Raw genomic sequence first — 144,179 nt, forward strand, 5'->3', positions numbered from 1 at the left:
GATTTAAAAACATAATTCTGAAGATCGGTCCCTAGGTTTTACCAGATTGATGTCAAAGGGACTTGAAAAACTGGTCTCAACGTAGTTGTCATCTGTGGTCAGGAACCATTGCTCCAGCCTTGCATCTCATATATTTCACAGGATCCAAGAGATCTGAGCTGTTCCTTGAGCAGACTAGATAACACCAACAGAGAAGAGGAACTAACCTCAATATCCAGTTAGTCCAATTTGTTCCTAACTGGAAATCTCCTCTACAAAATGCTTAACAAATGTCTACCCAGTGTCCTCCTAAGGTAGCACACTATACAGCTCTAGTGGCTAGTAATTCCATCCTCTGGATGAACCTCACCAATGGGATAAGTAATATTGCACTACTAACTTAGGATGCTCAATTTTACACACTTATCCCCACCTGGTTCAAATAGATATCACATTCCTCCTTCCCCACTCCCAAGCCTAAGTCTTTCCCCTCCCCCTTCCAGTCTTTGGCCCCCCAGTGCCTTAGCAAGTTGCAATTCAAAAAAGAGCTTGTTTAAGATAAGTCCTTGAAATCCAGAGTTATAAATTCTCCCCAGGACCGGCTGCCCCTATCTCTGGGCTAATGCCCTGGTGCCGAGAGAAGGCTCACCTAGATGTGACCCATCCCCATACACTCTCTGCAGTTCCCAGATCTTCTTCTGCAAACACTAGACAATGGCTGAATGGGAGGTACCTGTCTCAGCAGGTGTCAGCTGGACTGCACTTTCCTGAAGGGTGAGGAGGAGGTCAGTCTTCTGGCCCACCCACTTTGGGCATTCCTGTGATTGCATAATCCCATTTCCAAAGGGTCTCCTCCTGACACACATACACACCCTCCTCTACCCTTGTCTCCTTTTGTTGGCTTCGGCCTCAGGAGGTCTCCTTCTATTCACCTCAGAGACTAGAGGTAGGATATTCCACCTTGATTTAACTTTGAAGTCAGCCAGCTGAAAACCAGACCACATCTGTACCACCTGGAAATAACATGGATTTTTTTCTTCTCTTTTTCCTTTTCCTCCTTCCCCCTCCTATTATTCTCCTCTTCCTCCTTCACTTCCTTTTCTGTTCTCTTCCTCTCCTTTCTCTCCTCTAACACCCTCCTCCTTCTCCTTCTCTTGCTACCCTGCCATGCACACACACACACACACACACACACACACACACACCCCTCAGAATGTAAGCTTCTTGAGGACAAGGAATATTTTTGCCTTTTTTTTTTTTTTTTTTTGGTATCCTCAGGGCTTACACAATACCTAGGACATAGTTATAGTTTGAATTGACTTCTCTTCCTTCTCATTCTCCTCTTATTCTTTGCTCCCTTTCTCTTTCATATTCCTTTACTTTTTAAAACATGGACCTCAGTCTTTTCACTTATTGAATGGGAATGCAATTTTACACACTTCATCCCAACCTGATTCAAATAGATATCACATTCCTCCTTCCCCACTTCCAAGATTCAGTTTTATCTCTCCCTTGAGAAGATTATGCTTAACCAACTACTCCTGGAAATGATAAAAACAAAATATCTATCTACCTACCATATACATACATATTTGCGTTCTCATCTAACAATTTCCCCTAAAAATCTTACGTCACTATAAATACCAATAGTACACATTTATATGATACTTTAAAGTTTATATAGTTCTTTCCTTACAACAATACTATAAAATATAGACAATGTAACTATTATCATCTCCATTTTGCAGAGGAGAAAATTCAGAGATTAAGTGATTTGGTTGAAGTTGTGAAGTTAGTATAAATTTCAGAAGCAAGACTTGAACTCAGATTCAAAGCTTTCCTTTGTGGCATCTAGCACCACTGAGGCAGACAAAGCCACAGAATGTCCCAGTCTGAAGATGTATGTCTTATTCTGCATCCCTAGTCCATTCCTTCATTCTTAGGAGGCAGAAAACATACTTTTATCATCGGTCATCTGGAGTCCTTATTGATCACTACATTGACTAAAATTCTTAAGTTTTTCAAAGTTTTTTTTTCTTTCTAATTCTGTAATTAAAGCATAAATGATTTTTCTGACTTTTCTCATTAACTCTGTATCTCCTCTATGTTTACACCAGGTGTGCCTATTCCATGCTTGCCACTCCCCTTCTTCACTCATACTTCTTAGAATTCCTAGCTGCTTTCAAGTCTCAGCTCAAGTGACATTTCCTAGGAAAGACCTTTCCTGGTTCCTGAATTGTTAGGGCCTCCTAAACCACTTTGTATATGCTTTATATTTACTTATTTGCAAAGATAACATTCCCCCAAGAGGACATAAGCTTTTTGACCTAGCACACAGTCTGACATGTATTGTTGAATTATCTAATTTTACTTTCTCCCAGATACACTTGATAATAATAATATCAATGTCCAGCCTTTCTTTGCTATGAAATCTCCAGTGAGGGAAAATGTATACTCTATGTATACATTTCCTTAATTCCTTAATTCATTTCCGTTTGATGAGTTGAGGAGAAAGTTGCTATTTTCTGCTTCCTTGAACAGTTTTGAAGTTCTGAGTATAAGTGAGAAGGATTAACTCTTCAACAGACTCTGTTCCAGATAGAACTCTTGTTGTTGATGTAGTAGTGGTTGTTGTTCTGTCCTTCATCCATCCCATTATCATGAGGGTGATGTTTTGACTTGTGTGGGGCAGAACTGTGTTAACTTCATTCTCTCTTCTAGAGTCATAATATGACTCTTAATCCATTCCCCTCACACTCACTCTCTTTGCAATATTAATTGTAGCTTTTGGTAACTGTGCATTTCAAACTTTAATCCTTTTTATGAATCTTTTATCTCAGCCATGTGATATTCCCTCTGCTGGTTCAGATGGTCCAGGAGGTCATACTGAAACCCAATCAATATCTGATTATTAAATTTTCACTATAAGCACTTACACTTCAGAAATTGACAAATAGTACAAGTCAGGTTGAATATATTGCTTAAATGGTTGCTTAAACTTAAGCGATGAAGAAAATATTAAGAATGAAGATTAAACTTAAAAACTATGATGATTGGACATTTATAACCTGTATCAAATTGTTTATTATCTAAGGGAGAAGGAAGATGAAGGAGGAAGAGAGAGAATTTTTGGAACTCAAAAAAATTTTAAGTGACTGTTCAGGGGCAAATAGATGCACAGTGGATAGAGCACTGGCCCTGGAGTCAGGAGAACCCAAGTTCAAATGCAGCCTCAGACACTCATTAGCTATGTGATCCTGGGCAAGTCATTTAAACCCAATTGTCTGATGCCAGTCCACCCCCCTCCCCATGCAAAAAAAAGTCAAAAATTGTCTTTAAATGTAACTAGATGGGGAAATGGCTGAATAAGTTATGGCATATGAATGTAATGGAACATTATTGTTCTATAATAGCAGGATGATTTCAGAAAAGCCTGGAGAGATTTACATGAACTGATGCTAAGTGAAGTGAGCAGAACCAAGAGATCATTATACATGGCAACAAGATTATGTGATGATCAGCTGTGATATTTGGTTCATTTCAACAGCGAAGTAATTCAGGCCAATTCCTATGGACTTGTGATGGATAGAACCATCTGCATCCAGAGAGAGGACTATGGAGACTGAATGTGGACCATAACATAGTATTTTCACCTTTTTTGTTGTTTTTGTTTGCTTGCTTGTTTTTTTCCTCATTTTTTTCCTTTTTGATCTGATTTTCTGCACAGCATGATAAATATGGAAATATATTTAGATGAAAAAATAAATAAAAGAAATAGAAAACCTTAATAAATGTAAGCTGTAGGAAAATAAAATATACATTTAAAATAAATAAATAATAAAAGTGTGCTATGGGTATATTTTTCCTGGAGAACCTGTTGTTAAATATCTATCAGAATGTCACTAAAATAATTTATGTTTTCCAATATTTTTTCCAATCTTTTAATTGTTTTCTATTTTTAAAATTGTTTCTGGAATTCACTACTCTCAGTCTGGACCAATTTAGTTTTCAAAGAATCTGTTATTTGAATAAAGTTTTGCATCTTGTGTAATAAATTATTTATTCTCCTAATTCTTTCCTGTGGAGCCCTGATTTCACTTATATTGTTATTTTTAAACTCTTGCTTCTTTTCTTCCAGGAATTCCAATAGAAACCATGGCATATAGACGACTTTCTTTGAGGCTTTGCTTTGTAGATTTTGTTGAGTTATTGTCATCTTCTAGATTTGTGTCTCAATTCTCTCTGGTTCCATAACAATTTTTAATTCACAATGTTTTCTTATCTTTACTCATTTTTTTCTAACCCTGCTTCCTGAATGAAGATTTTGTACAGTTTTGGAAGGAATGGTGAACCTTATTCAGGCTGGAAGTGAGGTTGATGACTTTGCATAGCCTAGCTTCACTTCAATCCAACTCACTTGTAAGTCAAGACATTACTCTCCTGATGTCATTGATCATCTTTGAGAACAAAGGACACACAACAATCTGTGAGTAGTTGTAGCTGCTCCACTGGGCACCCAACTGGCTAGTTCCCATTGAGCAACAATGTTATTTTCTTCCTCCCACCTTTCTTTCCTCCCTCCCTTCCTTCCTCCTTCCTCCCTCCCTTCCTTCCTCCTTCCTCCCTCCTTTCCTTTCTCCTTCCTCCTTCCCTTCCTTTCTTCCTTCTTTTTCTTCCTTCCTTCCCTTCTTTCTTCCCTTCTTCCTTCTCTTTCTTCCTTTCTTACTTCTCTCCTTCCTTCCTTCCTTCTATTAGGCTGTACCTTCCTATAAAGGTCAATGACAGTGTGGTCTGATGCAGGACAAATTGTTGCCCTCCTGGTTTCGGGCTCCCAAACCCCAGTTCTGGGTCCCAGTAGCTCAACTAAGGGTTCTAGGCATCTTTGGCTAACACTGATGCAGGTCTCCATATCTTTCCCTTGATATAACACTTTGCTTCAAGTTCTGGGCTTGTCCTTGGTCACCACACTGTAAGATATCTGAAAACTATAGCAGCTATGTGACGTAGACAAGGTCAGTCTCAAATACTTACTACTTGTATGACCATGGGCAAGTCACTTAACTTCTGATTGCCTCAGTTTCTTCATCTATAAAAAGGGAATAACAATAACACCATTTTCCTAGAGTAGCTAAGAGGATCAAATGAGATAATTAAGTATCAATCCCTTTAGTATGGTACCTGGTATGTTTTAAATGCTATATAAATCTCAGTTGTTATAATGATGTTGGTGATATCACTTTGGGGCTGGCTTTTCTGTCTGGAACACTTCCCTAGTGGCTAAAAGTTTCTGATTCTTTTTATGTGAAGCTGGGTTGGAAAAATATATTTACTCTATGTTCTCCTTGTACTTCTTGATCATTTCTTTGTCTGGTGCTCAAAGAAAACAACACACATAAGTTCACACACATGCATCCACATACGTGTACATACCTGCACACATACAACATACAATACAAACACACAACATACATACATACAAATTCACACAAGCATAAATACACTCACCACACAATACACACATAAGCACATGCACATACACAGATAACAGACACATACATATGCACATATACACATCAACTCATGTACACACTCATATATACATATCCCTTTCAAGTAGAGTGGTGAGATAATTCAACCATTCTAATTCTTCTTACTCTGCCATCTAAAAATGAATCTTCTCAAGAGGTAGGGTCCCCCATAACTAAACTTAAATCCCAATGCTTCATGGATCCAAAAGATCCTTTTGTGAAAGAAAGAGAGGACAGTCATCACAGCCCCGCAGCCTTGCCATAGTCGTAAATGTATTGTTTATTATTTATTCGTTTAAGGACATATTGTCTTTTCTTGAGAGCAGTTGATTTTGGCTTTGTAACAATGTTTAACTTGATATTGGTATATAGTAGGTGCTTAATTGTTTCTGCAATCTCTTCTGTATGGTTGTGGGCAGTGGTATGTATGCTGGTAAATGTTTAACAATCATCTCTCTGAAAAAGAAAAAAAATATTCACAACACACTTTTAAACTTAATTTGCATTAGTAACATTTTATCCATTACTTTCTTAAGTCTAAGCAATCAACAACGAAGCATATGCCAATTTCTGAGATGTAAATGATCACACTGAAAATTTAACAATCAGCTCTTGAGAGTTAGTTTGATCTGATTCCAATACTCCTGTTCATGGGACTGTGGTGCTTATGGATATTCAGCTTACCTTATTTTTTGTCCTTATTCATGCAACATTAAGACCATGGAGTCACTTCCAAACCTAAGATGTCTGCTAACCCTTCTCCAAGTGAGGGAAGAATGTATTTATTCTTTTTGAGGCAAAGATCCCCATAGAAAGTGACCTTGCCATGTTGTGTAACCAGGAACTTGGATTGCTGCTGATGTAAACAAGTACCAGAAGCATGAATGTTCCTTCAAGGAGCCTATTTTTCTTTCCTTTTTTTTTTCATTCCCAGAGGTGTTTCTGGTGAATGGTCCATGCTCCGTAAAGCAATTTCCTGCCTTCTAAACTACTGCCCAGCAAACCACATCTCCTATCTGTGGCAGTTCAGCTCTGGCTCGTAAAACAATTCCTGCAAGCCAATCAGAGACAGATTAAAAGTCCTTGAGAAACAGGAAAATTACCCTCCACTGACAAACATAATGACACTTGGGAAGAGAGGGAACTCGTCGGTTTCAGACTACAAATATCACATGCTCTGCCCTGCCCCTTACTCATCTGGAGCATGGGGCCCTGCACATTGGAATTTTATGTTCAGTTCCAGTGACATCTGGATTGGGAAGTGACTCGTCCGTCACCTAGACCTGAGGGTCCTGAGACCTAGAGACCAAATATCATTATGTCTCAACATGATTTATGGAATGGTTTTAGAAGAACAATCAATGAGCCAGAGCATGGGCTCTGGAAACACATTGGAAAGTGTTTGGTTTTAAATAAAACTGGAAACATTCATTCATTTATTGATTGATTCGAGAATACTGAACCTGAAGTTAAGAAGTTTCTAGCCTCAGAAACTGAGTAACCTTGGAAAAGTCACTTGGCAGTTACCTGCCCCAGTTTCCTCAATTGTAAAATGCTGATAATGAATATCATTATCACCTACCTACCTGAGTTGTTGTGAGGATCAAATGAGAGAATATTTGTAAAGTGTTTAGCACAGTTCCTGGCATATAGTAGGTGCTATATAAATTCAAGCTATTATTTTTTTATTGTCCAACCACCTCTTGAATGACTTCTAAGAATGGAAAAGAATTCTCCTTGCTTATGACATTTTCTATCTCTAGAAAACTTTTGGAAGTCTTGTCTTTGTTAGAGTAACTCTTGGGCACATTTGTAGAGTGACCACTTCTGTGCTGGTTAGAAAACTAAAGAATCAGTGGTTCTCTTGCTTATAGATACACTTAAATTCTTTTAGTGCATAAGAGAGGGATGGTTATCAGTATACTCAGTGAGACAAACAACAAAAGCCAATAGAATATGCTAGGTGAAAATTAAGTCTATCCTTTTGACCCAAAATAAAGCCCTAACCCAAGTTAGTATCTGATCTGAAGTTAGAAAATCCCTTTTAAGATCTGGTAAATTTTTCATTGTTAGGCTGTGGTCCCTAAAAAACTCTTTCATGGATTTCACCTAATAAAATTTTACAGAAGTTGTGAGGACAATTTACTCTCCACCATCCTTAATTCCCATAATACTCCTTAATTTGTTTACAAATAAACTTAGGAAAAAGAAGAAAAAAGCTAGGTGAAGCCAGTTCTTTTTTATATCTGTGAGCAACAAAATCACTAAGTTTTCAGCATTCTGGTGCTGGTTCCTATATGCTATGAATCATTTGAGCACAAATATGTTTATTCCTGTTTTGTAGTTTCTCTGAGACATTGCTTTTAATAACAGCAGGTCCCATAATGAACAAGAAGCCCACAGCCCTCTTTTTGTTATTTATTGTATGTTTTCTGGATGTGTCTATCTCATAACAAATAAAACAATGAGAATGTTTTTTGAGAAAGCAAAATTGGGCTTTGCACAAAAACAAATAAAAAGAAAGGGAAAATCAGCTTGTTCATCATCTGGATTGAGTGGAAGTTATGAAGTTATACAAGCACAATAAAGAAGGGCAAGAGACAGAAAGAAATCCTGAAACTTGAAGTTCCAGGTCAAGGCTTGTCAGAGAAGCACTCACCAGCCAGATCATTCAAAGGAAGAATCTGGTTTGGAGATAAGTGTGAAAAGGTTACCATATTAAAGGCAGTGGAATAGAGTAAAAACAGACCTGGCTCTGGGAGGCAGAGGACCTGAATTCAAAATCTACCCTGACCTTTTTTTCCCTCTCCAGGCCTTATTTCTTCATCTGTAAAATAATGAGGTCATAATAGATGGTTTCTGAGATTTCTGCAAACCCTTAAGTCTATGATCCTATGAATCCCACCTCTGATAACCAGAAAGCCCTGTACTCCCATTAATAGATAGAATTATGACATTTGGAAAGGAAAATATAATTCTGATGAAGAGGTACAGAAAGGGTTAGCATGGCCTCTTCCTTTTCTTCTATCCACCTCCAGGCTCTTTTCATTCCCCTCTTTTCTCTTTCTTCCCTCTCCTCCCTCCTCTCTCCATTTTTCTTTCAGCATCTTCCTACCTCCAAAAAAAAAAATAATGCTGGCTTGGGATCAGGCATTATAAAATTATATGCCCTCAAAATTAAAAACAAAGTATTACTTTTAATACCTTCAAGGAAAAAAGTTCTAAATTTCAAAATCCAAAAGTTTGGATAACACCATTTTACCATTGTAGGGGATATTTATATAAAGAATCTTTTTTCACCAGATAACTTTCTAAAACTAAGAGATACACAGTCCTCTTATGACAAACCAATGACAATGTTTCTGTAAACAAATGCGTGTCACATAAAACTCTTACAATAACTCGGGGTCCTTTTATTTATTTGAAAATATAAAAATTAAATTGACTTTGATTTTCTCTCATTCCTTCTTTTCCTAGCTATTTGGATATAATTTTGGGGAAAAAATCAAATTCTAGAGAAAGATCATCCTTTTCTAATAATTAGGTTCTTCCAGGGACAAGTTAAAATTGAGCCAGAAAGTAAAATTGAGCCAGAAAGCAAAAGGCACATGGCAGATATGAGAAGCCCCTGCATATTATAAATAAAGAATTATGAAGAAGAAGAATAAATGATGCCATCCATGGAATGCACAAGTAGACAAAGAGTTTGGGAAAAAAAAAAAAACAGGGATGGCTGATGGACATTTTCTAGTTGCCTTTGGTATTCTGGATGTCCCACAACGTCCACAGCATCCTAGCTGGCTCCCTCTGCAGGGAACCCAAGGGAGTGAATGAACAAGAGTTAATGCAGGCTAAGCAGGTTTGTGATCTATTGCTGGAAGTGATATCTCCATGGGTGAACTTATAGACTTGTTGGAGTATTTGGAAAGTCTGGATTGGCATAGTAATTTCTATATGGACATATGTGATATGTCCACAAAGGACATACCAACCTAAGAGATTTTTTTGAGCAGATTTTGGATTCCAGCTCCTTGCTGGTCTATTTTCTTCCTCAGTATCATCCTCCCAGAAGGCTATGTAGCAAGGCTGCCTTTTGGAATCTGGAATAGCATTCACTAGCATTAAGAGTGCCTATGACCTGTATTGTGTCTAGATAGTATAGGCTGCTGGCATAAACACACACACACACACACACACACACAATCAAAGAGCTTTGATATTTCATTTAATTCTGTCTTCCCTACTTTTAATTTATTCTGTCTTTTAGAAAACTTTATGCAATAGATAGAGCTATGTTTTATACACACCCAGTGAACACAAAGACTCATTTGATTGTGTGCAAACAGTTCTCTACCTAAAATATAGGAACCTGTATTTAATGACCACTGTCATTTTGGTATCCACTCAGCAGAGCTAACTTCTTGCTTTTGCTTAGGTTATATGTTGTGCTTCCCCCCCCCCCCCCCACTAAAAAATATTATGGATTCTCATGAAAGTTTGACATGGTTGAGAATTAAAAACCAATTAGGGAAATAACATAGACTGCAGTACAAAATATATTTCCAGTGCACAAGGAATATAAGAATCAGGGTCAGTGATTTTATTCCCTGGAACAAACCAGGATTGATGTCTTTTTGGAATAATTTCTGATCTGCAGAGGCCTCAATGACCTCTAATATTTCTTTTAATAGACATTGGACACCAGTCTCTATTGACATGTTCTCTTGCCTCTTGTCTCCTTTCAAGAAGGAGAATAGTGCTTCTCTGAGACCTTCTTAAGAACTTCTGCTCTTCCATGTGTGAGTTTATATAATCACATGGCCATCATTTCATTTTGGGTTTGTTTTTGCTTTTTTACCCCTTAGTACAAGTTTAAGGCACTTGGCCATTAGGCAATTCTTTCCCTTTCTTACTTGATCTTTGTCCCCCACTCCTAATCTCTCTTTTATCCATCTTACTAGGATGAAATGAAATCACATGATCTGCTGAGCACTGTACCAATAAATAGGATTATCTTTTTGATAGGTTGGGACAGTTTTGAAAGCATCACTATTAGAAGCAGCAAAACCACTTGATTCAAGAGTCCAAAGAGAAAAGCTTAATTTCTGCTTCATGATGCTAGGCAATTCACTGTTTGACTCTGGGCCTGTTTCCTTATCTTTAAAATAAAAGGGCCAGACGAGATGACTTTCTGCACTTTGCACGTACGTACACACACACACACACACACACACCTCCCCACTCTCCACTTCCCAAGTTTCCTACCAGCTCTAAATTTCCATGTTCAATGACACAAAATTGCCAGTCAAGAAACACAAAAGAAAACTATTTGGATAATATGTATCTTGTTTACACAGTTCCTGCAGGCCTGCCCACTGAGGAACTCAACCACAGAATGGTTCAAATTGGTTCTCTACATCCTAGAATCTGAAACAAAGAGAAATGGCTCCCAATTATCTATGCTAATGGAAGATAAAATCCAATAAGCCTCTCTATTTGACTTTGGAATGTATTATATGATTTTTTTTAAAAGCTGATTTACTTTCCTGATTCTGGTTGGCGCCCTCTGATATTCAAATGAGTCAGCAGCATTCTCTAAGATTACAGACAATGGCAGGAGTGGTAGTCAGTACAGGCTGTGGCAGGGAGGGGTTAGGAGGCCAGGGAAAAATCAGCCTGAGCTTTAAAATTGTCCCAGACTATCCACCTGGAGGATCAGCAACATGGAGATAAGTGAAGGCTGACACTGCTGTTTTCATAAGCATATCAGGGAGAGCTCTGCTCTCTCTACTCTTAGGACTTGGAGCCATCCCTCCTCCTATTACCTATAACTTGAAGTGAGAAAATGTCTTTTGCGGGGCTTTGTCATTTTTCCTCTCAATGTTTCCCTGTCAATTTCCTTCTCTCAATTTCCTCATCAGTTTCTCTCTCGCCATGTCTCTTGTCATTTTTCTTCTCTCCATTTTCTCATCAGTTTCCATTTCCTCATCAATTTTCTTCTATTTTCTTGTCAGTTTCCTTCTCTCCATTTCCTCATTAGTTTCTATTTCCCTGTCAGTTTCCTTCTCTCCGTTTCCTCATTAGTTTCTATTTCCCTGTCAGTTTCTTTCTCTCCATTTCATCACCACTTTCCTTCTCTCCATTTCTCTGCAGTTTCTTCCCTTCCATTTTCTCATTAGTTTTCTCCTCTCTCATTTCCTGGTTTAAATTGAGTCTTAGCCAATGAGTCACAAGACCTAGGTTCAGATATCAGATGCTCTGCCACTTACTACCTGTGTGACCTTGGGCAAAACACTCAGCTTCTCTGAGTCTTGGTTACCTTATCTATAAAATGAGGGTGGCTGGACTAGATGACATTAAAGGTCCCTCCTACCTCTATGGTTGTCTTTTCAATAAGCTTATGAAATGTTGGAATTCCTTCCCTACTTTCAACAAGATGAATGGCTGACCTTGTTCAGAAACCAGGAGTCCCAGGAAAGGGGTATGAAAGTAACGAGGGGAGCCCCGAAACATGTTGGAAGGAAGGTAGGCAGAGCATAATAGAAAACAGCTCCCCAGTCCCAGTAAAAGAGGATGTTCTTTTGATGTTTAGGTGATACCTGGGATATTCCCATCAGGTAATAAAAGTTGTTCAGGTTTCCTTCCCCTGGAGGCACATACAATTGTACACAGGTAAAAATCAACAAAGTAAATAGTTGCCATTCTAAAAATGAAGTAGTTCTGATCTCAGGGTTACCTCCCAAAAGCTGGGAAGCTGGTTGTGTCTTTGGATAGATTTAGAGGCAGAAAGGACCTTAAAGGTCATTAAGTCCAACCACCAAAATTTAAAGATGAAGAAACTGATGCTTAAAAATTAAGGAACGTAATCAAAGTTGCTCAATGTCAGCAGAGTTAGACCTGAGTGTCAAAAATCTGGAGCCAAAAGGAACTTCAGAAACCACCATCTAGTCCAACCTTCCCATTTAACAAATAAGAAAATTGAGGCTAAACAGTTAAATGACTTCTCCAAGATTTGTAAGTTTCAGAGGTTTATGGGAATCTGATTCTAGTGCCAATGATCTTTCCACTGTAAGATGATTCTTTAAGTACCCCTTATGTGCCAGGACACTGTAAAGCACAATGTGTCACCATGAGTCACATATGTAGGTCACAGTGGATAGATAGCCAGGACAACCTAGATTCAAGTCCTTCTTTTAAAATATATTGGCTATGTGATACCTGACATATCCCTTAACCTCTCTCTCCAGGAATTCCCTACGTGGTGACAGGGACAGAAGGCCAACAAACTATTTGTTCCCTAAGGATTGGGCTGTATATATGCTCAGAGGTATTGGTAAATATTTCACTTTGCCTATAATGTCCATAAAAGCAGCCTCTGTTCTCAACATGCAGAAGTTATCAATGCAAATTATCATGTGAACTGTGCATTACAGATAGAAAAAAAAAAAAAAAAAACTCAGTAAGAGAGACCTGTTTCATCATCTTTCTCCATAGTCATTGGCCCTGGATTATCTGTGGAGCTAAGTCTCCTGATGGTGGAATATCAAGGCTTGCCCCTCTCTTTCTCAAGTTGTCTCTTGATCTGTTTGCTGTATGTTAGCATTCCCACCAGGAAAGGCTCAAAGAAAGGACAAGAAATACAAATAAACTTTTCATTATCCTAGGAAAAACTTTTGATAGGCTGGTTGACAAGGTGTTGGAGCAAATGGTTCAGATGAAGTTTTCCAGTCCCCTATGGAATCATATCTAGACCCAAAAAGGACCAGCTAAAAATCCTCATTTTATGGATGAGGAAACTTAGACCCAGGGAAATTTTAACAACCTGTAAAAAGTTTTCCAGTTAGTGTGGGTGGCAAGATTTGAATCTAGATCTCTAGAACCACTGTTCTTTCCACCATCCCAAACTGGCTTATGGGTTTGGTTTGGTTTTCCTAAGTTCCTATAAAGCAAAATCTCTAAAGTTGGTTCGATTTGCTTTGGAAGTGCCCTGGCTTATTTCCTGCCCTCCACTTGTGTGACTGTCCCTGGAACAGGAGAAAGGAATAAGCTTAGGCACCTCTGTGAGGGACTCTTGGCAATGGCTCATTACCCTGGCCAGACCCCCCTCGAAGCTTCTGAGCTCTACTGTGGGAACAAAATCTTCATTAACAGTAAGGCCAGTGACTAAGACAATGTAAACATGACTTGGAGGGCCCCATACCTAGAGACTGAATAACACAGGGAACCTGGCCTTCCTCCCACTCCCACCCTCTACAGCTCCATGTGGCACACCAATGAACTCAAATCCATGATTCTGAAATTCCCCAGTAGAGATCAGAGCAGGAAAACAGGAAGAAGAAACTAGGTACTGAATGGCATAAGGAGGAAGGAGCGTCAAGGTCATAACTGGAAGCTCTTTGGGCAAGGAATCATTAAGATAAAATGTTTTAATGGGAGACTTTGAAAGGTCAGCTTTTGCTTTTGAGATCCAACATCCAGTTCCTCTCCACCCTTCTGTTTCTTGAGGTTCCTGGCCCAAATCCCCAATCCCTGCCAGGAGCTGCGTTTTTGTACTCTGACCCTAGGCCCAGCCCTCCCTGGGACCTGGGTATGTGACTTCCAATCAGGTGACTTGTCACCTGCAGCCTTACAAAGAATCATTCAATCACCAGTCTTAGCTCTGGGGGATCAAAGGGAGGGAAGAGGGTAAGTTCTCTAGAATGTCTTGGCACCCCTAAATCCAGGTTTGGGCTATTTTCTGATGGGAGTGATTTTTTTTAAAACCTTGGTTCTGACCTTAAAAAAAAATTAAAATACCATCTAGTATTATGTACAGAGAAAGGTGTAGGGGGAGGGGGAACTTTAAGGGAATTGCACTTGATTACAGTGGTTTATAGTTTACAACCATTGGACACATTTACTTCTTTAAAAGAAATCTTGGAATCATTTGGGGGTGCGGTGGGGAGAGGGAGTCTGCCGATATTTACACTGTGTTTGGCTCAGTTCAACGCACATGTTTCCTCATCTTGAGACTTCAGTAACAGATTCAAGTTTTTGTTTTTGTTTTTCCGTCAGTTTGTTCAATGAAGGACCATAACTTAAAAGGCAACGGAGAAATCCATCTTCCTCTTCTGTGGCTCTGAGCAAGCAGCTTTTCCTGCCTTGTTCCTCTTTCCTCATTGCTAGAATGCATGTGAATACTTAGCATCTTTGTGATGCATGAACTCAATACTGCAGGGAAATCCCAGCTGCTGGCACGGGATAGTCTCTGGTCAGAGCCCCGACCCCTGTGCTCTCCCCAAATCCTCCACATCAAGGGATCGGGTGGCTGAGCCACAGGCCAAGCCCTGGAAGGAGGAAGAGAGAGAAATCGGTCCGTGAGGCGTTGCCCATCAGCTTCCTGTGCTTCTCGATAACAACTGCCCTGATGCCATGGTTAGCTGGGTAATGGTGTGGAAATAGGGTCCTTGTTGATATGCACAGAAAATGTGAAGTCTGAGCATCACCAGGCTTGCAGAGGACACTGGAGAGAGAAGAAAGAAGAAATTAAATCAACAAGGGGCATGGATCCTTTCAGAGCAAGATTTTCCAATGTGCTCTTGGAAAACTATCCATTTATTCCTAGGATCATAGCTTTAGAGCTAGAAGAAATCCCGGGAGCCAGTTGGCCCAATGCCCTCCTTTATACAGATGTGAAAATTGAGGCTGGGGATTAAGTTATTTGTTCAAAGTTACACAAGGACTAAACATCAGAAAAGGAATTTGAACCCAGAACTTCTATTCACAAACATTTATCAAGTGCCTATCACATGCCAGATTTCCTTAGAACAGCTATAGAATCAGTGACAGGGATGTTGTGAGAAACTGTGAGAAAATAAATTGTGGAATATGATTTACAAGGCAGAGTGGGGAGAGAGACATCCTCGAAGACAGGAAATTCTTATATCAAATCCTGCCACTGCTGATCTACGTGCCCAAGAGTGACCCTGGGCAATTGTTCTTTAGACAGTTCTAGAAGGCTGTGAGTTACAGAAAAGATGCTGGCGTACGCTGATAGGTTCCACCCTCTGGGAACTCAAACCCAGTACCTCTGCCTATGTGTTAGATGTTAGAGATTAAAACAAACAGCAGTTCCTGTCCTCAGGGAGCTTACTTTATATTAAACTCAATCAACCAACAAATATTTCCAGATGACCTACCATGTATGCACACCTGGCTTCTGGGAAGCAAGGGGACAAGATGAAAATACAAGAGCCAGCCAGCTCTCTTGGCCATTTTTAGGTAGGGACTTTGGTTGATAAACACTATAAAATACTCATCATCCAATTGTGCTTTTTACTCTGAGATTTAGCTTCTTTTTCATGTATAGGATGTGCTCGGTGCTTAAGGGGTTCAGGGTTAGGGCTGAGTATGGGGCAGGTCTCATCCCTGAAGGTTGGCCCATAGTAGGACTGGCAGTTCTTCTTCTTACCCTGTTCCTATTTCAGTTTTGCCCCAGCCCTTTCTGGTAGCCTCAGCATAGTCACAAGAGAGGCCCCCTTAAGGCCAGTCAACCTTGAACAAAATTTTTTTGAAGTCAATAGGGAAGGGTCAAGCAGGGAGGATGTGCCTTCTGCGATTCTTGATGCCTTGTTAGCAATGAAAGGGTGAGGAATCCCTTTGTAGAGATCAGAACCATGGATGATAATCACCATCAAACCATCTCTGATATTGCCCTGGAAGTTGGGGCCTCCACTGCCCAGAGAAGGACCATATTAGATTTTAGATCAGGGAATCCCCTCTCCTTCCCTTCTCTTTGTTCTTCATCCTTCTCTTTGCTTCCCTCAGTCTTCACAAAAGCAACTTAGTACAGTGCATAGTTAGCTGACCTCAGAGCCAGGAAGACCCAGATTCAAGTCCTACCAATGATACATGCTGACTGTGTGACCCTGGATGGATCAATTACTTCTAAGTGTAAATACAGAGCAAATACTATTTGCATTGGTAGAGGGAGTTTCCTCACTGGGACTTCCCTCCACATATAAAAAGATTGTGAGTCTATTTCCATCTCCACTTTTCAACTTGTACTTCTCCTAAAGGCACTATTTGACTTGAGACCTTTTTTCTCAAGAATTCATAGAACTAATACTAAGTGAAATAAGAAGCAAAAAAACTTTATACACAGCAACAATAAATTGTATGAAGATCCACTGTGATAGACTTGGTTCTTAGCGGTTCAATGATTCAAGGCAATCCCAATAAACTTTAAATGGAAAATACCATCCTCATCCAGAGAGAGAACTATGAAGACTGAATGTAAATCAATATATGCTATGTTCACCTTTTTTTTATCTTCTGGGTTTTTTGTCCTTGTGGTTCTTCCCTTTTGCTCTGATTTTTCTCTCCCAATATGATTCATATAGAAAAATGTAAGAAATAAATATACATTTATAACCCCCCAAAATTTGTTTTACATATAACCAGGAAAAATAAAAATTAAAAAAAAAATTTTTTTAAGTTCATGGAAGCCTCCTGAAAGGAATAATCTTCACAGGGCAAATTCCATCTCCCCTTAGTTCTAAAGGAGAGGAGAAAGTGAGTCACTTGCCTAATTTTCCTCTCTGAAACAAAATCTTATTTTTATGGATATCTTTTTTTTTCCTTTTTTTGTGGGGGATTTATTAGGCACCTATTATATACTAGGCATCATATTAAGCATTTTACAAATATCTCATTTGATCCTCATAACAACTCTGTATGATAGATGCTGTTATTACCCTCATTTTAAAAGATGAGGAAATGAAGGCAAAAAAAGAGATCCCACAGTTCATGAGTGTCTGAGGCTGGATTTGAATTCAAGTTTCCCTGTCTCCAGGCTCAATGCTACTGAGCTGCTAATCATGCTCATTCTCAAATACACCTTTCCTACTCTTGTGAGTCACCCCTTATATCTAGAATAAGAAAAAGGAAAGATAAAAGTAGTTCCATCAAATCCACCAAAAAACCAATCCTGCCTGACAGTAACATTTATATAATAATCCACATGCATCATCATCTACCTCTGCTAAGAAGGAAAGTGAATTAGGATGCACAATTGTGAGAAAAGTTGAGTTCGAGTCCTTTCAAATTCCTAAGGCCTTAGTCCTAGTCCTCTGGAATGCCATTTTCCCTTTCTGACCTCCCTCCTCCATCCCCCTTAATAGTCTACTCTTCCCTAGGAGTTTATCAGGATTTTTTTTCCTCTCCAATTTTCAGATTTTAGGTGTAGGGGAGGAAAATGGCTTGTGACCTTGCAGGTTTCAATAGGAGAGCAAACACAAGGGGTAGATAAGGAGACGCCAGCAAGATTCTATGACCTGTCATTAGAGATGGGCCTCCCAGCTATCAAATGTTTGCTGACATAATAAAATGGCGGCAGGGCCCTAAATGTTGTCAAAGGAACCGAAGTTATTTGCCTCCCCTCCAAGTCTAAACAAAAACATCTGATAAGCGATACACTGTATTCCCAGGAAAATTGAAGGTCTGACCCCAAGAGGTCCTTGGTGGGTTCCAGAAGGAAAATTTCAGGCCTGACTAGAAGGGGAATCCTCCTCTCCCTGCAAAAAGACCAATATGGGGAAAGAGTAGCCAAAAAATTCCCAATTCTAGACGTCTGTCACATGTTTTGTAGAGGGTGAGGAGATGGAATTTTAAAACCATGTGGCTTCCTTTTCAGAAAGACGTAGAGAAGCCAAATGGAAGCTGGGAGGGTTGAGAATACAGCAGAAATAGCCCTGGCTCTTGAGGCAGAGAAGACGGATTCATATCCTTTCTCTGATATTTGCTTGTGTGACACTACAAATCACTCAGTTTCTTCATCTATAAAATGAGACGATTGGACTTGATGACTACTAAGGTCCCTCCTCAATCTAAGACCTAATATTGTTTGTGTGTGTGTGTGTGTGTGTGTGTGTGTATGTGTGACAATAGCAATCTGTAAATACCAGGAATTTATGATGTGGACTTTCCAGGTCTATTTTCATCATCCCTAATGAGTGACTTGTTGCTGTGTAGACACTCTCTTGACCTCCCCATAAACTGGGAAGTGAAGTGAATGCAGGCAGTAGCTGCAGCAGCTGGTTAAGAATCCAAAAACAGAGCGAGGAGGAGGCAATTTGTGGCTTGCCCATACTTGTTGCCTCAGGTCACTGCTTGCTGAATGAGGTCTATTTCCAATCTGACAGGAGGCTGTTTCCCAGGAACTCAAGTGGGAAACTGTTTGGATGGTAAATCATGGACAACTCTGTGTGTGTGTGTGTGTGTGTGTGTGTGTGTGAGAGAGAGAGAGAGAGAGAGACAGAGAGAGAGAGAGAGAGAGAGAGAGAGAGAGAGAGAGAGAGAGAGAGAGAGAGAGAGAGAGAGAGAGAGGGAGAGGGAGGGGAAGGGAAAGAGAGAGAAAGAGATTCAAACTGCTCTCTGAAGACTAAGAATAATGAAGAAGCATATAAGAAGAGTCCCTTCTATGTGTGACCTCAGGTATGTCACTTTGTCTCTTAGCCTTCAAGTTCCTCATCTATATAACAAGGGCTTTGGGACAGATGATCCTTAATCTTCTTTCTAAATCTACTTTATTATGAGTTTATTATATGAGCAATACAATTCACATTCAAAGCTCCTAAAAACTAACTTTACAGAGTCCTAGAAGTATGTCTATTTTCTTCATGCAGGGTCTGGGTTGGAGCCAGTAGGTGGGGTGGGGCTCAGGAAATCAGAGATTCACAGTTTTAAAATAAGAAGGAACCCTTGAAGGTCTCCTGGTCTAATGAATCATCATACAGATGAGGAAAATGACGTCTGAGAGGTGAAATAAATTGGCCAAGTGTCAAAGGTAGGGCTTGAATGAACCTAATTGTCTTTCCACTGTACCATACTGCCCTGTTGGATTAATGAAGTGCCTGTTGTATTTAATTATTCTTAGTCTTCAGAAGGGTCATCCAATCCCCTTTCCCTTATGTACTCCCCCTCGAACCATTCTAATTCTTCCCTCAAGTTGGGTAAATGGATCTGGATTATATTGGAAGAGGAAGGAGTTAAGGGTGAAGGTGGAGGTGCCCTGGAGTCAGGAACTCACTGGTATCTAGAAATAGGAAGCTGCAATTAGTCACAGATCCCTCTCCTCCAAAACTCTCCTTCTGAGTCTGGGCCCAAGCTCTTGCAGAATGACCTAAATTCCTTGTTCTCTCTAGTGAGTCTGGGAGGAGAAAAAGTGTGCTGGACCCCTGATAAACTGTGAAATGACCTGGCACTCTGGGAACATGCCAGGCTGGTTTTTGAGAGAGCCTTTTTAGTCTAAGCCCAAACTGGCCACATTATCATCTGATTTATATATGTTTAATGGACTGGGAATTTCAAGCAGATGGCCCACAAGCTATACATGGCCCACAATACTCTTGATCTGAATCAGATTAAAATATAGTTAAGAAATATTTCACAAAATACATAAAAATACAAAACATATAGATAATATTACATTTTAAATTAAGTCAATGTGAAGCAGATTAAAATGTAAGTAAGAAATTTTGAACAAAATAAATAAAAACATATTAAAAGATAGTTTCATTTTAAAATCACTGTACAACCCACAGGGATCTTTATGTATAGATAAGTAACTTCACTTTCAAGTTGAGTTGACATCCTGTCCTAGCCTCACTTTACATATAAGAAACCTGAGGTTCAGGAAGGAGGAATCTCTAACCCAGGATCATAAAGAATGGAACACAGTTATCCTAGCTATTTTCATGCAATTTCCCTATTAGACTGTAAATTCCTTGAGAGCAGAGACTATTTCTTATTTCTGTATCTCTCTTAGTCACCAGCAACAAAGTCTTGCACACTATAAGCATTCTGTAAATGTTCAATGAGTCAGTGTCTTTAGAAGCATAGAAGTTGTTATACTGAGAACTTTTAAGAGAAAAATATTATTTAGACCAACTGTCATCACCCATATATCTCTTCCAGAGTCGCCAGAGTTTAATACCTAATTAGTCCTTAGGTCTCATATTTAGAAAGAGATCTTGGATCATATATTTAGAGTTCGGAAGGATCTTAGTGGAAAATCTAGTCCAATCAATTTATTTTACAAATGAGGAAACTGAGATGAAGAAATTAAGTGATTTATTACACAGACACTTTCAGAGATTAGATCACAGAGTCACAGAAGGAGGAACCTCAGCTGCCATGTAGTCCAACACTCTGCCTCGTCATTCTATAAATGAACAAAGTGAGGCCAAGAAAGGTTAAGAAACTCACTCAGAATCCAAAAAATTAACAAAAGTATCCAAGATCAGAATTTGAACCCAGTTCTTTCAGACTTTAAGCCAATCCATCATGATCCCTCCTAGTCAGTCTGCAGAGAAATCTCTCTAAAAGGGAGAAGGTGTCATAGTGGCTAGACCACCTGGATTTCATTCCCACACTGAAAAGTTATATGACTTTGCACAAGTCATGTGAACCTCAATTTTCTCATCTGGGAAATCATAATAAGTTTAGCTTATAGGATGATTAAAAAGGAAAATGATTTTCAAAATCTTTATGTGCTATTTAATTATATTATTCAAAAGAAATATAGTTGTTACAAATATCAGTAAAAAGGCAGAATTGATAACCAGGGTTTTTTAGGAAATTAAAGAGCATTGCATTTGGAGACAGAAAATATAGTTTGGCTTTTAATCCCTTTGACAACCTGACCTATATCTACCTATTTGTCTGCTTTCTCTATATCTCCTCTCCCTTTCTTTACTTTTCTTTTTTCCTTACTTCTTCCCTTTTTTTCTTTTTCTCCCTTATATTCTTCCCTTCCCCTTTCTTTTTCCTTCCTTTCCTTTCCCCCCTTCTCTTCCTCCCTTCCTTCGCTCCCTCTTTTTTCCTCCCTTTCTCATTCCTTTTTTCTCCTTTCTCTTCCTCCTTCCCTCTCTCTCTTCCTTCTATCCCTTGGGTCTCCCTCTTTTGCCTATGCTAGACACACATTCCAACCACTTGCAGGGCAAAACTCTAGGGCAGACCAGCAAAGGAATTTTGACCTACTCCATTTTCTGAGGCAGTTTGCCCCTCCTTGGGTAGCCTCATGGCCTTCTGCTTCTAGGGTCTCCCCAAAGTGGTGCCGGACAGTGCAGTTACTCAATCAACTTTAGCACTATATTTAATCTACCAATCTCAGTCTCCCCAGTACCGGAGTCTAACAATCTAGGTCCCAGGGAAGGCAGGGGAATTAGCTATTTCATGACAGTTTCTTCATTCTATCCCTTCCCAGTGGCTTGAGAAAACTTGTTTAGAGCAGAGACTACTAAGGAAAGACTAGACTACACATGGTGTGCACAATCAGAAGAAATACTGAGATGGAGCTATGTATATAGATTGTTCTCTTGAGGATTTTTTTCTCACTGGTTATATTTTCTCCAACTCTAGATGGTCAGAACACAGAACCATGTTTTCCCCTTGGCTCTATCACCCATTGGCCTGTCCCATCCTTACCCCTATCCATAAAAGAAGATGGCAGCAGGACTTCTAGATCAGAAGAGAAGACAATGGCAATGAAAAGACTGTTCCTTTTCTATTCTCCAAAAAATAATGTATATAAAGTGTTTTTACTTCTTTCAATTCTATGCAAGTTTCAATTTTTATTATCACAACTATAACTTATCTCCTCATCTTTTTTGTTGGGGAATGGATAGAACGTTTAAGGGCAAGTTACTATCCAGTTATGTCTCTTTTATAGCTAATGCCTTGTAGATGCAAAGGTAGGGGGAAATGACTGTCTTTTTATAATTTGATAAGAATACTGGGGTGTAAACTCATCTTCCATAGACTCACAAAGCATCTTTGGAATAACTGGAATAACACTTCATCTAGCTCTCACATGGTTTTAATTTCTTCTAATCTTGTTTAATAAAACTCTAATAATAAATATTAGGCAAAGTATAAAACAGGGAGATGCATTTTGCCAAAAGTCTTCTTTGGTGGGATGGAGGGTCCAAGGCAAGAAGGGTAGATGAGGTCCCCCACATGTTCCAAATTGTGGTTGATATTGTGTTGAGTATATCAAGCCCCAAGATATTGCAAAGTTTCCTGGACCTATATTTGTTCAAAGGAATTTGACCTGACCATACACGGAAAAAATGAAGAATTCCAGATTTCAACATATATATCTGAATGAAAACCCAATAGAGCTTCTCCAGCAATATGTATATCTGGGACAAATGTTATAGATGAACAATGAGTTCAGCCCAGAGATGAAAAGGAAAAGAATAGGTTAAATAGCTTTTGGGAAATTATAAAGTACTTTTACTGACCCCGAAGCTTCCCATAACATCCAAGACGCATCTTTTTTAATACAAACATTTTGTTGTTATCATTGCTATTTAGCAACAAAACATGGAATACCAGTATACCTCCTAAAAACTAAAATTGAACAACACAGAGGGCAATAGAAAGGCACATGGTGGGTATGAGCAGACTGCAACACACAACTCTTGGGCAATTCCAAAGAACAGTTGTAAACAATGTCATCAATGATTTGCAGGACAGGAAGAGAAGATGGCTAAGTGATGTAGTAAGAGAAAAAGATGATGGGTCAATGGTCAAAGTACTTTACTGCTATCCTCATAATGTTGTCAGAAAATGAGGATCTCCTTCACCATATTGGATGTTTCCCATATGGTGAACTTTTCAGAGAAGAAGGGCAAGAAGAGGCAGCCTGGCTAGACTTCAATATATATTACTGGAGGAAATATATATATTGGAGGAATTTATGAGGTCACCAATCCATTGAAGTGTTTCAGCAGAGATAGATAAAATGGTGGCTTTTTAATGGAATAAATGGCTTTGGAGATTGAATCATCTTTGGTAGACATCTTTTAGATAACTCCAATAGAGGACGATATGGAAGCAGTGGACCTCATTCTGCTCCCACATGATTTTAATTTCTTCTATATTCTGACACCTTTTTTCCCATTTCTTGGAGACTAAAAGTATCTGGTATGACAATATCTATTTAAAATGCTCTTAAATTTTTATAATCCAGGGTGATTGTGGACAACTCTTCATTCTACAATGACACTTTGACTTCAGTAAGATATATTTGCTGAATTCTCAAGACTATGTAGAGGGTTGTAGCTGTACTATGGGAATGTCTTCTGTTATTTTATAAAGAAAAGAGTTTCAAAAAGTTATCACCTTTTTGAAATTTCAAGTATTGCTGTAGATAAGTGCCTCTTTTGTTGTTGTTACTGGTGTTTCTGTCATTGAAGGATTTGTGCAATATGATACATAGAGCATAAATAAGTTAGCTTTGGAGCCAGAAAAGATTGAGATCAAGTTTCACCTCTGACACAAACTGACCGTGTGACTTTTGGCAAGTCGCTTCTTTTCCCTAGGGCTCTTTCCTCATCTGCAAATGAAAGAATTGGACCAGATAGTCCTATGTTTTCATCCAGCTCTAGGTCTAGGACTTATGATCATAACACAAAGTCATTTCAAGATGGAGATAATACTGAGACAAGGGGGAGTCAGGAAAGACTTCATCTAGGAGGTGGTTCCTGGGCTATATTTCAGAGGAAGCTAGAGATACTTTAAGGAGAAGAGAAAGGAGTTTTGTTCGAGGCATGGAAGTCATGTGCAGCAAACAGCTAGCTAGTGAATTAGACTGCAGTGGAAAGCGGGTAAAAGGATGTATATAATATTCAGTAGACCTTGAAAGGAAGGTAGAAACCAGATTATGGAGAAGTTCAAATGCTAAGCTGGGTATACTGTGGTTTACTTCAAAGGCAAAAAAGGAGCCCCTGAAAATCTTCGAGGGGTACTTCCCAAAGGCAGCACACTCTATGGATTTCACATCCATTACTGATCTTGACCCTAAAACCTACAATGGTAATGATGATAGCATTAATTATCATATTGGTAGGTACTTTGAGGGCATCTCATTGGATGGAGTGGTGACCCTAAAATCAGAAGAACCTGAGAATTTGGCTTCAGAAGTTTATTAGATACATAAGCCTGAGTAAGTCACTTACTTCCAATTGCCCCAAAATAAATAGAAGGCAGAAAGATAGAATGGATAGTAGATGAATGAATGAAAAAATAAAATAGGCAATCCTAAAGGGAAAGCATCTGAGGATATTTGAAGGCATGAGGTAGCCTGCAAAATCCAAAAAGGGAAAACTAGAGCATTGCTGTTGGACTAGTTCAGCCTTTCAAGGTTCGCTGGTCACCTAGTCCAGCAAAAGGGAGAAGTCATCATGGGGATTGATGACCATCTCTCCCAGGGAGCATCTCAGAGTATTTTCATTAAGAGAACATTTCCTGGATTTGGAGGACATGTTTCAACAAGCAAGCATCAAAGTCAACTCAGGGAAGACAGAATAATTAATCACAGACCAGGGTAGGGCTGACCAACTGGCAGATGAACCGATAAGGCCTTTCAAAGGAAGTGGTATACCCGAGGAGCGTGGCTGCACCTGGCTGCCCCTTGGATTGAGATTTGTAAGCAGAGATAAATGTTTTCCCCATACATTACAAAGTGGGGGAGATTGCTCAGAAGACCGAGGGCAGGGGGATTGGGAGGGATGCTTTCACTTTCTACAAGGTGAGAGAAAAGTAGTCTCACGTCCTATACATACTATCTCTCTCTCTCTCTCTCTCTCTCTCTCTCTCTCTCTCTCTCTCACACACACACACACACACACACACACTCATGCACATGTACACACATACACAAACACACCCCTCTTCCTCAGACACATGGGATTTACAATGTACTCTCTGTGCCCATGTAAGGGTGTGACTTCTCTTTCATCTTCTCTAAGGTTTCTCAGAATTCAGCTAGGTAGGGGATGAGGATGAGGAGGAAGTGAGGCAGGGACTGTGTGTGTAGATAGAAGGGGTGGGGCATGATGATAGCTCTGACCACAATAGTAGGTCCACTCTAAGACCAGACTTTAAAAAGTTGGCATCTCTCATAGACTCTTAGAGACTTTAAGAGTTGGGGGTGGGGGAGGGAGACTTTTGAGATTCTGCCCAATCTCATCATTTGACAAATGAGAAAAATATGATCCAGAGAAGTCAAATAAGGCAGCTTTGTATGGGGGGAAGAGCCTTTCCTTGTAGCCAGCAGACGCTTAGATTCAAATCCTGCCTCTGACACTTCCCAGCTATGTGACCATGGACAAGAAATTTCAATTCAACCTATTTCCTCATCCATAAAAGGGAAATAGCTTAGAAGGTAAGCTCTTTGAAACCAGGATTGTTTTGTCTTTGTCTTTGTATCACTCCTGATGCTTCCTTAGCATATAACGTAGGCTTAAAAAGTGTTTGGTGAATGACTGTTTGATTGTGCATTTATTAAATACCTTTGTATGACAGGTACCATACTAAGCATAGGAGATACAAAGATAAAAATGAAATACAACTTTTATTCTCTAGGAAGGACTCACTTCATAAACTCATGGTGGGGATAATATAAAATTAAACATACAAAGAGCCTTGTATACCTTAAAGCACTGTATAAATAAGTTATGTTTTTAATGTGATTTATCCAAGTCACACGGTTAAGAAAGGGCAGGTACAGGGACCCACAGCCAGGGCCTCTGCTTCCACAGAATCATGGATCTAGACCCTTATAGACCAAACTGAATTTTTTACAGATAAGGAAACTGAGTCCCAGTAAAGCCAAGTAACTTGCTTAAGATCCCACAGAGGCAGAATTTGAATACAAATCTTCAGACTCCAGAGCCATTGTTCTCTCTATCATGTTACCTCCTGTATTCTATTACATCATATGGTATGCTTTCCAGAGTTCAGATGGGGGAGAAAAATAAACACATTAGCTAAGTGTCACCATAAGCTGACAAGTTCAAGGCTGCCTTCTTTTTAACTCATAATCGATAAAGGTCAAACAGTTCCCACGCTACATGGATCCAGTTCCTCTAAAGATACTATTGATTGTTTTGGAACCACAGTCTCTGTCCAAATAGGTCTATATCTCTTTTGTCTAACATTGAGTTTCCCAAATAAATTTGACAGTTTGCTGCTACAGTTTTGGTCCCATCTGCCTTTATTCCCATCTTTGCCTTCTATTACTGCTATCTTCTCCACCATGGAACCAGCAATCAGTCATGAGCTTTAATGGCATCATTTCCTCTCTCCCTCCACATCCCAAAGATCTGTACCTTGATTTTTTTTTCTCATTAAAACACACTCATAAATGATTTTTATGTGACCCCATGGAAAGGTCAGTAAGACAGAAAAGCAAACTTCACCGCAAGTTGTAACCTGGGCACTCCACTCAAATTGGGGCATCCCTCTCAAGCACTCAGGGTAACTCAGATTCCAGGGTCTAGGTCACTCTGAATCTAGACGAGCCCAACCTCTGCTTGAACCCCTTGGCCATGCAAAAGCATCTGCATTTAGCCCACTCTATATTGGGCATCTGACTGGATGAGATCTGATTATGAGAAATCCTCAAGGATTCTTCTATAAAGAAGGGATGTGTGCAGTCTTTAGCCATTAATCACAGATATGGGGCAGGAAGGGTTCATTAAGAAAATTACTCTCAACCCTTTCATGTGACAGAAGAGGAGACTAAGGGCCAGAGTTATATGACTTGCCCAAAATCACATAGGTGGAAATAGAACTGGTCTGCGAACCCACAGAATTATAGAGAAAGAGAACTGCCTAGATATGCATGAAAATCCTAAGGAGTCTAGTACCTTGATTATAAAATAAGTTTAGACAACTGTCTAGTCCTCTAAGAAAGCTTCCATTATGATGGGTGACAGAGACCACCACTCGGGTTGTAGAGACACCTATGAAGAGCTCAATACTTTCAGCTTGTTCTTCATTGTGGTGTTCTGTCTCTGAAGGCAGCAAAGCATATTGAATAGAGATTTCAAATGCTGCCTCAAACTTTTACTAGCTGTGGGGCCCTGGACAAATCACTTAACTTCTCTGCCTCAGTTTTCTCATCTGAAAAATGAAAGGGTTGAATTCTATAACCTCTAAGCTTCCTTCCAACTCTAAATCTATGATTCTACAATATGACTCTGGTTTTTATAACAATATCTGGAATATAGTAAATGCTTAATAAGTGCTTTTTCATTCATTCATTCACTTATAATTTCTGTGAACCCCTAATACTATATCAAACTTTGCAGAGCTTTTTCTTCTTAACAGCCCAGTGAAGTAGGTTATAAAAATATCATCAGCACCATTTTACAACTCAGGGGGGTGGGGGGGAAGACTCCTAAGATTGAAATGACCTGGTCACAAATCTAGTTAGAGGTTAAGAGTTCATCAGATTCCAAGTTCAGTGTTCTTTCTTATAGCAACTTGGTATCAAGGCACTAAGCTTATGATGAAAAATATACCTGACAACAAAGTAATAATAATAGCTACCATTTACATAGCTTCTTCAGGTTTGCAAAGCACTTTATATCTATAATCTGGCATACCCTTGCTCTGTCTTGTCATCCCTCCCCATTTGCAGCTTATATATACACACTCCCCAAATCCCAACCAGCCCCTGACATACCAGAATTACCTGTTTACTGGAAGACATGTTGGTGAGTGTACTAATACTACTGGTGTCTGTGACCACCATGGCAGACGGAAACCGGGAGGTGTGGGAATACTGGGGGGGTTCCTGCTTGTGCGCGTACACTGGAGAGAAAGAGGATGAAGAAAGTCAGCAAGCGTACAGTGATGGGTAAATCGTAGTCACCCTGTGGAGAGAGGATCCACACTGTCAGTGTCACTTAGCTGAGTTAGCCTTGGGTGGGGGTGGTACCTATAAAATAGATCCCTAAAACTATGGGAATGGTGTCATTCTCCTAGTTTTCTACATATTATCAAGGAAAAGACAAGTGGTTAAATGGGTTTAGAATAGAAAGCATCAACTAAAACATGGGGCCTATGAAACCTTGGCTAATGCCAGCTGAATTCGATAAGCACATATTAAATACCTACTATGTGCAAGATACTGGCGTTATGGCATTTTTGTGTGTACAAAGACAAAAACAAAAACAAATATCATTTTCCCCTGCCTTCCAAAAGCTTTCATTCTGATGAATTGATTTTTTTTTTACTAGACTTTTTCTTTTATTGGTATAGAAAATTCTGATAAAGAAATCCCTCTTCTAAAATAAGTCAGAGCCTGTTTTGCATTTATAGGGTTAGAGTTACCTTTGGGAACTAAAAGGTTAAGTGACTTGTTCTGGATCATGTAGCTAGTAGGCTATAGCAGAGGTGAAAGCATCTAGGGATGGAACATTAAAAACAATGCCAAACTTGTCTATGATGTTACTTTTGCTTCTCTTCCTTCTTTGTCCTTCCCTTCCTCCTTCTCGCTTTCATTGTTCCTGTCCCTGCCCTTATCCCTGTCTCTGTTTCTGTCTCTGTCTCTGTCTGTCTGTCTGTCTGTCTGTTTCTTTATCTTTCTTTCTCTCTGTGTCTCTTTCCTTTGCTCTATAGATAGGTGAGGGATAGATTCAGAAATGAAGGTGGCATAAAAACAAAATATTATTAATAAAAATTTGATTTTTAAAATGTATGTGCTAAACTCTGAGAAACTGAAAAATCACTAAAGATTTTGGAAAAAAAATAGAGAAAGAATCATACTTCCTATTTATGGCAGGGGACAGATGTGGTCCCTTTGTCATATGTGGTCACTGCATTAGGTATATATGCTTATTTGCTTTTCTTTGTTACAAGGGAAAAATCAGTCCCTTGACTGAATAAGGAAAGATAAGGAAAAGATTTTTTTTCTTTCAGAAATGTTAGTTATGAAAGGTATCCATGGAACCTTTTTCCTTTTTAATGTTTGTGCTAGTCTGTACTTTAAAAGGGCCTCATGGGATGGCTGGCTCATCTCATCCAATAAGGGATGTTTGACCTTGACATTCTAGAGATAGCCCAATTGGAAGCAATACCAGCCTTGGGCTGGGTCACTTGGGAGGTCAGCCTGAGTCTTGGACTTAGTAAGGGAAGGGCCATGAGAGTAGGGGCCAGGAGGAAGAGTTCTGGTGAGTAAAGTTTGGGTTCAGATTGAGGGTCTGGCAGATGCTGAAAGGTCATAAAAATGTGATTGGAATTGAAATGGGAATCACAAACCTGCTGTATAGATTCTACAGGGACCAGGAACCATTGAGACATAGACTGACTTGATTTTGTTCCCTCAAACCCCAGAAAACTCCTGGCTCTAATTCCTACTCCTAACTTCCACTTAACTATGTGACCCTGAACAAGTCACCTGACCCTGTTGGCCTCAGTTTCCTCACCTGTAAAATGATCTAGAGAAAGAAATGACAAACCACTCTGGGATCGCTGCCAAGAAAACCTCAAATGGGATTATGAAGAGTCAGACATGACTGAAAAATGACTGAACAACAACATGTTCCTTCACAGAGACTGATTCCCAGTTTCTCAGAGGAAAGCTGTTTATGTCTATTGTTGGAGATGTTTTATCTAAACAAGGAAATCAGCCTTCTCCTGGGACTTATTACCTGCACTTAAGTGAGAGTTGAGTCTGGAACTGGGCCTGGAGCATCTTTCTAGGGACGCTGACAGAGGCCGGGGACAATCCCCTGACAAGACATTTGATGGCAGTTACAAGAGGGAGGCCAGACTGGGCCTGCCTTTGGGGACAATTTAGAGAGAAAGAAGTGGGAAATTCCTCCCTGAAGCATGGGTATGACTTTCTCCTGCTATCTTTTCCCCCAAGATTCATTATGTTGCCTGGAGAAATACAAAGGTGAAGAGGAAGTGAGTCAGAAAGGATGCTGGAGGTCTCCTATATTATCCTGTGGTTTAAACTCATTATATAAACATTCCCTATTCCTGCAACTGCTGGAGTCTGCCCTCCCAAATGACCTTGTCTTTATTTATATCTCTCCACTATAAAAGATTCTGCATATGGTTATGTATAGGTTTATTGCTTCTCCACTAGAATAAAAGTTCCTTGTGGGTAAGGATTGCTTCACTCTTTATACTTGCACATTCTTTGTGTGACTGGCACATTTGGTACCTGCTATATTCATGTTTATTGATTGATGTATTTGGCGAGGAGGGGTTGCATCCTCTTGGAAGGATCCAAGAAGGGGAAGGACTCAAAAAAGTTAGAGTTGGATAGCACTTTAGAGACTGTCTAGTCTAGGGGATCTTAATCTGGAGTCCATGAGCTTGCTTTTTTAATATACTGATAACTATATTTCAATAAAATTGGTTCCTTTTATATTTTATTTTATGCCTTTAAAAACCACTAAAGGGGGTCACGATACCATAAAAAGGTTAAAAACACTGATATGATCCCCTCCCCAGGTTCATATCATCATCTTCCTGTAATTACTTTGTATGTTTATATACATAGATGTGCATGTGCATACACACATACATAGAAACACAAGTCTGTCTATATGTATATATTTATATTTACATTGTAACATATATACATGTGTATATATGTATATTCGTATTTATATATTATATATAGATGCACATACACCTATATAAATATATGTATTTGTGTGTGTGTGTGTGTGTGTATGTGTGTAGTTTTCTCCCCTACTTCCTCCACCGAATATAAACTCACCGAAGGCAGGGATTGTTTTGTTTTTGTCTGTTTTGTTCCCAGTACACAGTATCGGGAGCCTGGTACATAGTAGGTGCTTAATAAGTGAAAGTAAAATGGAATTCAACTGAATGAAAAAAAAATGAGGCCCAGAAGAAAGTACCAGCCCAAGAAACTGAATATTACCTTTTCATTTTACAGAAAAGGAAACTGAGGCACAGAGAAAATGAATGGCATCTCAAGTTAAGTTTGAACCCATGTCTTCCTGAATACAAATTTAGTATCCTCTCCATTAAAACTCAATCCTTCTAAGCCTCTCTCTGCTCTGCCCAGTGGCCCCAAATTGAATTCAATAAATCCTATTTACTCCCTCTGAAAGGAGGTGACCATAATCTGCACTGGAACATCGAGGGATCAAAACTTGGAGGAGGACAGAAAGAGGGGGAGCCTTGTCAGGTCTTGTCCACCCACCCCCCCCTTGCCGGCTCCTTACTGTGGGAGTTCTGGAGCTGAGTTACTGCCGCCATGAAAGGCTGTTGGGCCATGGGGTTTCCAGGGGGCTGCTGTAGGAGCGACTGCTGATGAGGGCTGTGCAGCTGCGGGGGGAACTGGGCGGGCTGCAGGGCGGCCAAGCTGCCCGCCACACTGTTGATGACAGGGACACTCTGGCCTTGGGACGTGTTGAGGCCTGTGGGAGCAAGAGAAGACAGTGGAGAAGCCTTTGGACACAGGGACTCCCAGCTTAGCAGCTGCTCCCTCCCTCTCACCTGGGGCTGGCAGGTACCTCTGGGAAAATTGTGCTGGGAGAAAAGAGCCTGGGGGCTGGGGAGAGACACTGATGGAGAAAAGGGAAGTGGGAGGTAAGAGACACAAACAAAAAGAAGGGAAGAGAGAAGGAAACACATAAAGAGAAAGAGACAGAAAGAAATAAAGAGAAGGGGAAGGGGGAGGAGGAGACAGATGTAAGGGATACTTCCACACAGAGAGAGACAGAGAGGAGAGGGAGACAGAGAGAGACACAGAGACCCACAGAGAGACATGGAGACAAGGACAGAGACAGAGAGACAGAGAAGGAAGAGGAGGAGGAGGAAGGAAGGGGAGACAGAAGAAAAGATAAGAGAGGAAAAGAGAAGACAAGAGAGGGAGAAATAGAAGAGCAGGAGAGAAAAACAAAGAAAGACACAGAAAAAAGGAGGAGGAAGAGGAAGAGGAGGAAAGAAAAGAGAGGAGAGGAATCATCTTTTGTGTCAAGAAAAAACCAGTACAAGTCTTGCCAGGTGTCTCTGACACCTTCCCTTTTGACTTTCCCATTTCTTATGGCATAACACTATTCCATTACATCTATATACCATCATTTGTTCACCATTCTTCAACTGATGGACATCTGTATATGATGGAGATCTTCCAGTTCTTTGTCACCACAAAAAGAACTGCTATAAGTATCTGTGTGCATTAGTCTTTTCCCTCTTTTTTCAATATCTTTTTAATCTAAGCCTAATAGAAAGTAATATTGCTCTGTCAAAGTATCTGCTCAGTTTAATAATCTTTAAAGCAATAAATATTATAGTTTTATTTTTGCTTGTTTTTTTCTGGATGGGAAGGAGAGAAAATAAATGCTTTCAAATTGAGAAAAATAAATTTAAATTTAAAATTTAAAAACAGAGAAAATTAATTCTCCCCATCAGACTACAATTCAGACTGTGAATTCAGGATACAATGTGGTATCTGTGCTAAAGCGGGGTTCATTTAGCTCCTAAGAGGTGCTAATTTGCGTCCAACCAGAAGAGGGCAGGAACGTGAAGGAGCCCAAGCTCAGCTCAAAGTCATTCTCTTGTACCTGGAGCAATCTGAATATTCCTAGCTGGTGTGATGTATTAAAAACGTTGACCAATTTTCCATCTATAGTAAAAAGTGAAGCAGGATGGGACTGAGAGAGATAGGTCTGAATTTAAGTGTCAAGCATCGAAAGATTATAGTTAGGGAGCAGGACCGATGTCACATAAGAAGGAGCTAGCATTAGAGTCTGTCCTTACAAGTAGATGTAGTGGGTATCATCGTTTTCCCAACCACTGTGTGTGCACTCAGTTCCCTTGACATCAAGATGGCGGTACCAGGACCTGGCTACTGTATCTGGATCCTATTACATCACGACACTTTTCTACTTTTGAATTTAGGATCAAGTCCTCTGCAGACCTTCCCAAAATTCTCCCTCAAGAGTGTGTACTGAACTCCAAAAGCAATAGCTAGAGAGGCCTAATTACTAAGTGTGACTTGGGAGGGATAGTTGGGGTTTAGAATACAATACCACATAATGAGAGGAAGTGAGAAATGAGCAGGGTGAGGAAGAAAGGAAAAGGAATATTAAAGCAGTGTTTACACATTGTCAGGTACAGGGGGTCCCTATATCAAGTGGATTTGCTTAATTGTTTTCTTTGTTACAAGAGAGGAGTTGATCTGGAGGTTGGGGCAAGGTTTTCCCTCCCATAAATAACTGAGAGGTGATGAAACCTCCTCTTCACTCCCTAACCCACCAACTATGTCATAGATCAGAGAAACACAGATTTACAGCTTGAAGGAAATGTAGAAACCATCTTGCCCCTCTTTTTCTTGATAAGGAAATAAGAGTCTTACTAAATTATTTGACCACATTGACAACAAGAAGTATAAATGACACCAGTCTGACTCCAAATCTATTATCTTTTCCATCATACTATATGCACATATAATATGAGGGAGGACTTGATAACTGCCTCATTTAAAAAAAAAAAAAAAAAGGTCCCCAAAGAGGGAGAAGCAGAAAAAAGGGGGATGTTTTTTCTCAGGTATCCCAAGTGAAGTGAAATAGGCAAAGTACATCAGACACATGTAAGGAGCCATAGACTCTAAGTGGGTCGAAGACCTTTTTTCCCTGCCCATCCCCCCCAATCCAATCCAAGATAAAGCAAAGCTCTCAACAATTGCACATTGGGAGTTTTCGCTGATATTGTTATCAGCTGTCTGGAAGGCTGGAGCCTTTGGAAGAATTACAAGAGCAGCAATGATCTTCTTGGTTTGTGGAGGGTGGGGTGCTCAAGAGGGTCTCTGCTTTCTGATATTCCTCAAAGCTTCTCAGTCTTCTACACCCCCAATAACTCTGGCTCTCTCCAGCTCTTCACCATTTCATCTGATACCTTTTTTCTCCTTTTCCCCACTTATTTGCCAAAGATTTTTAGTTCTGGGGAAGTCCCATTGATCTAGTGTTTATATTGGAATCTACAAGTGGCCTCCAAGACCATCTAGTTCAACCCCTTCATTTTACAGATGAAACTGAATCACAGAAAAGTGAAATAACTAAATCATGCAAGTAGTAAGAGGTGGAATTTGAATCCAGATCTTCTTTCCAATTCACCACAGAGATAGCTCTTTCTGTGAAATGGGAAACTTATAATTTCATTAACAAAAGAACTCCCTAATGAAAAGAGTCTATCAATGAAGCTTGACCCCTTATCTGAAACTTACAGTCTTAGAGAGCCTCCTAGAATACTGGGAGATTGTGACTTGACCAAGGTCACACAATACAGTGGCATGGCAAAGACAGAACCCTAACCCAGAGCTGCCTAGCCTAACATCAGCTCTCTATGACATCATACTATGAGAAAGGAAGTAATTCAGTTTCTCTTAGTTTCCAATGTCCTAAGCATCTGATAAGGGGACTGAGAAAGGAATGAGATCCTGTCCACACAAAGAGTTTCATGATAATCATGTTTGATACTAAAAAAAAGTACATGGAAGTTTTTGAATCATCTAATTTGATCTTTTCACCCCTTTGTGAGGACTATAGGTATTATTGTACCCATTTCACAGATGAGGAAATTGAGGCTGGAGTACTGAAGTGACCTATAATTACACAGTGCAGAGAGGGGAAATCTGATTCCAGAGAAATAGTGTGACTTACAGAATGAAAAATCGGGAAGACCTGAGTTCAAATTCCATCTCTGTGTATACTATCCATGTTATCACTAACAATCACTTAAAATCCCTCAGTTTACTTATATACCAAGTAAATATTCCTTCCTGCACTAAACTTATGCTCATAGGATCATAAAATAATCACCAGCCTTTATACAGCCTTGAAAGTTTCCAAAGTACTTTATATATATTATCTCATTTGAACTTCACAACAACTCTGGAAGGTAGATGCTATTACTATTATTATCCTAATTTTACAGATGAGGAAAAATGTGTGATTAAGAGACAGAGAGACAGAGAGAGACAGGGAGAGATTAAGTGACTTATTCAGGATCACATAGGTAGTAAGTATCTTCAACCAGATTTAAACTCAGGTTTTCTTGACTCCACTTCCAATACTCTATCCATTGGGCCATATGATTCTGTGATCTCGCTGAGTTCTGAAAGTTCAATCCTCTAAGTACCATTCCGTGTTTCAGTCTGAGTACATAGAAATTGTTACCATTTCTTTCTTCCTCTCCTACAATCCTGAAGCAAGATCTCAGTGATGAAAATTCAAGAATAAATCTAACGAGGGAGGATTTCAGTAGCAATGGCAAATGGTTTCTGGCAACCTTATCCAAACTTCTTCAGTTCTTCATACTATTCTCCCTGGCTAAAACAGGAAGGAAAAGTAACTTCAAGATTGTTGAAAAACAGGCTCAAGTCAGTGTTGAGCAGTTCTTGAATGAAGAGAAGGGGGAAAAAAGAATTGGGATAGCTTATCTATAACCACAAATCATCTAGAGAAGTCTAAAGAACAGCAGGATGGCTTCAATCTCTGGAGCCCCCATTCAAATGCCAATGTTGACATATGCAAACACTCCATATGGCTCCAACTACTTCATGATTCAGGCGATGGCCCATGGGAAAGCCTTGCATGATTACAGCCTTTCATCTGGTGAGCTCCTTAAAGGTCCCTGTGATTTTCACTTGATTATCTCCTTTTGATTAAAAAAAAAGGCATTGACTTCCAAGCAGCTGAGGAAAAAGGGATGGCAAAATGTTTTTGAATAGACCATTTCAGGAGCAATTGAGTTCATACTGTAGGTGTTACTGGTCCTGGAGTGAAGAATATCTCAATCCACATCTAAACTGAGACATTTTAAAGTTATGAGACCCTGGGAGAGTCATTTAACCTATTTGCCACAATTGAGTCAAATATAACATGAGGATAAGTAACAGGGTTATTGTGAGGATCAAATGAGATAATATCTGTAAAATGCTTAGTACAATACCTGTCACATAGTAGGCTCTCGATAAATACTTATTCCTCTCTCTCCCTCTCCCCTCATTTATTTCAGCTCTGTATCATACATGTAAAAACAATGGAGGGAATAAACACATTAGATTTCCTCAAAGAAGAGAGATAAAGCTACCTAGAAAGAGGGGAGAGAAAAGAAGGAGCAGCGAAAGCATCATTAAATTGAGCATGCCCTCTGATCAAGTCATAGATGCCATTACTAGGGCTATAACCCAAAGAGAACAAATAAAGTTAAATTATATAGCAAGAAGCAGAACCAATATCTGAATAGAGGTGCCTTAGCGCTAAAGCCAAGGTTGTTATGCAAATATTTTTAATATGCATAAAAATGTACACATATGTACAAAAATATTTACAGCAGACTTTTTGTGGTGACAAAAAACTGAAGGCCTAAGTAGATGCTCATCTGGGGAATGGCTAACAAAATTAGTCTATAAGTATGAGACATGATATATGGATATAATGTATTACATATCATTATCCTGCAAGAAATAAGGAAAGGGACAGATTTAGAAAAACCTTGGAAGACTTGTATGAACAAATGCCAAATAAAGTGAGTAGAAACAGAACAACAAGTTATATAGTCACCACATATAAAGAAAAGCAGCTTTTGTAAATTTAAGACCTCTCATCAGTGGAATGACCAATCATGACTCCAGGGGATCAGCAATGAGCCATTCTACATCCCACCTCAACCCTTTTAACAGAGAGGTAGAATCATTTTTGGACAGAACCAATGCAGGAATTTGTTTTGCTTGAGTATGCATGTTTGCTACAACAGCTTTGTTTTTATTTTCTTTTTTTTCCCCAATGGTGGAGACAAGTGGGAGAAGCATTTGCTTATTAATTGATATCAAAACAACAACAACAACAACAACAACAACTAAAAATAAACTATAAATAAACAAAAGGAAAGTTTTAAAAATCTAGGACAGAGTGGAGCAAGGGCAGGTAACTAGTGCTGTTACTGCTGAATAGTTTTTCAGTCATGTTGGACTCTTCTTGAGTCCATCTGGGAATTTCTTGGGAAAAATACTGGAGTGTTTGCTATTTCCTCCTTTAGCTCATTTTACAGATAAGGAATCTAAGACAAACAGGATTAAGTGATGTCTGGATTCATAGTTATAGTAAGTGTCTGAGGTCAGATTTGAACTCAAATCCTTCTGACTGGCCATTCCAGGACTGGCCACTCTATTCAGTACACCATCTAGCAAGAACTAAATTATTCTGGGGGCAAGGTAGGACAGCAAGTTCAGGCAGACCCCACTTAACATCACTAATTGATTCTACAAAGTATGGTATTAAGTAAAGAAATGATAGAGAAAACTGTCAGTTTCCCAGGAACAATATTATAGATGGGTGATTAGCTGAAAATCCTTAAAGCAGGATTTTGCAACTTTTCAATAGAATTTAGACATAATTTAAGGCTGTTATTGTGAAGTGAGATGATTTCATGCCTGCAGAGATGATAGAGAAGATTCAAGGAAGAGAAGATTGTTAAAAAGTCCTTTCAGATCATTTACCCCAAGTTTCTCATTCTTCACAAGAGGAAACTGATACATAACCCTCCCCCCCCCAAAAAAAAAAAAAGAAATTGGAAACAACTATGATCCCATAGCTTGTTAAGTATCAGACTTGGGACTGGATCACAGATACAGGCCCTCAAATGGCATCTATCACCCATAACATGAGACCTGGATCTCTGATGTCATTGGAATGGGGAATGAAAGTGGGGATACTCTACCAATGCCAATATATCAAATTAGCTGCTTAAAGCCCAAGGTCTCCTGGTTTATAAATACATGTCAGAGGCAGGGACCTGAACTCAGATGGACCCAGAGGCTAGATTGCTATCCATGAAGACATCAACCATATTAGGTAGTCAATGCTTACAGATTGAATAATGGACCCCCTGCCTAAAGCCTTTCCCGCTGCACCAAAGGAGATATAGTCTCTGTTGTGTCTCCTTGGCAAATCTTTCTAAAGGTCTCTATTTCCATTTGGAAAAGCACAGATGCATAAAGCATGATCGTGAAAACTCATGTGTATTATAGATGTCTGAGAGACACAGATACATCTAACCTACTTCAACATTTCACCACTTCCTTCTGAGATAGCAGAAAAGTCAAATTCTAAATGAGGAATTCATAATGTGAAGTCCACCAGCTTTCAAAAAAATTATTTTGTTAACTATTTTTGGTTTACATTGTAAAGCCTGGACCAGGCTTTGAACCTCTATTTGCCTTTGTTTCCTCATCTGCAAAAATGAAAACTGTAATAGCATCTACCTCACAGGATTTGGGGGAGGATCAAATGAGATAATATGTAAAAAGTGCTTTGCAAAGTTTGAAAAGCTGTACAAACACTTGTTTTTATTACTATTTGTATGTATTTAAAAACATGTTTCTGAAAAGAAGTCCACGGGCTTCTATGGAATGTATTGTCAGAAACATCCAGGACCCCCACAGAGGTTAAGAAAACCCTGCTCTTGAATCTTAGAATCATAGAACTTGAAAGAATCCTAGCCTTTGGCTCTTTTTTTTTTTTTTTAAGGACATCTGTTTTCTCCTTAAAATTCTCCAGATAGGAATATGCTACAATTTCCCTTTGTTGTCACCTTCAGTATTCTATCATGGACAGTAAAGAAATTAACCCTTGGGTCTCAACACCATATTTCTGTTTTAATTTGGGCCTCATCTCATCTGATGCTATGCATCAACATGGATGACAAACATTAGCACTGCCTGGCAGTGTAAAGAGTAGAAGCAGAAAATCTGGGTTCAAATTTCACCTGTCTGATTTTGGGCAAGGCCTCAGTTTCTTTATATGTAAAATGAAGTGTTTAGATTAGTTCCCATTTAGTGGTTCACAAACACACAGGGACGATAGTCTAAGACGATTGCTCTAAATATTCTTTAATAACATCGTAAGCAATAAAAAATTGGGAAATATTATTTGTAGTATATTAAATTATCCCAGGGGTTATCCCAGGGGCTCTTACAGTTCTAAATTTCTGATTCAAAATTACCTAAAGTCCCTAGACCTCAGTTTCTTCATCTGTAAAAGAGTGGATTGGACTACATATGCCCCTGAAGATCCTTTCCAACTCTAAACCTATCATCCTTCTTAAAGAAAGCTAATTGTAACTTCTTAGTCTCCTCAGTTTAAGGAGGTAAGACTCCTTAAAGTCTCCTCAGTAAGGTAAGTCTCCTAAGGTAAGTCTCAGTGAGGTAAGTCTCCTCAGTTTAAGGAGGTAAGTTGCTAAGAAGGTAAAACATTTCAACCTCAGGGAATAAGTAACAAATGATGGGTGGTGGGAGATGGATATGTGCTAGTCACTCGTGATTCTGTGCCCACTCATCTCTCTGCACCCTGAAAATTAAGAATGTAGCTTACTTTGTGCAATGGCCATGACTCCTGAGAGAGGTGCCATGATGAGGTTTTGAGATTGCTGGGGATTGTGGTGGGAAAGGCTGTGGATGTTCGTCAGGGTGCTGACTGGGGGCAAGCCCCCTCCTGAGACGGAGATCTGCCAAAAGAGAGAAGAGAACAACATGACCGGAGGAAGAAGAGGATGCAAAACAAAATTCAACTTTATGCTTCAACTCAGTATCCTTCACTTTCGATTTTATTGAGTCATCTTGCCTAAGAGCTCTTGTTCCCACTGCAATGGTTGGCATCTCATATCTGCTCTGACGGAAACCTTAACCCCAAGCCTTAGAATTCTGTAGGAGTGATATTGAGGAAATAGAATGGTGTGGGATGACAAAAATAATTAAATGAAGGAAATCATTATATTGTGGTTGAGAGTGGAGAAGAGGAGAAACAGGACAGCCAAATGAATGAATGAAAAGGCATCATTTACATGTTTACTATTTTTTAATCACTGAGGATGAAAATACAGTCCCTGCCCCCTAATAGAGTATCCAAGGGGAATTCCTAACTCTGGCTGTTGCAAAGAGTAGGGCAAGCTTGCTGGGCATTTACAGCACCCAGCTAGTCTGTCACTAGCAGTCATTGCCACTTCTTAAAGATTTTGCCCCTAACTTGCAATAAAATCCATTTCTTTTTAATCTTCATTATTAAAAAAAAAAAAAAAGTCTACCTAGGCTGGGGATACAGAGGGGAAAGCACCAAAATTTAAGAGATTTATAGCTATCGTTAAAAGCATAAAATTATTTCCCCATTAAATTCAATAAATATATATTAAACACCAGCATGCTTTATAGAGAGAGGCTTAGCCTTAGAAATTACACCCGAAGTTGTAATTCTACTTATGATAAATAAATTTGTATGACTGTATGGGCAGTCATTTAATCTCTTTAAAAGGGAAAAGAGAACAAGAATTTATTAAGCACCTACTATGTGATACACACTGTGTTAAGTGTTTACAAATATTTTCTTTGATCTTAAAACAGCCTAGTAAAATAAGTGCTATTATTATCCTCATTTTATAGGTAAGAAAACTGAGTCCAAGACACTCTAATTGACTTGCTCAGTGTATTATACAATTAAGTGTTTGACAGAGCATTCAAATTCAGGTTTCTTTCAACTCTAAGTCCCGAGTTTTATTTAGTATATCATCTAAGTTCACTCCCATACATCTAGGTACCTCTTTTCTGAAGATGGTCTTTCCACACCAGGAAGTAGCTAGCCCAGTGAAATCACAGGCCTGGACCACAAATAAGCATTTAGAATTGGAGATACAAAGGCAAACATGAAAACCTGACACTAATTTATTTTCAGCTTCAAGAACTTACAAATGTAAGTCTAATGTAATGTCTAGTAAAATTATTAGACTTTCTTAAAGTTTGGCTCTTTAAATTTAGTGAATTGGGTGAGGGAGAAACATGTTCCCCTTCTGAACACATATTCCCACTTCTGACCCTAAGATTACTGACCCATAGACATCTCCCCCAAGCCTCATGTTTCTTTTAATTTCCTCATAATTTGCTACCTTGACCTCAAATTTTTCTCCATTCCCACTTCACTAAAGCAATATAATCATACTCATTTTTATTCATTGGCATGGCAATGGTGAAAATGCCAAAAAAGCACATCCTTTTTCTTTCTTTCTCTCTTGTATTCCTATAGCCCTGTGGATTGGGTTGAAAAGTTCAAATACTTTTTTTTTCAAGGAAAAAAAACAATACTGGGGCAGCTAGGTAATGCAGTGACTAGAGCACCAGCCCCGAAGTAAGGAGAATCTGAGTTCAAATTTGATCTCAGACACTTAATACTTCCTATTTGTGTGACTCTGGGCAAGTCACTTAACCCCAATTGCCTCAGGGGAAAAAACACGTGACAATTTTTCTAAGTATTTTGTATAAATTTACATATATGTGTATGCATATATAATTACACCTAAAGTAACATGTGTGTGTGTGTACACCTGTATGTATACAGACATTGCTTTCCTTAAAGGATTACAAGCTTCCTAAAATCAAGAATATTCATTCTTTGTGTTCCCATCACCATAAGACAGCATTTGGCATATAAGGGAGAGGAGAAAGACCTATAATTTCACTGGCACCAAGAGTTCCCAGATGAAGGGGTTCCCTGTTCCAATGCAGATCAATACATTCATTTCAAGTTTTATTCTTAGACAGTTGATTAAACAATAAAGAGGTTAATCAATTTGCCCAGGTTTACACAACTATCATGTGTCAGAGGAAACACTTGAACTCAAGTCTTCAAGGTTGCAAGGTTAGCTCTCTATCCATTATACTACATTGTCTCACATAATAAATTCTTACTGGTTGATTGATTGGTTTCACCAATGATGATGTGAAGAAATTTTGATACCAAACTGGTTGGAGAATGTGACTAGAAGTCAGCCAGCATCTTTTCTGGGAACTCTTATTATGGAGAGTTCTGAAGTTCAGAGGTGACACACCATTTGTATCAAGCAAGCTATTGTATGCCAATGCTGCCATTCCAGCCAAGCCAGTGGTTTCCAAGGTTAAGTTAAGAAAATGGAAAAAAAAATCAAAACAGGTTTGTGTTTTTAAATTGAGCATCAAGAAATGAGCTCGTGGTCACATGACTCAGAAAGAATTCTGACCACATCAAACAAGAGAGAACCAGCCTGTTTGCCAGACTTGTTTTTGAAATGGCAGTCATAAAATACACACACACACACACACACACACACACACACCAATAACCTGTTCCAGGACTGGACCAGTTAAGTAGCATAGTCCTTTGAGAAAGTCAAGGAAGGGACAAAAGAGTTCCTGGGATTTTTCTGCCTTTTTTTTTTTTTTTTTTTTTTTTTTTTTTTTTGAGGAATGGAAGAGGAACACACATATATATGTGTATAAATATATATACTCTATGTGTGTGTGTGTGTGTGTGTGTGTGTGTGTCTTATGCTGGATCTAAGAGCTGGAATACCTGCCTGTACAATTGCCTCTGTTCCTGCTAATGTAAAAGTATAATTTCCTCTCCCAGTTTCTATTTGCTAATTGTGTTGATGGGAGTCCATCAACTGCTAAAGTAAACTGCTAAAGAAAACAATTGAGTTTTTTGGATATTTGGGAGATACTTAGCACTCTCCCCCCCCCCCCCCCCAAATACTCCCCAGGATAACCTGATCGGCTGCCTTGCCACAGGTCACAAGGAAGACTGACTAGCCAAGGCTGGATCAATACAAATCAGTGTTCCCTTTGGGAATACACAAAGGATCTGTGATTTTGTCAACACTGGAAGCTCCTTCCTCCAGTGCAAATCCTCTATGACTTAGTAGCCAATTCCTAGGGAACCTCCTGGGGTACAGAGGTTAAGTCACTTGGCTGGAGTCACATAGCTAGTGTCACAGATAGGATTTGAGATGAGAGAGGGAAACAAGCAAGTTGATAGTTTGGGTCTTGATCCACTATATTTATCTTCTTGGGTGGAAAAATGAGGTTCAAAAAACATCTGCAAACCTCAAGGTAAAGGTTCTTTGGGATACTCAAGAGACTCGGAAAAAGTCAATTCAACTGAAAAATTAAATCTTTCCCATGTGACCTCAATGAGACCAAACTGGGTCTTAGCTAGTGGGGATTTTGGTCCCAATAGGACCAAACAGAAATTCTAAGGATTGGATTTTGTATCAATCCCGTAATAGTTTTGATTTACAGGTACAAGGGTCTTTTTTAAGAGATGAATTCTATCCATGGCATAGGTTAAAAGAACTAGGGAAGGGAAAGGCACAGGGAAGGTGGGGCAGGAAACACCCTTGCATTTTCCTTGAAGAGCACTCAGCTGGGGAAAGCAGCCCTCAGTTCCCTGAAACTAGTACTGGCTAAGCCTGCTCAAGCCAACAGAAACCACATGCTGTTTTTCCTTCAGGAAGCCAGGCAGCCAATCACCTGTGACCTGCCCTTCCTGTGTTGCCTACACAACCTAAGCATCAAGGTCTGGTGTGGCATAGGGACTTGGATGCCCCTCCCATTCTTCTCAGGTGCTCAGTTGAAGAGGCCCGAACCTTTAGGGAGTGTGCTCCAGCCCCGCCTCCATTGTGAAAACTAGCACCTCTGCATGATCTCACAAGCAGAGCATGATCCAAAGAATAAAATTTCCACTTCCGACCAAGTTTCATAAGTATCATGATGCTATTCATTCTTCCTTGCTCTTTAAGACCTGTGTGGATTTTTTAATCACTTAGAAATTCGGATCGGTTTCATTTCAATTGTAGGAAAAGATTAGAATGATATATCTGTATGCATCTTATATCCTCTTTCATCTTCCTGGATAGTGTGTAAGGCCCTTGGGGTCAGGGATAATTTTATTTATTGTTTTTTATCCTTAGCACCATAATGTGTAGCATATAGTAGAAACTCAAAAAAGTTTTTTTGAATTGAATCAAATAGGTAAAGTTTAAAGTACAAGAAGGTCTGCTTGATGAGGGGATGTCTCCAGCAATTTTGTTTCAGGTGTAATTGGGCTGTTGGATGGTGACAGAAACTATTGAAAATTTCATCCAACAGCCCAATTTTAGAAGTGTCTTCTGACCATCATCTGTGGCCTAGTTCTAAATCCCAATCTGCTCCATGCTTAATAGCAAGGAGGAAACAAACAGAAGAAGGGGGGAAGGGATGAGATGGGAGGGGAAAGAGGGCAATAGGGAAATGATTCATGATGAAATGCTTTCGGGTACGAACTCCTGACTTTAGAGCATTTAAAAAAAAAAGGAAAGAAAGAAAAGGGGGGGGGGGGAAGGAGCCAACCACCCCATGAACGAGTTTTATCAATGTGAATGTCATCAGCAGCAAAAGACAAACAGTGTCCCACCCACTGTGTTCCTTTATGAGGCATTCAATCAATAAAATGAGAGCAGCTCTCTGTCAGATTTATTGGCTGGGTTCAAACTGAACACTTCTTCCACCAGCCAAAGACAGGGTCACACAGCACTGCCTTTCCGTTCCAACTGTGAACAGCCCCTGATTTTTTTTTCTGGGGTTACAATGCTTCATTGTTTAAGGTAGGCCTTGTGAGAAGTCCTGTTTGTTTTGCCTCTTATCTTATCAGCTCCCACTGCTACAATGGCCCAGGTGTACTCACCAATTTACCATCAGGTGAGAGGAGACTGTGGCCGGGGTCCAGGCCTGCTGGAGAAACCTGCTGGAGAACCGACTGGCTGGTCACCATGGCGCTGTTGCCATGATGGTTGATTGTGGAGGAGGAAGTGACCTCATTATTTCCTGGCTGGCTGTATCTCACTCCTGCAAGACAACATGAGCCCAAGTGATGGGTCATTAGAATGACCTCTAGAAATACAAAATATCTGACTTAATGATCTCCACTCTTGTTTTCAGAGGTTTCCCTGAGAGGAAAACAAAGCCAATACACTCCCATCCCAAAACTTTTGGTAACCTTCCTACGAGGTCACAGAGTAGAGCCATGATGTTCGTTTGGGGTCAGCATCTTGTTGCATCTATGCCCTTTCCTTAGGTTGTAGGAGATTTGGAAGGAACTTCCAAATTTGCTTGGTGCTAAGACCCAAGGGTTCATTTCTTTACTGTCAGTGATAGAATACTGAAGGGGACAACAAAGGGAAATTGTAGCATATTCCTATCTGGAGAATTTTAAGGAGAAAACTGATGTCCTTAAAAAAAAAAAAAAGAGCCAAATTTGGTATTCTCCTTAGTCAGAATACACTTCTTTGTGGCTTTCTAATCCTTAGTCAGCACTTCCCATGTTTTCCCTTTGAAATTACCCCCATATCAGAGATATGCTAGTAAATATTTCACAATCAATTGAGGGGAAGAGAATATTGCACATATAATACTTTATTTAATCTTAATTTAATTTAATTTTTTAAATTTTAATCTACATTATTTAATTTTTCTCTATCACTTTCTTAAACCTAGACAAGAAAAAAAATCAATAAATCAAGCCGTGATTTATAGCATGTACTGATTTTCATGGTAAATTTTCATGTTGAAAATTTAACAATCAGTCCTTAAATCAGTTCATGCTACCTCCTGCTTTAATTTGCCCTAAATATATATTTTGCACATAGATAGAAGTTTATGCATTATCTCCCCCTTTATAATGTGAGCTGCTTAAAGGGAAGAACATTTCTTTTTTTATTGTCAGAATTTAGCAGAGTACCAGGCACACAGCAGACATTTGATAATGCTTGTTGACTTGATTTGTTGACTGACAGTCTCTTTTTGGAAGTCCTCAACCCTGGGAAGCATCTTAGTCATTTTTTGGTGGGAGAGGAAGGAAGGATCCATTTCACTGACAGGAGAAAGCTTAGTGGGAAGCCAGGTATGTGACCCACGCAAAGATCATAACAGAGTCCATGTCAAAGTTCTCAAACCTGTGTGTATCCCTTCTCCATTCCAAACTCTGTCTTAGTCTGTCCACTCCTTGGTTTGGCCAAAGAAGGATGTCAAGACAGAGATGAGGCTGCAACTGTGTCTTTAACTCTAAAATTTACACACCTTAATGAGGTTCTTAATTTGCTGACTTCTGGGTCATGAGGGGGGGAAGGGCTACTCAAATTGGGGATGGTTAGTTATCCACTGTGACTGAGTCTATAAATGCTCAGAAGCTCTTCAAGAAGGAGGAGTAAAGCATAGACTGTTCGCCATTTCCCTACTTAACATAATTGCTTGAGGAAACCCGAGTTGAGGATGCCCCTCTCTATCCCAAGGAAGGAAAAAGGTTACTTACTGGACTGAAACCTAGCTGATGATGAATCTGATCTATAATCTGAATACAGATCAGATTCATCATCATCTAGTTTTCAACCCAGTATTCAGGTTATGGGTGTCAAGACTTGCCTGAGAAAGGAAAGAGTAGAGTTGAAAGCTGTAATAGTCCAAGACTGACCTCACCAAAGGCACAGAACCTACAGCAAAACTCAAACCTCCCATTGCCTCTTCAGAGGATGAGGAAAAAACATTTCATTAGAGCAGGGTTTTTTAACCTAAGGCTTGTGAACTTGAACTTGCATTTTTAAAAATAATTTCATAAGTGTTCAAATATCAATATTTACAAGCCTATATAATCTGTGCATCTAAAAACCTACTGAAAAGAGATCCAGGGGTTTACCAGACTAACATCATCCTAAAAAGAGGCCCATGAAATAAAAAAGATTAAGAACCTCTGAATCATAATCATTGAGAATTTGACCTAACTATGCACACTAGAAAAACCAAGTGGATGAAGATTCCTATGGACCTGACAATACTATGCACTTGAATAGACAAACTATTTCTATATCTCACTATATCTATAATTACATCTATCTATATTTTAGACTGATACTATAAATGAACAATGAATTTAAGACCAACACAGAACAGACAGAAAAGAAGGCTGAATTGAACCACAAAATTCTTCTGATTATTCCCTATCTCTCTCTACAACATAGCTACATCTTTCTACTTTCTGATGTAGTTTTCCCCATAGTGTTCAGGAAAGTTATTTGATTTCCCTAGTACTTAGTTTATTTATCTCTAACATGAGAGTTCTAGATTAGATGATTTCTAAGATCCCTTTTAATACTTAATTTCTTTGTCTACAACATGAGAGTTGTAGATTAGATTATTTCTAAGGTCCCTTCCAACTTGAAGATCCTTCTAAAAAATCTGTGCACCTTTGGATCAGTCTTTTATCTTCCTTAAATCTCACTTTCTTTGTCCAGAGAGTTATGAGATTGGATCAAATCTTAATTTGTGGTCTGTAAACTCATTTTAAAGAATATCTGATGTTTGTATTCCACTATAATTTGTTTCCTTTGTTACCCTGTATATTTTATTTTATGCATTAAAAAGCATCACTATGAGAAAAAATTAAAAGGCTTCATTCAATTGGCAAGGTAAGATTTGAATTCAAGGCTTCCTGCCTCCAAACACAGTCTAGGCACTACACCAAATTAGCCAGCTGCCAAAGGAGACCACCACACAAAAGAGGTTAAAATGACTGGATTCGATAATTGCCAGGGTCATTTTCAGTTCTAATTCCCATAACTCTGATGCCAGTTCTAGTTTGTCATTTCCAGCTCAGCTATTATCTAAGATAGTTGCCCAACTGGAGTGAGCAGCACAGTGGTGATCAGAAAGCAAATACCCTGCCATGCCAAACTGCATACTCTTTTGTGTGTAGTGAATAAGGTCCCAGATTTTAAATCAGGAAGACCTGAGTTCAAATCCCATTTCAGATACTCACTAGTTGTCTGACCTCAGGCAAATCACTTAATCTCTGGGCCTCAGTTTCCTCATATAATGAGGTTGGACTCTTGTCTTCTGTGGTCCCTTGCAGCTCTAAATCTGTAATCCAATCTTTGAAAAAGTCTTCTTCCTTGGTATGGCAAGCACAGGAAAGTAACAAAAGATGACCAATATAATGGGAAAGCAGTACACTATAGAAATAGCCCAAAACTGAAAGTAGTCAGGAGACTACTTTCTGATCCTGTCACTCCCTGTGAGATTTTGGGCAAATCATTGACATTTACTAGAGCTCATTTCCTCATCTGTAAAGTGACAGAGTTTTAATTGTCTCTAAGTTCCTTCCCCACTCTAAACCTGTAATCCTATTAAATTATAAGGAATAACAGCTCCCCAAAGAATCCTGAGAACTTCTGCTATTTGGTCCTTTAAAATTCCTGCTACTCCTCATCTGCCCTTCCCATTTTTCAGAAATATCCTTCCTTTTGTGTCCTCTCTCTCTCTCTCTCTCTCTCTCTCTCTCTCTCTCTCTCTCTCTCTCTCTCTCTCCCCCATCCCCATTGCTCTGACAAGCTGTTTGCCTCCCCACGATGCTTTGCTCTGGAGTGAGTGGTGACAGCACTGGGAGCCAGGCATGTTTCCACCTCCCAGCCTGTCTGCATCATCGATTCAGTCTCAAGTCAAACACAGCCTCTCAATTTAATCTATTTAGTTTGGCTGAAAGAAGAGAGCCAGCCCTTTGCTGATCAAATATGGGTCATGAGTAGGCTTCTTCCCTGCCACAGGCTACAGAATTATTTATTTTAAAATAATTAACCAAGGGTATCCACAGGAAACAAAAGCCTTCTTTACAAGGAATCCCTGGTGAGACATACACAAGGGCCATTTATTAGAAACAAAGCAACTGGCCTAAGGGATAAAGTATCAATAATAACAATAATCCCAATACCCTCATCTCAGGTTCTTAGAGAGTTTTGAGACTGACAAAGCCCTTTCTGGGATGGCTGGCTGAAGTACTTATGTTGTGATTCCCAGTTTTTCCATGAACTTGCTGAGTAATCTTAAGTGAGTTACTGTCGCTCTGAGATCTTTTCTATAAAGATGGTAAGCAGGTGGTCCTATAGCTCCTGGCCCCAAAGAGGCACCATCAAGGAATATGTGATTGACACTGAAGAAGTGTGGGAGATAGGCAGAGCATGAAAAAGGTGCAAGGAGGAGACTGCTGCTCATCTTCCAGGTCTATGTTTATCTTCAACCTCCAGTCAGTCAGTAAACATTTATTAAGCACATGCAATGTGCTAAGCACTCTAGAGAAACTTCCTTCATAAGCTCTCCATTAAGCAGTCCAGGGCCCTAAAGGATCCTTGCCATTGCTTACATAAACCAGTATAGCAAAGGTTGGTGAAGAAGGGCAGCACATAGAACAGGGAGTATTTGTGGTAACAGAGAGGGTGGAGAGAAATATTGGTTAGAACAAGATGAAACAAAACTATCTGGCACTCCACAGACCTAGAAAGCATTTGAAGGGAGGGCAATACAGAAACATGATGGTTTAATCCATAAAGCATAATCCATTATGACTAGTCTACCAAAGAGTACCAGAAGGGTCTTAGAAGCTACTGAAAAGAACTTGGGCAACATCTTGCCTTCTCCCTCCTAACAATGCAATTTTCTATTAAATTCAATTCAATAAACATTTTTTTAAGCACTTACTAAGTACCAGACATTGTGCTAGGCACTGGAAATTATGAATTAGAAAAAGAAAGACATTCCTGCCCTCAGGGAGTATGATATTAATAAATGAATTCGTGAATTAAAACATGAATTAATGTTGCTGGTATTATAAGATAGTATTATAGGGTGAGAGAAACCTGGAAGCTCATCTAGTCGGGGCTTCTTAAACTTTTCCATTCATCTCCCCTTTTCACTCAAGAAAGTTATATAGTTATGTAAAATAGGTATACAAATCATACATCTACGGATAATAAATCATAATTTTACAACTCCCACATTCAGTTACCAGGTTTGATATGGGGTCATAACTCACAATTTAAGAAGCTGGGCTCTAGTCCACCCACATCCCTCTCCCTCCACACCCTCCAATAAAGAAACTCAGGCCTATAGCTGAAATGACTTGCAGTCACTCAGGAAATAAATAATACAGCGCGAATTTGACTCCAAATCTAGTGGATTTTCCTATTATATTTTGCTGCTTCATAGGGATGAGAGCAGATGTGGACTTGGTGGGGCAAAAGAGGCTTCAAGATGCCAATTCGTGCCCATGACACTTACTACTCCCAAACCTGTGACCACTGTAATAATAACTGGGTGCATTTAAGGCACTACAGAGGTTGTCAGTGCATTATAGTTCGCAAAAGTGTTTGTCTACCTTTGAAAAGTCCCTTGTCCTTTTCAAAACTCAGATTGTTTGCTTTCTCCTAAGAGAAAACTTCAGACTCCCCCTAGCTGTTAAGACTTTCTCCCTCTTTAAATGATCATAGACATACACATGTACATCCCTTTCCCTCCATCTTGTACAGTGGTCCTCAAAGACCACAGTTGGGGTCTCTGAAACCCTTTCATAGGGTCTACAAATTCAAAATTATTTTTTATTTCTAATATAGTAAATAGCTATAAATATAACCCATGTGAACAAAAACTCTTTGAACACATCCTCGATGGTTTTTTTAACAACATGAAGATATTGAGAACAAAAGTTTGAGAACTACTGATCTATTATTAGAATGCAAATTCCTTAAGGGCAGGGATTATTTTTCATTATTTATATCCCCAGCACCTAGGACAGTATATCATTCACAGTAGGTACTCAATGAATGCTTGTCAGAATGGACTGAATCCTCACAACAACTATGGGAAGTAGGGAATAGAGTTACTATTCTCCATTTTATAGATAAGAAAGTGAGCTTCTGGGAGGCTAACAGATTTTCCTATGGTCAGATATAGAATAAGCAATCATCAGAGGCAAAATTGAATCCAGAACCTCCTCTTCCAAATTCAATGCTCTATGCCAACACTGCTGCTCACTATATAGCATTCCTTATTGAGGTCACTATCTCTTTTTTGTCCAAATAACGCATGGCTACTATATTGCATTGTTAGGTCCCCACCTGGCCCCTGGAAAATGAATTACAATTTATTTTAAGGGTTTCAGAATTTGTAGAGAAAAATGACCATTTATTTGGTAACTAACGTTTAAGTTAAGTGAACCTCAAATACCCATGTTTTCAAATTAGGAGGAACAAGAGGCATGTTTATGAGAGTGCTGGAGCCCAGTGGATGTTTTGGCAGAGACAATCACTGAATTTTCAGCATGAGCATTTATTTATACCTCTAGAAATTGTTAAATTCTATAAATCAGAACTTGATTTCTAGACTTAAGAAAGTGATGGAGAAAATCTCAATAATGCAAATTAAACTTTAAAAATGTAAGCTTTTCCCCTTAAGATATATTTACCAATGTGCCCCTGCAAAGAAAGCTAATATATCTAGTTCAAAGTGGTTTAAAGAAATTAATATACCTAGGAGCTTCAAGCCTCCAGTTTTCTAATTTAATTCAATCCAATTTGGCTGAAAGATGCCTGTGGAAACCAAGGTCCAAAAAGGTTTCACAGCTCTGGATCACACAGTTAATAAATGTCTGTGGCAGGATCCATACCAAGTCTTCCTGAATCCAAGTCCAGCATTCTATTCCCCATGGCCTTTCAATGACAGTAAGTCTAGAACTCTACTTGGACTAAGAACAGATGGAGGAACAGGTCAGGGATTCCTAGGGCTCAGCTCCACTAATCACAGGGCACTGTGGGAGCCCAGGCTTCTCCACAGAATTCACACACATATACACACATTCATACTCATACATTCACACACATATACACTCATATACTCACATATACATACACACACTGGTATGCACATACACACTCATACATGCACACACACATATACACATTCTCCCTCCTTTTTTGTCTGTCTCTTTGTGTGTGTCTGTCTGACTCTCTCTGTCTCTGTCTTTCTGTCTCCATATTTCTCTGTGTGTCTATCTCTGTCTCTCTCTCTCTGTCTCTCTCTCTCTCTCCCTCCCTCCCTCTCTCCCTTCCTCCCCTTCCTCTCTCCCCCTTTTTTCCCTCTCTTTCTTTCTCCCTCTCTCCTTTTCTCCCCTCCTCTCTCTACCTTCTCCTCTTCCTCCTCCTTTCTCTCTGTCTATCTGCCCCCCAAAACCCTTCCAAGAGCCTATGGATCAGAATAGATGACCTGGGGTCTGGAGACTGCCCTTGGAATCTCCCTGGGATGCCTTTTGCCCCTTGTCATTTCAAAACCAATCTCCCATCCCTGATAATGCAGGAATGTTCCTGGGGCAGGTGGACCTTTGCCAGTTCAAGTGAGCGTCCCAACCACGAAGAGAGTAAACATTACTCAACAGGCTGGGACACTGTCACACACATTTTTTTTTTCTGTGTTCCTAACCTCATGCAGAGTACAGCATAGCTACTGCGGAGTCAGAAAGTCAGGGAATTCAAGCCCTGGGAGTTGAGCGGATGGCCAGGAATGCTTTTCCAAAAATGAAATAACAGAGTCCATAAATTATGATCAGCTTGTGTTTTCTTTCTCATAGAGTCAAAATATAGTGTATATGTGGAGGTGGAGGTGGCGGGGAAGGGTTCCTCCTCCGGCTTGTCTTTGACCAGCCTACAGAGAAAACAATCCATACAACAAATTCTCAATTCACTTCATGGGAATCACTTTTACTTGGGAAGGTCTAGAGAGAAATACACAGGGACAGAAAGTGAGATAGAGAGATTGAGAAGAAACAAAAACAAAACAAAACAAAAAGATCGAGACAAAACCAGAGAGCCTGAGAGAATGAGAGAACAAGAGAGAAACACCAGAACTCTCATTCTGTCAAGTGAGACTTGAGGTTTTTGAACAAATGAGTAGCATGTAAGCTCCGTGAGGGGAGAGGCAGTTTTTGTCTTTGTTTTCCCAGTGCCTAACACTCAACTTTGAACCTGGGTGATTATTTAATGAATCGAGTACTGCATTTCTATATGGCAGTTCTGTGAAGAAAGAAATCCAGAGAACTGCAAGTCTCTATAACTCATGCTCTTAGCATCTTTTTTTTTTAAATATAACTTAGATCTCCTAATTGGTCTTCCTGCCTCCTATCTTTCCAATCTGTTCTCCCTGCTGCTGCCAGCAAATCTGAACATGTCACTATCCTACTGAAAAAAAATCGGCATTGCCTCCTTCTTGCCACGGGATAAGTCACAAGATCCTCAGATCAGCATTTCAAGCTCCCCACAAACTGACTCCCCCCAGCTTCTCAATCTTATTTCCTATTACTTCCCTTCATATATTCCCCATTCTAGTCGAACTGCCTCCTCAGTGGGTCCCACCCAAAATATTCTATCTCCCACTTCCATACATTTTCCAAGGGTGGTCCTTTATCCTTGGAATTCCTTCCTTCTATTACGATCCCAAGCTTCCTTTAAACAAGACCTTTTTACACACACACACACACACACACACACACAATTTTCATGCTTTATCCTCTCTCAAATTCCTTTAAATTGACTTTGCATTTTCTTATCTTTATACATGCTTTGTTTCCCACTCCCCTTATGAAAGCTATTTTTCAACTCTGTTTCCTCAGTGCTTTGACATAGTAGGTGTTTATATGCAATTGTTGAATAAATGTTTGTTGGATTGTATTGACATTTGATTTGCTGTTTCTTCTCTGTAAAACTAGGATATTCCTTGCAGTTATGATTATTTCCTTCCCTCCAGGAACAAGAACCGAATGTGTGTTTGCAAAAGGTTTAGAAGATTAAAAATCTCCTAGCCTTGGGAGCAAAAGCTGTCTGAAAGATAAAAGCAGTTCAAACACTGGGCCAGTTCCAGTTCCCAAACCCTTTTCTAACTGCAATGGCACATTGAGGGAGGAGACAGCCAGCTCCTGAGAGGGGAAGCATATACAGACCTGCAGAGACTTTAAACATTCTTGACTCAAGGGCAAAAGTTGAATGATACTTAAGGAAGCACACAAACTGGTTTTCTCATAAAAATCAAAGCAAATGTTACCAATGAGAGAGGATAAAGAGTCTCCCATCAACAGTGTCTTGGCTGTGAACAGAAGCCAGCGTGCACCATGCACCTGGGAAATAAAAATCTCTTATTCATGACGGTTAAAGGAGGTTTCCTCCCCCCCCCCCCCTCCTTCTTCAACACACTTTGTTCTCAACAGACTCTTGGTTTCTGTAGCACTGAATGTAAACATTGAATTGTTGCAAATGAACACCTCAGTCTAGCAAAAGAATAAGCGGAAAAATGCAAGTGAAAACATTGCTAAAAGCTTGTTGGAAGCTGATGAATTGTGGCCAATTGCAGGACCAGAAGACAGATGACACATATCTCCTTGCTGTCAGTGAAAAGATGGGGGGAACTACTGGTGAGGATGATGGTATGCACTATCACATGTAATTGCAGGGTCAGTGGGTTTTGCTGAATTGTTGTGTTGGATTTTTTTGGTTGTTGTTACAAGACAATGCTATTTTGTCATTGTCATTGAGTAGCTACAATGAAAAGTTTCATCTTAAGCAACAAGTGCTTAAGAATATACAGTGTTTCCTATTTAATTGATACGTTACTGCTTGCCTTCTCAAGGGATGGGAAAGAGATGAAAGAATGAGAATTTGGAACTCAAAATTTAAAAAAATGAAAGTTAAAAGTTTTAAGGTAATTGGGAAATATTTAACCAAATAAACAAATATATATGTGTGTTATACATATGTATGTGTATACACCCACACATGGATTTTCTTTGCAAAAGCAGGAGAAATATGGGCATGGGAAAAGTGAATGTAGCATGACATTTTTTAAACTAACATTACTTTTGTAGAACTTTCCTTCTTTCTCTTTCTTTAATACTTTTTTGAAGAAATGGTCTCTGGAAGGGTATATTGGGGAAAAGAAATAAAGAAATGTTGGTGATGTTAAAACTAAAGATAACAATAAACATTTTTAAAGGATGGATGGTATTCTTTCCATTAACAGTGACTGGGGTTTTGTTTTGTTTTGTTTGTTTTTGTTGGGGGAAAGGGGATGTTGTTTATTTGCTTTTTACAGTTTGGGATGGATGCTTAGGGAAGATCAGAGTTCTATTTGAAAGTAGATTTAAGGAACAGAAGAAAGATGACGGTTTTCTAAGAGTCATTTAACATCACTGGAAATTCCTGGGTAGTTCCTTGCAACTTGTACCTTGCAAGCACCTTGCAATAGACCCAAGGTTTCATGAAGCTCCCCAAAGCCTTTTTGTCTCCCAGTTATGTATCAATGGATAGAATAACCCCAGAATAACCCAGAATAGCTCTGACTCAGGGTTCCAAGCCTAGGCATTTTTGGTCCATTATGATGAATGGTTGCAATGAGGATGGTGTTTTGATCTACATTCTAAATTCCAGGAAACCTTGTAAGGACCAGAAAGCAGCCACAAAAAAGAGATTTTTTAAAAATAGAAACAAAAAGGAAGGAGACAATAGTGTACAGAACTGTATTTGGGAGTCAGGGAGAGCTAAGTATGAATCTTCTGATGCTTTCTAGTGGTATATTATAAGGAAGCCACTTAAGATTATGAATTTTGAGCTGGGAAGGCCCTTAGAGACCATTTATTTCAATCTTCTTATTTTACAGATGAGGAAACTGAGGCCCAGAGTTATGAGGTTACCTGTTCAATATCTCACAGATAGCATATTCAAACCTAGATCTTCTCACTGAACTATTAAGCATCTCTGAGCCTCTGAGCCAGTTTCATTGTCTATAAAATGGAGCATAATACCACTTTCAGGTCATCTCTCTCAGGGCCATTATTGGGAGTACCAAACGAAATACCATATATAAAAAATTTATAAACCTTAAAGGATTGTGCAAATGAGTCATTACTAGTAAATGGACATGGAATCAGAGCTCCTCCATCTAGAATAATAATGCTTATACTATCTACCTCATGGGCTTTCTGTAAGGAGCAAATGAGATAATAAATGGTAAAAAAAAAAATGCTTTGTAAATATAAAGTGCTACAAAATGAGTTTCATAACAAATCACAAAAATATTCTAATATCTGGCTTTTATATAGTACTTTAGTTTTCAAAAACACTTTACAATATCTTATTTGATTCTCACAATAGTCCTGTTAGGGTAGATCTATAGTAATATTTAATAAATGAGGAAACTGAGGCAGACATCATTTAAGTGACTTGCAAAGGTTTACACAACTAGTTTCTGAGATCTTATGGGAATCCTGAATCCAAGTCCAGCACTGTGGACTGAGCCCTCTAGCTATCATATTTATGGCAAAGCTAATAATAATATTTTCTCTTTGCCCAATGCAAATTTCCATCACTGACCCTTTGCCTCCTTAATTTTTTGGTGGCCGAATTAAGTCTAATGCTAATAAGCACTGAAAATTATTGTTTAAAGGAATTCAAAAGCACCAGATACATCCCTCTGAGGTAATACCAACTTATCTTTGCCATATATCCATTATGGCACCTTGGAAAAGTAGCTTTACTTCTGGAGTCCTTAGTTCTTCATATATAAAATGAGGAGATTGGGCCAAATGGCATTTAAGACCCCTTACAGCTTTAAATGTATAGGTTCATGATCTGAGCAACAGTTTCATTTAGCAGTTTAGGAACCCCTTGGGTTGGACCAAGTAGTTCACACTCTTAACTAATTGATTATGTGTTATGAGACTCATTTTGCTACTAGGTATGAGACCTATTTTGTAGCACACAGTCCAGTGGATAGAGCACCAACTTTGGAATCAGGAAGAGTCATTTTTCTAAGTCAAATCTGACTTCAGACTCTTACAAGCTATGTTACCCCAGACAAATCACTTCACCCTGTCTGCCTCAGTTTCCTCATCTGTAATTTGAGCTGGAAAAAGAAATGGCAATGCCTTCTGGTATCTTTGCCAAAAAAACCCTCAAAAGGGGTCATGAAGAGTCAAACATGACTGAACAACAACAACAAGCGATAAAAAATGGCCCGGTTATGTTCCAAACCTATTTTTCCTCTGTGGCAACAAGGATGTGCATGTTTAAAGCACCATAGGTCCTTTGTTCAGTGATCTGAAACCATCGTGATCATGTGCACAGTAATTTGATGGTCGATCAGTGAATATTAAATTACACTGGAGTTCACAATACAATTTTCAAGATTTATTGGAAGGGTTTTGCAGTGTAAAAAAATTCTGCAAGGAATCACTGATCTAGGTTCAAACCTCAGCTCTAATACTTACTAATCTCCCTAAGATTCAGTTTCCTCATCTGCAAAATAAGATTTTGAGCTTTAATTCTGTGATTCTCTAGACTAGATGGGCCAGTAGGGATTCCTACAAGGCTTATGGGTTGCTATAAAGAGTCAATATGGACTTTGAAGGTCTTCTGGCCATTTCATAAGAGGCAATATGCTTTACTTAAGGTCATACAGCTACTAATGGCAGAACCAGGATATAAACCAAAATTCCAACTCTAGACAGAATGTTCTTTTCATTGTAAGTTTACAATGAAGACTTTTTTTTTTCAAAGCAATGGGTAGAAGATAAGGGGTGCAAATTTGCAGAATTTGGCTTTGGGGACTTGAAAATCATACCAGCACCCTAAGAACAGAAAGACAACATCAAACAATGAAAAAGGCATGGGATTTGCGGTCACTGGGCTTGACTTCTAATCCCAGTTCTGCTGATAATTATGTGATCTTAGCTTAATCATTACACCCTATAAACATTAGGTTTTGTAAAATAAAGGAGTTAGACTCAGGTCTCTTCCAAATATAAATTTAGTAGCGTATGGAGGAAAGGGGGATAGTGTAAAAGACTACCTCTGGAGGTCAGCACAGATGAAGCACAGAAAAGATGAAGAATCAATCAATTAACTGGGAGTGGCCCAGACAGGCCAATAGAACAGCCTAAATGCTTTCTTTTCAGATGATGACTGGCTAAGAATGAGAAGAAGAAAACAGTTGAGTTTGTCGCTGCTGTGAGGGCTGTATAGAAAATACTGTGCAGCCCAATAAACCACAGTCTGGGCCCCAATGTCCTTGCCTTCAAGCCATGCTGGCCTGGTCTTTTGAAAGAACTCCTGCACAACCCTGCTGTCTTACCCTGGGCTGGGGACAAAAGTGACTGTGCTTGGCTGGAACACAGGACAATGATGGTGCTTTCAGTTTGTCTAGGAAAAAGGGTGAAGACCATAAAGTTTCGTGAAGACTGAGCTAAGAGGAGCCCAAACAAGAGTCAGGTCCAATATAAACAGACATCTATATTGTGACGGAAGAGCTAATAAAATCCTCTGAGAAAAGAGGTTTCCATCTCTGTGGCCTATTCACAATGATCCCTAGGCTCGATCACATTGGGAGACAATGCTTCAAGAACAGTGTCTTAAGCTAGAGCCCCCAGAAGTCAGCAGAGTCACCCCGTGGGGGGATTGTCCCTTCACCCTAGGGCCTCTTTGAAAGGTTCCCTGAGTGATGTTCCTCCTCCACTCCCACCCCCCAATCATCATCATCATCATCGTCGTCGTCATCATCATCATCATCATCAATCATTATTTATTGGCTGGGACTGAGGTCTGGGATTAGGGGCAATACTAAAGCATGGACCCTAGAGCACAGAGGCTTGTGCCATTAGAAGGCCTTGGAACCCTTCATGCAGCTAGGAGATTTCTCTAAAAGCTTTGGAGAGAAGGATCCTATATGAAGAACCCAGCAATGTAGATTTAAAGCAGCTTGGTATTATAGTGGATAGAGTACTGGACCTAGAAACAGGAAGATCTGGCTCAGAGATGTATTAGATTTAACTCCTAGGTAAATCATTTAATCTCACAGTCTTAAGGACTTTGTAAAATGGAGCTAATAATAGTATCTACCTCACAAGGTTGTTGTGAGGATCAAATAATATGTAAAGAACTTTACAAATCTCAAAATTTTTAGTTATTACTTAGGACTGGAAAGTATTTCAGGGTCATAGAGCCAGAGGAAGATCAGATAAGCCTCAAGGAACCTCAGAAGCCATCAAGTAAAAACCCTTCATTTAACAGATGGGAAAACTAAGATCTGGAAGAGAGAAGTGATTTTGTCCAAGAACATAACAGATAATAAGTAGCAGAGCAAGCATTCAAAGCTAGGGTTCTAAGTCCACATCCAGAATTCCTCCCTTTCTCCCTTCCACTATACTGACAATCAGCATTCCCGGAAAAGACTAAGAGAAGGTCATTTGTTTAAGTCCTCAAAGATGGAAGGGGGGGAAAGCCAATATCAGAACACTAAGTACTGTCCTGATATTCCTTTTAAATTCCTTTTTAAAAACTTTTTGGTCCAGCATGATGAGCCTCCTTCTTGTTCCTCAGCTCCATTCTCTATGCCTTTGTCATTCTTCCCACCTAGAATGCCCTCCCTCCTTACCCCTTCTCATAGAATCACTAGTTTTTACCTAAGCTCCACTCAAGTAACTCCTCAATGATGCCCTTTCCATTCCTAGCTGTCAGTGCCTCCTTCTATTCTAAATATTTTCTTATACTAATCTTGTATGTTGTTTTTCTCAAATAAAATAGAATGTTCCTAGGGCCAGGAATTTTTTCTTTTGTCTCTGTATCCCCAACACCTAATATAGTGTCTGAGGCAGAGTGGATTAATAAATGCTTCCTAGACCCTTAATTGCCCAAGAGAGATTTTGGGAGAAGCAAAATGACTAAAAAAGTACATTAAAACATTTAGTAGGAGGCTATTGTACTGGCTGCAATCTTGCCACAACTAAATGAAGAGGTAGTGGGAAGGGGTAGGTTCCAAGATACTGGTCACCCTGCCTTTCAGTGACTTTCACCACTATGATGGAATTCGGAACTTTGCAAAATTTTCAATTGCATTTGCAGAGAATTTTACAAATTTGATCTCACTGGACCTTCACAACCATCCTTGGAAGTCAGGGCTGTTATCACCTTCTTTTTACAGATGAAGAAACTGAGATAGGATGAATGAATTATCCAGGGTAATATAGCTAACAAATGTCTGGCACTGAATTTGTACTCAGGACTTCCTGACTTCGGGTCGTGTGTTCTAACCATTGTACTTAGCTACCGTCCCCCCAAAATTATTTGAAATGTATTTAATACATCTTTGTTTTTATATCCCAGGCATGTAGAACTGAATTGACCAAGTTAGAAGTTTTTATTGAAGTTGCTTGGCAACTCAAAGCCAGGAAGAACCCTGGGTTCAAATCCTACCTCTAAGGATAGCTGGGGGGACAATGGACAGAGCACTGGTCCTTTAGTCAGGAGGACTTGGGTGCAAATGTGATCTCAGATACTTACTAGCTGTGTCACCCTGGGCAGCAAGTCATTTAACCCCAATTGCCTTCAAAGAGGGAGAGAGAGAGAGAGAGAGAGAGAGAGAGAGAGAGAGAGAGAGACAAATTGTATCTCAGAAACTAGGTAGTTGTTTGACCCTGACTAAGTCATTTAATTTTACTGAGAGTCACTTTGGTCCTTTGTAAAATGCAGATAATAATGGCACTCTATCTCACAGGCTTATCTTAGGGACCAAAAAGAGGTAAAGTATATAAAGTGCTTTGAACAGCTTAAATACTATGCAAATGTGATCTACCTCACTATCATTCCTATTCCTATTACCATTATTATTATTATTCAAATGCCTTCCAAATTTTCTAAAATTAAAAAAAAATCTCATTTAGATTCTAATAGTAGGGGCAGCTAGATGCTTCACTGGATAGAGCACTGGTCCTGAAGTCAAGAAGATCTGAGTTCAAATCCAGCCTCAGACACTTAACACTTACTAGCTGTGTGACATTGAGCAAGTCACTTAACCTCAATTGCCTAAAAAAGAAAGAAAGATTCTAAGAGTGATACACTCACAGGTTCATGGAATTTGAGAGCTCAAAGGGACCTTGAAAGCCCTTATAATCCCAGGGCTTCTTAAACTTTTTTCCACTCCTGACCCCCTTTCACTCAAGAAATTTTTATATGACCACAGATATGTAGATATATAAAATAGGTGTACAAATCAAATATTTGCTGATAATAAATCATAATTTTGTGACCCTTACATTCAACTATAAGATCCCATGTAAGATCGAGAACCACAATTTAAGAAATTAATCTAATCTAATCCATCCCTGAAAGAAAGTCCCACTGAAGCCTAACCAACAAGCTTCTACACAAGGGGACTCACTGCCTCCCAAGGCAGCCCTTTTTACTTTGGGACAGCTCTAATTAATAGGAATTTCCCCCTGACATGAAGATCAAATTGGTTTCTTTTAACTTCTCCCCGTTGTACTCCCCGAGTACTCTTTCTCTGGGTTATGCATGCCCGGTTTCTTTAACTGATTCACACAGGACATGGATTTAAGGTCTTTAGCCATCTTATCAGCCTCCTTAGGATGATCTGATTATCAATATGCTTTTTAAAGCGCAGGGTCTAGCTTGATACACAGCACTCCAGACACTGACTGACTAGGGCAGAGTACAGGGGCACTATCACTTCCTCATTCCGGTAACCTTTGTTTCTCTTAATGCAGCCCCAGATCTCATTTACTTCTGGGGCTGCAGATCAGCCTGCTGATTCCTCTTGAGTCTGCAGTCCATTAAAAATACCCTAGAGATCTTTTTCAGACAAACTGCTATTTAACAATTCCTCCTCTACCTTGATTTTTTGAGCCCCTCTAAGACTTTACATTTACTCATATTGAATTTCATCTTCTGAGATCCAACCCAATGCTCTACCAGGGGTCCTCAAAGTACGGCCTGCGGGCCAGATGCGGCAGCTGAAGACGATTATCCCCCTCAACCAGGGCTATGAAGTTTCTTTATTTAAAGGCCCACAAAACAAAATTTTTGTTTTTACTATAGTCCGGCCCTCTAACAGTCTGAGGGACAGTGAACTCGCCCCCTATTTAAAAAGTTTGAGGACCCCTGCTAGCCTATAGGTTCTCAGGAGGTCTCTAATACCTTTTTAGAGCATCCTCCAAGTCAAAACTGTTTTCACAATAATACTAATAAGTTATTTGCCTAGTAAAACACAAATCTTCAAACTACATAAAATCCAAATTTTCACACAACTGGTGAGGCCATATTTTTTTACATACTGCAAAGAAAACAACATATTGCAACAGATTTAATTCCAAACCAGGCAGTAGAGAATCCAATCATCTACTAGTAAGCCAAACATTAAAGAGATTTTCAAAAATATGTAAAATAATGTCAATCTTTTCACTAATTATTTTTTGGTTTTGAAAAATAGTTCTTTTTCATTAAAGTGATTACATAATATGTAATGTTGTCATTCTTACCTAAAGTAATCAAAATTTTAAAATTTTACCTAGTTTAAATATAACATGGAAAATACCAATAGATGTGACCAATACAAACAAAATCTCTTTGGGAATCTTCAGCAATTTTTAAGAATGAAAGGGGATCCTGAGACCCTTCAAATTGTTTGAGAACCACTGTTCTGAGATTGTTGAACTTTTCTTGGATTCCAACTCTGACACCTAGCAGGTTAATCATCCCTCCTCACTCTGTGTTATCTGCAAATTGGACAATTGAGCCATCTACACTTTTATCCAAATCACTGATCAAAATGTTCCTCAGAGAAAGTACAAGCTCAGATTCCTGGGGTATATCAACTGAACAACAGTTGTCAAAGATGAGTTACAGCCCCCATCACTTCTTAAAGTCATCCCTTCAGTGAACAGACAGACTCTTGACTGCCACTCAAAGTTTTGAAAGTCCTGAGTTATAAGGTGTCTAGTTTATATCCATTGTAAATCTGTTTATTGTGACTGGCTCCTCCCAATCTGCTGCTGTTGTAAAGTTCTGATGACCCCCCAATAAAGCCGGAAGACTTCTAACAACACATAGTCCCTGGCCAGGGAGGGAAGAAGAGAGGGAGGGATAGACAATGATTGGAGCTATAAAATCATATAATGGCACATATCCCAACTGGAGATTCAGCTTTCTGAGTTGAACCCAGAGGTACCAAAGTCTCTCAGAGGTATTGTTTTAATTATCTTCTAAACATAATTTAGAATTTTCCCATTCCATTCCACACAAAAGGAAGTATCTCATTTTTAATCCACCTCCCTAACTTGTCATAGATACCAGAGCTGACCAGACTTTTATCTTCCTGGAAGAGGAGGAGTACTGTTTCTCTGTGTCTCTAGTGCCCTTCCTCCCCAACTACTTCATATTTATTTTCTGTTTAATATCATTAAGTACTTAAAATCATAGATTGAAAATTGATAGGATGTTCAGAAGCTAACTGATCCACTTACACTAATTTTATGGGTGAGAAAAGTAACACTCAGAAAGTTTGTGACCTGGAATGAGATAAAATAAAATGCTTAGTATACTCCCTGGTATACTGTAAGAACTTAATAAATGATTCTTTACCTTGGGCAAGATCATACAGATAGTAAGCATCATAAGCAGGATTTGAACCCATCAAATCTGGTTAGACTCAAATTCCATAGAGATTTCTTCCCAATAAGCTTATATACAAAAGCTTATGTTTTTTTACTTCAAAAAAATGTGAGCTCCACAAAAATAGGGATGATTTCATTTTGGGGGGGTAGGATGTATCTCTAACACCAAACACAAAACAGGTATTTAATAATGCTTCCTAATTAATTGTTTTAAAAAGTGGTTAGCTCCAGGAAAAACTAAGTTATATTTTATTTTTAAGGTAATTATTTAAACTATGTAGATAAATGAAATCCGTGTAGCCACAACACTCTAAAGGAAACTATATTATCTTAGAGTGGCAATAAAATAATTCATAACTCACAAGGGAAAAAATAAAGAAAAATGTGATACCATTTTCAGAAAGCATCAAGATCACAGATTGAACAGGAAGAGATTTTTAGAAGCATCTCTAAATAGTTAATGGAAGGGGTCTCAGAGACAATCTAGTCAATTCACTTCATGATCCATAGGAGGCAATCCCTTTACTTTAAAGATGAAGAAAGCAAAAACCAGACAGATTCTGTGAGATGGATATATACCAGTGACTTGCCCAAAATTACCCAAGTAGTGAGCAAAGCTAGGACATCACATTTCTAATGACTCCACACTAAACCCCTTTCAAACCCCTTCCACTGATCACCCTAGTTCATGTGAAACTGCCTGCTCCTCTTCATCTTTACAGATGCTTCCAGAGGCTCCTCAATTCAGGAGCTAAGGGGATATGCTAAGGAGACAATCTAAAACTGTCCCAAAGAATCATAAATCTGGCATGGCTCTGTGAACCAAAAGAAGGTTGCTGACATTCCCTTGGAAAGTAATTAAGAGCCAAAGATCATCTGTTCTATGTTATTCTCTAACTCTGGGGGAGTTGATGAAGTGGGTGCCCTGAGAAAGCCTGAGCTAAGGTTTACTCTGTAGAACTAGAAAGCATTAAAATGATTGAGTCCTTTCCTTGTTAACTCTTGACCCCCCCCCCCCAAAGGGCTGGCCTAATAAAAAAGATTGCTTCTGAGGAAATTTCTTCATGTTAGATCTTAGGGCCATGTTCCAGAAGTAGAATATCCACCTAAAAAAGCTAAAGAAAGGCACAGTAATTATGAATTGTGGGGGTTGAAGTCTGCTCTGAAGGCTTCATCTATCAATTCAACAATTAGAATCAAAAGTGTTTATTCAGTGCTAGGCACTGAGCTGAGCACAGGGAAGATCTTTTAGCTACTCCTGGTGAACTGATTTCCCAGCACTCATTCACTGCCCTTTCTCTTTCTTACATTCAGATCGATTCTTCTTTGTCACTTTCTTCATCTTCTCAGCTCTCCCCATTTAAAAAATACATAGAGGAACCAGCAAAGGGGAGAACAAAGGCCTGGCCTCTTAAGAAGAGTGTCTCTCCTGACTGGTAGACTGGCAGACCCATTACCAACAGGCTTTGTAAAAAGGTGTTTACAACTCTTTGTAATGTAAAGCCAAAAATGACTTATAGAGGACAGAGAAGTTCATCTCTCACTCCTAACTTGTGAACCTGACCTCCCATCATTCTCAAGGACATGGGCAGCCTCTCCACCCCACTGCACCCCACCCAGTGTATGTATCCTGAGAAGGCATCCCCAGGCAGTAAGTGGAATAAACTGCATTTGGGAGCTTCTTGTAAATATTGCCTAGCAAAAGACCTGTTTTGAAATGTTTCAGAGATGTTAAAAAATGAGGAACACATGAAGAGGACATTTAGCTTATGTTTATGTAATATTTTATGGTTATCAAAATTTTCAATATAAATTACCTCATTGGAACATCCTCGTAGTCCTAGAAGTTAGATAGCTGGAGCAATTCATCCTCATAATAACCTGGGGATGTAGGTATTATTACTAGCCTCATTTTACAATTAAGAAACTGAGGCAGGTGGAGATTAAGGGATGGACTTACCCAAGGTCTCACTGCTAGTGTCTGAGGTTGGGTTTGAACTCAGGTCCATCCTGATTTGCGTTCCAGTGTTCTATCCATTACGATATTTAGCTGCCTCATTACTTTTTCTTTCTTTCTTTCTTTTTTTCTTAACCTGATCAGGGATTGGGTTCCTAGGAGGGTCCCAGCTAGAAAATGATTTGCAGCATCTGCATTGCAATTTAAATCTTAAAGAATAGCTTGGGGACACTAAAAGGTGAAATGGAATAAATATAGTGATAGTGATACAGTCAGAGGCAGTAAGTCACTTCTCTATTTGTAATTCCATACTACCTCTCATCCCTCCTAATACAGAAGAGAAAACTAAGGCTCGGAGAAGTTGAATAACCTCTTCCCTCTCTCCCTCCAAATGTCCCTCCACTCCCCAAAAAAGGACACAGTTAATAAGCAGCAGATGGATTCAGAATCTCAGGTGTTTGTTTGAACTATACCTTGTTACCTTTCTGTCAAAAATACTCATACGCTTCTGGTAAAGATAAAAGACATGGAAAGATCACAGGAAAGTTCAGGCCTCCCACTGGTACACTCACAGTTAATTACAAATAGAAATTTTAAAAGACAGCTTGAATAATGATTTTTTTTAATCCAAAGAGAAAAATCCATAAGTTTCTTTAGCTCACCCAGGGTAACACAACAAGACAACCAAAAGTCAAGAGTAGTTGAAAATGCAGGTCAAAAACAAACTAGAATCTGATCACCCTATGCAAGAGCAAAAAAGCAAAGTCTGACCCAGATGCAAAAATCTAAGTTAGGGATTTAAGTTGGAGACAGAAGTAAATATATTGAACACTATGAAGAAATATGGGTTGGAAGATCCCCAAGAGAGACACTCATTAGAAGAGCCTAACTCTGTCATTTAATGGAGAAAAAAATACTTGGAATATGAAATTCCAAAAGATAGATAGGCTTATAACTGAGAAAGACTTGTTCCAAAACACTGAGTATGTGTGTAGTGAAGTTAAAGAAGAAGACTTCTAATCATTCCTGATGAAAATATTAGCGTTGAACCCTCAAAGTGAAAATACTGGAATTAAAAGAAATCAAGAAAAGTAAATAATTTTGAACAATTGAAAGGGGCTAAACAATGATGAAGTCCTCACATTCTATTTTTGGTCAGTCTTGTCCAATCTTTTTTGACCCCACTTAAGGTTTTCTTGGCAAAGATGTTGAAGTCGTTTGTCATTTCCTTCTTCAGCTTGTTTTATAAGGAAACTGTTTATGTTTATATGTTTATAAGGAAACTGAGGCAAATAGCATTGAGTACTTGTTCAGGATCACACAGTTAATATCTGAGGTCAGATCTGAACTCACAAAGGTGCCTTACTCTACATACAGCACTCTATCTACTGTACCACCTAGGTACCCTTATATTTTATTGGGGGAGAAGAAATTTGTTCCTTTGAACTCCTAACATCTTCAAGATTACATAGTGAATTAATTGAGAACAACAGAGGGCCTAGGTATAGTTTTATTTAAAACAAGAAAAAGGAGGGAGGAGAATATTGATGGGGGAAAAAAAGGAGGACGAAAGTGGTAGAACTTATATGTTTCATGACTATGGTATGTGAAAAACAACATATAAACGAGGAAAAAAGAGTAGAGAGAATGGATAGCTTATGAAACTCACTTTTATTTGAAACAGCTAAAGAAAAGTTGAACACACACACACACACACACACACACACACGCGGAGTTTGGCAGAGTAATGCATTAAATTCAAAAGGGGAAGGGAAAGAATGAGAAAAGAGGCTTAAGAGGGAGAGCAAAGTCATGGAGAAAGCAAAACAACCAAGGAGGGTGCAATATAAAAGGAGAACTAAAGGAAAGGAAAGTATAAAAACCAGTTATTGGGGTCTGGATGAGAGGATAAGAATATGAACAGTACAGTAGAAAAATAATAAAACTTGACAGGGTTAAAGAAATAAACAAGGAAACTATATTATAACTAAAAGTATCATAGACAGTGAAATAATACAGGTATTTTATATAAGGTTGACATTTAATATAAAACAGTTAAACTAAATTCAAGAATTTAATATCTATTCCATCAAAAATCAAGATCTCAATCAACTCTCCTTGGACCTAGGCAAATCTAGTAAAATGATAAAAAGAAGAAATTTAAGGAAGGAAATTAATAAAATTTAGAAAAGTTTTGAATGAATAGATCTCTGGCAATTAATAAGTAAAAAAAAGGAACATGCAAATTTCTTAATTTTATATACTACCTTTACAAAAAGGTATCAAGTTACATAGCAATAGAAACTTCATTAGGGAATGCAGACAAGTAGGAATATTAAATAGACTCTTCACTGGCCATAACACTATAAAAATCATCAATAACAAAACCTTTAAATAAAATATTAAAACTTAAAATGGAGAATAATTTAATCCTTAAGAGTGTGGGCCAAAGAATAAATCAGAGAAATAAGAGATCATTTCAATTTAAAATGATGGGACAATATAGCAGAACTTGAGTTGTGAGCAAAGTACACCTTGGCATAGAAGTTTTTAATCTTTCAAGGACTCTATAAACTTGGATAGGGAAAAAAAATGCATCTTTATTTCAACATCATAGACTTCATTGTAATCCTATGTATTTCATTTTGTGCATTTTAAAACATTATTCTGAGAAGGTTTGGCTTCACTAAACTGCCAAAAAATAAGAATCTCTGCTTCAGAGGAAAATCTATAACAAAAAATGCTTTTATCAACAAAGAGTGAGACAACAGAACAATGAAGTAAAAGTAAAATTAAAAGAACTAGAAATATAGCAAAATTTGTAAATGAGGCATAGAAATTCTGAAAAAAAAAGAAAATATTAACAAAAAATTTTTAAATAAATAAAAATAATAAAACAAAAAACCTCTATTAAATGTAATATTAAAACTGAAAATAACAGGAGCTTTAGAAAGACTAATAAAATAAGCTAACACCTATGATTCTTAAAAGGAGGGATAGAAACAAAACTACTAATATGAAAAATGAGAAAGGATGAAATAAAGGAAATTACTAAAAAATATCTTTCTGTATTGCATGCCAACAAAATTGATACCATATCAAGTAGACAAATATTTACAAAAGTATATAATATCTGGATAAATAGAATAAGACATTGAAAATTTAAATAACTCAATCTTAGGGGGGGGAAATAAAAAAAAACAGAAATTATGTCCCAAAGATCTGCACCCCAATTTCATGACTAAATGAATTTACCATCGAGTTTCAAACATTCAAAGACAAAGAAGAATGAATTTCAATATTTCATAAACTATTTACAAAATGGGAAAAGAATAAATCGTACCAAGTTTCTTCTATATACAATTCTGATAAACCAGAGGAAAAAAACTACCTTACTTAATAAATATCAATGCAAAATATTGAACGAAATGTTAGCAAAGAAGCTACTACAATATATTAAAACTATTATATATTACAACTTAGTTGGAATTATACCAGAAATGCAGAATTGGTTTAATATTAGCAAAACTATAAACATAACAAATCATATTAATAACAAAATCAATAAAATTATTGTATTAGAAGATGCAGATTGTAGATGCAAAAGTTTCCTCTGGACAGAAATGTAAAACTATACTCCCCAAAGTATCAAAAATATATATATACCCTTTGACTCAGCAGTACTACAAAGAAATTAAATAAAGTGAGAAAGGATCTATATGTATCAAAATATTCATAGTAATTCTTTTTTTGTTGTTATAGTGCCTATTAATTAAAGAATGGCTGAACAAATTAATGTATATGACTACAAAGGAATATTATTGAATCTTAAGAAATGATGAATGGATGGATTGCAAGAAAACTGAGGAGACATTATCAGTGAGCAGAAGTAGAACAATTTATATGCCTTTGTCAAGAAAAATAACTTTGGAAGAGTTAAAATAAATGAGAGAAATAAAATGAGACGTGTGCTCAGACATGGAAAATATGACTATTAGCTTTATTTGACTATACCAACTTGTTACAAGGGAGGATAAGCCTTCACTGGGGGGAGGGGGGGAGATAAAGAAGTTAATGATAGAGATGCCCCCCAAAAGGAAGGTATAAAAATAAGTAGCAATAAAATTTTTAAAGAAGCTACACAAAAAAGATTGCAGGCGGTTCAGAGGGTATCAAAGATAAACAGGATAGGTTTGAAACAAATTGCTGGATTCAGTATATACTTTTAAAAAAACAAGCAGGGAGCAGCTAGGTGGTGCGGTGGATAGAGTACCAGCTCTGAAGTCAGGAGGACCTGAGTTCAAATTTGACCTCAGCCAAGTCACTTAACTCCAATTGCCTTAACAACAACAACAACCAAAACAAACAAAAACAAGCTCTACAAAATTAGTTTCATGTTTTATATACATACAATTCTCTCTCACTAGTTTTCTTTGTGAAAATGTTTGCATTTGTTAGTCAGTACAGAAAGTTGGCAAGTGCAGAAAAACTATAAAAATAACAACAACAAAATTGTGTCTGATGTTTCATGAATCCATTTGGGGTTTTCTTGGCAGAGATACTAAAATGTTTGTCAATTTCTTTTTCCAGCTCATTTTATAGATGAAGAAACTAAGGCAGAGTTAAGTGACTTGCCCAAGGTCATACACTACTAACTGTCTGAGGCCAGATTTAAACTCAGAAAGCTGAATCTTCATGACTCCAGGCCAAACATTCTATCCACTGTACTATCTAGCTGCCTTTCCCTATAAAGAAAAAGATGCTAAAGTTTAAATTAGAGGATTCAGGGGGTTCCTGCAGTCGAGAAGTTCTGAGTTCATTTAACCATGTTTGCCTCAGTTTTCTCATGTGTAAAATGAGCTGAAAAAGAACATGGAAAACCACTCCAGTTTCTCTGCCAGGAAAACCCCAGGTGGGATCATATGAAAGCTCATGACATGACTGAACAACAGCAACAAAGGTAGAAGGGCCAATCTCAGCTCCTTCCTTCCATGACACTGAGTAATGATTTCACCTTTGGGCCTCAGTTTCCTCACCTATAAAATAACAGGGTTTATCAAGACTCAAAGGTTTCTTTAACCTCTAAAGCAGTGACCCTGTCTGTGTGGAATGTATTTGTTCACGTTTCCCTATTTTATTCTTATTTTGAAGTTAAGGGCCCCATGGAATAACGTATACTTTGGTAAACTCTAGAGCATTATAAAAATGTTAGCTATTACTATTTTCAAGTATGTTTGTATTGTTTCAACTGAGAACACCCCAATGAATGGGACTCAAATGTCCTCCCACCACATCTATCTGGCTTTTAGTTCTTGACTTGGATTATCCAACCAAGAACCTTCATCAAAGATATGGAAAGAGTCCTTCTCCTAGGAATTGACCATGTGTGTGCTCTGGGCTTCCGGGAGACCCTCTTTCTTCTCCAATACTGGTGACATTTGTACTCAGAGTCCTCAAATCTTTGAAGGATCCTTCAGGAAGATAGGCATGTTCACAAAAACAATTTATCACAATAGGCTTCCATATCTCTCTGGCTGGTCCTCTTTGTGAGCAAATGAGGCTCTCCTGGTCTGGTGGGCGGGGTTTCTTTGTATGCAGACCCCGGAATCTAGCTAGTTAACTATTAGAAGGTAGGGGTACAGCAGACAGTTCTGATGGTCAGCTAGGCTAATCTTATTAATATCCTGATTGTCTTCCTCAAATGATCACCTATGGGGTGGTTCTGTAAGATAATGTGATCTTCAAATCCAACAGATAATGGGATTGTCAGGCAAAGTCCTAAGACATAGGAGAACAGAAACAATGCCTTTACAGTAACCTCATGCTATCTAAACAAATTGTTTGCTTCCAACTATAAAGAAGTTTTTAAAAGAAGAGCTCAAAATTATTCCTTTTTCTGAATTGAAATAATTAGTCCTTGGGGACAACGGGTATTATTTACTTGGAGCAAGGAGCATTTTGCTGCTAAGATGAATATTTTTATGACTGCCCTCATAAATTGCTTTCCATTGTCTCTCGTCGAGGGGAAGGAGGAGCTCCCAGGGGTGAGCAAAGGGTCCGTGGGTCCCCGTCTGGGGGCCCCATTAAGTTGTTAAGGCATTTAGTACCCGCAGGCATTCAGATTGCAAGGGCAGTTCAAATCCCAGCAAGGCTAGGGGTGGGTGTGGTGAAAGGAAGCTTTCATTTGTCCCCCCAGCTCAAGGGACAAGGCTGTCTTATAAGCAAGAGTTAGGGAGAATATAGTAAAGTAGACAGACAGATCAGACTCATACCAACACCCCCTCCCCAGCTACATACCCAAACCTCCCAGAAAAGAGTTCTGGGGATATGGGAGCCAGAAGAAGCTAGGGGAAGGAAATATCATTGGTGGACTGCTGACTTCACAGTAAATAACTGCTTGTTCAGTTTGGGGATGCCAACTCTTAGGAAGGGCAGAGCTTCTCTGGAGTAGGCACTGGCTTCCTTTTCCTGCAAGACAGAACCTGACTTCTGGGAGAGGAAGATGAATTGTGGTACATGCTGAGGATTCTGGGGAAAGACACATAGGATCACAGATGGAGAACTAGAAATAACCTCAGAGGCTTTCTAGTTCAGACACTTCGTTTTACAAATGAGAAAGCTGAGGAAATAATGTAATTTGCCCAGGATCTAGCCAATGGAAGAAATGGAATTCAAATCCAGGTCCTTTGACAAATGCTTTATCTACTATGTCAGCAGTTCGCATAGTGAATTTTCCTCCTGAGGGTTCCTAAAAGCCTTGCAGGAGGATTCACAAAGTCAAAACTATTTTTGTAGTAATACTATGCTATTTTAACTTCTAATACAATAAATGTCATTAGACACAACCCACATACCCATAAACAAAGTTTTAGGAGGGAGGAAGTACTTGATATTTTTAGGAGTGTAAAGAGGGCCTGGGAACAAAAAGTTTGAGAACCACTATACTGTCTTGTTGCCTCATTAATCTCTATTCAGTAGCTAAGCCCTGATAGGCAGTGATATAAAACCTGGTGGGCATAGACAGAGAGGAGATATGGCTCCAGGAAGGAAAAGATAGATGGTAGGAGAACTATTTCTTCTGTGAGGGTCTTTTGTGTTCCACATTCTGGTAGAAAGAGAAATGGATTGAGACCCAAGATGGTGGAAAGTCTTAAGACACTTTCACATGCACTCATGGACCAACTACTTTCCTTCTATATGGTGAAGTTTTCTTAAGACCCCACATCCTAACTTAGATCTTCAGCAAGTAAATCAATTCTCTATGCCTCAGTATTCTGATCTTAAAGTTGAGAGGTTGGATTCAATAGCCTCTGAGATTATTTCTGGCTCTCAATCTACAATCTTTTTTAAAGCAGAGGTGTCAAACACTAAGTCAAGTCTCCAAAACCAAATTAAACTGTAATTGGGAAATATTTGACAAAATAAATAAAAATATAATAAACATAGAAAACATTACATTTTAAAACCAACTCCATACACAGTTCACAGGAATCCTTATATACCGATTGGTGGCCACCATTTCTTTTTTATTTTGACAATACTGCTCTACAGGGAAGAATGAAAGAGCTCAGAAAAGTAAAGATGAATAATGGCTGACTTAGAAATTATTTTAAGACTCAAAAAATGCTTTAAATCTATTACTACATATGATGCTTACCACAATCTTGCAAAGTAAGAATGACAAGTATCATTATTCCATTTTACAGATGAGGAGAATGAGACACAGAGAGGAATTGCCTGGGGTTATACAACAAGCAGCTATCAAAAGCAAGAATTAAACTCTCTTGATTCCATCCAGAATGCTTGCAATTACTCTGATTGCTCTTTTTTTTTGGGGGGGGGGGGAGGGAAAGAAGGCACCTAGCCCAGCTCCTTGTTCTCAAGGATAAAGGGTATGATGATAAAGGGCCACCTGTAAGTCTCATGAAGGCAGAAATTCTGACTCATGCCAAGGATAGCCAGATTCTCATTCCATGTCAACTTCCTTCTCCTCCTTCTTTTTCAGAACAATCGATACCCAGTACCAGTCTCCAAACAGTCCCATCAATTCCCTCTGCCTTCCTCTCTGACCTCTCCAGAGCCTTTTTTCTAGATTCAGCTCCAGAATCAAGGCGGAGGCCATCACTCCAATTTGGCTCAAAAGGAGGTTCAGAATGGCCTGTCACTGAGACCTATAACTAGGGATAGCTCCTGCTGGCTGGAGTTGGGATGGGAGAGACAAAGGCCATCCAGGCTGAAGATAAATGAACCCCTGGACACTGCTACAGTAACTGCGGTCCCCTAATAGAGGAAAACAAAGGTTTGCCCCTGTGACACTTGCTGGAAAAGATGAAGGCACATCAAAGGAAGCCAGGCTCGTTCAAAGCCCTAACTTAATTGTCAATTAAGCATGCATAAGGGAGAAAACGCCATGACAACCCTGGGCCGCATGCTGGTGTATTGCATGCTGGTGTATTATTGTCGAACCCGGGAAGAACACTGAAAACAGCTGATTTTGCTGACAATGTGTTTGTAGGGCACCTTGTAAGCAATCAGCACATGACAGAAGCAAAGCTCGCCTCCTCCTCCCCCCCACTGATCCTATTGTAGAGGACATTCCAGGGCTAGGGTCAGCCTGTGGTCATCATAGACTTGCAAAAGGTGGATGGATGGTGGAAAGATGAACAGCTCAAAGTGGGCCAGCACTCTCAACTCAACTGGCAAGAAAGGACTTGAAAAACCGAGAGGACGTTCAACCTTTTGGAAAACTTCACTACAGAGAAGGAAAATGGCTTGTCCATCCATGATTACATTTACAAAGAAGTCTTAGGACTTTGTGCTATCTTGAATCTCAATCCATTTCTTTCTACCGGATTGTAGAACGCAAGAGATCCTCACAAAAGAGATAGTCTCTTCTTCCTGTAGCCATGTCTCCTCCCTGTCTGTGCCCAGGAGATTTTATATTCCTGCCTATCAGGCCTTAGCTACAAATGGGGATTAATAAGGCAACACAACAAGATAGCCTTTCTCAAAAAGACTCCTTCCTTTCCTTTCAGAGGTATGGGACTATGGGTGTGGAATACTACAGATCACATCAGAACTCAACATGTTACTTTTCCTGAACTTTTTTTCCCCCCTCTTTTTAAATTCTTTGTTATAAGGATAAAGAAGAGAAGGAATATATTTGTGATATTAAAAAGATAACAAAATTACTTTTAAAAAGGCAATCACATATAGACTTTCTTGAAATGGAAATTTATTGTTTCATATTTTGAATACTCATGTTCTGCAGTGCACATGGCAATGTTCTTTTTCTTTTTCTATTTTGTATTTAAGTTTTAAATAATTTTAAATCATTATTTTAAAAAAGCAATCATTAGACCCATACCAACAATTATTTTGCAATGTTTTGTACTACATCTCCCATTAATTTTTAATTAAGGTTCCAAATATTAATCATCTCTTTCATAGTTGTGGCCACGATGGAACAAAATGAGCATATCCTATAGGATTTAGAGAAAGAAACCAACACTTTTACATATGCTTCAGTTCCTGTTTTCCTTTCTCTACCATCTCTATCCTTGCCATCTAAGGAGTCATAATTTAAAGAGGTCTAATTCAGGAGATATAGAATGGGTTCAAGTCCCATCTCTACTTGAGTGATCCTGGCTAAGTCACTTTTCCCTTTGCCTCAGTTTCTTCATCATTAAAGTAAGAGATTTAGGCTAGATGGTCACTGAGGTCCCTTCCAAGACTAGGTAAATAATCTTTGTGTGACTTATAACTCACTTCACCCCATCCCAGGAGAAGGTAAGTTCCTTCAATTCTGCCTTTGTGTCCCCAGTGTCTTATCCCTAAGATGTAATAAGGTGCTTAATAATTGCTTATAGAATCAAAGTACAATTCACTTCTTTGGGATTCAATGTTCTCATCTGTAAAATGAGAGAGTGAGTTACATTAGATGACTTCAAAGATTCTAAATTTGAAGCCTACATTACCATCACTCCCACTCATTGAGATGTTCTCAAGATGCCATGTGTGACACGCTAGGTCTCTTTGAGGAAGACAGAGTGAGAAAGGAAGGAGAAAGCTAGAAGGCTTGCCAAGTTTGTCTTAAGCAATTGGCAAGACCAAAGAATGAACAGCAACAAAACAATTAAAACTGAAATTATCCTGACTAAGCCTGGCCCCAAAGGAGAGATAAGAGAAGGCTCCTCCCTCCCTTCCTTGTACAGGTCAGGGACTATGGGTGTGGAGCGCTGTAGATCCTGTCAGATTTTCTTAATGTGCTTGTTTTGCTGAACTACTTTTTCCATTTTTTAATGCTTTGTCATAGAGGACAGAAGGAAGAAAAAAGGATACAATAAGGATTGTAGGTGACATAAAAAAATTAGGGGGGTTGTTGGTGATTAACTAATGCAGAGGAATCCCAGAAAAATAAAGAAGAGCAAATGTATACAAAAGAAAAACCTTTCCAATTTTCCTGGCACTCATGGGACCCTAAGTGGCACAGTGGATAGAGCACCAAGTCTGGAGTCAGAAAGTCCTGAGTTCAAATCTGCCTTAGACATCTACCAGCTCAGTGACCCTGAGCAAGTCACTTAACCCTAATTTGCCTCTGTTTCCTTATCTATAAAATGAGCAGGAGAAGGAAATGACAAAACACTCCAGTATCTTTGCCAATACTAAGATCACAAAGAGTCAGACATGACTGAAAAAAATGACAGAACAACAATAACAACATGGAAAATAGGGTAGCTAATTCTGGAAATTGAGACTGATATGCTTTTTGTTTCCAAATCCAAGGTCTAGATTCCTCAAAGTCCTCACTCCCTTCAAGGTTCAACTTAGGCAACTTCTTTCCTCTGAGTGGCCTTTCCTTACTTCTTCCCAGCTGTCACTTTGCATTTCTTTGTATTTTCTTATCCTGTACAAGATTGTTTCTCTGAGTAAAAGATAAGCTCTGTGAGTGCAAGAATTGTCTTTCTATTCCCATCAACTGGCACATCAGGTGCTCAATAAATTCTTGTCTAATGGAATTGAATTGAATCTGTCTGTGTGATTTGTTGTTGTTCGTCATTTGCATGACCCCATTTGGGATTTTTCTGTCAAAGATACTGGAGTGGTTTGCCATTTCCTTCTCCAACTCATTTTACAGATGAGGAAACATAGTTAAGTGACTTACCAGGGTCACAGAGTTAGTATGGTCGGAGGCTGGGTTTGAACTCAGGAAGATGAATTTGGTCCATCCTGAGCTTCTACAATTGGTAATGCTTTTTTCCTCTGATTATAATATCAGATGAGTTCAGCCTACACTGAGCCACTTCAGAAAGGCCTGTTTTTTCCTAAGAATAATTTTATCACAAACAATAAGAAACTTATATGTGGGCCTATAACAGATACTCCATTAAAGAAGCTAAATTAACACAGGTCTTTCCGAAGGGGTAATGAGAAGAGGAGCTCAGGTTCAAGGACTGTTCATTACGAGCTACCTTAGTGGCCCCAGTATCTTCTGGGAAGAAAATTACCAGATCCGTGGAGATCCTATATATCCACGAGATCTCAATGATTTGGAAACAGAACCCAGTTTTAGCTTGGACACATTCTCCTTAATCCAATTTCTCCAGTTAAATTAGCTAAAGATCAAAGGAAATGATAATAGTAAAGTGCTTAGCCCTGTGGCTGCCAATAATGAATGCTACAAATGCTAGCTATTATTATTATTAGCATATTGGAAAGAAACTGAAACTGGAAGTCAAGACATTGCCCTCAGTCACTATGTGATGTTGGGCAAATCACTTTACTTCATTATAACTCATTTTTTCCAGGGAGGAAATTAACCCAAAGAGTCTTTAAGGTCAAATTATATCTCCTTTGAGTTAGTAATATTCCCCTTTTTCCATTCCCAAATTACCTATGGATATTGTGTGTGTGTGTGTGTGTGTGTGTGTGTGTGTGTGTGTCCCTCCACAGTAGAATGTAAAATCTTTGAGGACCAACAGAGATTACATTATTTCTGTTTCAGTCTGTTCCGTACTCCCACACCAGATTCTAGCATAGTACCTTGTATACAGTAGGCATTTAATAAATAAATGCTTCTTGATTTAGTATTAGAGGATCTTAGATCTTTAACCATCAGGTATCATATTGTTCAATTCCTCTCCCCCATTTTACAGAGGAGGAAACTTAAGGAGACTTGTCCAAAGTAACATAGATAATGTCAGAGATGGGATTTGAAGCCAGATTCTCTGACTCTGGAGTTTGGATGGAAAAACTTTTAGAGTCCTAACATTTTGGGGTTCCATGGAGCCAGGCTCCCAACTCTGGGAAGGGCCTGAGGGTTCTGGGTTTCAAGTGGGCACATCCATTCTTGTATTCCTGTCACTCCTTCCAGGCACGGCTGCTTCTCAGTCCCTGCCTTTCCTGCCTGCTTTGGCACACTCTGCCATGAAGTCCTCTAATGGGGGGCACAGAGAATTGGCCCCAGGAGGGAAGAGAGCAGTCTAAGCTAGTGACCCCATGGTGACCTCCACACGACTTCGGCTTGTCAGAAAGCTGCTGGGCTTTTGTTTGCAGCTCAGGCTCCCTGACTTTGGTGTGGAGATCACAGGTACAGCACAATGTACATTGTATTCCCAAGAATGCCCCTTGGCCCCACTACTCCCCCCCCCAGCCCCTCCTTCCCCCCTTCCCCATTCAGTCCTTTTGCTTACTACAAACCCAGCTCAGCACTAGCCACTGCCAGTGTGCTATTTTCCTCTGAAACGCTTTGTTTTTCCCCAGAGGAACTGAGTTACCCTGAAACTAAACCCAGCCCTCTCCCAGGGGCTCCCTGGGCTCTCAGCAAGCCACCACCTCTTCCTATCTCTCAGCAAGAATAACAATAATAATAATACCTGACATTGACAGAGCATTTTGCAACCCCCCAAGCACTTGGCACATTCTCATTCGGGTCTCACAACAGCTTGGGTACCAGCCAGAGTTGGAGTGAACCCCCTCATCCTGCCTTATCTTTCCTTAAGCACTCAGGCCAGATCCTTCCTTCTGCAGACGCTTTCCCATCCTCCCTGCTCTTAGTGCCTTCCTTCCATCTCTTCCCTATGGAACTAGCTATTTACACGTTGCTTCTCCCTTTAGATTATAGACTCGTTGAGGGGAGGGGACTGTTTTTGCAGACATATATGGAGCACTTGATAGATGCTTATTGACTGGCCAATTGACTAATTCTAGTTGAGCATATTCATCCCCTAACTCCCAGCTTTCCGTGGTTAAGGACAAAGGGTGGGAAGCCTAAATTAGATCATAAACTCCATAAAGACAAAAACAATCCACTTTTGTCTTTTTGTATACTCATTACCTAGCACAATGTCTGGCATACAGTGGGCATTTAATAAGTGTTTGTTAATTGAGTTCTTGGCTGATGTTTATTGCCTCATAGAAGGAAATTGCTTTTTCTCAGCTTGGGAGAGAACAGTCATGGCCTCTGAATACTTTTCCTGGTATTCTCTGGATCATTAGCCCAACCTGATTTGAGAATATCTTGCCAATCCATGAAATCTTTTTTACACTTGGGTTGGCCCTGGAAAATAAGTCCCTTTCTGGTCTCAGTCCAATTCTAGTTCTTTGGATTAAAGATCTAGATCTAATACTGGAAGGTATCTCAGAGGCTAGTCCACCTCATTTTTATAGATGAAAAAACTGAGACACAGATTTTTTTTTTCAAGTGAGATGGCCCAAGATCACTCTGGTAGTGAAAATTCAGATATGGGTTCTCTGACTTCAAAGTCACTATTATAGTGGGCTGTATCAGGGTGACCTAGAAGAATATTAAAGAGAAAAGTTTCCATTTTAGCTTAGTAAAAGAATGCCTTGGGGGTAGGTGGTGCAAGTGGATAGAGCACCAGCCCTAAAATCAGGAGGACCGGAGTTCAAATCTGATCTCAGACATTTACCACTTCCTAGCTGTGTGATCCCGGGCAAGTTATTTAACCCCAATTACTTCAGCAAAATAAATAAATAAAATAAAAAAGAATGCCTTGAAATCTACTAGGGAGATATGGCTGGAGAGCAGCCACTTAGTGGCTGAGCCTGTACTCCCCAGAGCATTGGGGATACCACTAAGGACAATGCCTCTCAATCCTTAAGACATGCTGTAAGCATCCAAAAGCCCATCTTCACCAAAAAATGCTTCTGAACTCTTAACTGAATAGCATACATCTTAACATTTATGAACTTCATTAAGGTGTACACACATCACCTCATCTGGGTCTCAGGATACCTTGTGAATCATAAAGGAAGTAAAGCAACAGGGAAACTGAGGCTGAGAGATGGTAAATGATCTACCCAGGATTACACTGCTACTAAGTGTCTGAGGCAAACTTCAGGAATTCCTGTCTCTAAGGTCTTTTGAGGAGAGTTCTCCTCTCTTCCCTCCAGGCCCTGACTCTGTGGCCTCTATCCAGATACCTCTACCCACTACTCAGATGCCAGGCCTCTGAAGCCATAAGCAGTGCCTTTTCACCATTTCCCATCCGATGCATCCCCAGATCTTAGCATAGTACTTGGCACATAGTAGGAATTTAATAAATAAGGATTGATTGATGGATTCCTGAATCAGCAGACATCTCCAGAGACAAGGACACAGAAAAAGGGGCCTTTCCAAGGTAGGTCCTTATATAATGACATTAGAAAGGGTTCATGGGCAAAAGTCGCAATCCTTTCTCTAAACCTATCTTCCTCCTTAAAGAAATATCCTGGCTCCGAAACTCTCCTTTTATTAACAGGAAGAAACAAGAGATGCTCAATGAGAGGACCAGGTCCCACCCACTTCAGAAGCCTTTAGGAGGAGGGGTGCCCACTCAAACTCTTTACCTGAAAGCTTACTTGGAGGAGAGGCACTTGGTTGCGTGTGGTGCGGGGAACCATGGGAGAGCATTGGGTTCAAGCCGTGAGGCTGGTTTGTGCTGTAGGCATCCATGGCCAGTTTCTGGCGGAAAGCCTCCTCCTTTCTGCGGTTGGCAAACCAATTGTAGACACGGACCTCAGTAACCAGGTTGGAACCGAGGCCATGAGCTTTAGATGGGGAGACTCCTCGTTGCAGACATTCTGCCCTGTGAGCAAATAAAAGAGAGATATAGCAAGATAAAAAGGTGGGAACTAGGGTTCAACAACAGTTGTTAACAACAGTCCTTGCTAGGAATGCCATGAGACTAAAGTTAGGGTCCTGAGGATGGAGAGGAAACTGATCTCTACAACTGACTCTAAATCACAGGCTCTTTTAGTTCCTCTTTTCCCCCCAAATTCCCCAGAACAAAAGGTCTCCAAAGAATTGCTGACTACATAATCTACAGCAAGATTTCTTCCTTCCTTCCTTTCTTCTTTTTCTCCTCTTCTTTGTCTCTATGTCTCTCTTCCTCCATCCATCTCTCTGTGTCACTTGTCTCTGTCTGTCTCTATATCTCTTTCTGAAACAGTCTCCCTTTGATTCTCTGTCTATCTGCCTCTCTGGGTCTGAATCTGGATCTCTGTCTTTCTGTTTCTGTCTCTGTCTCTCCCTCCCTCCTTCCCCTTCTCTCTCTCTCTCCCTCCTCTCTCTCTCTCTCTCCCTCCCTCCTCTCTCTCTCTCTCTCTCTCTCCTCTCTCTCTCTCTGTGTGTGTGTGTGTCTCTCTCTCTCTCCTCCCTCCTCTCTCTCTCTCTCTCTCTCTCTCTCTCTCTCTCTCTCTCTCTTTGTCTCTCTCTCTCTGTCTCTCTCTGTCTCTCTCTGTCTCTCTCTCTGTGTCTGTCTCTCTCTCCTTCTCTCTCTCTCTCTCTCTCTCTCTCTGTCTCTCTCTCTCTCTCTCTCTCTGTCTCTCTCTCTCTCTGTCTGTCTCTCTCTCTCTCTCTGCCCCTTGTCTTTCTTCCTCCTTCTCTCTCCTTCTCCCTACCCATTCCTTTTTTTTTCTTCCTTCCTTCTAATTATGGGATTTTTTTTGGCAGTGTAGTGAAATCAGAATAATATTTTCACATATATAAAATAAAATAATAGATTGGAGAGGAAATCTATTCTATTGAAATACAGTAATGAAAATTAAAAAGAAAAAAAGACATCAGATCCAGATTCACAGACTTACAGAACCTCTATCCTATAGGTTTCAAGCATATCTATAGCTGGAGGACAGTATGGCACAATGATGAAAATATGGGTTCTATAGTCTTGAGACTTGAGTTTTTTCAGATCAAAATCAAAATATATGTTAAATCTATGTGAGGGACAGAAGCATAAAGTTTGCTAGGTTTGATATCAAAGAAATGGGGTTGGAATCTTGCATTTCTTACCGGTGTGACCTCAGGTAAAGCCCTCTGGGCCTTAATTTTCTTATCTATAAAATGAGAAGTCTAGTGCTTTTCTTCTAAGAACCATTCCTACATTTATAGATCTATAACTGGCCCACAGCTTCTGACACATAGCAAGCACTTAATAAGTTTATTGACTTAATAACTACTTGTTGACCTATAAATCTGTATAAAAGAGGCAGAGTTGAGACATATACACTTAATGTCTCAGGGCTTCTAACAAATTAACTCAATTAAAATGGGTCTTTCAAACCACAGATACATAATAATTATCCTTTATTCATAATTTAATAGTATATGTAAATATATTATATAGCCTATATAATTATATGTGGCACATATAATTATGATCATTGTACAGTAATGCTATGATATTAATATGATGTTAATATAATATAGCAGTGATATCAACATTGGCTATATTATTATATGTGATATTATGATAATATAATTTAGCATATAACTTATTTATAATATATTTTATAATAATCACAACAATATTATAATGCCAATGAGAGCATACTATGTACTATTATCCATAGGATGTAAGCTTCTTGAGGGCAGAGATTTTTTTGTCTTTATATTCTTCAGTACATAGTCCAGTTTGTATGTTGTTTCAGTCATGTCCAGTTCTTTGTGACCCCATTTGGGGGTTTTCTTGGCAAAGATACTGGAGAGGTTAGCATTTCCTTCTCCAGCTCATTGATAGATGAGGAAACTGAGGCAAACAGGTTAAGTATTTTGCTCACGGTCACACAGCTAGTAAGTGTCCGAGGCTGAAAAAATTGGAAGTCAGGTCTCCCTACTTCCAGATCTATCACTTTATCCACTGTATTACATAGCTGTACCAATCCCCACCAAATGCTATGTAGTAGATGCTTATTGAATCAGGAGTGGGGAATCTTTTTTTTCTGCCAAGGGACTTTTGGATATTTATAACATATTTCATGAGCTATACAAAACTTAAAAGCTCAAGCAATGGGAAATTGTTGTTCTCAGCTTTCAACTCATCATCACCTGCAGTTACCTTGGCAGGCCCAGACCAAATGATTTTGAAGGCCTCATATGGCCTGCAGGCCTCTGCTCTAAATGAATTATTTAACATAATTTTCTTAACTGAGGCAGACTGTAGCAGATCTGAACTCTCCATTCTATTTTGCTTACTTCCCCTGATCATAGATGGAGATATGAGAAGAGTTAAGGCTAAAAAAGCCTTATCCAACATCACACAGCTAGCAAATGTCTCAGGTGGGATTTTAAGTCAGGTCTTTATGACTTCAAATCTAGCATCCTATCCACTGCTCCATTCTGTCTCAAAACCAGCAATGGGAAAGATCACTGGCCAAGGTTAAAGCCTATGATCAAAGACAGCTTTATTTCTAAATCTAATTAACCTCTATGGGACCAGACTCGTGCCTCCCTGAAAACATGCCAGAGATCCCATTTCATCTGACCATCAATAGCTTCCAATTGGTTTGCATTTGTCTCTTGAGGTGTCTTCAATGACCTGAATTGGTTTCCATGGGAACCGTCCCTAAGCAGTCTCTAGGAGGTGTGGCTATCATGGCCCTCTCTCCCCAGGCTTATTTGCCAACACAGTGTGGATACATCTAAATGTGCCCGGTATTAAACACAGTGACTGGAATATCATATGCGCTTAATAACCATTTATTAATAGAACTGCTAATGTCATTACCTGTTGCACTCTTCCACTAGGGCTTCTCTCTCCTCCTTGCTGGGGTTCTTTTGTCGGTCGTAGGCCTGGTACAAGATTTGCTGGGATGCGGGCCCCCATTTGAAGCGGTTTCGGCGCATCTTTTTGTTGGCAGGCTCAGAGCAAGCATCATCCGGCTGCCCAGCCCCCTGGCTCTGCTGGCTGAACTCTGGAAAGAGAAACAGCAGCTGATCCTGACTGCTTTTGTCTGTCATATTTCCAGAACTTTGGACTGTCTGGTTGAATTCTGAAAAGAGAAAGGAGTAGATTTGATAGGGTCTGTAGCCTCCACCCAGATGACAGACAGACAAATAAACACCTACATTCCCTTCTCTTAATTTTCTACTCCAGCTCTGACCTATTATTGGGCAAATAATGTTACCTCTCTAGGACTCAATTTCCTCATCCATAAAATAAAAGGTTTTCATTAGATGGCCCCTTTAGTCCCTTTCAGATATAAACCTATGTTTGTAATTAGCCTGTATTATTCCTTTTTTTTTTTCCCAAGGAGTTCCATTCCCATGAACCATTGTTTCAGAGACCATTTGTTTTTATTTGACCCTCAGATATGAAGCAATACTCTAAAACCAAAGACCGTTTTCTCTTGTTTTGTTTATTCTAGCATGGTACAGAAAGAATTCTTGGCTAGGTTGGACTAGCTTATGAAGCCCTGGCACTAAATCTCTTTAAGTCAAAGCTTTGGGGCAAACTGTTTATAAATATCATTTTGAGTCTTTTAAAAAAGTATGCAGGGAATTTGAATAGTTATATACCAATGTATTTAGTTGTTTGTGCCTTAGAGGTTCAGATTTGTTAAATTAATTATTTAATCTCTTTCTATAACCATCTTAGATGGGACCCTTTTTATCTACATAAGCACACACCTACTGATGTCCATTCCAGAATTCTATAGCACAGAATTACCAATAATAAGAAAAGTTTTACAGGTTAACTCACTTAACCCCTAAAGAGATTATTTTATGAGTAAAGAAGATTAATAATAGTAAATACTTTCTATAGCAAGAGCTTTCCTCTCTCCTAACAATCCTGTGAGATAGGAAATATGAGCATTAGTATTAGTCTTACAGTATAGATGGGGAAACTGAGGTCCAGAGAGAAATGATTTGCTTAGGGTTCACATAGCTGGTATGTAACAGACCAGGAATTCAGATTCCAGACCAGGAAGATAGTGGGGTACTGTGGAAAGTTTCTGAAATTAGAGGACCTGAGTTTGAATCTTCCATCACTCCCTACCTTGTGATTTTAAGCATCTGACTTCTCTGAGTTGTAGTTTTTATTTTGTTTGTTTTTTTAATCAATAAGATGAGGCAGTTAAACTAGATGGTCCATTCCAACTCCAAAACTATGATTCTTTGAACTGGTTTCAAATTCTGTCTCTGCCCATTCACTGCCTTTCCTTTCTTGGATGCTTTGAATGTGCCCTAGGCATTGGAACTCTAGATAGCATTATCATTAATTACAAGTGATTATGATGGGCCAAGGCCTTAGACTCACTATCCCTTGGCCAAGAGATGGACCACTTTCCATCATAACGTGCCAGGCTTTTAAAGATTGGCCATTTCTGTTAGCAGATCACAGGATATCAAGCTTCCTTCTTAAAAATCTTGATTATGAGGTATAGTTCCCTGGGTAAAGGACAGGGAAGGGATATTTTCAGAAATTAATGAGAAACAACAAAATATATCAAGAAAAACAAAGTAATTTTTTAATTAAAAAGAAATTAATAAAGAAAATTTAGAGCTGGGAGGGAACTTTATACATGAGGACACTGACGCCCAAAGACATAAAATGATTTCTCATCCTTGGGCATCAGTGTCCTCATGAATAAAATTCCCTCCCAGCTCTAAATTTTCTTTATTATCCCTTGGGAAAACATAGAGAGTAAATCTAAGATTGAAACTCATGGTGTCTGTCACTGAATCCAGTGCACAGAATCAATTTTGCGTGGCAGTGTGGTACCATGGGAAAAGCACTGGGTTTAAAGTCTGAAGACTTCACATCTCATGATCTCACCTTTGTTACCTGCTACCTGTGTGACCTTGATTAATTCGTTTAAACTCTCACAGCCCCTGTTTGCTCATTTGCAAAAATGAGAAGGTTGAACTAGGTTGTTTCTAAATCTCAGTTCTGACTCTGCTACTATGAGTTCAGATGGGTGGCCATCTGCCAGGTTGAAAGAGAGAAGGACAGAATATTCCATAGGCTCTTATTTGTTGTTAACTCATCTGATTTGGAAGATTCCTTCACAGGAAGATTTCTCTTATCATTGAAATAGTGCTCTAAGTAGTTAGATTTACTAGCAGGTAGAGTCATTAACCAAAGTGGAGACTACAAGTCTCTTGTCCAAGTTACTCAATTTCTCCATCTGTGAAATGGGTTCAGTAGAAACCCAAGGAACATTTTGACAGTCTTAGACACATTTTGAAATATAGTCAGAAATGAAATAAGGTAAATAAATAGCAGCAGGAATAGCAATAATATCTTGAACTTGAATTGTGCTTTGTACTTTTTAAATTACTTTCTAGTCTGTTCATATATGGTCCTCACAACAGTCCAGAATAGCAATTATTCATGTGTTTTTTTTTTCCTATGAGCCTACAAATTGCTTTCTAGAGACCTACATCTTGATGGGGGCTCATTTTTTTTATGTTTTCCCTACTCTCTGTGCTAGGCCAAACACTCAGAATAAGAATAACCAGTATTTATAGGTTGCTTGAAAATGTGCAAAGTCCTTCCTATTATCTCATGGAAGCCTCATAACAACTCTTCCAGGTAAATATTCCAGATGTTATAAGCATCTCTGTTTTATAGATGAGGAAATAGAAGTTCAGAGCGGTTAAGCAACTTGCTTCTTGGTTATAAACTAAAATCTGTCAGAATATTTCAAGATCGGGCTTTATTCATTATGTCACATTGCCTATCATGGAGATCACTGAATAATAGCTCATGTTGAAATTGATATTTTCAAGGACCTAGAGGACTGGAATATTTATTTGACAGTCTCAAAACAAAACAATCCTCAAGAATAAAAGAGACAAAATGATACAGTGGAAAGATCACTGGCTTTAGAATTGGAGGAACTGGATTGAAATCTCATCTCTGACACCTATTGCTAATAGGATCTTGGACTAAGTATTTAATTTTACTGGTCTCATTTGTAAATTTCCTCATTTGTAAATTTCTAAATGACCACTAAGGCCCAATTCCGAATCTACAGTTATATGAACCACAGTTCTTTCCAGCTATGAGAACTGAATAGCAAACTCAGGTGAAAGTATTGCTTTACAGCTTATGACAGGCTCTAGAAGGGGTGTTTACAGAATGTTCCTTAGAGATGTAGCACATCTTTGCTGTATGCTTATATATGGGTCAGACTACACACAAATATAGGAAGATTCATGCTCTGAAGTTGTTTTAGAGAATCCAGCCTCCCCCACCAATCTCACTATTCATACTCCCCTTCACTTGGCTTACTTTTTAAATTCAGATTAATTGAGGGAGATGATAAGTATAAACTGTCCATAAATTTTTTTTCATTTTATTTCATGCCCAATGGGACCCAGAAGAATCAATCCTAGTGACTGCTGTTCTATAATTCTTTCAAGGCAGCAATCAAGGCTGGTGTACGGTTTATTTCATTTTCTATAATTCTATAAGGAAATGTTCTCTGTCTCTCTGACTATCCTTTTCTCTCTCTCTTTCTCTCTCTCTCTGTCTCTCTTTCTCTTTTTGTCTCTCTCTTTCTCTTCTGTCTCTTTCTGTTTCTCTGTACCTCTCTGTGTGTCTGTCACACATTCTCCTCTCCTCTTTTTCTGCCTCCCCCTCTGTCTGTCTCTGTGTCTTTGTCTCTGTCTTTCTCTTTCTTTCTCTCTCTGTCTCTTTTTGTCTCTCTCTTTCACACACATACTCATATCCTTCTGTACTTTTTATCTTTCTTGTCTCTCTTTCCTCCTACTCATTTCCCTTCACTTACTTTCTTCTCTTTCCCTTCTTCCCTCCCTCCTTCCCTCCCTCTCTTTCTCCCTCCCTCCCTGCCTTCTTTCTTCCTTGCTTCTTTGCTTCCTTCCTTCCTTCATTCCTTCATTCCTTCATTCCTTCTTTTCTATGCCTAAACTTTTTAAATCTAAAGCTTAAAAAGGTTGGGGGAAGAAAAGGACCTATTCATCACTCTATAATAATGATGCTACAATTCTAAATCTATGGTGGGGAGGGGCCCTAGAAGCCATTGATTCCAACTGACTCATTTCATAGAGGAAGAAACTGAAACTCAGATGAAGTGACTTGGCCAAAGTTATCCAGGTAAAAAGAATGGAGTGGGAATTTGAACCCATATCCTTTTGACTTCAAATACACCACTTTTTCCACTAGACAGAGGAAACAATATCCTTAAACCCCACAGGATTTCCTGAATTCATATAGTAAAAGAAGGGGGAGTATGAACATCTTAATTATCTTAAGAGTTTCATTTCCCAGACTTCAGGAGAATAAATGCTAGATTTGGCATCAAGTAACTTTATATGTCTAGAACTGAGAATCATTTGGCCAGAAGGTCCTCCAAAGAAGATATTGGGAAAACAAGCATCGTCCATCTACATACATTTGCATACAAATATATACAAAATAGATATGTATGTATATGTGTGGTTTGCCTGTGTGTGACAACCATTAACTATTTTTTTAAACCAGGAAAAGAATCAGACCAAAATAATTGAAGCACAGAGGGGGGGGGGGGGGGGGGAAGAATGCTTTTTCTTAAAGTAAAACAATTTGTCCTTCATGCTCACATCACTCATCAGTGATTTTCAAACTTAAAAAAAGGTAGAAAAAAACCTTCTTAGTGCCAAGACTGAACAGGAAAAGTCTTGAGGTGATGAAGGGGGGGAGGGGGAGTGGAGAGTGAGGAAAAAAGGAGTCTGGACTGGGGAAAGAGGGAAGAGTTGGGATTAACCAACAGCAATTCCCAGCAAACTTCATTAAATCATCTACTACTGCTCACTGGCCTGATTTTCTATTCACGTTTGTCCAGAAGAGGCACTTTGGAATCTGTTCTAATTGGAATTCTTTCACTGATTAAGTTGGTGAATGTCTATCTACTCAACCCTTAGTTTCCCCTTTGGGAAGTAGAGATTTCCATACTGAACTGTTCCCTCTCTCTGACTTCTAACTCCTGCCAGATTTCCCCAAGTAAGGATTCTGGTGACCTCTGGTATAAGGAACAGGAGTGGAGGGGCACCTATATATCTTGTACTTTTTCCAAAAGGGAGCAGAATATGGAAATAGCTAATCTCCTTTGAAAATTAAATCAGCAATCTGGTATTATACTAAAGTGCCCCATCTAGAAGGTGATGAGGGAAGGAAGGTAGACGATTTTCTCTTCAACCTACTTGGAAATGGGATGTCCATAGAGGAAACTAGAAACTACAGCATGGCCTTTTGTAGATATTAAGGGTTAATCATTTGACAAGTAAGCAGCCAAAAGCATCCTTCCATCCTGACATCCCAATTTTGTAGATATTAAGGGTTAATCATTTGACAAGTAAGCAGCCAAAAGCATCCTTCCATCCTGACATCCCAGATTGCTGTAGTGGCACTGGGAATAACCTATTCCGCTAATTTTCTCCTCAAAATTATTCAGTTGCTCTATTAAGTGTCAATGATGGGGAAACCAAAGCAACATACAGTGGTCAGTGATAGAGCAAAGGTCCCTCAAAAAGCCTAATTCAGGATGAAAACACTTACGTCTCAAGATCTCTCTCTGCTTCCGCACATACCAGGTGTACAGTGCTGCACGCTTCTGGGTCTTCATCGGGGTGCCCTTGTTGAGATGCTGTGAGAGGTGAGACTGGTTCAGGCCTGTAACATCCACCACCTCCCTCTGGGGGATGTTATGCTGCTGCATATATCCCTTGATCATTTTGGCTGCCCTCCAGGGGTCCTCACTAAACAAAAAAAGCACACAGTTAGGATGCTTGTCGTAGAAACCCAGGAGAAGTACCGATCCAGGAATTTTCCAGGATTGTTAGAATTTTCAAGTCAGAAAGGGCTTGAGAGATCAAGTTGTCCAAGCTCCTCATTTCACAAAGGAGGGAACTGAATCCCAGAGAGATGAAGAGCTTTATCTAAAGTCACCCAGGAAAGAAAATGGCAAAGTTAGGATTCTTTGGGCTCCAAATTCGTAGCTTTCCCACTGACATTTTGGATGCAGCAAAAAACAAATGCAAACCAAACAAAAATGTGACTTTTGTGGCTCCACGTTAACTAAAAGTCCCAGTTTTCCACACAACCTATTGTACTCTAAAGGAACTGGCAGTAAGAGAACAAATGTGAAGTCCAAGCTCAGAGGAAAGAAGATGAAGGTCCTGCCTCTGAACTGGTAGCCCCTGTACACCTTTCTTCCAATAAATCTGGAAAAGGAATTAGGAGACTGTAGACTTTTTTTTTTTCTGAAGAATAACCCTACAGAGATCCATACCTGAAAACTGAACAAAACTGATAGCTTTCCAATCGATTTTACTTAGTCTTTCCCTAAGTAGGGAATGCAAAACAAATTTCAAAAAACCAGAAAACAAAACAAAACACTACAACCACAAAAACAGAGATGCATATCTCACTGTCTTCTGGTGGGGTGGATCCCAAGATGATAGAGAATAAAAAGTGAGTTTGAGCTTCTGTGGTCACCTAATTCCAGATTAAACCTTCATTAAATTACTTCCTATGGAGCGTCTTAATTTCTGGTCGATAAAATAGGAATGGCTCATACTCATCTGCCTCCGAGAGAAAAAAGACCCTTTTTGTAGGTTTGTGAAATGGATTTTCAGGATTCTTGCGAAGTATCAAAAAACTAATAGTGAGTTAATGTTTCTCTTCCCCCCTCCTCCCCCCTTTGAAACTAGCACAAAATGTTTTCAAAATATGGACTCTAGCTTCCCTGCCCCTGGAGAAGAACAACGAAATACGCTACAGGATTTTACAATTCTGAATAATACATAAGAATTTTCAGCCGGGTCCAAAGTTTTAAAAGAAAAACTATTGTTTCCTCGTATTCTGGCAAGATTTCCCCTCTGATGTGGTGGGAGTGACTGAGAACATATTTTGCCCATTAACTTCGATTTAGAAACTTGAACATAATAATGTTTTTCAATTCTGTTAAACTAAACTGGGCCAGTGGAGGTGGGGATTGGGGAGGGAGGAGAAGCAACAACAACAACAAAAAAAAAAAAAAAAAAAAAAAAAAAAAAAATTCAAAACCCTTCAGGATTTCGGAAGAAAAATGCCAAGGCGAGCTACTGCCTCCAGTGCAATAACCTTCAAATTCTATCTGCCCTTTAGAATTTTTCCCCCCATTGTTTCCCCATGTTACATCAGGTGGCTTAAAATTGACGAGATATTTATCTGCAACAAAAGGTTAAATTATAATGTGTCTGGGGTGGATGGGCATCTCTCCCACCTGAATGTCAACAAGAATGTTAAAATTTGTCTGGAGGTGTGTGGATCCATTAAAAATTATTTGGAACGATCATACACACAACAAGCAACTTCATTTTAAATTGTATCATTCATGGAATCATTTTCATAATATTTTAATGAATCAAATAAACACGCCCTGCTAAATAATTATGCTACGTATTTTTAAAATGTGTTCTCCAACGGGCAGCGATTTCTTTCACAAATCCCTTGGTAATCAATTAATGAAGGGGGAAAAAACCGTGTTAGATCCCTGAGTTTGGCGAGCTGCTGGGAAGGGGAATTCGGAGATTAGCCAAGAAGCGAATATTTATAAACTACCTAAATTAGGCATTTCTTTTAATCAGTGTCAAAATGAGGGAAGAGAAAACAGTTCCGAACACAGAAAACTTACCTGGAATCTCTCTTAAAACGAACTGTTGCGATTTTGGACACCGGCAGTTAAATATCAAAAATTGTTCAGAAAATGTGCCGAGTCGAATGTTTAACTAGATTTCTAGTATAGGGGCAGGATAAAACTTTTGGAGGAGACGCACACAAAATAATTTTCAAACTGAGAAAGGCATTCGGTTAACTTTTTTTTTGTTTATGTTAACAGGTTCTGGAGATTTAGGATTTAGTTTTTCGCTTGATTTTATTTTAGCGTTTCCGAAACGCTGGGAAATGAAGCAGGTGAGTCTAAACTCCGCCCGCCAGTCCCAGGGAGAAATTCGTGGAATAAATGAATGGAACGAAGGCCAGTGCCCAGAGCCCCACAATAGATCAGCTTCAAATCACACCGTGAAAATGAGCGCAGCCTTATTTTAAAAACAAAAACAAACAAACAAAAAAGTATCTAGAAAAAGGCCTCTTAAATCTTGGAATAAGGTGGTATAGGAAAAAAATAATTTCCGAATTCAGAAGTATTCCCCAGGGGTAAAAAGAAGCTGCTGACCTCTCTCTTTTTAAAAATACTATTTTTAAGAAGAAAAGAAGAACAAAACAAAGGAGAGAGAGAGAGAGAGAGAGAGAGAGAGAGAGAGAGAGAGAGAGAGAGAATGAATAGAGGAAAGAAGGGAAGAAGGAAGGAAGGAAAAGGAAAAGGAAAGAAAGAAAAAAATCTTCCAGATGGCATTTATTTCGAACAAACATAGGGGACAAAAGCTCCGGCCACATATTAAGAAAGCAGGTGTCAAATGCCCTTATCTCCGGGCCGCGGGCCCAGCGGCGAGCGTCCTACGGCAGCAATGTCCGTCCGGCTCACGCGAGTTTTCAAAACAATTCTCCATTAGCCCTCCCGTGTCAATTTCCCGGCCCCGGAGAAACTCGCTGAGCCTTTGGGTGACTTTAAACTGGCTTCTTTCTGTGGGAAGGAAATGTGCTGTCCCAATCCAAACGATCTGGAGCCCAACCCGGACCCAAACCCAGAGCCTCGACCCCAGGAGAAGACAAGAAAATTTGAAAGAAGAAAGTGTCTTTCCCCTCACTTAGTGAAAGGAAAATGCACGCGGGTTCTGTCACATGAGGGGGCTCTGTCTGTGTGTATGCACTTCTAGGGAGTGCGTCTCACTCGGGCGGACAGCCTCTCCAATTTGTCCAAGGGAAAACAAAACAAAACAAAAACGCCTTGCTAAAGACAACTTGTAGCGGAGTTACAGCTCCAGAAGTAGGGAATCGCCCTCTTCCTCCACCTGGGGAAAGTGCGGAGAACTTCGGCCCTGACCCCTCGCTTGGGAGAACTGGACTGGGGGGCACATTGCGTGACCGACAGGCCGCTAGAATAGAGCGCTGGCTGTTGGGGAGAGAAAAGGAAGGAGGAAAAGTACAGGTAAGAAGATGTGGTTTCGGGCCTGACTGGGGTTTACCCCTGAGGCGCTTTAGGCTGGGCCAACCCTCCCGGGGGGGATCGAGCCCCAGTCTAGTGTCTGCTAAGCAGTGAGTCCCTCCTCGGGGTGCTAAGTGGACCCGAGGGAGGGGCCGGGCCGAGGTGCGCGCGACAGTGGTCCCGCGTGTGTGTTTGTGTAGCAGCTGGGAGTGTGCCCGCGCCCGGTGTGTGTTTATTTCCTTCCCCCTTTTAAGCTCAGTTTACAACTTCACCAATGAATAACCCGCCTCTCTATTCAAGCCTAATCACAGCCCTTTGTGTATCTTTCTGTTGATGATTTATAGAAATAAATTAATAACACCCCAACTCCACGTGCTGCCGTGTATGTTTCAGCCCGGCTACATCTAGATCTGAGAAAGGGCCGGGCAGAGATTGGGGTACTCAAGGGCGGGACCCCAGAGGATTTCCGAGACCCCGCTGAAGACTCCCCAGTCTCCGAAGGCAGCCGCCTCCCGTCCCGGAGAAAAGTTACAACAGTCTCGGCGGTTACAGACGCCCGGGCCTCCGGCTGCCCTGGGAGTCAGTCTCTGGGTCCCGGCCTCCCTCCCTCCGCGGGGCCGGGAGACAGAGCCGGCCCTACCACCCCGCCAGAGCCCTGGCACCCCTGGCCAGCGGAGAGACAACAAGGAGCGGAGATCTCACCTAGCAGCGGACAAGGGCGTCTTAACCTCTCCCTCCCAAATCTCCGGGATTCTCAAATTGTAACCCGGCGAACTAGGTTAGCAGTCACCCACACACTCATTTATTTGGGGGAGGGAAAAGGCCCAAACTGGCCTAGGACTCTTTTTGAATATTCTCCACGAGTGTCTCGCGGAATTAGGAATCGGGGGTAACCTGAGGAAGAAGAGCTGGGGTCCGGGAACCAATTTCAAATGCAAGTTCACATCCTACCCCTAGACAGCCAGCTTCCGGGGCCCTGGGCCGATCCAGCCTCCTAACCAGGCCCCGAGATCTATTAGCTCGGAGAACTGAGCTGCGATCCGGTGCCGGGGCCGGTCAGAACGGTCCGGGAGCTGTGGGCTGAGAGCCGGCCCAGACAACCACTGTGGGGAGAGTTAGCCCCCCTTAGGATAATTAGTAACCAGCTGTCAAAGGCTCTCCGGCGTCCTGAGAAGGCAGCTAGCAGACCCCGGTTGAGCTGACTGATTGCACACTCGCGGAAAAGTCCCCCCAAGGAAGCCCGAGTGAGTCTCCCCTAAGTTTCTCTACCCCGGTCTGAGCATTAACATCACTGGACAGGAAACTTCTGGTTTGGGCTCTTAACGGCAAGAACTGGGAAGAAGGTTGGGACAGAGGCAGGGCCCATTCAGGCCGAGTATTCGGTCTGACAGTGACACTGATAATCCCTCCCCCCGGGGAGTCCCAGATCCCAATGAGTTCGGGGGGGTGTGGGGGAGAGGGGTACAATCCCGCGGCTACAACGGAACCAAGCCGCTGGGGAAGCTCGAAGTCGGTTCCCTCCCTTCACAGATTTTGACTCAGGGTCCCGGTGAGGCTTCCCGAGAATACTAGAAAGAACAGGGCCCAAGGCCGATAGACTGTCCCAATCCCGGGGCGCTCGCTGCCAGCCGGGGCAGATTCTCCGATTTGGGACCCTAAGCTGGAATCAGGCTTCCACCCCGAAAGCCATCACTGTCCCGAGGATCATTGCTTCCCATCTTCCCCCGTCCCTGGGTAAAGGCTTTTTTTTAAAGCATCCAAGAGTCTGCCTCCCCTTGTCTTTCCGACCTAGAGAACTAAACCTAGAATCAAGGTGTTCCAGGGCAAGCTGCAGAGAAAGGAGAACTGGCCGGGCCTTAGTCCCCGCCGGAGGGAGGGGCCGAATTTAAGTAAGTCTGGGGTGGCCCAGCAAGAACTTCTCTCTCTGGGACCCAGGCACCCCAAGAGGGGGAGGGAGGGGAGAACCAACCTTGGTGGGCCGGGCTGAAGAGAGCTGCCCTGCCAAAACGGCCCGGGGCAGGGGAGAAGAGCGAGGGCCAAGGCTGAGCCAGCGTACCTGAGCATGCGGTCCACTTCGGCCCTCTGCTCCACAGCCTCCTCGGTGTTGAGGGCCTGTAACTCCTTGAGAATGGGAGGGGTATCATAGTCGTCTCCGTCCTCTGACCCCTCGTCCCCTGACAGGCGACTCTTAGCATGTCCATTGGTAAGGGTATGAAAGACCGGCTTGGTATCAGGCTCAGCGCCGCTCCCCGGGGACAGCGGCAAAGTCTCCAGCTTCACCCCAAAAGTCGGGGCTGGCAGCAGCTCCTCTAGAGCCTGGGCCAACACTTCCTTGGTGACCCCGGAGCTCAGCAGAGCGCTCAGGAGTTCTTGCTGGAGAGACGTGAGCTTGGACACCATTTTCCACGGACTGGAGAAGAGGGGGGCTCGGGGTGGGTGGGGAGGGGTTGGTGTGAGAAAGGAGGGCGGAGGGGAGCTTCACGGAGCAAACCCCAAGTCTGGGAGCCCCCCCGAAGTCTCCGCACACCTGTTATTCCCCAGTCCCGGAGTCTCCTCCGAGAGGAGTCAGCAAACTTCTAACTTTCCATGATCGCCTCCATTAGCCAATATAAGATATGCAAATCAGTGGGAAGGGACGGGCATTTCGGCCAGATGCAAATGGAGGTGGGGAGGGGGAAAGTCAGCGAGAGGGAGAGAGCGAGAGAGCGAGAGAGGCTCACGGAAAAAGAGAGAGCTCACGCTTGGAGAGCTGGGGCTGCCCAAGCCCATGGTGTTTACACTGGGGGCCAGGGACCTTCTTTATTGGTTCTGTTTATCAGCCAAACTTTAGCTGAACTTTGGACTTGTTAAGCAAGAAGTCTCCAGCCAAGTGCGAGTGCCGCGAGAACCCTTCAGCCCAGCTACCCCGACGAAGGGACCAACTGGCATCTCTTCTGGGGTAAGGTGAGAGAAGGAGGGTACAGGGGGGATGGGGGGGGGAGGAAGAGACGGAGGGAGGGGAAACGACTCCTTTGGAGAGAGAAGGGATGAATGAGGGCTAATCGTTATCAGCTCAACACGTGGACTGAAAGAAGAAGTCCAAGCAGGTGGAACCGTGGACGCAGACGCGCGGGAGTAGGGACTGGAGGTGGGAGGCCTCCTTCCTTGCGGGGACAGGGCTTTGGCGTGGGGGTGGGGAGTCAACCTAGGACTAACTCAGATCCCATTTCAGGACTTAAACAATCCTTTCTACTGGACACTCGAAATGAGGGTTAAGTCGAATTTCTCTAACCCCTAGGGTCGGGCAAGTGGTGTATAGCTGTTGCGGGATGGGGGGAGGAGTAATGGGGGAAGGAAAGGATGTCTCTTGGACACTGAGACGGAAGCCACTACAGACTGCCTAAATAGGTTGAGCTTAGAGCCCTGGGGACACTAAATGGACGGAGCAGAGGGAGGCAGTGGTCTCTAGTTTCTAAACAACAGCGACGACGATAATAAACAAAGGAATGAATGGACAGAGGGCAGAACTGGGGAGCGCTTTGGATAATATCTCAAGATCTCTGGTCAAGTGCCCCCTAACAAGCGAGGCTAAGACAGCAGAAATCCATCAGGCCATCTCTCTCTCTTTAATTCTCTTGGCATCCCTATTTTCCAGGCCATTTTTCCATAGCTCTCCAGAAGGGAGTTAAAGTTTTCTTTCAGCCTCTGCTGACCTCTTGTTTTATTCCCAATTCCCAAGAGATATGTTTCTCTGGCAGATACTATCCACTCCCCCGGGACAATTACACTCCACAAGGCTTGGATCAAACTTTCTGTAGGGACCCAAATGGACCAAAGGACCAAAACAGAGAAGCTTTCCCTTGGACACAACTCAAAAAGAAAACTAGCTGACCTGATTCAGTCCTACACGATGTCCAGCTTCATCTGCCCTTAGGTGAGGAAGAGGAGGAAGAATGCAAGGACTTTCCAGCAAAAGGAAAGAGAGACAACAGGAAGTTATCGGCCTGGACCTGGTTTCTGTCTCGATTCGAAGGAGTTATTCAGTCCTGAATAAAGGAGCCAGATCCCCAGCAGCCTGGAGAAAAAGAACCCTTCCCGCATCAGGGACCCCTCTGCCTTGATCTGGACCAACAGAGGGAATTTAGGGATGCTACCTCCATCTCTACTTTATCTCTGTCCTCCAACACACTGTTTTAGCAGATTTTATTGCTATCATTATTTTTGCATTTCCTAGATTTTCCCCCATATTCCTTCCCTATTCTCTCCTAAAAAGCCATCCCTTATAGGAAAGTATTTTTTTTTAGGAATAATGAAAAAGAGGAAGAAAGGAGAGGGGGAATTAGCAAAATCAATCAATCAATACACACACACACACAAAAATGACATATACAATTCTCCATTGCCAGAGACTTCCCATCTCCGCAAAGGGGAGATATCTTCTCATAGCTCTTTTAAAAATTGTTCTTTGTAATTTTGCAACATTCATTTTCATTGTACTTGTAGCTTAACATTGAAGAATGCAAGCTCCTTGAGGGCAAGGACTGTTTTGTATTTTGTCTTTGAATTACTAGCACTGTAACAATTCCAGGTCCTCATACTTAGCAGATATTTAAATGAATGAATGAATCAATGACAGGGTGTCCTGGCTGGAAATATCTTTTCCTACTCTAATCATTTATGTTAATATTTGTTCCATGACTACTTCTGGAGCTTCATTGATACCAATTTTCTGCTTCTCAGCCTTTTGGCAAGAAGAGTAGCCAAATATCTTTCTATTAACATTAGTGTTGAATATGAATTAGGGTATTCAGGGAACCCAGTCCATGGCACAAATGCAAGGATTGAATTGAGCTGAGTTACATTATCCAGGCACACATAGACACACACCTGTGGATGGTATATATCCGGTCCTTCAAGGTGGAATTCTGGGAGAGCCCTAGGTGTGGATGAGGGATATTGAAAGGAGATAAAAGTAGAAAAATTTCAATAGCTATCCTTGAGCTTGCATTTGTCAACTGAGGTTTGAGGAAAAAAAGTGACCTACCCAAAAATTTTTGTTGTTTTTCCATCTTTTCAGTGGTGTCTTTTTTTTTTTTTTTTTTTGAAGCAATAGAGTTAAGTAAGTTGCCCAGAGTCACACAACTAGTAAGTCTCAAGGGTCTAAGGCCGGTTTGAACTCAAGTGGTCCTAATTCAAAAACCAGTGCTTTAGCCACTATGCCACCTAGTTGCACCTATGTGTCCAAGATTCAAATAGGGTTTTCTTGGCAAAGATAATGGCGTCATTTCCCATTCTTCCTAGTTCAATTTTTATAAATGAGGAACTGAGGCAAACAGGGTTAAGTGATTTACTCAGGATCATATAGTACATAGCAGGAAAGAGACCTTCTGGTATAAGTAGAGCTGAATTTGAACCAGAACTTCTGACTCCAATGCATTTTCTCTGACATCACATTCTCTCAAACGGAAAATATAATTTGTTCTTCTGAGATTTGAACACAGGACCAGTTATATCCAAAGCAAGAATAATATCTCTAGACCAGTAGGTCAAAATAAAGGGTGACATTTCTAAGAATGAGATTTATGGAGAGGTTCTCAAACTGCCTTTCTTTGTACGTTTTGGTTCATGAATTTAGCTCTCATCTGAGCTGCTAAATGGAATGTTGGTACTCAAGGGTTCTGGGGTATGGGATGACAAAGTAGATATGTAACATAGAGTATGTAGAGGTATTATATTGTTCCACCACCACTCCCCAAAAATGAAGGGAAGAAATAGCAATCGGGAGTTAAGTATCTAATTTAGTTATCTTTATTACTTTCTTATTTGGCATCAATTGAATAGGCTTGCCTTCTTGCCACCAGCAGATCCTGGATGAGGATAATTGTTTTTACCTTTCTTATCCTTTGATGTTGAAGGGATAATGAGTGATAACTTTGAATGAAAGGTTCTATTTTTTTTTTAAATGAAGCCCTGATTAGTAAAATAGAGTTGGGATTCAGAAAACTTGATTCTAGTCTCAGCTGTATCACTAAATAAATCACTTCCATTCCCTGGATCCCAGTTCCTTCAGCTGTAAGGGATTATACTTTATTTATTGTGGGGAAAAAAAAGATTAAATATGGAGTTAAAAGCCCTGGATTCAAATTCTACCTCTAACATTTATTCCCTGTATGACCTTGAACACTGAGAGGCAGCTAGACAGATGGGACAGAGTGCCAGCCCAGAAATTTAGAAGACTCATCTTCCTGAGTTCAAATGTGGCTTCAGACAATTACTAGACCCTTGGGCAAATCACTTAACCTTTTGCCTCAGTTTCTTCATCTATAAAAATCTTAAAAAGATGAGCTGGAGAGAGAAATGGCAAACCACTTCAATATTTTTGCCAAGAAAACCCCCAAAAATTTCAGACAAAACTGAAATGACTAAATGATAATAGGTGGCCTTGAGCAAGACACAACATCTCTGGACTTGAGTTTCCTCATCTGTAATATGACAGAATTGAACTAGACAACCTCTGCATTTCTTCCAGCTCTAAATTTAAGATCCTTTCATTTAAAAGTTTCCTTCTAGATGCCAAGGTTACCTATATGTAACCATCCTTCAAATTAGAGAGTAATAATACTAATGAGAATTGTTCTTTATTTATTTGACTTAGAAGACCAATTCTAAACCAAGTCATTTCCTCTGTAAAAACTGCCCTCCAATTTGCAACTCCAGTAATTATTAGCCACGCCAGACATACACCATTTAAAGAGTTTTAACTCTTAAAATCAAAATTCAGTTGGACTTTCTCTTCCCTTGACGATCCACTTATCCCTAAATTCATTCGTGATAAGACCATAATGTCACAGGTGCTTGGAAGACTCATTCAAAATGCAAAGTATTTGTAATAGTTTCCTGTGCATGAGTAACCAGAAAAATTTTAAAATAAAGTCTTGTAAATCTTTAGTTTTCTTTACACAATTCACTTCTCAATATGCCTTATCATTATATAACTCTTCTTTGTAAAACAGAAAAAGTTTTGAAAGAATCAGCAGCAACACATCCTGCCTACATAGTCTTCCACCTCAAAAGCCAGCTAAGTTTTTCAAAGACTTTTTTCAGAGACATGGCTCTATTTTTTTCTGTCATTACTCATAGATTCTAACTTGTAAATATTCAGTTTACATAAAGTGATTTGTAAACCATAAGTGGAGGAGCCAGCATGAAATAGAAGATAAATTGTTGAATTTGGAGTTAACAAGAACTGTTTTCAGACATTTGTTATCTGTGTGACCAGAGGCTAGTCATTTAACTATCTCTGAGCCTCACAAGCTTGTAGATTTATCATGAGATGGTTCCTTAAAGGCCTCTAATCCATCCTATCAAGGAGAAACTGAGATCCAAAGATGTGGACTGACTTGGATGGTAAGTAAAAGAGTTAGAAATCAAACTGAGTTCCCCAGAATTCTCAGATCTTATATTCAGCATTCTAGCCATTATATACCACATTGCCACCATTCACTTTCCTCCTGTGTAAAATAAGAATAATAAAATATTCAGGAACTATCAATGTTCTTTTACTGATCCTAATCTCCAGTCCTCCCACCTGTTCCTATGGCTTATTCCCCCTACACCTGCTCTCTGCCTTTCACTGTAGCCTCTAATCTCTGTCCCTGAGTACTATACAAAGCTACCTTCCATTTCTTCCATATTTATCAAGTATGAAGTGATGTCTGTGTTTGTTGTTTCCCTCGTCAGAATGTAAGCTCCATGAGGGCAGGAACTGTATTTACCTTTTCTTTGTATCCCCAGGTTAAGTCAATATCTCAAATGTTGTAAATGCTTAATAAATGCTTGTTGATTGGCTAATAATAATAATAATGCACATCATAGCCTTGTTTTTTATTTTTTATTTATTTTTATTATAGCTTTTTATTTACAAGATATATGCATGGGTAATTTTTCAGCATTGACGATTGCAAAACCTTTTGTTCCAATTTTTCCCCTCCTTCCCCCCAGATGGCAGGTAGACCAATACATGTTAAATATGTTAAAATATATGTTAAATACACTACATGTATATATGTCCATACAGTTATTTTGCTGCACAAGAAGAATCAGACTTTGAAATAGTGTACAATTAACCTGTGAAGGAAATAAAAATTGCAGGCAGACAAAAATAGAGGGACTGGGAATTCTATCTAGTGGTTCACACCCATTTCCCAGAATTCTTTTGCTGGGTGTAGCTGGTTCAATTCACTACTGCTCTATTGGAACTGATTTGGTTCATCTCATTGTTGAAGAGGACCATGTCCATCAAAATTGATCATTATATAGTATTGTTATTGAAGTATATAACATCATAGCCTTGTTATGAGATTAAATGAGGCAAAGTACATAAAGCACTTTACAAATCTCAAACTACAACATAAATTTGAGTTATTATACATGAAATAACAACAAATATCTATCTATTCACACATGTAATTTTTACATTAATTTTATGTTATACTTTATTTTTTCCAATCCTAGTGATTTGACTTTGGTCACAAAAGAGACCACAGAAAGATGAAATAAATAGGTACAATGACCATTTCCTAAAACTTCAATCTCTATAGCAGTGATTCTTTAAGTGTTCTCTGGGGACCTCTGAAGGTCCCTAAGGCTCTCTCAGGGCATCTATGAATTTACAACTATTTACATTAAAATTTTAAGAAGTTTTGATTTATATGATAAACATTGATAGGTACAATCTACATAAAACCTCTTGGTGGTGGAGGATAATCCTTAATAATTAGATTGTAAACTCCATGAGGGCAGACACTCTCCTAAACCACTTTGTATCTCTCAGCACCTAGGACAGTTCTCCATAGTAGATGTTTGTTGAAGCAATCAGTGAATAAATGAGTGAATTCATCTGTCCATCCTTCTTATTAGGTAAAAATGTTGTTCCTGATCTCTCTTCACATGATCCACCTTCTTAATTCAAGCTTTTCTTATGGCTTATCAGTTCTGTTACATAATAACTGTGTGATCTTGGGCAAGTGTCTCTGATTTTCCATTTTCTTATCTACAAAACCAGAGATTTGAGCTATATCAGCCCATTACTTTCAACTTTACCCATCTAGGAAGCCTGCTTAGGAGTGAGAAATCTAATTTAAAAAATCAAAAGAATAGGAGCATTCACCTCCTTTAATTTTCCTACTTCAAACATTAATTTTAACCAAAAATGCTTAAAAGTTATTTTTTATTTAGCATTTATGTATTTACAAAGTCTTCATTTGTTTTATTTTAAACATTCAATTATGTTTTGTTTTCAATTTTAAATTATCTTCTCATACCCTTTTGAATTGAAAAAACAAAACAAGATTATAAATATGTATAACAGAACAAAACAAATTTTCTTTAGCCATATCCAATATGCTTCAATCTGCTCTCTGAGACCATCAACTTTCTATATGAAAGTGGGGAGCACATTTTATTATTAGTTTTCTGGAATTGTAGTTGATTCCATTGTGTTTATCAAAATTCATAAGTCTTTCAAAATTGTTTAACTTTACAATATTATTGTTATTTTGTAAATTGTTCTCCTGCTTCTGCTCCCTTTACTCTGCATCAATGCATACAAATTTTCTCAGGTTTTTCTAAAAACCATGTGCTTCACATCACTTTCATTTTAGATGATACCTCTTACCCACTTCCCTGCCCGATGGAGTCATTATAATAGAGAATTAAAAAAAGAAAGGGGGGTGGGGGAGGAAGCAGTACAAGCAAAATTAAATCACAATTAACCACATTTGACAGTATATGCACTATTCCATATCCACAGTCCCCTACCTTCACATAGAAATGAGCTTCTTCTTCTTTCTTTTCTGGAGCTAAGCTTTGTCATTATAATTATTCAGAATTCATTTGGTTTTGCCATTCAAGCACTGATTTTAAGGGAAACTGAATTTGAAAAGAAAATATTAGATTTTGCCGAGATCAAGCCTATGAAATTAAATTTTAAAGACCATTTTGAACCCAGTACCACGAATATGGTTTGTTTCTTTCATTTTGATCACCGTTTCAATATTATTTGTTTTCTTTGTCATCCTCTCTATTTTATGCCTTTTAAAACATTGTTCTGAGGAAGGTCCTGTAAGTGCCACAAAACTGCCACCAAAGGATCCAGCAAGGACACAAAAAAAGTTAAAGAACCATTAGTTCAAAAAGAATGTTTATTCATTTGATTTACAATTCTAACTTGACTTACCTTCTGAAGGTTTTCAGAGTGATAGTTTTTCAAAATGAGTTAACAAGGTGCTTTGGAATGACTCCTTTTGGGGAGTTAGTATGGTAAATGAATTTGTTGGGGGGAGGATAACTATTAAAAAGCTTTGAAATCAGAAAATCTCTATAGATCACTGACTACATGATTTGAAACAAATCATTTAACTTTTCTAAGCCTTAGTTTCCCCATCTGTAAAATGGACTAAATGATATTGAAAATCCTTTTCATCTCCAAACCTGTGATCTACTTTCTTCCTTCCCGTGATTATCTTCTACTCTGGGGTAAAAAGTACAAACACATTTAAGAAATTTTACACTGATTGTCTACAACAATAATTCTTAATCATTTTTCTTGGACTCTAAAGGGCAGGGCAATTGAGAGATTTGGGGGGGAGGAGAAGTGATATTTAGAGGATGTTAACAATATTTGCAGTCCATTATCAGGGAAGTCTATTAGAGAAGGAAGAGACTGGAAACAGGCAGAGCCATTAGCAGAGTAGAATCTCTTGCACTTCAGCATCTAGTTTAAATAACTACCTAAAATAATATACTAAATGCTCCCTCCCCTAGCCCTAATAACTTTCCAGTCCAGTCCAATCCTTTAGCCCAAGAGCAGCTTGTCAATGTTCTGGGCTTTCCCCTACTCCTTTGTATTGAATATGTCTAAAATGTTACTTTGATTGCTCAGTTCTGGTCCCTTGCCTGAGGCACGAAAAGTACTGGTTATGGCATTGTCTCCAGGTATCAAAGAAACCTCAAAATAAACAATTTTAATCCATTCTGGTTTTAGACAAAAAAAAAAAAAAAAGAGAAACAAATGTAAACCACAAAACAAGTCTAGGTAAGGTGTGATGTAATGAAAGTAAGATAAGGTATCTCACCTTATGTGGGATAATTGAATCATAAACTAGGGAGACAGGAGAACTAGATACTATTTCAGCTCTGTCCCTAACTAGTTGTGTGTCTTTAGGTTAATCACAATTTGTCCAGGCCTGTTTCTTTAAATTGTGGTGGTGATTATACATAATCAACCAATAAACATTTATTAAATACTTAATGCCAGTGCCAGACCCTGGGCTAAGGCATTGAGAATACAAAACCAAAAATGTACCTGTCTCTGTCTTCAGATAGATAGATACAAGTCCTGAAGGGTTTTAAATGCCATGTGGAGGATTTTGTATTTGATCCTTCAGTTAATGTAAAGCCACCAGACTTTAGTGAGAAGGGAATGATATTTTCAGAACCATTCATGCTTTAGAAAGATCATTTTGGTTATTATGTAAAGCATAGATTAGAAAGGGAAGAGACTCAAGGAAGACAGAGCAATCAGGATGCTATTGCAATTATCCAGGAGAGAGATGATGGGCACCTGACTGGGTATAGTGGCTATGTGAATAAAGAGAAGGGGACAATTATGAATCATATGGGGGGAGGGGTGGAGAATATAGAATGAACAAGACATGACAACTGTTTGGCTAAGTAAGGTAAAGGGGAGCATGGAATCAAAGATGATTCTGAGGTTTAGAGTCTGGGTGACTGGGAAAATAGTAGTGCTCTTGGGAGAAATCGGGAAAATTAAAAGAAGAATAGATTTTGAAGGGCAATGAGTTCTATTATGGATTTGTTAAGTCTGGTATACTTATGGACATACAGTTTGAAATGTCAGATAAGCAGCTGATTTGTGGCACTGAAGCTCAGAAAAGAGGTGAGGGATCTTCTGCATACGGGAATCTTCTGCATAAGGGGATGATAATTGAACCCATGAGAACTGTTGAGATCACCTAATGAGAGTGAGGGAAGGGAAGGGGTAATGGAAAAAGGGAAGAAAAGACAAGATAAGGGAACTAGGACAGAAACTTGAACAAATACAGAGAGTGTAGTGTGATGATCATTTAGCAAAGGAGACAAGATTGTTTAGACAAGTAGGGAAACCATGAGAGAACAATGTCAGAAAAAGCCAGAGAGGGGGGAGAGTATACAGAGGGAGAGGGTGATTATCAGTGTCAAAAGATGCAGAAAGGTTCAGAAGGATATGACCTAGGAAAAATTAATCAGATTTGGTAAAGTAATTGGCAACTTTGGAAAGAAATTTGGCTGAGAAAAGGAGAAGAAATAGATTAATAGCTTGAGAGATTGAAAGAGAGTAAGGGTTTTCTTCAAGTTGGGAAAATATTTGTGAAAAGCAGGGAAGGAACCAGAAGAGATAGAGGGCAATCTGCCTCTAGAAATGAAAGGGAATGGGATGGGAGTAAAAATTAAAGTAAAAGAGCTAGCCTTGGTGAGAAGAGGATTTTCTTCAGAGGTTAGAGTAGAGAATTAGAGAATAAAAGCCAATGTAAGGAGATTTTGAGATATATAGTAGGGAAGAAGAGAGAGTTTATTTTTTAGTAAGATTTTTTTTCTGAGAGGTAAGGGGAAAAAATAGAAAGCCTGTGGGGAACTTGTGGGAAGCTTGTGGAAAGAAGAAAAGTTTGGGAGACGTCTTTGAAGGAAAATAACAGAAAATCAATTAGGAAAATATAAAAGAAAAGGAAAAGAACAAAAATTCTTGTTGGGTTGAAGGTTCACTTGAGACTTGATAACCTCAATCTGCATTGTACTCATTCAGCATTATTCCATAACTTCTTTCCAGCACTATTCAGTAGTACGTGATTAGAGGAAATAGTTAATGAAAGTAAATCAGAATTGGGATTTGATAAGGCCAGAGCCTAGATAGGACAAGGAACCAAAAGATTTTAGAGCAAAGGACAGTATCAAATTGAACTATGAATTCAAGTTTAGGAACTGAGAAAAGTGAAGACAGCATAGCATTTCTGGAAGAGAAAGTTTGTGGTGAAAGAGTTTCAGAGCATGATGAAAATGAAGAGTAGATTTAGAAGCAGTAAGTAGATATTGGGAAAAGAGAATGATAGGTTAGAATCAAATAAAGCCTCAGTGATCCCTGAGATCGTTCCCATTTATAAAATTCTACTTATTTATTTATATTAAAATATCTATTTATAAAATTTCAGAATTCTATGATTCTGAACCTTGAAAGAAGTAGGATGACTATCCAGGTAGAGTGGGGTATGGAACTCCCAGGTCACTGATCAAGATTTTGATGTTCAGTAAAGAATTGCATCCCAGTTTAAAACAATCCCACACACTAAACATTTATTTAATGCCCACTATTTGCCAGGCACTATGCTAGGAAATGGGTATACAAACAGGGAAAAAATTACTTGCTCTCACAAAATTGACATTCTCTGATATTTCAACTGGATACTAGCAAGGAATAACTTTCACCATCTAGAGCACCAGGCCTGCCTTTCATGGGGAGTGGTCTTTATCAGGCCTTTGCCCAATTATCGGATTCTGTGATCCCTATCAAAACACTTCCCATCAGTTTCTCCTCATCTTTCTCTGCTGTGAGAAGCACTTCCTTTTATATTTCTCTCAGGTTAACTGCCTCAAGCACATAATGAGCCCTTCCCCAATTTTTATATGCTCAAGATTTACCTGCATGAAAGATCTGATTGCTAAGTATTCCAGCAACTCAAGGACAACACCATAAAGATTCAAATGATTTCTATAATTTTCATTTTTCCTTTTGGTTCATATCATTGTTAATTGGAAGGGAGGCTTGATCTGATGTCCTTGCCTAGGACTGTATAAAATCCCCAAGAACCTGGCACCAAGTCCTGGCCAATTGACAAAACTTGATCTCTTTCCCTACAATGTGAAAGAAATAAATATAGGCAGGTCTCAGGCTGCTGCCATAATGTTTTATTCATCTGTGTTCTGGGCAGCTGACCATGGAGTTGCTCTGAAGCCTATAGCCTTTCTGTGGAGTTAATGGGGCAGCTCTAGGGTTGGTACCTCCTTCACAAGCTCTTTGGAGCCTTAGTAAATTTGTTCTGGCTTCACTGAGGCAGAGCCTGTGACAGTACAGTAGCATATAGTAAGATAGGCAGTGATGTGAAGCACTGAAGTGGAGTGGCTGGTAGGGTTTCTTTGAAATCAGAATAAACCCGGATTCATGTCTTGATTGAAATATAATAGATATTTGACCATAAGTCACTGTTGAACTGCCAGTCTGCAGCCAAGGTTCTAGGCTGTGCCCTAAAATTTATAGCCAAGAAGACCCAAGCAACAAGAATAGGAGGGTAAACTTAAATGAAAAAAGCCAATTTATGGTAATATTTTTATAAACTTTCTAAAAAATCATGTCATGTTATTTATATAAATATATGCAATGTGTATCTACATATATAACAATCACTTTAAGTAGAAGGAAGCACATGATTTATTGATGTAATTGACTCCTCCCAACTTATACATTCATACATATGTAATGATATATACCTCATATTTAAAGTGTTAGATAAGATGCTAAGCCTAGATGTCTCTGTCAGGTGAGAAACATCAATCAGAAATATGAACAAGACCCATATATGTCCACTAAATCAACCAATAAATCATAGACTTCAGATTAAGTTTTAAAAGTCCTTGATCTAGTTAAAAGTCTTTGAAAACCATTGGATGAAATGGTGTAATATTGATCAAGTTTATTCTGTTATTGACCATAGAAATTTGGTCACACTCTGTGGTTGGTTCTGAACTAAGAGGGTTCAAATATTTAGCATCAGAGAGGAAAGAACTCTCCCAGTCAAGTCCTGTCCTTCTTCTTCATCTTGGTCCCTCTTTCCTATTCTAGGCTTTACTGAAAAAGGACTTTAGGAACTTCAGAATCTTATGAACACTGTCCATTTTGGTACTGGTTCATAATTTTTTAAAATATAAGTTACTACAATAGTAAGATGGTTGTTCAATTGACTAGCATTTATTAAAAACTCATTGTGTATCAAGCACTGTGTTAAGTGCTGCAAATATAAAGAAAGATAAAAGACAGCCTCTGTTCTCCCACTCTAATGGGGAAGACAACATTCAAACAACTATGTACCAACAACGTATACACAGGATAAATATGGGGTAGCCCCAAAAGAAAAGCCTTAAGATAAAGGATGAGTGGAAAAGGTTATTTGTAGGAGATGGAATATTAATTGAAATTTGAAGGAAGCTAGGGAAGCCAGGAGGTAGAAATGAGAAAGGTATTCTAGACATGGGAAATGACTAGTTAAAATGGTCCAAAGTGGGGAGATGGAGTGTCTTGTATAATGAACAGGATAATTTTAACTATTCCTTATGTATTTTAGATTTAATTTAATTTGTCATTTAATTTGGATTTCAAAATACTAGGAGGGGAATAAAGTATAAGAAGATTAGAAAGTTAAGAAGGAGCTGGCTTATTAAAGCTATACAAAAAAAAAATAAATCCAAATGGATGATTTTATATTTTATCCTGCAAGTAATAGGAAGCCACTGGGTTTGTTGAATGGGGAAGGGGCACAAGACAGTCAAATCCTAATTTTTCTGAAGATCACCTTAATAGCTGAATGGAGAGTAGAGTAAAGTAGGATGAGACATAAAGCAGGAAAAATAATCAATAAAACTATTGCAACAGTCCAGTGTGAGATGCTGATCAAGTGTCTCCTAGTGACATTTTTTATAATATACATATATAACTCCATCCAAAGCCTTTTACTTTTAGGATACTGACACACTTAGCTTATTAAATTATCTTTTAAAAATAGCTACTGCACAGCAAAAAAAAAAAAAAAAAAGAAAGAAAGAAAGAAAGAAAGAAAGAAAGAAAGAAAAAGAAAGAAAGAAAGAAAACTTATAAAGAAGCCCAGAAAAACAGGGTAGCTTTGAAAATAATGTATTGTATTTATTACATTATTTGCCCCTGAATAAAGTCAACAGTATGAAATGGGAATTAATGATTTTATATTGAATCCTCTTTTTAAGTTGTGCTATGTACATGAAAATGTTCTCTCTTTTTTGCCTTTTGGTATTTAAGTTCAAAATAAATAAGAATTTAAAAGAAAAAAAGAAACACATACACACAAAAAACTGCATCTGGCTGAGTTCTACTTGCTCATCATTCCTCCACAATATAGTATTTCCACAATATTAAGAAAATTAATTCTAACTGTTCCACATTTCTTGCATATGTCCAATTCTTTTCCCCTCACATAGCCACCACTCAAATTCAAAATTCCTAACACACCTTTCATAACTAGGTGGCACAGTGGTTAGTCAGGAAAACACATCTTCATGAATTCAAATCTAGCCTAAGACACGTACTATCCATGCGACCCTGGACAAGTCACTTAAATTTGTTTGCCTCAGTTTCTTCATCTGTAAAATGAACTGGAGAAAAAAAAATAGCAAAACACTCCGGAATCTTTATCAAGAAAATCCCAAATGGACTCATGAAGAGCTGGATAAAACTGAAATCACTAAACAACAGCATCCAATTACCTCTTTCCTGGATTATTGCTCTAGTCTCCTATTTGGTCTTTATGCCTCTAGCCTTTACCCTCTCAAATTCATCCTCCATACAGCTGCTAAAAATGATCTTTATCAAGCACAAAACTGATCGTGTCACTTGCCTACTCACAGCTCTTCAATGACTCCTTATAGTCTCTAGGAAAATCCAAAATTCTTCTTATCTTGGATTTATAAATCAGTCATGATCTGGTTCCAATCTACCCTTCCAGATTTATTTCACATAGTTCCTCTTCACATAGTCTATATTTCAGTCAAAGTGAACTACTGTTTGCTGTTGCATGAATTCATATTTCATTTCCAGCCTCTGTGCATTTGCCTAATCTGTTCCTTCATGCTTGTAATGGACTACCTCAACTCCATCACTCAAAATCCTCATCATCTTTCAAGGTTGAGCTTAGTCTCTGCTTCATTTACAAAGTATCTATTGAGCACTCTTGTTATTAGAACTCTCTCTTCCCCGACATTATTATACTTACTTGTGGCACACATGATGCAACCCTACTGTGGAGTCAAAGTTCCTTGAGAACAGAGATTATCACTTTTTTTGTATTTGCTTCCCGTGCCTGGCACATTTCTTTGTGTATAGTGGATCTCAATATATTCTGCTTGAATGAATAAACAAATAGCTAGATAGTGTTTTAAAGGTTTGCAAAGTGCCTTACAAATATTCCATTTTATCATCACAGCAACCTCCTGGAGGAAGGCCCTATAATCATCATCTTCATTTTAATAGAAGAGAAAACTGAGGCTGAAAGAGGTTAAATGCTATGCCCAGACTTACACAGATAAGATCTGAGGTAGAATTTGAACTCAGATCTCTCTGAATCCACGTCAGTGCTCTGTGCACTATGGTGCCACCTAGCTGCAAGCAAAAAGAAGGAATCTGAAAGCTATGCTATATAGCAGGGCTTCTTAATCTTTCCCCACTCTCTACCCCTTGTTCCTGAATAAATAAATATCTATATACCATGGATACACTGGTAATAAATCAGTTTAAAACAGTTTAATTTAAAACAGTTCCTTGATATATATTTAATGTTACCATTTATTAAAGATGAAAGCAAATTTGCATACTAAGAAAGATGGATGCACATGTTTATTTTTACATGAAGAATTAAATCTTGGCAGAATATTCGATACCTTTTACTTTTGTCAAATTTTTGAGACCCCCCCACATTCAGTTAATGTTGGGACCCACAATTTAAGGAGTTTTGCTATGTAGTACCTATAAAGCTAGAAGTCTGAAAAATCTAAGGCAGTATGGTAGAAGTGAAAAGAATAAGGACTTTGAAATTAGAGGGTCTCCATTTAAACCTCTATTCAGCAATTTACTTTTGGTATAACTGGGCCAAATCTCTTCACTTCTTTGGGCCTTGATTTCTTCCTTTGTAAAATAAGAATTCTGGACTAAATGTACCGTAAGGTCCATTTCTGCTCAAAAGTTATTGAATATAAAGATAAATAAAATGTGCTTTACGGGACTGCAGGGCTGATGAGAACAAATTCTTCTCATAGCCATCATAAGTGTCACTTCCACAGGTCCCTTCTAGCTCTCTTCCTTTCTTAAAACATGCTGCAATCAGATTATCTTTGCTAGGGAAGCTACTTCAAGTCTATTCATTTTAATCATTTTTATTCAACCACCCACGACTTTCTTCCAGAACATTTTTAGAAATAAGGTCTTCCGAGTACTTGACAGGATCTTTTCCTAGTAAAAGATTAAATTAAAAACTAGTAACCTAGTATGATATTAAGCTAATACTACACCCTAGCTCAGAATGCCTCCAGGACAGCGAACTATTCCTCTCTCCCTCCACAGTACCTGAGGCTCTCTTGAAGGAAAGTTATATTTCCAGTACAGATAGTTCTTGCTTATATAAAGTTGCATTTTGCAAATCTTATTTTGCATAAAGAATTGAAGCCTTAAGATTTTGGAGAGTCATTGATTGTTTATGAAAAGTCAAGATTTATATAACAAAAATGGTAATACTCTCAAATTAATTTATGGATTTAATGAGATTATAATCCAAAGGTCAAAGTGTTTCTTTATAGAGCTAGAAAAAAAAAAACAACAACAACAACAAAATTCATTTGGAAAAACAAAAAAAGGAGAATTATTTCTAAAGAGGCTTGCTAAAGAAAAGTCAACTCAGACATTTTTAATATTCGGAGATTTTAAAACATTATGAAGTGTTGACAAAACAATCTGGGACTAAGGTGAGCAAATAAATAGAGAAATAAATTAAGGGAATCTAAAATCAGAATCAAATGTTTACTAAAACATTTCTATAGGTAAGCCCATAGAAAATTAAAACTGGGGAAAGGATTCATTTATTTAACAAATATACTTGAGAAATTAAATACCAATTTTGCATGAAATATCTCTAGGTTTATATTATATACCATATACCTTAGTGAATCCCAACTAACTAAAACATTTTTTTTAAAAAACTAAAAACATGAAAGAGAATTGAATAATATGTTTATTTCAGTGATAGAGGAGAGATACTTTTCTATTGAAAAAGAATAAATTATTAAGGAAGACAAGTATTCTTTAATATTAAAAGTAAAAAATTTTGATAGAAGAAAAATAATAAAGCAAAAAAGATTTGAAATATATGTATGATGAATATGAAAAATTAAATTAAATCTAAAATACATAAGGAATAGTTAAAATTTATAAATTTCTCCCTAATTCTACAATGAATAAATGGTTAAAGGATTTTTAATATAAGAAAAACACATTGTTAAGAATCACTTGATTAATATAATCAAAGTGGTACAAATGAAGGCAATTGTGAGGCATTAGCTCATATCCATCAATTTGAAAATAATAGTAAAAAGCAAGAAAACTCCATGCTGATGGAGTTACAAAGAAATGGCTGAAATCATCAATTATTGATAGATTTGCACATATTTTCTGGCAGTAATCTGGCAGAATACAGTAACACTTACAAAAATAATTATTTACTTTGATCTGGGGTAATATCCCCTGAAAATGTTACTTTAAAAAATCTTCATAGATTCTCATAGCAGCATTGTTCTTAACTGCAGCAAAAAAGAAAGAAAGAAAGAAAGAGAGAAAGAGAGAGAGAGAGAGAGAGAGAGAGAGAGAGAGAGAGAGAGAGAGAGAGAGAGAAAGAGAGAAAGAAAGAAAGAAAGAAGTATAAGAAAGGAGTTGTTACCATAAGGAGCATTTTACAATGTAATCTTTTTTGGTTGCCAGTGGCTGAATAGGGTCTATGGATGAAGCATATGCATATACCATGTCCAGGGTAAAACTTTATAGTAAAGACCTTTTACAACTGAAGACTGAGGGCAGTGACTTTGATTACCCCTTCTGCTTTTTTTCTTCTCTCTGAAGAGGGAAAATACTACTTTTGAACTCCGTTCTTCCCTTGGAGCTTGGGAATATTTACTTTTGTGTGTTTAAATGTTTATTTTGTCTTTTATGTGGGAAAACATCATAACATTGTTGATCAACAGAATTACTAAATGCAGATGTTATTGCAGTGTTGAAAAGGGTCATTGGGAATGATTTGGGAGGATTGCCTGAGTGAAATTTCTGGCTGAAGGCTCATATTCAAAGGAGATATTGCTTATTTTAACAACTCAGAGAAGAAAGAATACTGGGGGTTTCTCTAGGTATCAAAATCGATCAGTAGCATTCACAAGGAATAGTTAACTCGCTGCACTGATTATTATTCATGGTTTAGTTTGAATGGTGAGGTTGGGATAGTTAATGGAGAGAAAGTTATGCCCCAAGAAAGGAGCAGGTTTACCCAGACAAAAGTGAGAAATGGAGAAGTAAAGTGACTGACCTCTCTACCTATCTGCTCAGCAGCCTTGCAGCAAAATGTGTTCTTACAAATCATCATTTTTTAAAGGAAAATGAAAAAGCAAGGGACTTTTTGATATGAGAAAGTATTAGATTGATTTCTGGATATTTCCACTTGAAATGCATTTGTCTTTATAGCTTCAAGCACTAAGCTCCTTTCTTCTGAAGTTGTGCTATTATATGTTTAGCAATCACACTTGCTGAGATAATGCTGATATGAAAAAATAAATATATATGGGCTTCTAAGCATGTGAACAGCTTGAAATCATTAGAAGAACAGTGTTGTTTTTTTTAATTTCACAAATATGATCTAGCCTGATCTTCTCTGTTTGGAAATAAAAACATCTGGATACATTTTGGTATGGAGACAGTAATGACTTTAACTGAAAATGACTAGGAAGATCTTAAACTCAGGTCTTCCTTTATTTGCACTGAAAAAGGTAAAACTATGCATTTCTCCTATGTCCCTTCTTTATATTTCACACAACATGATAACATGGAAAGAGTCTTGGTGCCAATAAAGAGATGGCTTCAGATCTTGGCGCTCACTAATTGTGTGACTATGGCCAAGTCACATAGTCTCTTTATACCATTAGATTGTAAGCTCCTCCAGAGCATGGATTGCTTTTAACTTTCTTTGTATGCACATGCCTTCTCTGGCATGTAGTAGGTAATTAATAAATGCCTTTTGATTTATACACTTCGAGTCCTGACTGGCATCAAATTTGTAGTAACTATATCATAGTGTTATGGTTGTGAGGGTCAGATGACTGTAAAATGCTTCACAAACCTGAAGAAAGGGGGAAAGACTGAAGCAACTTGTATAGCTTCAGCACAGAGAACTTTCCCTTCAAGGACCAAGAACATGTTGGAGCAATCATATCCTCTGTTAGAACTAGCCAAATAGGGGGCAGCTAGGTATCGAAGTGTATAGAGTTAGGAGGGCCTGAGTTTAAATGTGGTCTCAGACACTTAACACTCCCTAGCTGTGTGACCCTAGGCAAGTCACTTAACTGCAATTGTCTTAAAAAGAAAGAAAGAAAGAAAGAAAGAAAGAAAGAAAGAAAGAAAGAAAGAAAGAAAGAAAGAAAGAAAGAAAGAAAGAAAGAAAGAAAGAAAGAAAGAAAGAAAGAAAGAAAAAGAATTAGCCAAACAGAATGATACAACTAGGGTAGCCCAATCAGGGTGTCCTAGGTAAGGCAGTAGTACAAAGCATTGCCCTAGAAGGCAATAATACTATTACTGCTGCTGCTGCTGCTACTACTACTACCACTATCATTGCCATCATTTTTACCATTACATAGTAATGGTAGTAGTAGTAGTAGTAGTAATGTAATAGTACTGGTACTGGTAGCAATGGTAATGGTAGTAGTAGTAATGATTAATATTTCTAGAGTATTGTAAAGTTTACAAGCACATTATCTCATCCAAACTGGAAATGTGAGGACCATATGAGGACCAGCCTCAATTTTTTATTCTGATAATAGGGAAATTTATTCACCTTAGTTGAGCACCTTATTATTTCTCAAAAGGCTTCATTGTCTCCAGAATCTCACCCCCTAATCATTCCTCCTAAGAGCCACAAAAAAGATTTTCTCAAAGTTTGGGTTTAACCATGCTATTCCACTATTCAATGGAATTCCAGTGGCTTCCTAATGCCTCTGGGATAAAATATAGACTTTTCAGTTTGGTTCTTCATGCCCTTCATAAATTCATTTTACATTTCTTCATTTCTTATACTTTAAAGTTCAGTCAACAGGGCCTACTGTCCTTCACACATGACACTTCATCTTCTATCTCATTGCCTTTGCTCTTGCCATCCATCATGCCTGGAATGCCCCCTACCCTTCTGCCTCAAAGAGACCCTTATCTTTGAAAATGCAGATTAAGTATTGCCTTCTAACAAAGACTCTCCTGAGCCTCCTTACTGACTAATGTTCTCTCTCCCAAACTATCTCACTTTGAACCATTTTCCATTTTTTGGTATTTATTCTCTGTGCATTTCTAGAGGAATATATTATTTCTCTAAAAGAATGTAATCTCCTAGAGGGTAAAAGGATTTTTTTTTTAGTTTTTAGATCTCCAGGGCCAAGCATAGTGCAAGGCATAGAGTATACAGAATATTTCATTACTGAATGATTTCTGATCAGCCAGTACTCTCAGGAAGGTGAATATATTCTCATCTTAGTCATTTTGTCCCTGTTTCTATACTCAAGCATGTCCCCATGAGAACTGGAGATTCTCAGCATGGAAAGACTTCAGATTAGTGCCTTGTGAATCAGGAATCTGCCCCACCATGATGCTGCTCTAGACTTGAGAAGAAACCCACTCATTCCCTTTTATCAAATGCCCGCTGTTCAAGTCCCTGGGATCCTCCAAAGCATTCATGAGCCAAGAGAACCTACAATTATATGATTTGCCCAAAGTGTAATCATAAACCAAGTACTTTGTGCATGGTGATAAATGTGATCGCTCTACTCCCAAAGTATCTGGTCATGCCCTGATGATTGCCCATTCACCCTAGTCCTGGTCTTGTGAGATGGAGATTCTAGCTCATTATTATGCAGTGCTGATATGGCACTTCTCACTCAAGATCTTCACTGAGCTTTTTGGAGCAGTTAAAAACAGATTCCATTCTTGTCCCCGTTTCACAGATGGTAACAACCACCACCATAGTGACTTGATCTTCCTCCATCCTCATTCACATTTATATGATGCTTTCAGATTTACCAAACTTGACTCACAACTGCCCTGTGAGGTAAATGGTTTCAACAGCATTTCCATTCTACAGAAGCAGAAAACTAAAGCCCAGGTCAGATGATTTGCTTGTGATCTCAGCTAGTAAGTCTCAGAGAAAGGAATTTGAACTCAAGTCTCCTGACTCCAAATCCTAACACTTTTCCCCACTGCTAGTCTAAGAGATCCAGTTACTTACCAGAAATTCACACCCATGAAAATGAGTCACTACTCCCAGGTTTATTACTTCCTTTGTGCCCCGAGTCATAAATTGCTTCCAACTGAAAGCCTGTTTCATTAGCATCATCCCACTCTGATCATTCCCATTTTTCTACATCTCTGCCCTGTGAATGTTTCCAATTCTAGTTTGTTAATACAGCTTATAACTGTTAAAGTAGGAGACATGTTTCCTCTTAGAACCTAGTCCAGTGTTCTTCACATAATGAGATCTCAAGGAATTTTTGGTTAACTGACATGCCAAGGTCTGCTGATGCTAGACAAGACAGACTGCTTTGTCTGTAGCGTCTCTGGTTGGACAGCTCTTTGGGAGGGGAGAATGAGCTTAAAGTTTATTTAGTATGACACACATTTTCTATTTGAGGAAATTGAGCACTGAATGGCAAGTAACAACCAATATCAAATGGCTAGTGGTAGACCTGAGATGAATAATCAGGAAGATGGAAGAGCAACAAGGATCTCATTTTAAAAGATCTCTCCCTTAAGATATTCATTTCAAATCTCCTTTGGAGACACTGCTCAGCTCTTTCTGGTTTTTAGTTGAAAATCAACCTCAAAAGAGTCATCCATTTTTGTCAACCTCTTGGTTGATGGCATTTTGTAGGACTAAAGCCATTCAGATGCAATACTCTGGCCTGGCCTCTGCAGGAGCTGAGGAATCTCATTTCAGCTCTGGTCAATAAGGCTGTAAACACTGGTGAGTTATAAGCAAAGCGTTATTTTATTAAAACAAAAGCAGTTTAAAAGATTGGGGTTTTTTTTGCCCCTGACAACCAGGGCCTTGTCTAGTGGTCACCTGGCACCTGTTTTGGGGAGTAGATTTTTTTATTTTAAAGTGAGGGTGAAGAAATAGGAAAAAAGAGATAGAGAGAGATAGAGGATAGAAGAGACAGAAAGTAAAGGAGAAATAAAAAAACGAATAACAGAGAAAAGAGAAATAGAAAACATACAAAGAGAAGGGAAGAGAGAGAGAGACAGAGACAAGACACAGAGAGACACACAGAAAAATAGAGAGACAGAAACAGAGAGAGAGGAGGAGGAGGAGAAAAAGGAAGAGAGGGGGAGGGAGAGAGGTAGGGGGAGAGAGGGGGAGGGGAAAAGACAGAGAAAGACAGAGAGAAACAAAAAGAGAGAAAGAGAGAAGACAGAGAGTAGAGAAAGAAAAAGAGAAGGATGTTAACAAAGAAGGGAAAGAAAAGGAACAAGAAGGGAAAGAGGCCGAGAGGAGGCAGAATGGAGAAAAGAAAGAGGAAAGAGAGAAAGAAAGAAAGGAAAAGGAAAATAGAGGAAGAGGTTGAGAAGGTGAAAGAGAAGAGAGGGGAAAGAAGGAAAAGACAAGAAAGAAAGTAGAGATACAGAAGGGGAGACAGACAGAAAGAGACAGAGAAAGGTAGACAAGACAGAGAAAATACAACAGTGAAGGCAAGATAAGAGATGGAGGAGAGAGATACAGAAAAGAGCTAGAATAGATACAGAAGAAAGAGAAGATAAAAGAAAGGAAGTAGGGAGAAAAAAGAAGGGAGAGAGAAAGCCAGAGACAGAGAAAGAATTTTCTCCAAAGATAGAAAAAGAGAAGAGGGGCCTTCTCAGGGCTTTGGCCTTTGCCCGGGATTCATGGCATTGCCTTAGAATCATGTTCTGTTACAGTCTGTAAGCTGGACCTTGGCCTCTTTCCACACATTTAGAAACATCCAGCTAATTAAGTGGATATCGTTTTCTGGTCCAGCTCTCTTACCCTATTGCTGTCTCTCTCTTCTGTCCCCCTCACTTAGCAGTAGTGTCAAAAGTAATATTGAGACTGACCTTTTCCCATCACTGTCTCACACACTTCATTAACTCCTCTCTGCAGATGAAGGCAACCATTATGGATTGGAAGAACTGACAGGCTTGTCAGAAAGCCGAGGAGCGCATAATTTCTCAGAAGTTCCTCACCGCGCAGTTTTCTCTTGGAGGACATGGGAGGAGGCCATATAAAGCTACCTCCCACAGAAAGCCTTTCCTGACCCTCCCCCTCTCCCCCCACTTGTCAAAGATCTCTCCCTCTTGAAATTAGTTTGTCTTGCTGATATGTTATCTTCCCATAGAATATAACCTTCTAGAGGTCAGGCATTGTTTAATATTTATGTTTCTATTCCACCCTATCAACTTGGCTCAATTCTCCTAGCACACAGTAGGTGCCTCATTAAGCAGCAGTAGGAGGTGTCTTGCTATCTTTGTTAAATTGAATTACCATGCTGAAAATAGAACTGGCAGAGTTATTTGTTGCTTCCCATCCCCCCCCCCATCCCCATTAGATAAAGAACTCCTTGAGGGTAGGGACTGTATATTTGCATTTCTTTCTATTCTTCAACACTTAACACAATGCTGGACACATAGTAGGCCTTTAATAAATACTTGGTAACGGATCTCACATTAACTTCTGAATGTATCCTTCCTCTGTGACAATGTATCCTTCTGATGAGGGTATCTTTCCCTGTGACAATGTAGCCTTCCTCTCCTTTGTAACAGTTTTTTTTAAGAGAAAAAAATAGTTCAACAAAACCATCTAAAACATTAGTCCGAAACATGTGAAGACTTCTCTCAGTGAATGGAAAATGAGAATAACTTGTTCCAATGGCTATGAAGGTGGCTGAAGCAGGTGCTGTGGAGTGCATCACCTTGTGATATTATTGGTCCTCTTCAAAATAAAGGATGAATAATACTATTTGTGTTGTACACATAGGCTCTTACCTCATAGGGAACAAAGTGCATTTTCTCAAATTTTCATACATACATATGTACATACATGCATATGTGTATTACATATTATGTATAAAAGCTCATGTGGGTCTTAAAATGCAATAAAATGTCAATTACCATTATTATTTTAAGAGTCTGGAAAGTTGTTGATCCAGGTTTCTTCTATCAGAACAGGTCACAAGCTGGTCTCTGACTCAGGAAATAGTCTTTGAAAGTTTCTGTAGTTCCAACAGTCTTGTGATGGAGAGAGCCAGCTGCATCCAGAGAGAAGACTGTGGGGACTGAGTGTGGATCACAACATAGGATTTTCACTTTTCTGTGGTTTGTTTGCAATTTGTTTTCTGTCTCATTTTTCCCTTTTTGATCTGATTTTTCTTGTGCAGCATGATAATTGTGGAAATATATATAGAACTGCACATGTTTAACATATATTGGATTATTTGCCATCTAGGGGAGGAGGGGGGAGTGAAGGGAGGGAAAAATTTGGAACACAAGGTTTTGCAAGGGTGAATGTTGGAAAATTATTGATGCGTGTATTTTGAAAATTAAAAGCTTTAATAGTAATAAAAAGAAAGAAAAAAAGAAAGTTTCTGTAGCTGCAAAGTCCATCCTCTTTCTTCTAATCTGGAAATAGTTCTTCTTACATGGAGCCAGGCATATACAACAGACCTAGCTAAATTGAATTTGAAGGTTCTCCAGCTTTGTTGTCAGAGAATTGAGGATCACCAATACAGATAGGTTGATTTAAAAAAAAAGACTGAAAAGGAGCTCTGAAAAGATGTGTTGACAAATATTTAATAACTGGATGGGGGGGAACTTGTATATTGTATACACTTTTAAATGTAATTTATGCTATTAATATTTTCCCCATCCTTTTGTTAAGTCTAAACAATCAACAAAATAATAAACCAAGCCCTAATTTGTAGCTTGTTGACCTCTGGGGTATAAATGCCCACAATGAAAGTTTAACAATGATTGGCTCTCATGAATCCATTCAAGCTGACTCCAGCACTCCGACACATCTTTGTCATGAAGGAATAAAGTTTTAGTGAGAGAATATCCAATACACAATACTGAATTTGTAGTCAGAAGTCCTTCCCTCAGAACACAGAAAGTAACTAATGGTGTAACCTGGGGGTCAGTTACCTAATCTCCAAGCCTGAGGCAACTCTTTGGATGAACTTTTACTATCTGCCTTCTCCACTCTGTTCTGGGGCAGCTAACCAACTGTGAAGGAAGTCACAAAACTATGCCGATGGTGTCCTCTGCCAAATTATGTCAAATAATCTCAATTCACTGTTCACAGCAATTTTTAAAAAATAAATAAATTTTGTTAATATGTTTTGGTTTTGCATCACCTGTATTTCTCACTATATTCTTCCCATCACTCCTCCAGTCATTTCCATTGTAATCATACTTTTAAAATTAAAAAATCAGTGAAAATTGATCAATAAATTGGGAGAAAATGACAATATATTCAGTCTTCTGTATTAGTGGGTTTTCTGCCTTGTCTTCCACATGCCTCCATACCCACACATTTTACAAATGAGGAAACTGAGGCAAAGAGGGTTTTCTCCTATATCTTCTTTGGGACCAAGCTTGTTTTTTGTAGTTTTACCAAACAAATTTTTTGGTAATTGTTTTTTCCAATTAAATTTTAATCATCGTCTATAGCTGTCTTGCCCATCCCCTTACTTCACATTAGTTTATTTTTGCTTTTCCATGATTGGTTTTCATTGTAGTAATGTTCATTATAGTGATGTTCATATAGTTCATATAGTGATATATGTTATGATATATATGGTGATATATGATATGATATATATGTTCATATAGTGATGTTCATCATGTGTCCATGATGTCACAATTTGTTTAGCCATTCCTCTACTGAAGACCAGCTTATTTTCACCAAAGGTGTTTTGGCTCCCCAACATGCTGTATTGAAAAAATGCACTAGTTAGTGCTTATGCACATGTGTGACACATGCATGGGAAAAGATTTGTCCAAGATCACCACAGCTTATTAAGGGTGAAAATGAGATGTTAAAAGAGAATCCCAAAGATGATAAAGAACTACATGTGCGTTCTTCAGAACTATAAGTTAATGTGGAAGAACCTAGAAGATAATTAGTAGCTACAAAATGGGGGGGGGGGGAGAAATTGGCTCAGTGTGTGATTCTTTTGATCAGTTTCTTTTCCTTTCTTATGGCTCAGAAACCTAGAATTCCTTGTAATTCTTAGCATAGAACAAACACTGCTACTACTCAAGGTTAAGCTTCAGTCAACAAGCATTTATTAAGTGCCTACTATATGCTAGGCACTGTTCTAACTAATGCCTCTCCAAGCAGAAATATTCCTCCCAACTCTTCACAGTAAGCATACGAGGAATACACGGCAAGTGTTATTATCTCCACTGTTTTACTCAGTGAAAGGTGATTTCATTGGCACAGGGAACTTTGGGTAAGGAAACTCTCTCTACTAGTATAAATTGTAGCACTTCTATAAGTTATTGTTTTAGGCAGTTGACTAGGGCACTGGTTATCCAACTATTATGAGTCAGAGATTATACTTGGATCTAGATCTTCCTGATTCTAAGGTCAGAACATTAGTCACTATCCCTAAATTGTGTCATCTTTTACAGCTTAGAAAAAGGAGCCCAGTGGGTTCCCTAGGATCACACAGCTAATGAATCAGAGCAAAGATTCAAATCCAGATCTCCTGACCCCAAGTATATTTCTCTTTTCACTGTATCTTAGTAGCACCTATTAAACTAGCGCCCAGATAGTTACCAATCAGTACTAGTTCTCTCTTAACTGCAGGAAACTGAGAGAGTGAACCAATTTAATAGCTCTAGGAGGTAATAACAAATTGCTGTGCTAATTTTCATTGCTTCTCATTCTGGCTTTCATTCAAGCAAGAAAGCAGGGGAATCAGTAATATTCCCATTGCTGTTAGCAATGAAACAAGGGAGAAAATTATTTAAGAAGCTAAACATGGTCATTTTAAACATCTGCTATTCTAAAACATTCCTTGATGTGCCTGAGGTTCCTGAGAGCACATTTTCCCAACTTTCTGATATCGTTGTTCAGTTGTTTCAGTCATGTCCAAATTCTTCCTGACCCTATTTTGGGTTTCCTTAGCAAAGATATTGGAGGGGGTTGTCATTTCCTTCTCTAGCTCATTTTACAAATGAGGAAACTGAGGCACAGAGGGTTAAGTTACTAGCCCACAAAGCTAATAAGTATCTGAGGCCATGTTTGAACTCATGTCTTCTTGAAAACAAAGCCTGGTTCTCTTTCCACTGTGCCACGTAGGCACAGCTGTCCCTTGGTATTAGAGGTACTTATCTCAATGTTCTTATCAAGAATACCTGGGTTCCATTCCTGCCTCAGATACTTTTTAGCTGTGTTGTTTGGGATAAACCACCTAATCTCTTTATCCTTCACTTTCCTAGTGTAAAAATATGGATAATTATGATAATTCATGGGTTGTTTGTAAAAATCAGATGAGGCAAAATATTATACAAATAAGAGCCACTTTTATCAGACTATGAAAATTAGCTAAGCATTACATGGACCTGAGTCAGAAAGACCTGAGTTAGAATTCTGCTTCAGACACTGACTGGGTGATCCTTAGCAAATCACCTTACCTTTGCTCATCTGTAAAATGGGGATAATATAGCAGCTAACTTCTAGGATAGTTATGAAGATCAAATGAGGTAGCATATGTAATACATTTAGTAAAAACTGAAATGATAGATAAATGTTATATTAGTCCAGTGCTTTTTAATGTGACTTTGGAGGTCTTATTCATATAAAAAAATGAGAAGGAGGTACTCTTTGGCCACTGGATTCCATCCAATTCTTACATTATTAACCCTGTGATTCTGTCACTTCCTTGCTCTGCCCTCTTTCCCTCATATGTAAAACGAAAAGATTGGATTAAATCACCCCAAGGGTCCTTCCAGCTGTAAAGCCATGATCCCAAATGGCTACAGTGTGATTTCATTAACACTGTAAATCTGGTCCTCCTTGCTTATTGTTGACATTTCCCCTTAAAAATGTTTTAGAAGTAGTTCTGGTGATGAGCTCCATGGAAGAATCTATTGTTGGGGATTTCAAAATGTTTACTGGGAAGAGGCTTTAGAGCTGTTTATTTGCTTGGAATTGTATCAAGGTCCTCAAATATTTGCCAGGAGGTTTGGTGGAAAATGTCTAGACCAATGTAAGTCCCAAAGGCTCCAGGAAAATCCAGGATACTGATGGGAACAATTCAAAATGGCCTGCTTTATCCTAATATTACTAAAAGGAACACTTTGAATTTTCCCCAGGTGAAAAAAGCTCAGAGGGGCCTCAACTAGGCCCAAGCAAGTGAAATACCCCAGTGTTTATTACTGGATTCATAAGACCATAAGAGCATAGCTTTAGAGACATAAGAGGTAGACCTAGAATTAAGACTTGACTTTGAACCCATATGATATTGGGCAAATCACATAACTGCTCTCTGCCTCAGTTTCCTCGTCTTTAAAAGAGAGATGATAATAGTACTTATTTAATGATCAATATACATTTAATAGATGCTTACTGTGTGTCAGACACTGTGCCAAAGAACTGAATGTTCTTTGTATTTGAAGAAAACCAAAATGGCATCATTATGTCAGGGTCATCATAAAGAGTATTGAACTGTGGCTGATCAGACTAAAATGAGCTTGAAAGGCTCTATCATAAGTTAGGCACAAAGAGTCCATAATCTGCCCAAGAATATAGAGGTAGTAAATGGAAGGCATTTGATCAATGAATGGCACTACTCTTGGAGATAAATGGAAATGGTGAGGGGAGAGAGACAGTGAGATCAAGAATGACTAGAAAAGCAGCTTGATAAGTGATAAGATGAGCTTTTCAACAACATAAAATTGGAACATATTTAAAAAGAGGGATGTCATTAAGGCCAAAGTGTTTACTTATATACATGAAAATGTTATTAATATTGTTAAAACTGTCATCATTACTAAAGTAGTTTGAAAGATATTGTGTATGATGGAGTAATTCTAAAAACAATTGGGTAGGAAAAGGTAAAAGGGACAAATTATATTATGAAAATGGGATGTGAAAGGAAAAACTAATACAGAGGAAGCAGGTGGGGTGGAAGGCTGATAATGTTCCAACCTTACTCTCATCTAGGTTGAACAGAAAACAATATGTACATCTGGAAAGGTATAGAAGTCTTCTGAACATGTAGAGAGGTGAGAAAACTGGGGGAGGGGGACTTTTAAAATGGTGGGGGGATTGCGATTGGAGGGGTGAGGGAGGGGATGGAGGGCTCTTGGAAGAGTGGGTGAAGGGTTGGTAGAAGTGGAGGAGAAAATAAGATAACAGGGATAGGGTAAAAAGAATTTGAGAAAGAAAACAGTGAGTAAATAAGATGGAGGCAAATTCACAAATAGTAACCATAACTTTGAATATGAAGAGCATGTTTATAGAAGCTCTCTTTGTGGTGGCAAAGAACTGAAAACTGCAGGCATCCCCATCAATTGAAGAAAGGCTGAACAAGTTGTGATGTATGGTAGTGATGGAATACCGCTGTGTTACAAGAAATAATGATCTCAATGATCTTAGAAAGGCATGGAAAAACACCCAAAAATAAAGAAACATGGAGTGAGCAGAGCCAAGAGAACATTGTACAGAATAATAGCAATATCATTTTTTAATTAAAGCTTTTTATTTTCAAAATATATACATTTATATATATATGTACAAAATATGTACAAAAGTATATACATTTTCAAAATACAGCCATATACATGAATAATTTTCAACATTCACCCTTATAGAACCTTGTGCTCTAATTTTTCCCCTCCCTTCCCTCCCATCTCCTCCCCAAGATGGCAAGTGATCCAATATATGTTAAACATGTGCAATTCTTTTACACATATTTCCACAAATATCATGCTGCACAAGAAAAATCAGATCAAAAAGAAAAAGAAAACAAAATTCAAGCAAACAACAACAAAAAGATTGAAAATAATATGTTGTGGTCCACATTCATTTCCCACTGTTCCCTCTCTCTCTGTGCAGATGGCTTTCTTCATCACAAGCCCATTGGAACTGGCCTGAATCATTTCATTATTGACCAGTCACATCCATCAGAATTGATCATCATATAATTTTGCTGTGGCCATGTACAATGATCTCCTGGTTCTACTCATTTCACTTAGCATCAGTTCACATAAGTCTTTTCACACCTCTGAAGTCATACTGCTAATTCATGTCTTATAGAATAATATTCCATAACATTCATATAGCATAACTTAGTCAGCCATGCTCCAACTGATGGGTATACACTCAATTTCCAATTTCTTGCCACTACAAAAAGAGCTGCCACAAATATTTAGCAATATTTTTTTTAGAATGCCTCTGAGCAATCTAAAACTATATGATAAAGCAGTAGTCATCAAAACCATTTGGTACTGTCTAAGAAATAGAATAGTCAATCAGTGGAATATGTTAGGCTCACAGGACAAAATAGTCAATGACTATAGCAATCTAGTATTTGACAAATCCAAAGACCCCAGCTTTGGGAATAAAAATTCTTTGACAAAAACTTCTGGGAAAATTGGAAACTAGTATGGCAGAAACTAGGCATTGACCCACACCTAATACCCTATACCAAGATAAGATAGAAATGGGTTCATGATCTAGACATAGTGATATTATAGCAAATTAGAAGATGATTTAAGAGAGGCCTATAGAGACTTGCATGAACTGATGCTAAATAAAATGAACAGATCATTGTACATGGTAACAACAAGATTGCATAATGCTCAATTCTGATGGAAGTGACTTTTTGCAACAATGAGATGATTCAAACTAGTTCCAATAATCTTGTGATGGAGAGCCATCTACACCCAGAGAGAGGACTGTGGGAACTGAATGTGGTTCACAACATAGCATTTTCACTCTTTTTGTTGTTATTTGTTTGCATTTTATTTTTTTTCATTTTTTCCTGTTTTATTTTTCATATGCAGAAAGATAATTGTATAAATATGTATGCATGCATTGGATTTAACATATATTTCTACCATGTTTAATATATATTGGATTACTTGTCATCTAGGGAAGGGAATGGGGAAAGGGGGGGGAGGATTGGAACACAAGATTTTGCAAGAGTTAATGTTGAAAAATTATCCATGCATATGTTTTGTAAATAAAATGCTTTAATTTAAAAAAAAAAAAAAGATAAAACCTACTCAAGCCAAAAAAAAGAAAAAAGAAAAAAGAAAAAAAGAAAAAGGAAATTTTGAGTTCGCCCCCTAAAAGAAGAATGTCTCTGAGCAACTAACTCATTTGGCTATTATAAATATGCAAATGAAGAGTAAAGGACATTTGAAGAAAGACACTATGCATCCAGAAAGAACTGATAAGCAGAAGTCTGTATAGAATAATAGAATAATAGAAATCTATTTTTGACTAATGGTAGCCATCTCTAAGGTGGGGAGGGGCACAGGAAGGAAGAAAAAACTAAGAAATTTATATGAAAACTTGTAGGTTCATGTGTAATTAATTATCTTTTTATTGTAAAGTATTATGGAAATTTCATTCCATGAACTGAAAATAAAATACATTTGTAATACAGCATCAGAAAAAAAGAGGAGGAAGAGAAGAAAAAGAAAGAAGAAGGAGGAGGAGGAGAACAAGGAGAACAAGAACAAGAAGAGAAGGGGAAAGAGAAAGAGAAAGAAGAACCAGAATAGTTAAGAGAATAACGGTAACAATGGACTGATTCAAAGATCCCTTATTGCTTTGGTATTTTTTTTGCTGGGATCATCTTAAATTATATTATTTGAAAGTCCTCAAATGTATCCTTCAGTCTTTTTTTTTTAAATCCATACCAGTGCATATATTTTTCGCTTTAATATTTTATCGATATCTTTGGTTTTTATATCATCTTCATTTCCAACCACCATAGGATGATAGATTTAGAGTCAGAATGGATCTTAGAAGTAGAGTCAGATCCCATTATTTTACAGATGAAGAAACTGGACTTAAAGAAGTTAACTGGCTTATCCAAATTCACCAGGCTACTAAAATTTGGAGATCAGAATTTGAACTCAGGTCTGATTCTAAACCCAGGAGTGGTATATCCATTGTGCCACCTAACTTCCTCTTCTTAACTTACCATCCTCAGTCATCCTTTATAACAAATAATTTCAAAATGAAGAAAACTTAGTTGAACATAACTATTGAGCACATAAATCAAATCTGATAATATGTAGTATTTTGCCCCCCTAGTCTCCTAACTCTGAAAAGAAGAGAAGGAAGTTACATGCCTTTTTTTTTTAATTTCCCCCTGTAGGTTCTATATTTCTGTGTTCTAGGAGGTTTTTTGCATTTTAGTTTCATTTACCCTTTAGCTCAATTGTAGTAAGACTCTCCCTTCAAATGTTCTATTTTGGACAGAATTTCATACAACTTTGGTACATATAAAATAGGGCAGATGAGGAAGACTCATCTTCATGAATTCAAATCTGGCTTTACTCACTAGTTGTATGATCCTGGGCAAGTCACTAAATACTATTCACTTCAGTTTCTTCTTCTATCAAAAGAGCTAAGGAAGAAATGGCAAAACACTCCAGTATCTTTATTAAGAAAACTTCAAATGGGATCATGGAGAGGCAGGCATGACTGAAAACAACTGAATAAAATGTACATATGGGCAATCATGAATACATAAGTCTACTCTGATGTGGGTATTATATGTAAATACAGAACTTTATGGAGTTTTGGATAAAAGATAACCATTAGATAAAAATCCCCTGTTGAAATAGTAGATTCTATCTGTAGGAAGGGGATTACACTGGCAGTCCAAGTACTATGACCTCTGAGCCGATCTCATTTGAATCCTTTAGCTTTGGGCTTCCAAACTGCAGGGATTGTTTGGAAACTTTTTTGAAAAATGGCAGTAGTAAACAAGAGTCAAATGCTTCAGAAAAGTCTGAATTTATTGTTTTACCCTTATAATGTGAAAACATTTGTACTGCAATCCAAAGACTGGATATGGATGTAGTAGTCACTGATGTTAATAATTAATATTTATATAATACATTTTTAATCTCATTTGATCCTCACAATAACCCCGTGAGCTAAAGCTTACAGGTATCATTATCCCCATTTTGCAGATGAAGAAACTGACACTCAGATAAGTGACTTGCCCAGGATCCCTCAGTTTGTTTGAGATGAAATTTGAGTAGATCTTCTGGACTTTGGGTCTATTCTGACCTTCTTATCTAACTAGCCCTCTGTTCATCACATTTCATCACAAGCTCTCCAATTCTTCCCCCATCGCTCCCATTCATGAACCTTCCTGAGATAATTTCCCAAGTTCTTACATGAAAGTTACTATGATACCAAAATAAGTGAAAGTCATTCCCAACTCATTGCCAATAACTGTGATATTGTAGGAGGCAAGAATGAAACCTAACCTAACCAGATGATCATAGAATGTCAAAATTGGGAGGACGCAAAGGTTACATAGTACAGTGGTAAGACCACTGATCTTGTCAGAAGACCTGGATTCAAATACTCCTTCTGTATCTGTGTGAACTTGGTTAAGTCCCTTATTTGCCTGAATCTGAATTCTCTCACATGGAACTGAGAGGACTAGCCAAGACAAGATGACTCTTCTAGCTCCAATCTATAACCTCCCTGATCTCACTGAGGAGGAAGCCTGGGAAAGTGAAGTGTGTTGTTCCAGGTCCTACATTATTTAGTGACAGGGCTAGGATCTACTTCTCTTATCTCTCAGTTGTCTTTCCTTTGCTCTCTTCTGTCGCCAGGTTCCTTGGTGTCCATACAGTCTGCTCTCCGCCCTTTCAGAGGAGGGTGGGTAGGGCAACAAAGCAGAAAGGACAGGGAGGCTGAGGGAAAGAGAAGGGTAGAAAGGACCTTCATCCTTTGGACTCCCTGGAGTTTATTTAAGCAGGACTTACAGTTCCTTCTTTCTTCCTTTCTGTGTCACAGTAACTTTGACCAAGAAATGATTTGTCTTAGGGAAATGGTCTCATGGACGTGATAAACAAATACCCAAATTCACTGAACCAAGTAAATTTCATGTACTGTCCCTTCTATTCCATGCCAGTATTTCTGTTAGGGAATGGGGGGTGGGGATCTGTATCACTAGAATGGGTGGAAGTTCATAGGCTCATATGCTTGTAGATTTAGTCACAAGAGACTTCAGAGACCCTCAGAGACCATACCTCTCATTTTACAGATGAAGAAACTGAGGCCCATGGAATTTAAGTGGGTTTAGGAAACAGAAGTCCTACAAAGGCAGGAGATCATAACTTTTTGGGGAAAAAAATTATCAATTGATAAGAGTATAATAAATTTATATTTAAAATAGCAAAGATAGTCATATAATTTTCATTTAAAAGAGCAAGTATGTTCATATAATTTCTATTAAAATAACAAGTATATCCACATAATTTCTATTTAAAATAGCAAATATATTTAGTATATATAATATATGAATATATTTAATATATAAATACATAAATAAAAGTTATGAATATAGTCAAAATGCATAGAACAAATAGAATCATAAATAATTAAAAGCAACGTTTACTTGATTCATCAGTAAAGTGATGACAGAAGCAGATTTGAACTGGGTACATCTGATCCCAAGCACATCATTCATTTCACTATTTGAAGCTGCCTCACATCAAGGATCTGCTTTCCTGGGCAAAGGAAAGATAACAGAGATAAGCCCTGTCTAGCCCTATCATTAAATTCCTATCACTATAATAAAACCTTAGCTCACCATTTATAGTTAGAAGGCTTCCTAGAAACCATCTAGTAGAATCTTCCCCATTTTACAATTGAGGAAACTAAGGCCCAGAGAGATTAAGTGTTTTGCTCAAAATTACAGTAGAAATGGTGGGATTTGAACCCAATTCCGTTGATTCCAAATCTAGTTTTCCCACTGTGCTCTATAGACTCTACAGATCCTTGTCACAACCTTGCTATCTAGGTACTGAAAGCGTTATCATCTCCATTGTCCTGGGGGAATGAACTAAGGCCTGCTAACATTCATGTATGCTCTACCATCACTACTAGCATCTTGTTAATCCCCAGGCTTAGAAATTTGGGAATCATTTATCGGTCAATAACTCAACTGGTAAATATACATTGGCTGGCTGGAGCCATCATCAACATTTTTATTTGTATAGGGGAGGAAACTTTACAAAAGGCATTTCAGGCAAATTTCATAAAAGGCAAGAAGCAGGAAAAATCCCATGAGGAAAACTTTCAGTGTGAAGTTTTGGGGATGGGGTGGTAGGAATTCACTTTCAGCATGAAAGCAAAAGGGAAGAAAATTGGGCTTAGGAAGGAAGAATTAGAATCAGAAAGAAAAGACAAGTTCAAATCTGACCAACTAACTATATGATTTTGGTAAATCACTTATGTATCTCTGTTTCCTTATCTATAAAATGGGGGAAATAGCAGCACATACCTCCCAGAGGTGTTGAGAATCAAATGAGTTAATATTTGTAAAGCATTTAGCACAGTGACTGGCACATAGTAGGTGCTATACAAGAATTAGTTTTCTCCTCATTAATCTAACCTCTCCTTATTTTCTAGATGAGGAAACAGAGACCCAGAGATCTAAGTTAAGTTTCCCAAAAGTGCCACAGGTGCCCTCAGAGCTGAGATAAGATTAAAACTCAAATATCGTGACTCAAAAGTCAGTTTCCTTTCTAGTATAAAATGAGAGGAACTCTATGGACACTGTGCTCTTGAGTTCTCTCATGGCTCAGAATGGAAAGATGATATAGTATCCAAAGAATTAGAGAAGGATTCTGGGAGGATGCAAAACTTGAGGGGTGTGGCCAGGTGAAGAAAGAGGTAAAGGGTATTTTTGATTATAAGAATAGCATGAGGAGTAATAACTTTTTATAACAATATATAATATGTAACATACATACAAGATAACAGTATGTAATATAATAATTTATATAGCCCATTAAGGTTTTTAAAGGACTTTAAGTACAATCCTGTAAAACTCAGCTTCTTAAATTGTGAGTCACATACTGTGACATATTTAACATATATAAGACTGCTTGCCATCTAGGGGAGGGGGTAGAGGGAGAGAGGGGAAAATCGGAACAGAAGTGAGTGCAAGGGATAATGTTATAAAAAATTACCCTGGCATGGGTTCTGTCAATAAAAAGTTATTATAATAAAAAAAAATACTCCTGGAAAAAATAAATAAATAAATTGTGAGTCACAAACCCATGTAGACACTTGTAACTGAATGTAGGGGTCACAAAATTATGATTTATTATCAATAATGTTTAATTTGTATACCTATTTTATATATTTATATGTCCAGGGTCACTTAAAAATTTCTCAGGCAAAAGGGGTCATGAAAGCATTTAAGAAGCCCTGTCATGTAAAATATGCGATACAATTTTACAGATGGAGAAACTGAGGCTCATAGAAGTTTCAACTGTGGACATACAATTAGTGAGTGCATAAAATGGGATAGAACCTGGAGTTCTTCTGACTCTATAATCAATCAATGAGCACACATTTATTTAGTGTCTACTGTATGTCAAGGCACAGCACTATGGTCCTGAAGATATAGACAAAAATGTAACAGACTCTCTGCTCAGGAACTTTAACTTGGAAAAGACACAACATGTATGTAACAATATGCACAGAGTCTAGCACTCCTTCTAATGTGCCTGGCTTTTCCAGGACAGAGAAGAGGAATAGTGAGGGTGCCATGTTTTATTTCTTCTTCCTGTGCTCCTATTTCCACAGTTCAGATCATCACCTTCCACTTTTCCCATTTTCAGTTCTTGTTCTCCTGATCCCAGGCATAGGATTGGAAGTCAAAAAGATGGAAAGAGTCTTGGAGGTCACAGAGTCGCTCTCATTTTATAGATGAAGAAATTGGATGTAAAGTCACTTGTCCAAGATTATACAGGATAGAAGCAGTTCTTTCAGAAGATGTTTAATTTATTATAATTCCTTTCTTACTCTTCTGCTAATAGTCTACTGTTCTAATGGAAATTAAGGTCTTGAAACCACTATTTTCTAGAATTCCCTGTGCCCTAGGGTTGTTAATTCTCCCTGATTTTCCTGGAATTTCCCTGGTTACCCATATGCTCTTGGCATCCAAGCCCAACTATCTTTAGTCTGGGTTCTAGGGACCCTTTCTGGAGGATAATGCACCACCTTGTGGTGGTACCTCATATTTAAAGTGGGGGAACAGTAGTTTCCCTGTGATATTGAGGAATAAGCAAACCTGGGTCCTTGAATATACAAAAGATCAGTGCTACTATTGAGTATAGGTTTGGAGCAAATTAAATATACTCATTTGAGCCACCACTTCCCAGAACCTCCTTAGACTTCCAACAAGAAAGAAAGTTTGTGGAGTTGATCCTTGGCTTCCAGGCTTCTCCCTTAATTAGGCTACTCTGTTCTCTCAGACCCCCATACCTTTGACTATCTCCCTGCAAACTCCATCCAAGCCAGGCCAAGAAACTCATTTCTTCTCTCCAACACCATGGTAGACTCTGATGGACTCCACCTCATTTGCTGGACATGCTGTTGGATAATGAAGTGCCCTCCAAATAGAGATCAAGATGAAAAAAAGAAAAGCAAAAAGCTTGGATAATACTCTTGTTGGAAAATCCATATTCTGGATAATTAGTTCTTGACTAATTGAGAGGCCATTGACCTTCCCAATGCTCCTGGTACAGCTTTGAGGAGGTTTTCAACTTGGCCTCCCTACATTCTTCACACCAGTTGCATAAGGCTATTTGCTGTCATAGCTTCTCCTTGCCAGAGAGTTAAGGATTAGGAGGAGGCAAGGGCAGCAGAAGAAGAATGGATTTAAATTCAAAAGACTCAGGTTCAAACCCCTGCTCACAAATTAACTTATCTATGTCACATTGTCCTTTTATTTATTTTGTTAACTATTTCCCAATTATATTTTTATCTGTTCAGCCTTGGTGACTTGCAGAATTCCAGGAACCAGGAGTTGAATCTCTGTGATTTTATACCTTTCAGTCCCCCATTATGTTTTTTTTTTCCATTTTCCATTTTTAAATTTTATTTTAAAATTAAGTTAGAGCATTGCATTTAGAGTCAGAGAACCCAGGTTGAAATCTCACCTGTATCTATCACTTACCATTTTTGTGATGGGCAAGTCCCCTCTTGCTTCTGTTTCCCCACTATAAAATGAGGGGTTGGACTAAATAGCCTCTAAGACCCTTATGTAATTCTAGTTCTCTGACTATTTAGATCATTTTATTTAACACTCCAGCCAAGTTCAAATGGTCAGCCCTTGACCTTTCAAGAAGTGAGATCTCTTCTTTACAGGTACACAAAAACCCCTGTGGCTCCTCTATGTCTACTGATTCTGTATTCATCTCACCCCTTACTCCTTTACCATGTGAATGGTGATGTCATATTTTTGTGCTTTCCCACCTTTATTAAATATGATCTGTATGATTTCAGAAAGGCCTGGAGAGACTTACATGAACTGATGCTGAGTAAAATGAGCAGGACCAGGAGATCATTACACATGGCAACAGCAATACTATATGAAGGTCAATTCTGATGGATGTGGCCTCTTCAACAATGAGATGAACCAAATCAGTTCCAATAGAGCAGTAATGAACTGAACCAGCTACACTCAGGGAAAGAATGCTGGGAGATAACCATGAACCACTGCATAGAATTCCCAATCCCTCTATTTTTGTCCACCTGCATTTTTTATTTCCTTCACAAGCTAATTGTACACTATTTCAAAGTTTGACTTTTTTTATACAGCAAAATAACTCTATGGACATGTATACATATCTTGTATTTAACTTATACCTTAACATATTTAACATGTATTTGTCAACCTACCATCCGGGGGAGGGGGTGGAGAGAAGGAGGGAAAAAGTTGGAACAAAAGGATTTATAACTGTCAATGCTGAAAAATTACCTATGCATATATCTTGTAAATAAAAAGCTATAATAAAAAATATGATCTGTAGATGATCCTCTTTGGGAAAACTATCATCCAGAGAAAGCTATGGTTCAGAAATGGTCAGACATGAAAGGGCAAGGGAGCCAGCTGGGAGGAGAAAGGTCTTGGAGGGAGTGGTGTCCAAAGGCATTGATGAAGTTCCTGTCCTAATATTTGCCATCCAGGGTCAGCAGCTGGAGGAGAGTGAGGGTCAGGGAGGAGGGGGAGAAAGGGAAGAGACACAGACAAATCTGTAGCAAGCAGTCTTTTCTAAATGAAGACAGAGCCCTTGGAATTTTTCTCTGCTAGGTTGCCAATTTAGAAGATACTTCAGGGTAAAAGTAAGGGACATTTTTTGATATTTTTTTCTTTGTTTCCTAATAGAGGTTCCAAATCGTTCCAAAGAATCCCCAACAAGACATAGAAGACAAGAAAATGACAAAGACCACAACAATTACATTGTATAATGCAAAAATATGGCTGCATTCCCCAATGCATATAAGCAGAAGCAAACACAAATAATATTTCATTCATTTATTATTATTAAATTATGTGCTACTTTATGGAAAAATAAGAGAAAGAAACTTTCTATATAAAAAGAAAAAATATAATATATGCTGCCTTGGATATCTAGTAGCTGTGTGAGTTTGAAAAAAAAAATGCATTTCTTCATCCTCCATGTATTTATTTATAAAATGGTATAATAGCACCAGTAGTCCCTCCATCTAAAGTTTGACATGATGCTGGAAGGAGATGATGAGATGATGTATGTGTAGCACATAAGATCTGGGCTCACTATTCCAACCTCATACTAGTAACTTAATTCTCTGGAGTTTCTTCCCACCTCCATTTAAGATCACAAAATAATCTCTCTGAGGGGTTAGAGTTATTTAATATTTACTAATGAGCCTCCATTTGGTATGTCCCACTATATTAATTGGCCAGTTACCTATCTATCCAATGTCAATTTTGCCAATTGATTTTTTTCAACATCAACTAACCAATCAACATCAATTAGCTTTTATAAAAGGATATTTCCTCAGAAGCCATTGTAAGAATTAAAATACAGCCACTTCCACAGTCAGGAGCTCACTCTTCTACCACACACTCTGTCCCTACAGAGAGTGTATTCAAAATTAAAGTGGTGAGTACTAAGCAATCCAACTTACCAGATTCACACCTGGATATATTTTGTATGTAATAAGTCACACTCCATCTCTTGCAGAATATATATTTCAGCTGCTAGGTTGATTCACTGCTCGGTTGGGTCATGTAGGTCCTTAAGTATAGCTTATTGGACTCAGTTGCAGCTGCTATACTAGGTCCTCATCTAGACTCCATTACTGAACCTTAACTGGTTCTTCTGACCTTTCAGAACTCATAAAATCAAAGCTTGATCAATTTCTTCTCCAATATACACACCCCTAAGATCAGGAAAAAGGAAAAACATGACAAAAGAGCAGCATTTCCATGTGTTCAAAGCCATATGATGGCCAAAACTAAGTAAGAGTCTGAGGTTCTTCTACCTACACATCTACATTTCTTATCTCCCTTGCACCAAAACAAAGTTAAAAGATTCACACTCGGTACTGCCTCAGGGACCAATTAAAAGGCTTTTCATCATTATATCAACAGGAAACATTCACAGAAAATAAGCTAATGCTCTGAAGTAGGATGGGAAACCCTTCTATTACAAATTTCCAAATGCAGGTTATCATCAATTGGCAGTCTATGATAGAAGAATTGACCTTCCTTCTTTCCCTCCTCCCTATTACATGTACATATAACTCTTCAAACTTTTATTTTCTATCGTTCACTTGTTTCAGTCATATCCAACTCTTCATAACCCTATATTGAGTTTTATTGGCAAAGATACCAGAGTGGTTTGCCATTGCCTTCTCCAACTCAGTTGACAGAAGAGAAAACTGAGGCAGAGTTAAATGATTTGCCCAGGGTCACACAGCTACTAAGTGTCTGAGGCTAGATTTGAATTCAGGAAGAAAAGTTTTCTTGACTCTAGACCTGGAACTTCACTCACTTCACCTCCTACCTTGCCTAGGCTTAAAATGCCATAAATAAAAAGAATTCCTTTATGATTGCAGGAATGCCTTTTTTTTTTTCAATTTATAATCTTAGTTGCTTAGAGCAAAGATCCTTAAATAATTTCTACTATAGACTCCTTTTCACCTGAGAAATTTTTGTGACCCTGAGTATATAGCTACATAAGATAAATTTATACATATAGATATAAAAGATAAAAATCAAATATTTGCTGATAATAAATCAGAATTTCATAACCCCCCATATAAGCCCCCATATAGGGTCACAACCACAGTTTAAGAAACTGGAGCCTCAAGTGCTTAAGAGTACATGCCAGAGATAGACCCTATTCCTAGGTCTTCCTAGTTTCAAGAAAAAGTTTCTATCCATCATACCACAATGCCTTATTAGTTATTTTTATTATTACTATTATTATTATCAAATTTTAACATTATTGATTGGGATAAAATAGGAACTAAGTCTTTAACTCAGCTCAAACATCACCTTTCATATGAAGTTTTTCTGATCTCCTTAACTATGACTTTCCTCCCTTCCCCAGCAAAATCCTCTGTATTTATTATAAATATGTTCATTGTTTGGACTGAGTATAAAATATTCAATATATAATATATATATGAAAAGAGAAAGCATAAATCCACACTAGAGGTAATGCAATTGTGAGGGTACATGAAAGAGAGAAAGATACCAGTCATGGAAAATATCTTAGGCATTTTTTAAGCCAAAAAAAAAAAAAATGAACTAAAGAACATTATAGTCTACTTTCTTATGTCTCCATTTTCCCATCTATACAAAAGCCCTTATGAAGTCACATATACATCAACTGAGGGCACTCTAAATAGGAATATTAGTAGGGAGTGAGCAAGGCAGCTAGATGGCACAGTAGGTAGAGCACTAAACCTACAATCAAGAAGATTCCTCTTCCTGATTTCAAATCTAGCCTCAGACACATAGTAACTGTGTGACCTTGGGCAAGTCACTTAACTCTGTTTGCCTCAGTTTCCTTATCTGTAAAATGAACTGGAGAAGGGACTCAAGTATCTTGGCCAAGAAAATCCCAAATGGGATCACAAAGAAGCATATATGACAGAAAAAAGTGAAAGGGGAACAAGCAGTTTTCCCTAAGTCACATTTAATAATAATTCTATCTTTACCACCTTACAATTAATGAAAAAGATTCAGAGAATGTAAATTTCTGTATTGTTTGTTAAGTAAATTATTCAATTCAATAGAATTAAATGTCACCTTATCAGTTCTTTACATTAAAGTATCGCCAATGTTCACATTAAAAATCATTTAGTGTTCCTTGGAAAATGAAACAATGGAAATAACCTTGTTCAGTGCTCTACCCTCCAGATAATAAACTGTCCAGCAAAACCTAAAACAGGCAGATGTAGATTTTCCAAAGACTTACCATTGAGATTGAGGAGATTCAGGATGGAATCTACACTGGGATGGTGAGCTCCTGTTTGTATGACAATGTGCTGATTGCAACGAGCCCAAAGACATTGCCGAGTGTCCTGGAAGATATCTAAAATCACTTAAAGAACTTTGATGGAACTATCGGATGAAAAAGACGAAGTGGACAAAGAATATTTCAGTGCTTTTAGATGGATATCCCATAGGACCTGTCCAACAGCATGTATATAAAGCTGAACTCAGAGTAAAAAGTAAAAAATAAAGCACAGGCTAATTATTTTGAGGAACTTCCATAGTTCTCTAAGTTTTCTATGAAAGCAAACAATCCATCTTTTCACCATTTTATCGGTATAGCTATATGGCAGCAAGACATGGAACTCTTCTACCTTCAAAGAATAGAGAGGTTTATGGTGGGTGTGACACATAATAAAAAATGCCAAAGAATAGGAATAAAGAGCATCCCCACCAAGGAAAGTAAGACAAGCAGAGAAGAAGGGCTGATTCTGTAGTGAGTGAGTGGTGCAAATTAACAACCAGAATGGGCCATTGTTAGCTTTGCAGCGTTAAGAGAAAGTATTGTGAGTACATCTTCTGTGAACCTTAGGAAAGATATGAATGAGAATTACCCAGGATGAGAAAGTATGAATGAGGTCTGTGGTTGTTAAATATTTCAGTCATGTCTGCTTCTTCATGACCCTATTTTGGGTTTTCTTGACAGAGATACTGCTATAGTTTGCTATAATTATCTCCAGATTATTTGACAGATGAGGAAACTGAGATAAACAGGTTCAAGTGACTTGTCCAGTGTCACAATGTCTGAGGCTAGATTTGAACTCAGGTCTTCCTGACTTCAAGCTTAGCTTTCTCCCCACTTCACCACCTAACTACCCAGACCCAGACATAGAATAGGTGAAAGTTTTGAATGTGTTCTCAAGAACACAACTACTACTGACTTTAGTAACACATACACATCCTCCCTCAGCCAAACTCTTTTTGTGTTCTCTTGGCCAGGACCTCAGCTGTCTAATAGCACAGTCTAATTCAGGACTTCTCAAGGACACATACAGTATAGAGCTTTGTAATAGAAATAAAACAGAAAAAAATAGAAAAAAGCTATTAAGAAACACTGTAGCCACATAATCACACTGCTTAATTGTAAAAGGGTATAGAACCAGTTCTATAATCAGTGGTCTAATGGGCTAATCTAAAATGCCAACCTTACTTCTGCCTTCTTCTATAGTCTACAGGCAACTTCAAATCAAGAGAGGGCTGAAGACTACAGTTTGTAAGTATTCCCATCCCACCATAACTCTGCTGTCCTGGTTTATTTGAAGTGGCAACAAAATATCCCTTGTGAATTCTAATATATTCTCCTTCCATTTGAGTGGCTCTCTCTTTATAAGACTATATCAATCTGCTGAGTGTGCTTTAGCAGAAACAATGGGCTTGGTGGGATATTGGCTGAAACTCCCATCACTCCTCCCCGAATCATTCTTTATACTATTTGCCAATCCAAATTCTATTGTACACTATGAAACGATTAGGGTCTCCATAGTGGACCATTCTGCCTTATTACGTGTGTATCTGGGCCTTGCGAGTGAACCAGGGAGAAGGGAGCTGGGGATTCCATGAGAACACAGAGAGAAGGAGCCATTTTTAAAGTTTCCTGGTTTAAGAAGTAAAGGTGTTTAGTAGGAAAAGCTTTGTTGGACTTGGCTCTGGACTCCATGGAGGTAGTTGGCAGACTTTGCCTTAGATCACCTCCCTTTCCTGTTTTTTTTCCCAATCCAATCAGTTGATAGTATGTGCCAGACACTATGCTAAGCCCTAAGGATACAAAGAAAGGCAAAAGACAAACACTGTTCTCATGAAGCCCACAGTCTAATGGGGAATAATATTCATACACCTATGTACACACGAATTTATTTTACAGGACAAATTAGAAATAATCAACATAGAGAAGGCAATGGAATTCAGAGGGATCGGGAAAGAACAAAGTATTGCTAACATGGCATATGCCAACCAAGTCTTTCCCTACTTGCTATGCCTGAATAAAAGCACATGAGGCCAGCCAAGGTTTCTCACAGTCTCCTCAAACCATGGATAGGGAAGCTTCACACAAATCCAGTTTGATCATTGTCCCCAAGTCATAACACTTTTTTGGTATTTGGAAAGAGGAATAACTCCCAACTTAATTCCCACCCCTATTATCTCCTGGGAAGTTAGCAATATGGACAGAAGGAACCACAGAGAATGGCCAAAGGCTCAGGAGGATAAACATCCACTGATTGTCAGACTCCAGAAGAACAAATGAGTAGAGTCCCAGTCTGGCTGGCCCCAACCTCAGCACACACACCCATCCACACACACCACAGGACCCAGAATAGAGAACAATAGGCAATGCTCATGGGGAGATTAAAATCTGTGGAGATCAGTGATATGTTGGATCCTAAGCTGTAGGACTGAGAAGGGCGTTAGAGATAATTTCTAGACTAAATCATTCAACTGTAGTGATTGGTTCTCTACAAATCTGTCATATGAACTTAACTGGGGAGCCCTTTTAGTCTTTTCTGGTTAACTATCATCCGCCATCACTACAGTGTTTGTTCTAAAACTCTTTCGTCAAACCCCTTATATCATCCCCACCTTCCTTTTAGTAAATGATCCTGCCTCCTGTTCAGAGGTGCGAAAATAAATGTTTAACAATCAACTCTCTGTAAATACATACATATATAGTATATGGATAAGTATATGAGTGTGTATGTATGTATACCATGACACTTTTAAGTCTGAGTTGTATTTGCAATATCATTACCATGTTCACTTTTGGTTCACATGTTCACATTGCCATTAACATATTCACATTAACACGATCATCATTTTCTTAAATCTAGAAACAAACAAAATAGAACTTAAATTTAGCCTGAATTTGCAGCCTATTTCCATAGTATAAATGTTCATAGTAAAAATTTTTGGACTTGGCTCTGGACTCCATGGAGGTAGTTGGCAGATCTCTCCTTGGATCACCTCCCCTTCCTGTTTTCCCCCAAATCAGTCTGTTGATAGTATGTGCCAGACACTGTGCTAAGCCCTAGAGATACAAAGAAAACAAAAGACAATTCCTGTTCTCATGAAGCACACAGTCTAATGAGGGATAACATGCAAGTCTTCATATTCCTGAAATCTACTTTATTGAGAAAATTGAGGCTATCACCTCACCTCCTTTTTTTACATATCCAAATCCCTCTTCATCTTAAACAGTTTTTTTTTGCTCCAATTCAGAAGACAAGGTTAATCTCCTTGACAAGACTAACAGAGCTACTTGTGACCCTGATCCCATTGGCTCTTGTCTCTGAGTGCCTGGCTTATGCCAAACCCATCCCCTCTCATCTTCAATTTCTCCTTACTACTTTATTGTTGCCTATAAATGTGATCATATCTCAACCAATTAATAAATGTTTATTAAGTATCTACTATGTGCCAGGCACTATGCTAAATGCTAGGGATGCAAAAAAAAGCAAAGATAGCCCCTATCCTCAAGGAGCATACAGTCTAAGGAATCTCTTCTAAGAAAAACTCCACCTGATTCTACCAAACCTCTCAACTCAGGCCCTTTACTGTTTCTACTCTTCACTGCCAAATTTCTAGGTAAAGTCATTTACACTGGCTGCCCCAACCTCCTTACCATCAGCCTCCACCATTCTATTGAAACTGCTCTCTCAGTTCATTTAACTGCTCAATGCAACAGCCAATTCTCAGTCCTCATCTCCCTTGATCTCCCTGCAGATTATGACATTTTTGACCACCCTCCTCTGGATACCCTTTCCTCTATTGGCTTCTATGACATGGATTATAGATTTGAAGGTGAAAGAGACCTTAAAGATCATCTAGTCTTTTCCCTTTATTTTACAGATAAGGAAACAAACATCGCTGTCTTTTTGTTTGTCTCTATCTTTCTCTGTGTTCATGCCTATGTCTGTCTGTCTGTCTGTGTCTCTCTCCTTTCTCTCTCTCTTTCTCTCTCTCTCTCTCTCTCTCTCTCTCTCTCTCTCTCTCCCTCTCTCTTTCCCTCTCTCTCTCTCTCTCTCACTCTCTCTTTCCCTCCTCTATCTCCCCTTTTGCCTCTCTCTCCCCTCTTTTCATTCTTATACAGTTTTCATTTCCAAGTTATTATTCCTTTCTCTTCTCTCTATATTCTCTCCATTGATGGCTTCATCAGTTCTCATAGATTAGATTATCATAGCTATACTTATGATTTTCAAATGCACAATATAAATTTGAACTATCATGATTCCTAGCCTTTGACTCTACCTTCTGGACATTTTCACCAAATTGCCCTGCTGGCATCTCAAACTCAACATGTTCTGTCTTTCCCATTGAATCCATCCCTCCTTCAAATGACCTTCTTTCTATGGCTGTCACCTAGGTTTACAACCACGGAGTCCTCTTTGACTTTTCTCTTATTCATCTTTCTCCATCTACTGAAGTCTATGCAAGTGCTCTGTTCCAGTGATCTTCTTTCCATATATTTATCCCTTTTTCATTACTGACAAAACCAAGGTATCAGTTCTGGTTCTCTCCTAACCTTCTAATTGTTCTTCCTATTACCAGTCACTCTTCTCTCCAATACATCCTACCTAAATAAGCTTCCTATGACACAGCTCAGATTATGTCATTGTTATTTCAAGGATTAAGTGCGCTCTTTTCAGTATGACATGTAAAGCCTTCCAGCCTGGCCTTAACTTACCTACCTATCCAGATTCATTGCACTCCTCTTTTATATTTTCTAATCCAGTCAAATGGGACTGCTAGCCTGTGATGTCACTGATAGGGGAAACTCCCAGGTGAGGAAACTCCCTGAGCTGAGCAATATAGATCGACATCTTCTGTCTTCTTCAATCTTCTGCAATTTATAGTTTTGGCAATACAACATCCCTTGGATCACACAGTCTATAATATGGGTCAGAGGCAAAAATGGAACCAAGTACTTCCTAGGTTTGATGCTGGATCTTTAACCCACAACACCACATTGCCTTGTCCCAGTTATAATTATTATATTGTTTCTTTGGATAATTATTGATGAAAATAATCTTGGATTTGGTGTCAAAAGAACTAGATTCAAATCCTTCCTCAGACGTTACTATCAATAGGGTCTTGCATCAATACTTTAATCAACTTTAGTTTTTTCATCTGTAAAATAAGGACATCACAATAATCCCTTATTACATCTCTTCAAGATCAAGATTCAGGTAGCCATTTGGGGAGGTTAACTGTCAAATTTTCAGTGTGAGCATTTACACCTTAGAAATGGGTGCCACACATCAGGGTTGGGTTATCGTTTTGTTGATTGCATAGATTTAAGAAAGTAACCATTAATAATGCAAATTAAATTTTAAAGCATGTTATATGTACATTCCTCTCTTCCCTTTCCCCATTCCTTGTTAAAGATTTACTAGCACACTCCTGATGCTAGGTTCCTAAGACCTAGACTAGAAAATCAATCCTGCTACTTACTAGTTGTGTGACCTTGGGTCATTAACTTCACCTGGGCTCAGTTTTCTCCTTCATAAAATGATGCAATTAAACCTTAAAATGGCCAAATTAACTGACTTCCGGCTGTAAATACCCTAGTATGGACCAGTCAAGTCAAAATGTACTTGGGAAATATTCAACACAAATAACTAAAAAATACAATAAAACACAGATAATGTTAATTTAATGTTTAGTGAGGGCAGTTGGAAAGCTATATTAGATAGAGCTAAAGATCTGGAATCAGGAAGACTCAGACACTTACTTGTTGAGTGACCCTGGGTAAGTCATTTAATTTCTGTCTCAGTTCCCTCATATGTAAAATAAAGATTATAGTAGCAGTTCCCTCTCATGATTGTTGTGAGAATTAAATGAGGTAATAGTTGTAAAACACTTATCACAGCACCTGCCACATTATAAATGCTATGTAAATGTTTGCTATTCTTAGCTATTACTAATTTATGGTTTCCTAAGTCAATCTATAATCTCAGGGAGGTCTTTCCATTTGTGCTGAAATAGAAGATCTCAGAGTGTCCCTCTCTAGTGCTAAGGGCCTTTCTCCAGGAATAAATCTATTATCCTATGGGTCTTTGAAATTACCACAGATGCAGCCACCAATTCATCTTTGGTTCACTCATAGGTCTTATTATAATCTTCTAAATATTTTCTGAGTTACAGTACTGTTAAATACGTTCCAGTCTGTTGGGGTTTTTTTGTTCCTAGATTAACCATGTATAGCAGCCTCTTCCATTTTTAGCTCTGTGAGTCCTAATTCAAAATGTCCTATGTTCATAGATCTGGAGCTGACAGGAACTGGAGAAACTATTAAACCCAATCCTGGAATTTTATAGATGAGAAAACTGAGACATAAATAAATACATGAGGGGGCAGCTAGGTGGTGCATTGGATAGAACAGCAGCCCTGAAGTCAGGAGGACCTGAGTTCAAATCTGGTCTCAGACACTTAATACTTCCTAGCTATGTGACTCTGGGCAAGTCATTCAACCCTAATTGCCACACAAAAAAAATAATAATAAATACATGAATGAATAAATAAATAGGCTGATAGGTGGATGTACAGATAAACAGATGAATGAATGAATGAAAACTTAAAAATAAATAGATCAGCATTTATATATGACTTTAAATTTTGCAAAACACTTTACACCGATTATCTTGTTTCATCCTCACCATGACTTTTGAGGAAACT

General features: G+C 38.8%; 1 protein-coding gene across 5 annotated transcripts; it reads right to left on the reverse strand.

Annotated features, from left to right (window-relative positions):
- Positions 1–5,773: 5,773 nt before the first annotated feature.
- On the reverse strand, positions 5,774–95,715 carry HNF1B (HNF1 homeobox B). Of its 5 annotated transcripts, none has more exons than XM_031967566.1 (10): positions 94,819–95,710; positions 89,234–89,433; positions 83,456–83,642; positions 80,298–80,536; positions 44,858–45,018; positions 39,707–39,839; positions 31,553–31,747; positions 28,027–28,154; positions 12,978–15,009; positions 5,774–5,963 (listed from the first exon to the last, which is right to left on the reverse strand). In XM_031967566.1, the coding sequence occupies exons 1-9, from the start codon at positions 95,160–95,162 to the stop codon at positions 14,989–14,991; spliced, it is 1,608 nt and encodes a 535-aa protein (XP_031823426.1). In that variant the 5' UTR covers positions 95,163–95,710; the 3' UTR covers positions 5,774–5,963; positions 12,978–14,988. The 5 variants fall into 5 exon arrangements, with proteins under 5 accessions (XP_031823426.1, XP_031823425.1, XP_003770026.1 ...); XM_031967565.1 differs by having other exon boundaries at positions 83,456–83,720; XM_003769978.4 differs by having other exon boundaries at positions 28,036–28,154; positions 83,456–83,720; positions 94,819–95,707.
- Positions 95,716–144,179: the final 48,464 nt, after the last annotated feature.

Source organism: Sarcophilus harrisii, chromosome 4, assembly GCF_902635505.1.
Source record: "Sarcophilus harrisii chromosome 4, mSarHar1.11, whole genome shotgun sequence".
Classification (NCBI taxonomy): domain Eukaryota; kingdom Metazoa; phylum Chordata; class Mammalia; order Dasyuromorphia; family Dasyuridae; genus Sarcophilus; species Sarcophilus harrisii.

Coding starts and splice junctions, on each gene's coding strand:
- HNF1B (XM_031967565.1), bottom strand. CDS start 95,162: ATGGTGTCCAAGCTCACGTCTCTCCAGCAAGAACTCCTGAGCGCTCTG. Junction 89,434..94,818: donor GAAGTGGACCGCATGCTCAG/GTACGCTGGCTC, acceptor TTTTTTGTTTAG/TGAGGACCCCTGGAGGGCAG. Junction 45,019..80,297: donor TCCTCCAAGTAAGCTTTCAG/GTAAAGAGTTTG, acceptor GTTGTCTTGCAG/GAGTGAGATACAGCCAGCCA.